Below are 144,179 nucleotides of genomic sequence, written 5' to 3' on the forward strand. Positions count from 1 at the left end.
CAAAAGCTCCTTTGTTGCAGCACAGTGTCTCACTGAATATTTACTTCTTGAGCATGAATTGTCCATAGCCACTGAGGCCAGTTTAATCAAATGTTTTCATACTGACAAATATCTAAAGTAGTGTCAAATCTTTCCTGCATAGCCAGTTGTGCTAAGCCACTGGTAGACTTGAGGGCCTCTAGGTGTAAAATGGGACCCGCACTGAGCATGCACGTTGGGGATGGTGATGAGAGACGCTATCAAGCCCACCAATTAAAACTTTGGATTTATTATTTAGAGTGTAAAGCCCACATCCTCAAAGATATTTAGGTGTCTACCTCCCATTGATTTGTCTGTGTTAGGCATTTAAATACCTTTGTGGATCTAGGGCTACATGTTTGTAAAGTGCTTAAGACAATGAGCCTAAGCACTACTGCAATACAAATAATAATAATAATAATAATAATAATTAATAATAATAAATAAAATATTTCACCACTGCAGAGTTATACCAGTGTAAAACTGGTTTAACACTGAAACATCAAGCCATTCATGGGGTTTGTGTTCAGCCTTGTGAGTTACATACAGTCGAACCTCAGAGTTATGAACACCTCAGGAATGGTGGTGGTTCGTAATTCTGAAATGTTCATAATTCTGAACAAAACATAATGGTTGTTCTTTCAAAAGTTTACAACTGAACATTGACTTAATACAACTTCAAAAATTTACTGTGCAGAAAACAAATGCTGCTTTCCCTTTTTTTTAGTAGTTTACATTTAACAGTACTGTACTCTTTTTTGTTTGTTCATTTTTTGTCTCTGCTGCTGCCTGATTGCATATGTCCGGTTTCAAATGAGCTGTGTGGTTGACTAGTCAGTTCGTAATCTGGTGTTCGTAACTCTAAGGTTCTACTGTAGTTATTTATATTTGAAAATTTTGCTCAGTGCACAATTTTATGTTTATTCTGAATTTTGAAAAAAAATCTGAATAGCATTCCCCATGCAAAGCCTTCACCATTAGTGACAGGAAGACAGAAGTAGCATGAGTTTTCATGATGCTGATATCTCTCATTTTAAGAAAAATACATTGCATTGCTAGTTAACCTTCTGTTCTGCTTCTGAGGCTGACTTATATAATCCCATTCAGTTCTGTTTTACCTAAGTTGTGAATTTAATTGTGCTGCTGGAAGCTGTTGAATTCACTTGTTTTAAATTCTCATTCATTATCATATGCTATATGGAACAACAGCAGGCATAAAATGTAGAGAAGCCATAAAGGACACATTAGACCTCTTCACAGGTTAATTTTATTTGTAAAGTTACACTTGCGTAGCTTAGAGAAAAACTGTACCTTGTATATGCTTAATCTTTTTAAAGCAAATAGAACATTTTTAAGTACACTCTTTGGCTTTGGGTAAATAGAAAAAAGGGATTAATAATGCCACACAGCATAGTAATATCAAAATACATTTTCCAGGCTAAACATTTTCCAGATAGCACATCTGGACCACAGTCTAAACTAGAGATCCATCTCTGTTTAAAGCCTATGTTATATTTTGTAAACAGCTGAGACAAAGGGAATGATAACCTCGGTGACAAGGCTGGAATGCATCAGAACATCATGAAGCTTAGTTATCACCACCACACAAAGCCACCAGAATGGTTTCGTAATCTCCTTTGGTTTCATCCTGTCAATTTAAGAACACTAATATTATTATTACAGTTCTGACTAAAGATTCTGACTAAGATCAAGACCCCATTGTGGTGGACACTGGATATACACTTTGTGAGAGAGACAGTCCCTTCCCCAAACTAAGGCCACACAAGATTAACTCGAACTCTGTATGGTCCCACTAAATTAATGGGATTATTCAGGGTGCATAAAACTAAACACATGAGAGAGTCTTCAGGATCACAGCATACACAGACAAGATAGACAATGGTAGGAACCAGAAAGGATTCGTTTTACAGATTGGGCACTGAAGCACAAAGACATTAGGTGATTTGTCTAAGTTGATACAGTAGGTCTGTGGCAGAGCTGAGACTATCCTGAGTCCTGAAAGAGTGCCTTAACCATCCTACCATGGGTGAAATGGAAAATCACCCTTTACCAGTGAACATGAACTATAATTAATACATATTAAGATTGGGCTATTCCTAACTTGTATTAGCATAGAGTTCTTTGGAAGTAATTTTAGATGTCATAATATTTAATTGCTCACAGAATTCAACAATTTGGAATACGATTTCCATAAGCATCTAATTTATTAAGCTCCATGTTTTCTCAAGTGTGACTATCCCTTGCCTGATTCAGATGGCATGTACTATATCAGATTCAGTTTTCTAATGCAGCCACGTAATTTTGCATCAAGATAGGACACAGTGCGATATGTGAGACAAAGAATCTCGTGTGTGTGTGTGTGTGTGTGTGTGTGTGTGTGTGTGTGTGTGTGTATATACACACACACTTAAGAATACTAGTAAATTGAATAATTGTACTGTCTGCAGTATTTTATTTGTGAAATGGCAGATACTGGCAAAGATTAATTTGAGTGTTTTAGTCCATGTACTGTAAGTTTCCTCTACAATCACTGTGCTTATTACTGAGAGTATTCAGTAGCTCTCAAAAAGCTATTTGGCAGTGGTACCTTTAAGTCAGTGAGCTACTAGAAGGAGATTTTTTAAATTTTCCATAAGCGCATTCTGGTTTTGCCTTTAAAAAAGGTAAGCCTAAAGACACAGGGACAGATCTGTAGCTGGCATAAGCTGGCATTGCTTAGTGATTTACACCAGCTAAGGGTGTCACCTTCTGAGTTCTGCTGAGGATGCCTTAACTGCTCTGGAAATGCAGCTTTTTTCAATGCTATATTAATTTGTCCTATTTATAGGTACATATTTAATTTAAATTTCAGTAGCTGAATTACAGAGACAAGTTGGATGAGGTAATATCTGTTCTTGGACCAAATTCTGTTGGTGACAGGGACAAGCATTCTACCCACACACCTCTCTTCTTCAGGTCAGAACTCTGTGGCTAGAAAGCTTGTCCCTCTCACCAACAGAAGCTGGTCCAATAAAAGATGTTACTTCACTTGTCTTGTCTCTCTAATACCCCGGGGCTAGCACAGCTACATCTACATGGCATACAGAAGTAGAATTGGTAATGGAAAAGTGCCAGACTGGCAGCCCTGAAGACCTCTGTCTATCCCCAGAATCCTTACAGCAAGGACGGGGCAGTGTAAGCATTCCTACCCTGCCCTCCCACTGTGTCTCATGTGGACCCACAGCTAAAAGGAGGAGAGAGTAGTTCCGTCTCTATGTTCACTCAGTCTTTTGGCCACTGGGCTGAAACTGCCAAAAAGTGCTGTATATCGCCATTTGCAATGGCTTTTGTGACACATGCTTATCCACCAGGAAAGGACTCAGCCCTACCACCGTTTCCATGTGAGTCATCGAAGGAACATCAGATAGTAATTATTATTCAGCCCCGCCTAAATTAAAATTGGTGACCTAAAGGATGGCTATAAAGCCCATTACCAGCCTCCTGATCCAGCCAATTACAATAACATTTTACATTCAGTAGCTGATATAGCTTCAGCTGAAGGGAAAAACATACCAAGATGGCCTGGCAGAGAGGTATGCCATATAGCTTCTTATAATAGCCCTTGATCTCATTCATGTCAACCTCAGAACGTGAAACCATGATTCTGTTCAGTATTTTGTGGCGTGTCCCAGAGCCCTGTTAAAAATAAATTATGATTACCTGGGCATAAAAAGCATTATTCTTAAGTCATGGTGGTACATGTTTATTTTGACAACCTGAATGATTTTTCACATCAAAAGGAATTGCATGTTAAACAACTGGGGGGAAATGGACTGTTGCGATATAAATAAAAAATAGCTGTGAATTCACCTAACCACCCCGGTCTGAATGTGCACAGGGCTCAGGCCCAGAACCTGCACTGCCTCTGATGCCCTCAGATCCTCCCTTTCAGCCCCCTGACAGAGAGGAGACATGCTGATAAAGCTCCTTTGCTTTCTGCTGGCCGACTGCCCTTAAAGTGAGGGTTCTCTAGAGAAGCAGATTTCCCTCTGGTGTGTGAAGGTACAAGTGAAATCTGGCTTGTTTTCAACATCAGGGAAAGCCACAGGCTCTCTATTGATCTTAAAAAAAAAAAAAAAAAAAACTTGAGGAGGTGTCTTCTCATCTTGATACAATTGGGTTTACATACATAGCTCCTGTTAATGTTAATGGGAGTTATGTGAGTAAACTCCTAACCACTGGGATGGGGAAACATCCTCATAACAGTGGCCCTTATGGTCTCATGTGATCTCCAAAATTCTACAGTGATGAGGCCTTGTAAGTTACTAGATAGATGCAGTGTCCATTGGTATGCTCTTAAAGTTCATTCTGGGTGTAGAGACATTATCAGTTCTTGTAGTATTTCCCATTTTATATATAATGTTAATATCACTGAAACCAAATTAACTTTTTAACTGTGTCCATTGTAGATAGGTAGATGCAGATGAGTTCCTTTAGAGATAAAGCTCCGAGCCCCTTATACCAGACAGGAAAGTGTATGGAAACTCACTGAATTCTCTTCCCTTTGGCTCCCTCCTGAGGGGCTTTTCATGGCAGGATGCTCTGGCCCAGTTTGTCATCTTACATTAAAAAGTTCTCCCCCCACAAACAAACGTTTTTCAGCATACTTTACCTTCATTGCCAAGTTGAGCTTTTCTGCAAAGAAAGCTGGTTTGCTTGTGGCACATTTCACTGCAATGAAACAACGTGACGGAATTAAATATGACACATAAGTAAAGCACACACGCAAAGTGGGGGAAAGGGTACTGTCATCCGTACTGAGTTGGGATTTGCAAGCACGAGGTTAAGAAATATGCTGCCGTTCTCGAGTGGCAAAGTGAAGCAGTTTTCTACCAGCTTAGAAACATTATGCTGTGAGCAATCAACTATACCAACCATCTGCCTAATACCATGATGTATTTAGAGGGTGCTGATAGTACTTTTCCATTTTTTTTTCTTGCCTGAACTAAACCTAGCAAAGAAATAAACTGAATTGGTGCATTGTGCTTGCATCAAAGACTGAGAGCTGGGTTGGGAGTACAACAATAATATATTTCACACTTATGCAGCTGTTTGCATCCATAAGTCTCAATGTCTTCCTGGAGCTTGCTAGTGCACAAATGACACGCCCACTTATAGACTCATACACTTTAAGGTCAGAAGGGACCATTATGATCATCTCGTCTGACCTCCCACTTCATCACACCTTAGGGAGAATGCAACTCTTCTGTATCCACTGGCTGGTGTGTGTGGCGTGAACATGGTTCTGCCTCATCCCTCCCTCTTTTGAAGTGGCATGTGGGCCCGGAGATGTTAGAAAGGAGATAGCCTTGTCTATCAGCAATTAGCCCAAAGTCACTCAAAGAGTCAGTGGCAAAGTTAGAAATAGAATCGCGGTCTCCTGACTCCCCAGTCCCACGCTCATTCCACTGAGGTGTGATATTTTAAGTGAGGATTGTTCAGCCACAGGGTAGTCCCCAGTATTGTAGCTCCACCCAGTCTCCCATCATTTGTACTGTGCGTGGTGAATAGAAAGTTTAAAGGACATAATAACAGACATGTGACAACAAACATCTACCCTGAGTCTTTACAAAGATATTCTCCTGAGCGCATCTTAGGTGGATGATTTGTAATATTTTATGAAAATGTAAAGTAAATCAGTGTGGAGAATAAAAACTTTACAGCCCTGATTTTTATTTACACTGGAGCGACTTTATACCACTCTGGCAGAATAAAGAGCTTTAAAGTGAGATAAAATTACTTTTATGTTTGCTCTTTGGGCCTTTTACACAGCCAGAGCGACTTTAAAGCAACTTTAGTACAAATGAGAATCAGAGTCTATAGGTGGATTTCAACAAAGACATCTGTTTATGAAATGTGCATTTTCACACATTAATTTATATTTTTTATTTATCTGAAACAATTCCTGTTTATTCCATTTTTTTTCCAGTTAGACTTTCCAGAGTGTCAGATACCAAACTGTCATGTACAGTAGCTATGCTAGTTTTTAAATGAAACACAATAGGAGACCAGGATCCCTTCCCATTGGGGCAATGAAAGATATTTTACTTCTGACATTCATATAGTTAATATGGAAAGAAGCACAGTTTCAAAACAATGAGTTACTTGGCAAGGGGGATTACATACCAATCGCTGTCAGACAGTTTTCAATGTCGCCTTTCAGTTCCAGGTCCAGTGCCTTGTTCATGTCATGTTGGCTGAATTTGGTATATTTCTGAAAGACTAAACATGGATATCAAGCTTAGTGAAAACTGGAAAAATACTATGTTCTTGCGCTCTTTATTTTGTTAATGTTAAAAAGTTCTCTGTCCACCATCTGGAGTAGACAGTTAGCTAACAGTTTGATGATGTCATCAGATCAGCAAGTGATATACAGTGTAGGAAATAAGCTACAATTTGAAAAGCTTGCAGCAGCTTTGAGTTTCCAACTTATGACACAGGAACTGATGTACCAAATCACATGATAGAAAGTGTAGTTATGTACCAGGCCTATTTAGCCCAAAAGCCAGTCTCTGACAGTGGTTAGTATCAGATACTTCAGAGGAAGTGACAAGAAACCCTATAATAGTTAATTATGTGAAACCCGCCCATATGGGAATTGCCTTCCTAACCTCAGTCAGTTGGTGCATTGGATTATTCCCTGAAGCACAAGCAGTCCTCCAAAAAGCAAGTTAAGACAGATACACATCTACTGCATTTACTTTAGAAGATCCTCAAAATGGGATGCAGTTCAACCCATAATTTGAAATGTCAACTTTATGCACCAGTTACCACCATCCAAAATGTGCGTATTGAGAATATATTTCATAGGAATAACTTTTTTCAAGCCTTTGCTGAAATAACCATCTCATGTGCATGTTTCTGTTCATTGCATATACAGTATCTGTTTACACTGGTATAGCATCTGACTTTAGAAATTGGGGCCCAGTCCAATGTCTTTTAAAGACAATGGAAAGACTGTTTGATTTCAGTGAGCACTGGTTCACATCCTTAGTTGTTTCAATACTTCTGGCACCTGTTACTCAGATTTGAGAGGTGCATTTTTAAAATACAGTTCCCTGAGGCAGAAAGCTTCATTCAACCTACCCCTTCGAAGATGTGGGAAGCTTCTCGTAGTAAGGATGGTAATGAATACATTGATATCTGTTCCTTTTCTTTTCTCTCCTGCTTCATATAAGGCCTATTGTAAAGCACAGAAGTTTATACATTATCCTTATAATGAGATGATCTGGAATATTGCACAACTAATGCTCTCACCCTCAGCCAAACATAGGCCTTTGTACCATTGTCTTCATCAAGGACTAAGGACATTCCATACATAATATAGAATGCCTCACATGTCACGAACTTGTACAGATGATTGTTATTCTTAGCTTTTCCCACTGTTACTGCATTCTTGGCTAAAGTCATAATAGTTTCACAGGCCGCTAGACACATGTGCTTGGCATTTCCGAACATTTTTTAACATGACCATTCCTGAGAAAAGTATGCTCTTGTCAGTGTGGAAAGTACAGGACTGACTGGCTTTCTATTACTGGATCCAAATGCATAATTAACTCAGATAAGAATTCTACAGAAATGAATTATGGGAAAACTACACACATCTACACACATCTTTCTTTTCTTTCCATGAGGGCTATTAATGGAAAACCAGACTCATCGACTTTAAGGTCAGAAGGGACAATTATAATCATCTAGTCTGACCGCCTGCACAATGCAGGCCACAGAATCTCACCCACCCACTCCTGTAACAAACCCCTAACCTATGTCTGAGTTATTGAAGTCCTCAAATTGTGGTTTAAAGACCTCAAGGTGCAAAGAATTTTCCAGCAAGTGACCCGTGCCTCATGCTGCAGAGGAAGGCAAAAAACCTCCAGGGCCTCTGCCAATCTGCCCTGGAGGAAAATTCCTTCCCAACCCCAAATATGGCGATCAGTTAAACCCTTTTCCCTTCTTCCTTTTCCCCAGCTCTCCAGACATTCTCCACCCACACTAATCACCTGTGAGGTGGGGCCCATTATCCTGGCTAAATTCATTCAGCAAAGGAATTGCCAATAGTACTCCATTCAGAGCCCAACAATGATGCACTTTAATTGACCTATTAAGATTCTATTCAGTGCTGAAATGTACTCCTTCCATTTTAAAGGATGAATATACTGTCCTCTCAGCCGTCTGTGTGTGTGCGTGTTTGAAAGCAAACGTGCTAGGAAACTGAACTCTCAGACTGCAGGATTAAGGACTTTATATCAATGTTGAAGCTCTGAATTAGAGTAGTGATGATGTGATTTTACCTACAGGCATAAAAGATCAGGACAGGCTGCTATTTCAGTGCTGTTGACCAGGGTGTTTCCCGTAATAAAAAATCACACTAATTTAGAAGCTGTACTATGGGAAATGATTGTGGTATTTAAACTTTCATTAAAAAGATTCTAAAATCTGAAGTAATGACATACTAATAAGCATCAAGGAATCTTAAAAGGCCTATGATTACAAAGCTAAAGCTATCACTAAAAAGGAGAGTGCTAACAAGTTTCCTTTGGCTAGGGTGGTGCAGGTGATCCTTCTCACCCATGTACGCTTCTTTCCCCCTCAGAGATTGGTGCATGTATTGGTTTTTATAAATGAAAGGAAGAAGTCATGGGTAACTTATCAACCACACTACAGACCTCTACTTGCTCATGTACTAACAGCTTTCTCCAAGAAAAGAGACTCCATCAACCTCTAAACTAATAAAGGATCTTGGGTGTGGTAGGGAGGACATCAGTACAGCAGATTATACAATGTCCTCAGCTCGAGTGATTGTGCTTGTTACAATCTATGTTGAACATGGAAAGAAAACAGACAAGACAAAACATTTCTCAAATAGAGTGCAGAGCTTTTTCTTACCCTGGCATCACTGTCAGCAAGCTCTTCATTCACACGGCCATCTTCGTTACGGTCACCCTAAAAATTTTCATTTTCTCACATTACCATTTTGTCTATATAACCCTGGAATGAATGCCATTTCCCATTACGCCATTTTAGCATGAAGTTTGAAGCACTAAGGTGAAGTTCTAATGGGTAAGTCGATTGCTCTAAGAATGAAATCAAAGCATATGCAAACCAATCAATCGGGTTTCCTTTGTTTAGGGCCAGACCTGAGTAGTGTCTTACTTCTCGAATAATCATATGAACGTCATTGAGACTCCTTGTCAAGTAAGGTTCTATTCACCATAAAATAATGAGTGTCAGAATCTAACCATTAGGTAGAAATTCAGACACTGAACTCATTTTAAGATAGACTTAATAAATTTCATGCTGATCAAGGATTTTATCTCAAGATGATATTTTAAATCTCAATCCTTCATTTTGCGGGGGAAATTTCACACAGATTGTGACAACTTCAGATCCCTGAATCATGGAGTCTGATACCTGTTGACTTTACAGAAAGATTTTATATATCATGCCCACTAAATAAATGTTTTATTTAATCTGCTTTTAAATATCTGCATATATGGCAATTTGTCCACCTTCCACACACACTGCTTTTATCCAGCTATATTACTGTTAAGAAATATTTCCTGCTATATAGCGGAAAGTTTTACATTCCTTTTTTTCAGCATTGCTTTTTAACTTGCCATCTTCTGAGATTAAATAATTTCTATGACTTCTATTACTACTTTCAAAATACTTATAAACTCTGATCAAGTGAAAAAGTTTAAAAGCAAACAGAAGCCAGTGAAAATCAGGATTTTTCTTGTAACTTCTAGTAGGATGAAAACATTATTCTAAACATCAACTTATTTAAAGAGAAATTTTGCTCCACATAGTAAGATTTTTTTTTTTAAATAAAGAGTAATAAGCAACAAACAAGTCCCCCATGGTTTCTCTGGCTGATGTACATACGTCATCTAACTCAACCAAGACTATTAACTCTTTCTTAAAAATAAAGTTTACTGAAAGTATTTGAACATGACATACCTTGGCTAGAGCAAGCAAAGCCTTTTGGAAGTCTCCGGATGTATCTGAGACAATGTCTTTTGCAAGATCTCTCTTAAGCTCTACAATAAAACAAGAAAACAATAAAAAAAATCCCACAATATTTTAAAGAATTCTTTCATCTCATTTATAGAAATATTCCTTCCAGTTCCAAATCTCCTACTTAAATATGTGTTTTTATCAATATTGGAATTAGTCATTTTAATCTGGGTCCCACTGTTATCTTTGTGGGAAACTATCTTTGCATAATTTTATGTGCCCTCTCTAATTTGTTTACTAATAAATTGAGATGAACTGTGAAGTCTGGAGTCTGATCCAAATATCTAACCTTGGAAATAGAAGGGGGAGGATGGTTTAGGTCCATCTCTTTTTAAAATTTCCCTGAGTCACATTTTCCATAAGGAGTCTGGTTTACATGAGAAGAAGCAGGGAACAGTAAGGCTCTCCTGCTGCTTTGGAGTGAAACTTTTTGTGCCAGGAATGGAATTTCTCAGACTCATTGGCCATGGATGCTTCAAAATCACCAACACTAGGGAGAGAAACAGCTTGACCAACCATGCCTTTATTCCTTCCCCAATGATATGTTCTATGCATGTAATTTTACAACCTATGAATTACCGTCCCTGTAGACTCTGCAGATTTCTCTGATTTCCCTGTTGTTCCTTGAAGCCAGAATCTCAATTAAGGTATCTTCATCAGTTCCAAGCCCCTGTTGGAAAATAGTTGAGCAAATTTTGTCTGACCTTATGTAACTAGGGAAACACAACATCTAGAAGCACAGAGCCGCATGTGATAACTCTAAAATCAATGTCCTTGATTACAGATACATAAGTTTTTGGAAGGTTATTTCATCTGGGAGCCTGTATACAGTAAGCCAAGCCTTCCAGTCAATCAGAAACAATAGGCATTTCACACCATCCCATAAATTATTTTTACTATAATTCCTCTTTATCATACTTAATGCTACTAATGTCTGAGAGAGGTATTACAAAGACTGAGCAGCTTATAGGTAGGGCTTGCTCTGAGAAAACTGGGTGGAAGGAAATAAAATTCCTTTTTTAAAAAATTAGTAATTTAATAAATGTTATAGGGAAATGACAGAAGTGAAAGAGCACCATTTGTTCAACCCTTGTCAAGGGCTGCATTTGCCACCTGAACTTTAACTTATGGGTTATATTTCCATATGTCTAGTGTTAAATAAATTTTCTCCATCAGAATTTTTACTTGGCCTGACTATAACTTTAACTTTGAAGAATTAGTCCATTCTGCTGCTTTGTGGCGGTGGTATTTTTTTTTAAAAGTAAGGAGGGGGGCATTTGTGCTTCTTCTGATTCACCTGGGGCAATTCAGAAAGCCTTTTTCCTACATGGAATTTTTCTCGTTTAGTCTTCAAAATTAACTGTTCAGGAACCAAATACTGTATTCAAGATGACTGTACACATCGAACTGATGCAAATAAAATCAGATGTTAACAAACTTGATGAAATAATTATAGTCATGAAGCAAACAAAAGGAAATTATTTAGCAGGTGCAAATCAACAGCTTGGCTTTATTGCACCAGGATATTAAATAGTCCAGTTTTCAGAGGGTGAAATTAGAACTATTCACGCTCATACTTTTAACTGATTGGTACTTGCAAGCTATGGATGCATCTTCACAAACTTTTAAATAAATAATGCAGATGTTACTCTTGTCTGACACTTTGAATTTTTTGGTGTTCTTATTTGGCACTGCAACCAATATTCCAATCTGAATCTAATTGCAGAATATAAGCAAGGATAGCAGCAGAGTTGTTTAAGTTGGGAGTTGTGCTGAAATTTTATTGCCATACCTTCATAGCAGCCCTGAGCTCCTCAGCATCAAACTGGGCTGGAGTTTTCAACAGAGCCAGGACAACTTCTTCAAGCTGACTTCTGAGGGCTTTTTTCAAAGCTTCTTCCAGAGACTACAAGGAAGGATACACAATTGTAAGCTGTCAAGCTTTAAAGACCCACAGTTCACAAGCACCCAGAAAATGAATGAGCAATCCTATTCTACCTTCCTTAGGTAAAAAAATTCACCTTCCATTATAGAGAATCATGTTTTAAACTTCAGGTACTTCGTCTGCATTTTATTCATGTTGATGATTCTTTAGCTAGCTATTACAAAGTGTTCAGAAGTACTCTCTCCTGCATACTGCACTGAAGACAAAATAAATCCAAAGCAAACCTTCCGGTTCCTGTAAGTAGCTAATATGGTTATTGTGATTGTGACTTGCTTACAGATGCATTTGAGTGGGTGGGGAGCTTTTGTGTTTGCCTAGTTAGGAATAAAGAAGTTGGAAACCACACTATTAAAATGGAGATTTTCAAACAAGTACTGGAAAGTGATGTGAGAGATCTTGCAAGTTTAGGATTAGTAGTGGATCTTCACATATCCTATATATATCAACTCTTCCTAACTTAGGGCTTGGCTACACTCAAAACTTCAAAGCGCTGCCGCGGCAGCGCTTTGAAGTGTGAGTGTGGTCACAGTGCCAGTGCTGGGAGAGAGCTCTCCCAGCGCTGCACGTACTCTACCTCCTCATGGGGTTTAGCTTGCAGCACTGGGAGCCGCGCTCCCGGCGCTGTGGCACTGTTTACACTGAGGCTTTACAGTGCTGTATCTTGCAGCGCTCGGGGGGGTGTTTTTTTCACACCCCTGAGCGAGAAAGTTGCAGCGCTGTAAAGCGCCAGTGTAGCCAAGGCCTTAAATGCACTTCTTGATACTTCACTGTGTGCAAAAATTATAGCCCTATGCCCACCCCCCAAACAAGTCTGCAATAATTGCTTTAAGAACCTGTCACCTCTTTATTGATACACCAAGCAGAGGTACTCTGTTCTGCAAGTTAGGACCTCCTAAATCAGTGGGGTTGCTAAGGGAGCACTAGATTTAGTAGTCAATATCTGCTGAATTCTGCTTAGTTTCTGATACTCAACCAGTCACTAGAGTGCATAGGTCCCTAGAGAATATGCTTTTAGCATTTTAAAATCTTTCATATTATCAAAATTGAAAATTAAATTTTAGTTTTAAAAAGGAGTGAGATGAATCCTAAAGCTCTTTGTGACTTTGAAACTGTGTTTTAATGTAGATCTTAATAGAAAAAGAGAATTGCAAAGCTGGGGCTTCCTCTCTGGGGTGGGATAAGGCTGTATAAACCACAGTGAGGTTTGCTGAACAGGAAGACAGAAAACCTAGACACAAAAAGGCACTTTTTTAGAACTGTTTTCTTAGTGGTTCCCTGCAAGCCACTTCAGGGTGAGTATCTTGATTGCTGGTTTCTTTGTGACTTAAAGGGCTCAATAATTTAGATATATCGATTGTTTAAATAATATTTCAGTAAAGTTATGGGCTAGACTGGAGAGTTTGTTGTAGGGAGGTGCAGTGCTGCAACCTTCTAAAGGAGATACGATGATCCCCAAACTCCCCTGAGCACCGAGGGCAGTAAGGGTGCAGTCTGTAACATCCATTAGGATGGAGCAGACTGTGCACCAGACCCATTCAATGGGCTGGTGTAGAAGTGAGGCAGGGCCAAGATCCTGCCTCTTCCTTGCCCCTTTTGGAATGATACCCCTTCTTGAGCACACATGAAGAAATTCCTTCTGGTTCTCCACACACAGATATTGCCAATTTTGATTGGACATATTCCTGGAGGTTTCATCACAACATATTTAATTAAATATTAATCTTTAATTCCTGGCAACTCCAGGACAATCCTCGAGAATTGGCAACCTTATCCTTATGCAAGATGCACAAGGTTTCTTTCATCCTTCCCCCTGTACACTTGCATAAGGGCTAGCCACAGCCTGCCCTTTATGTTTGCTTTTCTATATACCATTAGATTGGCAATTCATATAGATACCCAAGATAACAAGTGAACATCATGCTGAGAATTGCTTTTTTGGAGCATAATCCTGCAAAGTACTAAATGCCTCCAGAAAATTAGTGAGAGCTCTCAACTCCCAATGGCTCTCAATGAGTCCATTGGGGCTTTAAGGTGCTTGGTGATTTGCAGGATTAGAGCCTTGAACTTTATCTCAGGACGATGATGGCCATTAAGTTAAAAGATTAATAGCCTTTGCACATCTGAGGGTGCATTGTAATTGCAGTACAACATTATCATTCCCGGCCACAGCCTTCAGCAACTACATAGAGAAGATTCCCTGTAATATTATGTTTTGGGAAGCTAAAACTGCATGGACTGTCAGGACTAGCTGCAAAAATTGAAAAACTCAAGCTGCATATTAACGGCAGCCTTGTTTTTACTGTACCTTTCCTTTAGACTGCTGGTATGCAGCTTTGATCTGCTGGCGTTGTCCATTGCTTCTTTTAGTCAAGATATCAATGATGGTTGCTTCATCCACACCTGAAAGTGATGGAAAACAAATCTTTGTAAATCATTTTAATCATCCTTCCATTTTGCTTGCCAGTATCTCTAAGTTATGTGTACAAATCATGATTTGTACATTATATTCTCTGAAATTTGTCTTGTTTACACTGCTAGACACATCTACATTTATCCAAGGAGAAAATTTAGTAATTAATTTACTAAATTGTGATTATAGCCAAGAAAGCAGATAAATAGATTCCTTAAATGTTGTTGAAATCCGTTTTTGCTATGGTGTCATATACAAAGTCACTGAAATGTTCTGAGTGAAGTACCCACACTAGGCCGTAGCTAAACAGAATAAATATTATAGCTATCATGCTCATGTTTAATTTCAGTAAGTCTAATTGAAAAAGATGTCATATTCTGCCCAATGTGAAATTCGTTAAAGACAAAAGAGTAATTGAAAGAGTACATAGCACAGTATCAGCAAATTCACATCTTAATTTTGGAGACTTTTAATGGGAATCAAATCAAAATCATTAACTTGGCATGTAATAATTCTCCTTCAGTTCTTTAAAGATTAAATTTATAATATTGCTACCCTTTGTGCAAAAAAATGCACAAACTGTTAATGCAGTGTTATAGTCTGAAATTGAAACACAAAGTTAAGAAATCAAAACTTTCCAGTTTTTCCCATGTGACACATTCAGAATGCAGTAGTTTTGATAACTTGCTAGTCTATTAGATATGTATGAGTTTTCTCTGCTGAATGCTGTTACCTCCGGTTCTGTCATTTTATTTAAGGTTATTCATTCTCAATTTCCCTGGGGAAAAATCCTAATTCTATAATGGTGTGTCATATTTTTACTCTTCTTACCCTTAGCAGTTATAGCTTTGTCCAATGCGGCAGCATCAGATGATGGATTGAAGTTAGGGTAGGTATGGACTGCAGATCCACGTTTTGAATTTTTCTAAAAGAAACAGAATTTGGTCATTTCTCAGAGACTCATTTTATGCCCACAAGCAGCTCATGTGAGTTTCCTAATTGGGAGAACTTACTACTCTGTACCATTATTAAGGAAGGGAATGTTATCCCTTTGTAACCCCATTATCAAAGAAGGGAAAGAGTAGAGCACAAGGCTGTTTAGTTATATAATTACCAGCCCTACCACTGACTTGTTGTGTGACCTTGGGCAACTCACGCAGGTCTGGTTTTGGTCCAGCAACGCCAGTGCATCAGGAACAACTCCACTGACGTCAGTGTGAGATTAATAGTTACCCAGCTCACAGAGGTTTCGTGAAGCTTTATTAATTAATGTGTAAAATGCTTTGAAATCCTAGGATGAAATAAAATATATAAGTGCAAACTATTGGTATTCAAATCTGTTTGGGTGTGAGGTCTGATAGCGCACTTTACTACTACATCAGTTGGATCAAATGCTAATATCTGAACTTTCGTAGAATTAAACATCTGTTCTCTGTGTCTTCAGTCTTATCTCCTGCCTTTTCTGTCTTTACTGGATATATTTTAAAGAACTTTAGAAGTGAATGATTAAGGAAGAAGACACGAGAAGCAAGGTATACATGCACCGGATACATTGTGATGCATAGAGCAAAACGAACTACTTAATATTCTTGAAGTGCTGATATCTCACTAAACAACTGCGTGGATGGCCTACTTCCATAATTATATCATGATGTGTGTTTATTAACATACACATGTAACTTGGCAAAGCTAGACTAGAGAGAGTCGCATGTACTTAATACTATTAAATGTGCACTAGAATTATTGCTGGTAGATGTGGCACATTAAGAGGAAGCACTGCCTACTTCAGTGCCCCCAGGTCTCAGACATGCCCTATGATTTAATTTTTTCTTTGGCTGCCATAAGCAACTGCTCATGAAAAGAATTCCAGGCTGTAATGGTGCAACTGGGGCTGTCATGCTGGTGAAAAGAGAGTCTGGCCAGAAGGCTGCTGTGCTCAGGCAGTCCCTGGATGGAAAGGCTGCAGGATTGGGGTTCCACAAAATGGTTTAAAGCCACCTTAGCCTATCATCTGCCCCAAATGTTACTTTCCACATATACTGTGACTTCTCACTGGTGTATCACTTTATTTTTTAGCGACACTGACATCCATTAGGTTATCAAAATCCTCCTTGTTGTATCAACAATGTTTCATATCTCTGTATCATCAGAATTTTTTTTAATGATGCAGAACATTTCCATTTTGCAAATCTTTCTGGTATCATTGATGAGAGAAGGTCCCAGTACTCATTGTTTAAGATCCCATTTGTTATAATATTCAATGATCCTTCCCACCCTAATCATTTTTTATCCAAATCATACCATATCTGCATGAGAACAAAGAACTTATTTTGATGGACTCAGGCCATGTCTACACTTACAGTTTTGCAGCGCTGGTAGTTACAGCTGTGTTCGTACAGCTGTGTAGGGCCAGCGCTGCAGTGTGGCCACACTGACAGCTACCAGCGCTGCAGTGTGGCCACATTTGCAGCACTTGCAGCGCTGTTGGGAGTGGTGCATTGTGGGCAGCTATCCCAGCATTCAAGTGGCTGCAACGTGCTTTTCAAAAGAGGGGGGTGGGGTGGAATGTGACAGGGAGCGTGGAGGAGACAGACAGAATGGATTTTTGGAGTTGACACTGTTCTCAGCTCCCTGTCTTGCAAGTTCTAAGGACTGTGCCTACCTTCAATCATTTTAAAAGTTCTAACTCCCTTCCCCCACTCCTCTCTCATTCACTAAATGCAAATTATGTACTGCTAAATACCCATCAGACCAGATCAGCAACTGCTCAACACGGACTTCCCCTTCCCCCCCCCCCGCCATGTGAGAGTGCTGTTTCTCTCTTCAAGCAAACAGCAGTGAACATTCCAAAGTAATTCCCCTGCCTGCCTCCGCTCGCTCAGCAAACAGGAGCTGTGTTTGTTTTTTAAATAAGCAGTTTGGCTGAACTCCAAGCTCTCCCTTTCTTCCGGTTTGTTGTGGACAGGAATTCTGGGATACCTCCTTATATCCGGGCGGTCAATAAAAGCGCTGGTGGGCGTCCACACTTGCTGACCAGCGCTGGAATCCCTACACACGAGGCTCGACCGGGTGTACAGCCAGCGCTGCAACCAGGGAGTTGCAGCGCTGGCCGTGCTTTGCAAGTGTGGCCACATCCTAAGTTTCAGCGCTGTAACTCCCTCACCAGCGCTGCAACTCTCTAGTGTAGCCATGGCCTCAGTTCCTCCTTCACATTACTAGTCTCAGACTCTGGGTTTCCTATGTTTGTTTGTTTTGAAATTTTCATGGCACTAGGAGTCCCTGTGTCCTCTTTAAATGTCATTTCATCCTGACAGTCTTAGGTGTCCATATTCCCTTGTGTGGGAATGGGCTCATTTTAGCTTTGCTTCTTATAGTATCAATGGCTGGCTACAGAGAATGACATGTCATTACAGTAACTGAAATGGTTGTCCCAAATGGATGTTGGATACAAACTGGTAACTAGATGTTACTGTGTGTAAATAAGAATAATATCTGTTATCTGATAATGGACTTGCCATCATAGACATATGCTAGTAGTACCTAGTGTAAAATCCTGGCCCAAATGAAGTTAATGAGAAGTTTGCCATTGTCTTAAAGAAGGAATGATTTCATCCCTTAAGTATATTACAAAATATAGATTGCCAAAATGTTGGAATCAATGTGTGCTGATGTTTTAAACTGTGTTTCTAAAGTCATTTGTATGTGAAAGTTATGCTCTTGGGAGGTTGCAGTACTTACAATGCACTCCTGCTCCTCATTGTCCATAAACCATGCCTGTTTCAGAAATGCTTGCACCATCGACATGTTGACCCAAGTTTCTGGAGAGAGAAAATGAAATATTAGAAAACAAAATTTGTTCTTCATCACCTTTATCCTTATGGCATCTCAAAGGATTTTGCAAGCAAGAGATCCAATCCTGGAGTCGCTATACTTCTGTTGACTACAGTGGGAGGCTGAGTAATGTCTGCAAATTCAGGCACAATTAGTTGCGAGTGAATGTGTAGGGTGTATGTGGCAGCCCTTACGGCATTAAGCAATTGCTCACACACAGCCTTAGCTATTGGAACACGTTTTAGAAACGGAGATCAGACCAGTGTTCCAACTAGTTTAGCATCCTGTTTTCAGCAGTGGTCAATATCAGCAGTTCCAAAGGAAAGAGCAAGAAACCCACAGAAAAATTTCTTCCTTGACCTCCCCATTAGTTAGAAGTTCGCTTCGAGGGTTTGTAGCCTTTCACAAGTACTTGTGCAGCCCTCCCAGAGCACTGCTTTACAGCATTATATCCAAATTCTTGTTATATTGGGTCATATTATATCGAGATAGAGGTGTAGCACATTCATGATTCACTTTTGTTTGGCTTTTTAGTACATTAGAACTGGTTTTTTTTTTTTACATATTGTTTGTGATTTGAATTGTTGTTTATCAGATTTTAACTGTGTGGTACCATGCGTGCCTCAATGAGGGAGCACTATCCAGTGTGTGTGTGTGTGTGTGTGTGTGTGTGTGTGTGTGTGTGTGTGTGTGTGTGTGTGTGTGTGTGTGTGTGTGTGTGTGTGTGTGTGTGTGAGAAATATGTCTTACTAATGGACAGGATTTCAGATAAGCATGCTAGAGAGTATTAAACCACTGGGAAAAGATACAATTAGTGTTCTCAGCCTCCCACCCACAAAAAAAAAATAGAATTAAAGGCTGCGGCTCCATCCTTATCCTACCTTATTGTGCCTATAAGGGATTCATTAATGCGGCTTGGTTGAATCCTGCTTTAAGTAAATGGAGACAAATGATCATTTCAGGATCAGCTTACATTCAAAGAGTAATTAATGTGCAGTACTCACTATAAATCACTGCACTTGAAACACAGATATATTATAAAAGAGGGATAGATGGGTATGTAAGCCACACCTAGCTTCATTTTAGCTCAGATTGTTGATATTAAATAAAGGGTTTGATCAGATCCTACTGTAGCACAGTAAGAAAGTGTATCTAAATAAAGTATCCTATAGACTTATGTTAGGAAAACAAATGAGACTAGAAGATGTCTGAAAATAGAACTTTTGACAGAATGTATAATGTTGTTGAAGCTGAAGATTTGATTTGATTTTTGCTAAAATCTGTCACCTGGATCACGTTTGTGTCATTGCATCTCCTGGGTATAACGAGGCTCCAAGATTGATGTATAATACTGAAAGGACTGAAAAGCAATGTGGGATTTTGGAATGTAAGGAATTCTGAGAGAGCTGGTCAAAATTTGGAATTTTCATCTTGTGACAATTCTAAAATTTTGAATTTTCAATTAAAAAAAATAAAAGATGTTGATGGAATGGACAAAGTTCAGAAAAAAAATTCTATTTGGAAATGTCAACACATTTTATTCTAGCCTTATTCGATATTGAAATGTGTTTGCCTGAGCTGCCTTGGTACGTCATAGCAGTAGTAGTTTGGGTGCCTCAGACATCTGTTCTCCTCTATGTGCTGGGCTCACTCCCTGGCCAGACTACATCTCTCATCAGGCACTAATGTCATGTTACTTTCCTTGTTCACAGTGTCAGTTCAACCAGAATGGAGACCATAGAGCATCAAGGAAATATTGTTCAGCCTAAGGAGCCAGCCCATAAATGGGAATGGGGGCACAATGCACCTGAATTACAACTCTCATGAGATGCCACAGCAGCTCAGACAGACACAGATTAATGTCAAACTGACCTGAAACTAAATGTTTCAATTTGATTCAAGAAACTGAAATGTTTTGATTTGGGGCCACTTGACCTAAAACAAAATACTTAATGATGGAAAATTGCAGTTTTCCATGCAAAATACTGATTTTCCAGCAGTTCCATTTTCCATTAAAAAACATTTCTACAGAATAGAACGTAATGGCCATACCGGGTCAGACCAAAGGTCCATCTAGCCCAGGATCTTGGCTTCCAACAGTGGCCAAAGTCAGGTGACCCAGAGGGAATGAACAGAACATGTAATCATCAAGTGATCCATCCCTTGTCCATATTCCTAGCTTCTGGCAAACAGAGATTAGGGACACCATCCATGTCCATTCTGGCTAATAGCCATTGATGGACCTATCCTCCATGAATTTATATAGTTCTTTTTGGAACTCTGTTATGGTCTTGGCCTTCACATCCTGACCAGAGCAGAATATTCCCGAGCAGAGCTAATTTTAAGCATTTATAATAACTAGTAGGTTAAGGATAGTATATTAGCTTTGCATTTGGAATATCTTCTCTTTCGACAGTATCTCATAGCTTTAGCACCCTGTGTCAAACCTAGGGCCACATTCTTGCTACAGACGCCTGCATGACTCACTTTTATTCCAGTAGGAATCTTGGGCCATGGAACAAGCATAAGGTCACCCTACAGTTGGTGAAAGTAGGACACACACTTTTGTCCTATTCATGTCCTATGGTTCAATGAAAAAAACACAGGCCCATTTCAATGCCTGAATACTTGATTGGATAAATAATCTAAAAGAAAACTCAGTTTTTAATCATAAAAATCTTGTGTGGTTGAAAAAGACACTGGTCCCCAGCCTCAGTTCTAGCGGAACAACTTTCACAACCCTAATGTTGTTATTAATTAAGGACCGGACCAATAATAAAGAGAGCGGTTGCAGTGGCTCTTATGCCATCCCCCATCCTGGTTGCTCAAATATGGGGAGTGGCCAGGGAAGAGGTGTGGCTGGTGGTTCCTAGCTGCTTTCTCAGTCCCTGGGGTGACTGCCCTGTGCACAGCAAGCCCATGATCAAGAAAGTGCAATGGTAACTTAAAACTGCTTTTGCAATACCACTCCTGGGTTGCACTCTGTGCTCCCGGATATAAGCCGTAATCTCTACTGTACCCTAAATGAAATGGGAATGTATCAAACATTGAATTACAGTTAGAAGTTCTTGGGCTGGATTCTCTTTCCCAGTTCCTGACACTCTGCTTCCTGAGAGGCACAAAGAGATTGGAATCTGGCCACAGCTGCTCAACTGAGGAATCTCAGAGTGCAGGAGAACTCTTAGCTGGCATAAACTTGGTGCAGATGGCTTCTACACCAACCACTCTCTGCCACCCACACACACACACACCCTGGTCTAGAGGTTGTGATGCAGGTAAGGAGTGGCCACTTAGAGCACAGCTCTGCTCTTCAAATTTTCAGCCAGTGCAAGATCCATTCAGGACTATAGGCAGTTGCTATAAACCCCTAGTCTGCTCTAATTTCCATCTATGCTGAGTAGACATGGCATGAGATTCAGGTAGCCATAACTAATTGATTCCCTTTATGGTCCCTCCCTCCTTTGTCAGCCTGATCTTGGTGCAGGAGGAAGTCTAGTCCCTCATTTCCCTTTTCCATACAGACATTTTGGCAAATAAATCCATCCATCTTCTAGTAAACTACTAGCGGTTTTCGGTTGTTGTTTTTTTTAAATTCTACAAGGTAACCAGCACTCTGGCAGGGTTAAATACCTTACTCTGATTGTTCTTTGGTTTGATCTATTGATTGAGAAGGTTAAGAAATAACTGAGTCTACATGATGAAATTCCTTATCGGCCCAGTTTAAACAAAGTATATTGATTGGTTCAACATGATAGCTTACTATAAGCGATAATAAAAGATTGCAAGAATGCAGGAAAACACTTCCAGTGTCTCTGAGCAGACTCTGAGAGTGAGAAGCTTAATTTAGCAGAAGTGGGTAAGAGAGGATTTGAATTTGCTATGAAGAGAAAAGGAGAAGCTGGCTGGACTCTTGCCAGGATCACTAAGGAGAGGTGCCTTCTCCTGAACTTCCCTCCACTCCCAAGTTCAGGCTGAGACAGAAATGACCAAGATGAAAAGGGAGAAAAAGTGACCAAGCTGCAGGTACCATGGGGGAGAGAGACATTTCTTCCTGCTTCTAATAAGTACTTGAAAAGTTATTTGGCTGATTATCAGAAGTCTGGCAACAATTTGTCCCACTATCCAAAAGCTGAATCTCTGTAGTAACATTAAACAACAGCTAAATACTTTTTAATTTTTGTCTTTGGAAACAAAATGAGATTGAATTTGATCTTACATTGTTTTTTACACTCCATTGACTTCAGTGGGATTTCTTGTGATTTACACGGCTGTGAGATTGGAATCAAGCCAAACCTTTGCATACCACATTTCATATTGGGGGTTGCCTCTCCAGGAACTATATTAGATGGACCAGCATGACGGATTTTATAAACACACTAAATTGATCTTGAAAGAGAGTCTATTAACATTGTTAAACCCCATTAGCAAAAAGTTTTGATAGTGTCCACATCAGAAGTGTTTGTGTACCGATTGTCTATGCCTCCTGTACATTCCTGCCAACACCCAGGAAATAGTGCTTCACTCTTATGCACCAAAAGCTTGAAAAACCTGTCCTCAGGACACAAAAGAACAGAGAGGAGAGAAACAGCCTCACCCTTGGAGAAAAAATTAATGGAAAGTCTGAGCAGACCAAGAACCAGATTCTGCAGTACTTACTCATACTGAGTTGCTCTTACATTAGTGTTTAATTATAAAAGCAGATTGTTTTCGTAGCTCCCTCATTAAGACTATCACTAAGGTTTCTTTTTCACTTACAGCTGAACTTTGTGAAACAATGAATACAGTTTTTAAGCAGCTTTTGTCAAAGTAAAAGCAGTTTTGAAAAATCATTTCCATATAAGGTATTAGTTTCCTGTTATTCATAGTTTTGCTGTAAAAATAGCTTTCCATTGTAACCCATTAAAAAACAGAAACCAGCTAATTCCAAGCAAATGTGCTCTCCAATCCTTAATATTTATTCAAGATTTCTTGTGCACCTCAAGTAAAGAAAAATAGTGACAGTTCCAACCCCTGAATGTAAATGCAATACTTTAAGAAATGACCACACCCATTGTGCCTGTGCCAACCAAAACAATCTGCAGAAAACTGCACAAAATCATCTGGTAAATGTAGTACATATGTATTAAAGTTTGCTAAATCAACACAGACCCACAAAGAACTAAAAAATGCATACCTTTTGCTTCACACAGCTAAAAAAGTGTTACTTCTCTGGAAGCTGCAGTCTAGAAGCAGAAAGCCTAAGCTTTGTGATTTTTATAAAGACGTTGGGTGACCACACCTAGCAACCAGAGAATATTTCTAACACTCCAATGATTGGCTGATGGTTGTTTGAACGCTACATATGGGCTCTATCCAAAACACACACACACACACAAATGCCTTGCAAAACCATTCACTGGAGTTAACTAAGAGCAGATTTCAGAGTGAAAGAAAGAACAGCAGCAATGTTTTGGTACTGTAATTTTTTTTTTTTACACTTCTGGGGTCAGATCCTCTGCTGGTGTAAACTGGGATCGGTTCATTTAAATCAATAGATTTCAAACCAGTGTGAGAGAAAAATAAAGTTCAATGCTGAATAAAATCTTAATCCTTTCGCATTTTGACACATCTGATTGTACAGCTAAAAAATCAAAACAGAAAGCAGCAGCACTTTAGTCTGAGGAGTGCAACTAGCAAGGAGTCTGAGAAAGGGATAAAAATAGCAGATATCTTCAATGCGAACTAGTGGCCATTGACTTTGCCTTTACTGGGGTTGATCTTAGAGCAGAAATGGGCCAGCATCCATAGTGCTTTTTTTTCAATCTCACATCTTATTAAGTGCAAAAGTGACAATATTGCATGTGGTCGTTTTAGAGAACCAAGATGTGATAACAAACAGATTTAATGGATGTGCTGTAAGTGGTATTTTTAAACATACAAATGGGCCGGAGCTGCAACATTCAGATTTAATTCTGGACTTCAAAGCATGAGGGATTTGGTTCTGCACACAGACAGAGGGACCAGCTACAATGGATAGGCAATTGGTGTGCTGTGCCTACTGCCTATCATGCTGACTTGTAGTGTCTCATCATGTTCTTATGATCCCCTGTCTGTCTGTATCCACCTGTTTCTTGTTTATATTTATTTATAAGCTCTTTGGATGCAGGAACCAGCTTTTTTTTTTTCCTATTTGCACAGCACCTAACACAAGTCTTAGCCCATGACCGGGGCTACTATACCCTACTACAATACAAATATTTAATAATAATGCAGTTGAAATCCATATACAAGTTTGGATTTTGACCTCAAACCCCTCTCACAGATTTGCAAGAGTTTGAATGTTTTCATATTTGGGTGTGTTCTGTTTTGGGGTCCATCTTTAGTAAGAAAGTGCATGAAGGATGGAAGGGTAGGGATTTTGTTCCAAGAGAACCCACAATGATTCAATGTTTTTATAAGGCACTAGCAAAATATTACCTCGTAGTAAGTCAATCAGAGAGAAAGAGACATAAGCCAATGGAAAAATTTATGCAATGCAAAAATAAATACAGTGGGACTCGGTTTGAAATGTTCCTTAAAGAAATGTATGGAAAAGTGTGAAATGCAATCAGATCTACAGTTTGCATATTGATAGTTCTTGCTCATATCTGAAATGAGGCAAACAGGTTCAATAGCTGAGGCGTGAACTAAATGAGATGTACTGTAATTAAATTTAAAACAGAAGCTAGAAAAGCTAATATGGAATGTTCAGATTACCCCCGTTATTTATTTCTTTTTTTAAGAATAAAAGAATAAGTTTCTGCCTTCCATCTGGATTGGAGGCTTTAAACCATAAACGTGAACAGTTAGTAAAATTAGGTTGTATTCTCATAAACCAGGCCACATCCATAATGCCTCGTGTATATGAGATATAAAAATATAGATTGTTGGTTAGAGTGAAGTGCAGTTTTCTTCTGAATGAGATTCATTGAAGCATGATTTGCTTTGGTGCTAGAGGCGGGAAGAAAGATCTGGGTAGGCTTAGTGAATAAATCAACAGGGATATATATGCTAAAACAAGAGTTTATACTGTGATGTAGGGTGAAGGAATCAAAAATTCAGTCATTGAAAATGTCATCTAGAGCATTCTCCTGCAAGTGAATGACAGTCCCGTTTCTACTTTCCCAAGTTCTAGACAGAATGAGAAGTGATAACGTTCTACCCTTTGTATTTTTAAATGTCTCAAAATTCAAAGCAGCAACCCTATTTTGTAGCAAACATCTTTTCTAACCCAATAATCACTGACTGGTTTAGTCAGTTTTTCCGCTTCCTTTTCCCCTCTATTTCATCATGCCACTGAAAAGCCAGGAGAGCAAGATTTCAGAGCTACTGAAAGAGACATGTTCAGTCTAAAAAAAAAGAAAGAAAATGTGACCACCCATAGAGAAATCACACACACAATGTGCAATTCCAGGTTTAAAAATGTAATGGAATCCCAACATTCTGGTTTCAGCAACAACAGTCGTTGCTGAGCTCTCCATGGGTCTCTCTGAAGTTAACACTGCAACATTTGAGACCCTCTCTACTTAGTGCATTATATTGGTGGAGGCAAAAACATTTCCATCTCGAAATTCTTGCCTCTATATCTCAGAGGCTTGCAACATCCTGAGCTATATGGGGCTTGGTCTACACTACGCGTTGAAACCGATTTTAGCAGCGTTAAACCGATTTAACGTTGTACCCGTCCACACTACGAGGCCCTTTATATCGATATAAAGGGCCCTTTAAATTGGTTTCTGTACTCCTCCCCGACGAGAGGAGTAGCCCTAAAATCGGTATTACCATATCGGATTAGGGTTAGTGTGGCCGCAAATCGACGGTATTGGCCTCCGGGCGGTATCCCACAGTGCACCACTGTGACCGCTCTGGACAGCAATCTCAGCTCAGATGCAATGGCCAGGTAAACAGGAAAAGCCCTGCGAATTTTTGATTTTCATTTCCTGTTTGCCCAGCATGGAGCTCTGATCAGCACGGGTGGCAAAGCAGTCCCAAATCCAAAAAGAGCTCCAGCATGGACCATACGGGAGATACTGAATCTGATCGCTGTATGGGGAAACAAATCTGTTCTATCAAAGCTCTGTTACAGAAGACGAAATGCCAAAGCGTTTGAAAAAAAAAATCTACAGGCTACACAGTGCTGCGTGACAAGCGTAATGGGAAGCCAGAGACTCAAATGGACGCTCATGGAGGGAGGGAGGGGGTACTGAGGACCCCAGCTATCCCACAGTCCCCAGCAGTCTCCGAAAAGTATTTGCATTCTTGGCTGAGCTCCCAGTGCCTGTAGGGTCAAACACATTGTCTGGCGTGGTTCAGGGAATAGCTCGTCAATTTACTCCCTCCCCCCCCACGTGAAAGAAAAGGGAAAGAAATCATTTCTTGACTTCTTTCAATGTCACCCTGTGTCTACTGAATGCTGCTGGTAGATGCGATGCTGCAGAAGTGAAGAGCAGTCTCCGCTCCTCTCCCCTCCCCAGTGGCAGACGGTGCAGTAGGACTGGTAACCGTCCTTCTTATCAACCCGTGAGTGCTCCTGGCTGGCTTCAGGTGAGGCTGGCCGGGGGCGCCTGGGTGAAAATAGGAATGATTCTCAGTCATTCCCAGTAGATTGTACAGAATGGCTGGTAACCATCTTCATCATAGCCACTGGGGACTGAGCTCCATCAGCCCCCTCCCTTTCCTGTGTAAAGAAAAGATTCTGTCCTGCCTGGACTATCATAGCAGCAGCATGCTTGGCTCCTCTCCCCCGCACCACTTAATGTCCTGCCTGGACTGTCATAGCACGGGGAGGCTGCCTCCCCCTCATTTTATCTCACTAACAAGTCACTGTTTCTTATTCCTGCATTCTTTATAACTTCATGACATAAATGGGGAGGACACTGCCACAGTAGCCCAGGAAGGTTGGGAGAGGAGTGAAGCAACAGGTAGGGTTGTTGCAGGGGCACCCCCCATGAATGGCATGTAGCTCATCATTTCTGAGGGATCTGACACGGAGCAGCTGTGCTCTCTGATGCACTGCTTCTCTAGTACACCTGCCCCATATTCTAGGCAGGACTGACTCTATTTTTAGAAACCATAAAGGAGAGATTGACTCGGGGAGTCATTCCCAGTTTTGCCTTTGCGCCCCCGGCCGGTCTCAGCCAGGAGCACCTATGATAGCAGCAGACAGTACAGAAGAACAGATAACTGTTATCTCATTGCCAAATTACACTGGCAGCAAACGGTACAGAACAACTGGTAACCGTCTCTGCTATTATGCAAAAGCAAATGAATGCTGTTGTGTAGCGCTGGAGTATCGCCTCTTTCCGCAGCATCCAGTACACATACAGTGACTGTAAAAAAAAAAAGCTGAACAGGTTCCATGGTTGCTGTGCTATGGCGTCTGCCAGGGCAATCCATGGAAAAAGGGTGCGAAATGATTGTCTGCCGTTGCTTTCCCGGAGGAAGGAATGACTGACGACATTTACCCAAACCACCCGCGACAATGATTTTTGCCCCATCAGCCACTGGGATCTCAACCCAGAATTCTAAGGGGCGGGGGAGACTGCAGGAACTATGGGACAGCTACAGAATAGCTACCCACAGTGCAATGCTCTGGAAATCGACGCTAGCCTCAGACCATGGACCCACACCAACGAATTAATGTGCTTAGTGTGGCCGCGTGCACTCAACTTTATACAATCTGTTTTATAAAACTGGTTTATCTAAAATCGGAATAATCCTGTAGTGTAGACGTACCCTGTATCATTATAACTAAGGACAAAACTGTAAATGGCCTTTTTTTGGCTGTGCATTTGGAAGTGGGGGGGGGGTAAAAAGCCACTTCTCAGTTTATGGGGCCTGTGTAAGAGCCAGACAGAATCACAGTCCAGTGCTCAGGGAAGTGCAGAGGCTGCTACCAAGGTCCTCCCATTGAGGAGCAACTTGCCCAAAAGAAGGCAAGAAATGAAGATGTCACAGATTACACTCCTGCACCCCAATGCTCCTGCAGCAGCAATGCAAGTTCATTCATACAACAATTTAGTCCTTAGTATTTATATTACAGTGGGACCCCGCAGTCTCAATCATGACTGGAGTCCTCTTAGGCTAGCTGCAGTATGGTCCCTCCCCAAGAGATCTCAAACATTGTACCAGTGGCTACTCTTTGGTATCGGAATACAAAAAAGGCGCACCCTTAGAAGTAAATTCTGCTAGTCCTTCGTGGCAGCACCCATGGGTGGAGCTTTCAGTGAGTTTCTTCCCAGTATACATACCTACTTCCAGCAGCAGCAGGCACTACAGGGAACACAACATTTCTGAAGCAGAAATAAAGTCTGCTGCTGAATGCCCTAGAGCTTTTGTGAATCATTCTGCTTCCATCTGCACTATGTAGGCAGAAGGGTTTGGGGAAATTCCACTCATGCCATATAGCTCTGGTTCCGTTCCAGGTGTCCCATTTCTCAAGGTGGGGGCAGCAAAACTGAATCCTCAGTGTCATAATCACTTAGCACCAGCTTAGACACAAATGAGTGTAATTTTGAATGCTGTGTATTTGGTTGTATGCCAATATTATCTGTGAGAATAGTGTGTGTATTAGATGAGGATAAAAATTACAAGAGAGGGAGAACATTTGTGTTTCTCTCTCTCTCTCACTAACTTGTACCATGACAATAATGCCTCATTCTGTAGATTGCCATTTATAAACAATCCTATAAAAGGAGTCTTTGCACATGTTATAACACCTTCATTCTAGAAAAGAGTGATGATACAGTTAACCAACCAACAAGTAATCTGTAAGACAAATTATTGCATTTTTTCATGGCCGTGCTGACTGTACAGTACAGCTCTGGGATGGTGACTCACCGCTCCAATTTCAGGAAGACGATGAGTCAGACAGCTCCACCCACAAAAAAAGAAGTAATTGCAAACAGCTACTGAGAGAAAAGCCCAGCAAAATGCCATTGTGTTGATTTCAGTGCTTTCTGCAAAAAGGAACACAAGGTGATGGGGCATTATAGTAAAAAAGAGGAATAAATGCTGGGTGGAAAAGTGAAAAACTCATGACATTATTGACAGAGCAAAAGAAAAATTGTGGCCTTGGTAAAATGCCTGTTTATGCCTCATCAAATATTCCCCATCTATTAGTTCCTATTCTTACAGCCTTATAGTAAATATTTCTCCATTGTTTCCATTAATCACCAAATGGCAGCAATAAACAGAGAGTCTCTGGGCCTATTCAGTTTTATTCCTGGCTTATTTCAATAATACAGAATAAAGTGGTCTGGGAACAGAGATGATACACATAGATTTTCAGCTTTTGAAAATGACTCTACATGCCATGATAATTAATATACAATGAAAGCATTCCTAGTAGAGAGGCTGGAAAACAGAAGTTTTAGCCATAAACTGAAACCTTAAATAAGAACATTAGTCCCATGTTACAGGATTTAACTGACTTTCCACACATCAGCAATAGATAGCCCCTGTAATGTGGTAGCTTCGTAGCTAGAAGTAGTACATTTGTCTGATACCAGGTGTAACTGTAGACAAGAAAACAGAGGACTAGATAGCACATCAGGTCTCCATCACATCTACTGCCAGTTTGTGCTTTTAGACAAGGGGTGCGCAAACTACACGGGCCAGATCCGTTGCTGTTGGCCTATTGTCATAAACAGATAGCTAAGGGTTAATGTCTCTTTCACCTGGAAAGAAGTAATCTGAACCACCTGACCAGAGGACCAATCAGGAAACAGGATTTTTTTCAACTCTGGGTGGAGGGAATTGTGTGTCTGAGTTCTTTGTCTTCTGCCTGACTCTTTCTCAGCTATGGGAAGGATTTTTCTATTTCCTGCTTTCTAATCTTCTGTTTCCAGTTGTAAGTACAAAAAGATCAGATAGGATTTATATGTTTTTTTGGTATTTACATGTCTATAGTTGCTGGAGTGCTTTGAATTGTATTCTTTTTGAATAAGGCTGTTTATTCAATATTCTTTTAAGCAATTGACCCTGTATTTGTCACCTTAATACAGAGAGACCATTTGTATGTATTTTTCTTTCTTTTTCTATAAAGCTTTCTTTTAAGACCTGTTGGAGTTTTTCTTTAGTGGGGAACTTCAGGGAATTGGGTCTGCAGCTCACCAGGGAATTGGTGGGAGGAAGAAGTCAGGGGGAGGTCTGTGTGTGTTAGATTTACTAGCCTGATTTTGCATTCCCTCTGGGTGAAGAGGAAAGTGCTTTTGTTTCCAGGACTGGAATTACAGAGGGTGGACTCCCTCTGCTTAGATTCACGGAGGTTGCTTCTGTGTATCTCTCCAGGAGCACCTGGAGGGGGGAAGAGAAAAGATTTATTTCCCTTTTTTGTGAGACTCAAGGGTTTGGGTCTTGGGGTCCCCAGGGAAGGGTTTTGGGGGGACCAGAGTGCCCCAAAACACTCTAATTTTTTGGGTGGTGGCAGCAGTACCAGGTCCAAACTGGTAACTAAGCTTGGAGGTTTTCATGCTAACCCCCATATTTTGGACGCTAAGGTCCAAATCTGGGACTAGGTTATGACATGGTGGTAGCGGTGGGATGGGAAAGATAGAATCCAGAAGCCAGTAGGAATATTATATTTTTCTTTTCTCTGCTAGGGGCTTTTTAGCAGAGAGAAACAGTTTGGTTTTAAAGGGAACCAGAGAGAATTTTTTTTTCTGCTCTCTCTGGCAGTTGTGGCTTGCATATTAAGCAAATAACCATTAAGCTGTGACAAACAGGTCTTTTGTGACAATAGCACTCCCATTAAGAGTCATTACCAGCACTATATACATGCAAATAAAGTGGTTTTTCTGGTTTACTTTACATTGAAAACAATTAGCTAGGAAGAAAGGGAAAAAGACACTGTTGCTAGGCAGACCCCAGGAGGCAACAGAGCCTGCAGCTCAGAAGATAAACACCGGAGGGCACCCCAACACAAGAAAACAGGAACCATGCCTAACAAGACAAAAATGGAGGCCAAGGAACAAATCAAAGACGCCGAGCACAGGCGAGAGATGGAAAAAAACAAACAGAAACTAGAAATAAAACAAAAAAAAATGGAGATGAAAGAAAGAGAAGAACAGATCAAACAGGCAGCCCATAAAACAGAACAAGAAGCCAAAAATGCAGCCCACCACAGAAAACTAGAAGAAGAAGAGGTGGCCCACCTCCGAGACCTGGAAAAACAACAAAAAGAGATGGAACTCCAGAGGAAAGCCCACCAACAGGCCATGGAATTAGAAAAGGCTAAGCAACAGGCTCCAGCCAATCCTAACAACCCTTCACCAATTATGGTTCCACATCACAGGAAATTTCCCACCTACAAGGCAAGTGATGACACCGAGGCCTTCTTGAAAAATTTTGAAAGAGCCTGTCTTGGGTACAGCATCCCTGAAGACCAGTACATGGTAGAATTGAGGCCACAGCTCAGTGGACCTTTAGCAGAGGTGGCAGCTGAAATGCCTAAGGGGAACATGAACGACTATAAACTTTTTCAAACCAAGGCCAAATACAGAATGGGGATAACCCGGATCATGCCCGTCGGCGTTTCAGAACCCAAAAGTGGAAACCAGATGTGTCATTCCCCAAACACGCCTACTACGTTGGGAAAAATTATGAGGCCTGGATATCAGGACACAATGTTTAAACCTTGGAAGAACTGCACCTCCTCATACAAATGGAGCAGTTCTTGGATGGTGTTCCTGAGAACATAACCCAGTACACACAAGATGGAAAACCCAAAAATCTCACTAAGGTGGGGGAGATTGGAGCCAGATGGATGGAAGTGGCAGAAAGCAAGAAAGCTACGGTCAAGGGAAACGAATACCCCAGGGGACACACAGACCATAAACCCTACAACCGAGGGCAGCCAAAAACCCCACTTACAACCCAAGTAAAGCCACAGACACACTATTCTTCCACCTCACCAGTCTATAGTAACTCACCTCGGCCCAGTGACCCATCAGATGGAAGATGCTTTAAGTGTAATGAACTGGGACATATCAAGGCCAACTGTCCAAAGAACGCCATCCGAGTGCAATTCATTACACCACCATCACCCAAAAGATCCCCAGGCCCAGATGCCTCTCAAATACCCTTGGAGCAAAAAGAAAATTTGAGAGTGGGCGAAAAGAAGGTTACTGCATGGAGAGACACGGGGGCACAAGTGTCAGCTATTCACCAATCCTTTGTAGACCCCAAATTCATCAACCCAAAGGCCAAAGTGACAATTTACCCCTTCATGTCACAAGCTGTAGACTTGCCTACAGCTCAACTGCCTGTCCAGTACAAAGGCTGGTCAAGAATGTGGACTTTTGCAGTCTATGACAATTATCCTATCCCCATGCTACTGGGGGAAGACTTGGCCAATCAGGTGAAGCAGGCCAAGAGAGTGGGAATGGTTACACGTAGCCAAACCAGGCAAGCTTCCAGACCCATTCCTGTTCCTGAGCCGTCCACAGGCACCCCATCTGTGTTACCAGAGACCCAGACAGAGGTAGTGGACCCGGATTCCATGCCTACCACTGAAACAGCCACAGCACTTCCAGTCCCAGGCCCGGAACTGGAACAGCAACCAGCACCAGCAAGTGCAACAACATCTTCAAACTCAACGCCAGAGGGCGCCAACGAGCCAAAACTGGCAAAAGCAACAGACAGCTATACCCAAAAGGCTCAGCCAGAGCCTGAAATACCCTCAGGTGCACCAGCGGAGAGCGGTTCACCAGCAATGGAAACCACCCCATCACCTACATCGCTTCCAGAGGGACCAAGCCCAAGTCCACAGTCTGAGGAAGAACTGGTGACCCCAGCCTCAAGGGAACAGTTCCAGACTGAGCAGGAAGCAGATGACAGCCTTCAGAAAGCTTGGGCGGCGGCACGGAGCACCCCACCACCTCTCAGCTCTTCTAATCGATCCCGGTTTGTTATAGACCAAGGACTTTTATACAAGGAGATTCTTTCTGGTGGACACCGGGAAGAATGGCAGCCGCAAAAACAGTTGGTGGTTCCAACTAAGTACCGGGGAAAGCTCTTAAGCTTAGCCCATGATCATCCCAGTGGCCATGCTGGGGTGAACAGAACCAAGGACCGGTTGGGGAAGTCTTTCCACTGGGAGGGGATGGGCAAGGACGTTGCCAACTATGTCCGGTCTTGTGAGGTATGCCAAAGAGTGGGCAAGCCCCAAGACCAGGTCAAGGCCCCTCTCCAGCCACTCCCCATAATTGAGGTCCCATTTCAGCGAGTAGCTGTGAATATTCTGGGTCCTTTCCCAAAAAAGACACCCAGAGGAAAGCAGTACGTACTGACTTTCGTGGACTTTGCTACCCGATGGCCGGAAGCTGTAGCTTTAGGCAACACCAAGGCTAACACTATGTGCCTGGCCCTAACAAACATTTTTGCCAGGGTAGGTTGGCCCTCCAACATCCTTACAGATTCAGAATCTAATTTCCTGGCAAGGACCATGGAAAAACTGTGAAAACTCATGGGGTGAATCACTTGGTTGCCACCCCGTACCACCATCAAACCAATGGCCTGGTGGAAAGATTTAATGGAACTTTGGGGGCCATGATACGTAATTTCGTCAACGAATACTCCAATAATTGGGACCTAGTGTTGCAGCAGTTGCTGTTTGCCTACAGGGCTGTACCACATCCCAGTTTAGGGTTTTCACCATTTGAACTTGTGTATGGTCACGAGGTTAAGGGGCCATTACAGTTGGTGAAGCAGCAATGGGAGGGGTTTACGCCTTCTCCAGGAACTAACATTCTGGACTTTGTTAGCAACCTACAAAGCACCCTCCGACACTCCTTAGCCCTTGCTAAAGAAAACCTAAAGAATGCTCAGGAAGAGCAATAGGCCTGGTATGACAGACATGCCAGAGAAAGTTCCTTCAAGGTAGGAGACCAGGTTATGGTCTTAAGGCTGTTTATTCAATATTCTTTTAAGCAATTGACCCTGTATTTGTCACCTTAATACAGAGAGACCATTTGTATGTATTTTTCTTTCTTTTTCTATAAAGCTTTCTTTTAAGACCTGTTGGAGTTTTTCTTTAGTGGGGAACTTCAGGGAATTGGGTCTGCAGCTCACCAGGGAATTGGTGGGAGGAAGAAGTCAGGGGGAGGTCTGTGTGTGTTAGATTTACTAGCCTGATTTTGCATTCCCTCTGGGTGAAGAGGAAAGTGCTTTTGTTTCCAGGACTGGAATTACAGAGGGTGGACTCCCTCTGCTTAGATTCACGGAGGTTGCTTCTGTGTATCTCTCCAGGAGCACCTGGAGGGGGGAAGGGAAAAGATTTATTTCCCTTTGTTGTGAGACTCAAGGGTTTGGGTCTTGGGGTTCCCAGGGAAGGGTTTTGGGGGGACCAGAGTGCCCCAAAACACTCTAATTTTTTGGGTGGTGGCAGCAGTACCAGGTCCAAGCTGGTAACTAAGCTTGGAGGTTTTCATGTTAACCCCCATATTTTGGACGCTAAGGTCCAAATCTGGGACTAGGTTATGACACCTATATCAGCAGCAAATTATAGCATCCCTGTGCTAGCTAAATCTCTGCTGGCCAGCACGTTGAGGAAAACGGGGGCTTGGTTCCATTCATTTTCTACCCAGCCTTTCCCACTCTCTACTCATTTCCTGCCTACCTATTCCAAGGTAGGGGTGGGCAGAAAGTAAGCAGGTTCACAGCAGCCTCTTAGTATTTTATTCCCAGACCAAGGGATCTAAGGTCCAGGTAGCCCTCACAGGGACTTGAGTGAGATTCTCACTCTGATAGGCATATAGTCCAAGTTAGAATTTAGTCCTTAACCTTTATTGGGGGGGAGGGGTCATCCTAACTATAGGTTACTTTCTGCAGACTATTCTTTCACTCTAACCAAACTTCTGTGGAACTATACTCCTGCCTGGCATGCATAATCATTTCTGTGGAACTAGATTGTACGGGGGAAACAGTGAGAGTTCCAGAGAGATGAGGAAAAATGCCTTGTCTTTCTATCTTTGTTATTCTGAAATGGAGAAGAGGTGTTATCCGAGGTTTGTGAGAGGAATAACTGCCCCTTACTCATCTGTCTATATTCCAGCACTACTGTATTATTTAAAAGGGCAAGGAACCACTGCACTACAACATTAATTAACACTAATCCTCATGATTCACTTGGTTGCATTCAATATATACTGGACCTTAGATTTCTAAGACTATGAAGGTGTTCTCTAAGTCTCGTGGTAAAGCACAATTTGGCCATCGAGGATCACACAAAATGCTAGTGAAATTTCATGTATTAAAAGGAATAAACAATTATTAATAATGATTATCTAAAATCACCCATTACCATAACAATATGGGCTATGACATGATTGACAATCATCTTCTTAGAGACTAGAGGTGAAATTCTGGCCCAGTTTAAATCAGTGGGATTGTGATGGGATGTGTACACCACACATCCCCGAAAGGTTAATGTGGGCCTGATAGGCCAGTTAACATATCTGGCAGCACTGTAATGAAGCCCAGCTAAGAAGGGGCTGATTATAAAGCCAGGAAATTTCTAGCACAAAGGGTTCTTTTTGATTTGGGAATTGCAACAAATAATATAGCTAATAAGTGCAGCTGGGAAATTCATAAAGAAGACAGAATGGGAAGCTTATGCTTATTGAGTACCAAGACCAAAGAAATGTCAAAAACACAAAAAGAGTTCCTGGCTGGCATTTTCAAAAAGCTGATTGGGGCCTTTTCAACTTTAAATGTGCTGAATGTTTATATAGTAACTGCACAAGTGACCACCTAGGAGAATTCTAGAACAACATCATAAAAGGAATTACAGCAGCAACGGATCTGACCATCTACAAAACATCACACTGCCCCCGGTTTAGAAATCCCGGTCCCAGGTGGAATGAGGATTGCAAATAAGCAATGAAGGTGTTGTCAGTTGTTGTTGGCTGCCTGTGTGTTCTCTCTGTGTGCTGTGCCAGATTTGCAGGTGCAGCAGCCCTTGATCAAACTGCCCAAGAAGACTCGGTTCAGTAGCAAAGGCACTTGGCTAGATTTATTGTTAATGAAGCACAATCCTAGTGCCCGAGCTCAATGGTTAAGATACACTAACATGTGTGCCCTCATTACAATGGACCAGCTCAGCAAGAACTTTCCGCTCTCCCTTCAGCCAGACAAAGATACGCCCTCTGTGATCTTTCTTCTATACACTGATACAAACAAGTTATGATGGCCCCTCTGATATGGTTTCTCAGCACACTTTACCTTGTGCCTGTTGGTTGGATCAAAACATCTCTGTCCATCACCCTGTCATCCTGACCTTACCTTTAAAAGGGCTCTGTGGGTCCTGGTACCACCTTCAGGGAGTGTATTTATAACCATAACTTACTGGGGTGTTCAGCACAATCCTTCTGGAATGTGCTTATGCAAATGTCCAGTGCCTAGCACTTCTTAGGAATGTTTGTGTTCATACAACACCAGCCATGTTCTTGCCAAGTTCATATTCCGGACAGTGAACCTGCATGCAGGCATGTTTTGTAACAGGGCCTGCCTTTTGCTCAGAGCCTAACTCTTGCTAACTTTGCATTATATCAGAAGGGCCTGAATTTCGGGCCTTAGGCCAGCCCCTTATACCAGGTCTCATGTCTCCGGCTCTCTCTTTCTACTACACAAGGAAAGAAATAAGACATACAACATGCAAAACACACAATGAATAGTAAAGACAGAAATAATTATAAAAGATATAAGGTGGTGGCACAAAGAATTGTCAAAAAGACCAAAAAAAGAAAGTTGGAGAAATTTCTGTGAGAAACTGAACTTGGAAAGATCACATCGATAGCATACAAAACTGTAAAGTTAGGATGAACTTACATAAAAGTGTATCTGGAAATGGGGTGCAGATAAGAAGGTATTGATGATGTATAGAGCATTGAAAAGACCAGATTTAGACTATGGATGCCAAACTTTTGGATCAGCCTCAAAAACAACTCTTGGGGTATGTCTACACAGCAAAGAAAAACCTGCGGCTGGCCTATGCCAGCAGACACGGGCTCATGCTATGGGGCTGTTTCTTGGATAAAAATGAAGAGTGGCAGACATATGAGGAGGCTGCTGCACCAGTAAACAAAGACAAAGAAATAGTGCTGCAGGGAGAGAATCTGCAGTCACTCTCTGGGGGATAGAATAGGCAGGAAGTGGTCCAGGGAAGCAACAAGGAGTCTGAGGGAGTAGATTTTGGCAGCCAGTTACAGGGTCCCTGGACTGCAACCCAGAGAAGAAGGAGGTTCTAGATCAGGTGTGCAGACACTATATGGCCCAGTTCTTCTCCCTTGAACTTGAAATCAATGGGACTACTTGACGAGTAAGCATGTATACATTCAGTATGTATAAGGGTGTCAGAATTGGATACTGAAACAATTAGGCACTGGATTTACAAAATGTGCAGGTCTATACATGCTGCTATATTATATGCCTACTCTGCCAATCAGAGTGATGATTTGCTGGAAACCCTAGCAAATATTATATGAAGTGGTAGAACTAACAGTGACAAAAAAAAATATTGACGGCAGAACTTGGCTTTAAACAACAGAAGAGGTGGGATATTTTTTATAGCAGACATTTTCAACCCATTTTTCTTTGTAATTGTCTGCTCTGAAGGTATTCTAGAAACAGCTGAAAAATGGGGTCTAGATAGGTAGACACACCAAGTTTATAAAACTTCAAGAGAAAACTAAGAATAATAATTGCTACTGGGCACTAATCTGGACTCGGCTCTTTTGGGAAACAAGAGACCTCTTGTGACAGCTACATTCCACTGGGGCAACAGAAATGTCAAAATCAAGAGTGAAAATCTTGTGTACAGGAAACAAAGCTTTCTCAAGAACTAGCCCACAATGGTGGGACTTACTTCTTGAAGAGGTCAACGTAACCTCAAACCTCACAACAAAACATACAACCTGTTTCTTTGATGGAGACTTCCCTCAATAACGCCACCAAAATGACTGACATATAAAAATTGAGACAGACAGACAGAGATTCCACAAATAGAAATACAGCATTTTCAGCCTGCCTCCATGTTAGGTTAAGTGTCTGTTCCTCATTTGAAATTTAAGATGTCAGATCTCTTCTGACCTTCAATAAAGAATTTGGATCAAGAATACTTTTGCCACGTATCTTGATTCATGTATTGAACAGAATTTGCTTGTTGTTAGGCCAAACAAGATAACAGAAATATCTCCTGTTTTATAATTTTATAATCCTTACTTCAGACTGGAATACTTGAAGGATATTTTTGCTTTGAAGAAAGACACGAAAGGTGATACCAGGGTTCAAAAATATGAGTCTTTCATGAGAAAAAAATTAAAGGAGTTGCGCTGATTTCATTTAGAAAAGAGAAAATGACCAGGTTATTTAACTAGAGATGGAACTTTTGGATCTGGATTTAACTCCAAATCTAATTTTCTCAATGGTACAGGCACATCAGGATTTGGCATTGGAATTTCTCCCATAATAGAGATTGCCTAAGGCATGCAGTTCAGATCCAAATCAGGAATAAGATCTTAATTTCCTCAAAGGAGAGAGGTTCAAATGTGGTCTTTAAGATCAGACTGAACTCTAGACTTAATCAACCCTCCAGGGATTATTTATTCAGGGGCTCAAAAATATTATCAGAACTGTTATTAATATTTTAACATCATCATTGTGATTAACATTGTACCAAAAGTAAAACAAGGTCCTTGACCCAAGAAGTTTTTGTTCTTCTAATTGACACCAATAGAGCAGTTTGGACACAAAATATATCAAACAGTATAATGTCCAATCTCAAATTGGTGTTGATTTTTAATTTTTTAAAACATACCTAAGTGATTATTAATGAAAAACTTTATGAAACAGGGAGTGTTTTCAGGAAAGATTTTTGGTTTTTGGCAAACAAAAAGATGGAGACTGTTCCATATGTAAGGGCCAGCACAAAGAAGAGAAAGAGAGGAAGGACAGAATACAAACGGAGTTGTTTGTAAGGTCTATCGTGCACACTCTTTTTATTTTGTTTTGAGAGTGGCTAGCACAATGGGGACCTGGTCCCTGACTGGGGCTGTTTGTCACTACCACAATAAGAGTTATCGAAGTGAGATAAAAGGAGTGAATGTGAAAGTTGGAGCTGCATAGCCCATTATTCCAGAAAACCTATTAGTAGTGACTTGCTATGGAGCCTTAAATGTTTACAAAATATATTTGATTGAAGCCTCTAATAGCTTGTGTTACATAGAATTCGGGGGAGGGGGAAATGAAAAAAATTAGACAATTTTAGAAATATTTGTTTTGTAGTTTTCAAAAGGACCTGACTTACTCAAATACTCAATTTTCACTGATTCTGCTTTTTTCCCCCTCCTTCTTTACTCCCTACCCTCTTCCTTCCATGTTATCTCTTAAAATGGGGGAGAGGGAAGGAGAAAAGAAAATCAATATCTGAAAACTTTCTTTTGTAAAAATAAAACACAGATATTTTCAAAAAGTGAAATGTGTGAAAAAATTGGTTTGGAGATTTGTTTAGAGAATTGGTTTTTTGGTGTGAAAAAAAGTTTTCATTTGAAAAAATTCAAACAGATCCAATATTGTACTACATTGTAATATCTTCTTCAATTCACACCCAACTCAGATGTTACGAGATATTACTTGAAATAGGCCATCGTGCTAATGGAATGATCTTGTGAGTTGTATCATGTATTAACTTGTAAGTAGACTCCAATCAAAAGTTTCTTCTATGAATCAGTTTCAACAATAAAAAAAACACCCTCTTTCAGATTATGTTATAAAGTCAAACTTCTGCTTTTGTTCCTCTGAGTCACAAAGGTGGGGCAGCAGAACAATAGCAGCTATCTAGGGATGCTTGAGCCATTCTGCCTGCCCTGCCTTAGGATGGTTCATGAAAGGCTGGGGGCAGCACATTTTACAGTTCTCCTTACCGCTGTTCCAGAAGGGATTAATTTATGCATGCTTGCCCCAGTGCTTGTTATTGGACAAAAGTATGAATAAAGACAGAAAGAGGGTCTGGGCCTGGTCTTTTCCCAAGATGACTGAATATGCCCCCCATAGTAGCACAGTGTCAGGTGCATTAGCTGGGACCATGATGCTTGTGAGTATGCTAAGTCTGTGTTCTGCCCTGATCTTTGTCAAGTGCATGGGGTTGCGGGGAAGGGCAAGAGGCCTCTGTACATGCTTTCCCCACAGCGCACTTTTGCAACACAGGGAAGATATTTGCTCTAAATGTAATACCGATTTCACACATTACAAAAATATCAGAAACTCAAAAGTCATTTCAGATAAACATGTGCAAGCTTGTACATTTATCTGAATGTTATTGTATCTGAAATTTGGACCTGAAATCACCTGAAAACAAGCTGTCTCATGAAATATTCAGTGCTTCCTGGTTTCGTCAAGTGTGGAACTGTAGCAAGAATATCATATTTCACATTCTTTCAACGGAAATTAGACAGCTCAGACCTGCAGAAGATGTTTGCAAACTGAATATTTCTAAACCTCAGAAAGATTTGAGTTTGATTTTAAGTGAAGGTTGCAGTTTGCATTGATTGCATCCAAAACAGTTCATCAATATCTCAAAGTTTAAATTTCCTCTTCTCTAAGAATTTAGGGAGTGTCCTTTATTTTGCACTGTTTTCACACACTTTAGAGCTCTGTGTTGTATACTGGTGCCTGGGCAGGGTAAGAGCTACATATACAAGCGAGAAAGAAAAGAACATAAAAGAAATAATTCTCAACTCAGTTGTTACTTTTCTTAGGGCCGGATTGTGATATGCCATTCTCAGGTACATGAGGTTGGAGGTCATGTTAGATGGCTCCTGCTCGGGCCAACCTTGACTGGGTCCTCCATGAGAGCATGCCCCATCCATCCTCCACCCCAAGCCCTCCGTACCTTTTCATCGGGTCCCTGCCCCATGACCCGACCGGCCGCCCCGCCCCTTCTCCGCAAGCTGACTGCACGATCTGCAGCCGGTCTGCTTCCAAACCGCGCCAAGAAAGCATGTCTACACGCTTGTGCTCCACACCCTTCACTTCCTCACCCTCGTGTCCCGCCCCAACACAAAGTGGCAGGACCTCCTGCCACCCCTAGAGGGTGAGGCGCCCCGGTGGGCCAGCCTCTATTCTACCCTGGTCCCGAGGCCCGCCGGGGATATCAGTTGGCGGCTCCTCCATGGGGCCGTGAGCACGGGTGTGTATTTGGCGCGGTTTACTCCTGTCCCAGACACCTGCCCCTTCTGTGGCGTGAGGGAGACCCTGGCGCACGTTTACTTAGTGTGCACCAGGTTGCAGCCCCTATACCAGCTCCTCACCAATATCCTGTTATGTTTCAGGCTGCACTTTTCCCCTCACCTCCTTCTCTATGCACTCCCTATCCGTGACCCCACAAAGTCGCGGGACCTCCTGGTCAACCTCCTCCTCGCCCTGGCTAAAATGGCCATCTACACAACCAGGGAGAGGAGGTTGGCCAATGGAGACTCCTGTGACTGTGGGGCTTGTTTCCGGTCCTTAGTCCATTCACGTATCTGGGCCAAGTTCCTCTGGGCGGCATCCACTGGATCCCTTGATGCCTTCGAGGAGCAGTGGGCGCTGTCTAGGGTTCTCTGCTCGGTGTCCCCGTCAGGCTCCCTTCTTATGACCCTCTGACCGCACTCCTGTCCCTGTTCTTTTATTAGTTGTCCCCCAAAATCAGTGGGGTTCTGAGGTCCTGTAGATCCTCCCCTTAGGCTGGGGGCGGGATCTGTTAGCAATGGGAGGGCTTCCACCTGCCCAGTTCCCAGAAACTCAATAGGTACCCCACCCTTATCTAAAATACACATTTTAATTTGAATTAGTGTAGTAGAAAAAACTTGCCTCCAAAGCCTTCCTGTCCTTTCTGTCCATCCCTTTCTCCCTTCACCCCCCTGGTGAAGAGACTCCTTAAAGGGACAACATCCCTTTCCTGCCAGATAGGGAAACTCGTTTGTCCAGCTTTCTTTACTACTGACTATTTGATGAACTAGTTTTAAGTGAGCCCTCCAGTAAAATCAGTAGCTCTTAAGATATAAAATCCTTTGTTATGCCTAAAATCTTTGGAAACATTTTTTAAAGTTGGTGAAATTTCATAACCATGTCTCTTGCTATGGAGGTCACACACAGTAAATTAGTGTTCCCTTTTTCTAAAAGCAGTGAACATTGTTATGACCACAAAAAAAAAAAAAAAAAAAAAAAAAAAAAAAACCTCTTCCATGGCCCACACAAGGGCCAATCACAACAGCAATTCCTATAAGCAAGGACTGCTCGCTCCTCCTTTCCTCAGTGAGAAAATTGCCTGAAAGGATGCAGGAAGAGGGCAGGATATGGCTCCACACACCCCTCCCACAAACTTCCAGACTAGGGACAGAACATGGGAGAGGAGCATAATCTACACCATCTGAATGGTGTGCACCCCTTTTGTATGTCAATAAAATTGGGGGAAAAGGCTCAGTCTCTGTAATTGATCCCTTGGGGCAATGGCGCTGTATGCTGCCCCATATAAAAATCCGTGTGTAAATCACCCCACTCTAGGCCTTTATATGGATTTACATGCTTTGAAGTATATAATGTTTGCTTGTGTATTCTTAACTTTTAGCCTGGTCTGTGGCACAGCAGGTGTGAGCTGTATTTGATCGTTAAACTAACCTCCCTGAAAAAGCAGACATTTATAACTTTCAGTGTAAATAGCTATACAAATAAATGTAGGTAAGACAAACCATCAGCACTAATTTCCTTAATGGTGTGATCACTGGCAGAACAAGAAACCTGATCCCCATCAAAAGCACTTCTTACTTTCCACTGAAAACAGTATCCTGTTCCCTGGAAAGGCTCCTGTATTTTTTTAGATCACTATGTGCCTAATGCAGGAGTCTGACATATAGCAGATTTAATTTTTACCTGTGTGGAGCCAGTCTCTGATCTGCAGATTGTTTACCATGGATGAAGGTAAATTTGCTTTCGGGTATTCTCTGGTGAAAGGTGGTAAAATGTTTGCTCAGTAGAATTACAGTACACAGCTTCCTGGGAGCACATGGGGTGTGCAAAGCAAATGTTATTTAACATATTTGATTGCTTGCACGTGGAAACTGAGTGCAGAGCTTGAAAATTGACTTACTACCTACTCTTCGCTTCTTAAGCTATACAGCTACAAACGAAGTTCAGTAAAGCTAAGATGATCCAGATTTCATAGCTGTTTAAGGAATGTTCAGAAAGAGATAAGTTGTCAGTGTAGCAAAAAAAAAATATGCACTGAAAACTGTTTCTGCTGATGAAGATGTGAAAGAACCAACAAACCTAATAATCTTGCTAGATTAAGAATGTTTGTGTTTAATCTTTTGTAACTGTCCTGGTGGCTCACAGTTTTACTTTTGGAAGAGGAGAGGTTGTGTGTTGTTTTCAGAAAGCTCAAGCTAGTGAGAAGATCACAAAAACAGAGCCAGATCTCATGACTACTTCACATTTTCCATTATAAAGCCACTACTTGATTTGCAAACATTTTATGACTTTATTAAAGGTAACAGTATATATTGTGCATCTTCCTTCTTCAGTCCGTGCTGAAATCTACACTCCAATGTCACACCATGAGACAAGCCTGTTATATTTAAAGTGTGGTTTAACAATTGCAAATTGTTAACATCTGCAAAAAGAGAGGTTAGGAAATGTAGGGTAAATATTCTGAATGTTACAGTGATAAAACCCCAGCTAACATTAATTGTTTGCTTTAGAAATTTGTAAAACAACGTCATTCACAAGAAAACAATCTTTTAATGGACTTTTTTTTTAATTGGCACTACCAAAAAAATGTAGGTAATGCCTCCTTTGAACCTAGCAACTAGCCAAAATTTGGGGCCCAGGGGATGCTCCAGTTGGAAGTATTAATTGAGGTATTTCTCTGATGCAGTTTTGTTTATTTACAGAGAATTTACAAAGTCCTGTGTTCCTGAACACAAACGAATGAAGAACAAAAGGAGCAGTGTCTTAGTTTACTGCCTCAAGTCTTTTTAGCCAACACCAGACCCAAAATCTCTCTAGTCTTTTCCAGGGTCAGATTGTGTTTACAGGCTCCTGCTTGGCTTTTTCCCCATTTTTCCTCTGCCTCTCCCTGTTCTTGTCTGTGACCTCAGTCCATATGTGTTCTCTCCCACACACACTCATGCCCAAAACAATACTCATCCAAAAAGAGGGTGGGTTTACACCTTTTGTCTTTGGCGAGGCTTATGTTTACAGTTATATTAATTGAAGGGTGAGTTCACCGCCATGAACCACACTGGGGTTTTAACGCAACTTATAACAAGGTTTTACCCAACTCAGAATAGGCTTTCAAAACTAACAAAAATTAGTTAAACGCAATGGGACACAGGCATCCTCGGTTTCTAGCTCCACTGACTTAAGCAGACTTACATTAGGAATTAATTTGGCCTGTTCATTTAGAGTAAGGGCTTGTCTACATGGGAACTTCAAGATGTGAATCCGCCATGCACTAGCCTGCTAGGCACTGTGTGTTCCCTGCTGTTTTACACTAAACGTTTCATAGTGCACTTTGACCTCTGCAGCAATACATCAGAGTGCACTACAGTATTTTTAGTGCATTGTTGCAGGATTCGACAGCAAGTTAGCGTGTGGAAAGTTAGAGTGCTGTAGCATTACTTACACCCCGCCTTGCCATGCAGTAAGTCTCCATGTAGACACACCCTAACTGGGTCTATGAAAACAGAAATGTTTAAACAAACTAATAAGTTTGTGAGTGAAATTATAAATCCATCTATTAGACTAAAGAACTGAACAAATAAGAATATGGAAGGTAAAAGAAGGAACACAGGAAACAATTAAAAAGTAAGTAGGAATAATAAAAGAAAAACAAAGTTGGGCCTGATTCTGACCTCAATGATGACAGCAGTGTAGTTACTCCTGATTTACACCATGTGTAAGCAAGAGGAGAATAAAGCCCATTTATTTTTCAGTGTGGTTCAAATCCTGTCCCCTATTTCTGTGTCTGTGGAGAAGCAAGATGCAGTGGAGCTGATGCACTTCTGCTTGGCAGGAGGAGACTAATACATAATAATAATAATCAATAAAACAAAAAACTTAGCTCTTAAGTGCAGAATTTGGGAAGGCTACACAAGGTGTCACTTGATGTCCCATCAAAATCTTCAGAAGCCCATTCTGTTTACAAACAATTCCGTGTATATATTATACATTTCATGCTTGATCCCTCCCATGCATTTTATTATTAGGGATATTTGCATGAAAGCTAGAGCTTTATTCACTAGTTCTTATGTTGCTGCTGTGTACATCTCACCTGAAGTTATTAATTTGTTTGTAACATCATAATCATTTGCAAGGCAAGTAATTTTGTTGTCAGAGGGGTCTGACATCAGGAGGAGAATATGAAGTAGGAGCAGAAAAACGTTTCTATTGATTTTAGTAAACGTTATTTTTACTGGGTTTCCCTTTAGCAAGCTATGACTTGTCATCATAACATTCCACATAAAGCATATAACATGTGGCTCATGTATCACTCAAAAATGGAGAACATTAACTTCAAAATGTAGGGAAAATATTTGGTTTAAACAAGAATCTTGTCTAGAGGTGGTCAAACGTTTTCAGACCATTTTTTGCTGAAAAATATAGATTTCAGCTGATCAAAACATCATCATGAATTTTGTTTTTGTCAAAACATATTCTGGAAAAAATTCATTTTGACATTTTGGAAATGAAATATTTCAGTTTTTTATTATAAGCAACTTTCTGGTTTGAAATAAACTTCAATTTCATTTTAAAAATTTTTAAAGGATAAAAAAGACAAAAGCAAAACAAAACATTGTTTCAGGTTGAAAAAAACATTTCTTTGAACCTGAAACAAATATTTTGGACCTTTTTGGTTTGCTGAAAAGTTAGAAAAAAAAATCATTTCAGGTAGCCCTGAAACAAATGCTTTTGGTTTGGCCAGTGAACTGAAAAATCAGTTGTTTGCATAGCTTTGCTCTTGTTCTGCTCACACATATAATTTCTTTAAATAAATTTTGCTCTGCAACATATGAACACTTAAAAACAAAAGATTCTTGTCCAAATTTTCAAAAGCAACTAGTAATTTGGGGGGGCTTCAGATTTTGGATGACCATCTTGAGGCCTTAAAGGGGCCTTATTTGTCAGATGGCATGTGCTCAGCACTTTCTGAAGATCTGGACTTAAGGTGGCTCAATTTGGGCACCCAACAATTGAGGACTATTCTACACTGCCCTACAGTCTGGACTCTGGGGCTGTGATTAGGAGTGCTTCCCAAAGTGCACGATTACATTAATACAAACTAGGAATGTTTTAGTTCGTGCCCTCAGCGCCCACACAGGAGACTTACAGTGCACCATTTTGGTGTGCACTGCTATTTCCACCCCGTAGACTGAACTGTGGGGCAGCATCAATATGTCCTGTGTCACTCAAAATCAATAGTCACTTTTGAAAATTTGAGAGTGTATGTTTATGCAAATGTTGCTGACGGAAAAGATAATATATAAGTAAAAGAATCAGACTCAGAGAGTCCCTTCCCTTCTATGGCTGCACCACAGCCTATAACAATAGCAGGTCTGTTAACACCTGCTCCACTCCAGGAAGCAGGATCCTGAACAGGGAAGAGGAGGAAGAAGCATGATGCCACTCTCTCATGGTTTGTCAGACCAGCTCTGTGAGCTGACACAGAGGGGAACAATCTGCTCCATCCTAATAGACAGATCAGATTGTGAATACACTGTAACACCCCAATACCCACATGCTCCCCATCTCTATAAATAAAACATTTTTAAAATGATACGTACCACTCATCTGTTAGCACACAATTTGCTTAGAAGTATCTATATCACTAAATATTTCAAAGCTTGCAGATAAGTGGCACTCAGGGTATTAATGCATTATTTCATGCTTGAACTCTCAGGCAGCTGAACCTAAATAAGACAGGCATGAGAAGTTTGGGATTAATAATATTTGCTCATCTCTCTCACAGGGTGGTTGTGAGGATTAAGCTCTCAAGTCCTTCAGAGTGCTTTGAATATGTAAAGTACTATATAAATGTGAAACATTGTTATAATGTTAATGGAGTCAGTTTTTTCATTCCCCAAATAACATTACACTACTACATTTAATTTCCAAGGAAAGTTGTTTGGAGCTGTATATTTCCCATCACTGCTATGGTGGTTCTGCTGTTTACAGCAGAAATATGTATAACTTTAATTTGATTCCCTGGAGCCAAGTACTATGTGCATCTCCCTGCCAAAGGGCAGGGAGGAATAATGTGTAGCTGTGAAGTAAGTAGAAGGTAATGGCCTGTAGGATTATTTGTGGATACTAGGCTTTTGATTGATATTTTAGCTACATTTGTGTATCTTTCTCATTATAAGAGAATTTAGGAAGATCCTGTAACTTGAATGAGTTTTAATATCACAGGGCTAAGAAGTCAATCAGCTCTAATGCCTCATATTTGTCTCAGAAAAATCTCAGAGACTAGGAGCCATTAAGAAGAATGAGGTTAGCAACATTGTTAGTCAATTCCATTAGGCAATGCTGTTGGGCAAGGCAGTTGCTCAAGGCTGAGTTGCTCAGGAACTGTCAGTGAAGAAATATGGTTTGACCAAGGTGAAAGAGGGTGAGGGGGAAGGGATATGTGAAAGAACATTGTGACATGTATGTTCAAAGATCTTCTCACATATTAATATTCCTTCCAGAAAAAGCTGTGAAGATCAGTTTGTGATAATGTAAGCAAGTCAAGTCGGATGGATTGAAATCAAAGTGATTTAAATCACCAATTTTAATATGACTTAAGCCACCAAAAAAGGAAACTTTTATTTAAATAACTGATTTTAATCATGTTTGACATTGGTACTTTAATTATTTTCCTGAAGAAAGTCTGATTCTCATTGATTGGAAACCATTAAAACATGTTGAATCACAACTAAATACAACTTTTATCCTTACATTGGTGCTTCTTTTTGCTAACCAGGAGAATACGCTATATCTATACACATTTATATAAGCAATTATATAGCTTAAGATATATTTATTCAGATTGTGAATTTTTACATTTTCATTGTGTTAGAAAACAGTGAATCATAATTTCTTATTTACTAGCTGATTAAGTTTTTACTTGTGATTTGTGTCAAGTTCTATTTGGATGGAAATTTCAGTTCAATTAAAATGCTCAAAAACTGCATTTTATTTTTATTATTAGTTAAATAAAACTATCCTAATGTGCTAGATACATAAGAGACAAGTTTATCAAAATGTATTTTGTATTAAAAATAATTTATTAAACAAAGCAAATATTTGCAGTTAGTGAATTCAACTGATTTCTGGTCAACATGTCCTTTAAGATTTTAGAACTAACAAATCTCTTCCTTTCACACTCAGTTTTTATTCATAGCTTGGAAAAGGAAAATAAGCTTTTCTGCTTCTTCTACTCTCACTAGTTTCTCAATTTTGAATGATCTAGTCATTGAGCTAAACTAGCTGAATAATATAAAATGAATAAAATATTTTCTCTGCACTTGCAAAAGAGGCTATTGCTGTCAAAAACTGGTTTAGCTCTTCAACAATTTCTCCAGATGATTAGCCAGTGACTTCCACCAGTTCAGTTTGACTTTTTTTAAAACTTTAGCAGCAAATAAGTCCTGCTTAATATTTATCTTCAATTTAAATGATTGTAATAGATTACAGTAAGTGTAGGGCAGGAACATAGGTTTTCATAATTTCACATTTAATTTTAAATGGGTTTATTTTTATGTAAATAAATCAGATTTGTTTTTAAGCACTATTTTTTATCCACCCTGAGGCAAACCCCCAATTGAAAGAATTATTAGGGAAATCATCAAATGACTTCAAGGTATAAAAGAAAGAGATGAAGGATGGCATATCTATAGTCATTCGTTCCCAGAGAGTGGGGACCTCTTTAGGGCTCATATATATATATGCCCTAAAGAGGCCAGGGCTTGGGTAAACACTCGGCACAATAACCGTATGTCTTAACACCCTAATCTGATGGCTTGCTAATGCACAGTGTGGACCACAGAGGAGCAGGCTAGCTGCATGAGGCTGTCTGCTCCACAAGAGACAAGAACTATAGTAGCTGCTCCATCCAGAGCCAAGAAGGAGGGAAAATGTCTTTCCCTTCTCAATCCTCCTCACACCAGGCTGCACATTACAACACATTGGGACTCCATTCACGGAGAGAACTAGCTGGAGGAACCATCATGGCTGATGGTAGTAGGGGAAACCAAATGCCACTTCCTTTACTTCTCACATGGGGGAGGACCAAGTGGCTCTGGTTACTGGTGCCACCTCTGTTCAAATGACTGGGGAATGGGATAGGAAGCCACTTACTGCAGCTGTTGCTGTTTCTACTCAAGAATCTAGGCATCTCCCATCTCCTCAGCTGCCACTGCGACTCCCCATTTTTCAGGCAGTCAAGGAGGAGCAGACAAGCAGGCTGGGGCTTCCCTCCTCTCCAACCAACTGCCACTACTGCTGTCACAGTGTGGTGGTTCTACCAAGTCAGTGTTAAGGGACACTTCTGCCATTCTTTGGGGCCCCCCAGAGCAGACCCTGAGGCTGGGGACCCACCACCCTCATTTTCTGCAGCACCTCTGTGGGAGGCAGGGTTGCCACTCAGCATCGGAGAGGAGGCTCCTGTGTGCATAGTGGGTGTTCTACCACTGGAGCATAGAGCTTTGGGTATCTCCACCTCATGCAGCCAAGGGACTGCGTCAACACTCCAAACAATACAGGGTTTGATGAGAGAGGCATTTCTACTACTCTGACAAAGCCCTCAGGGTGGAGGGCTCTGCCACGTCCACCACAGCAGAGCGGTAGGATGGAAGCCCACACATACATATGCTCTCTGGTGAGCTGGCACACAGGAGCTCCCCCTACACACATACACACACACAGAGTCATCTGCTTGTGTGGCAAGAGGGGCCTCCCTATAGAACTCTAGTTTGGAACAGAGGGAGGCATTCTTTCATAGGATTGAGTGGTGTTGTAGGTCACATATACAGAACTGGAAAGAGGCTTCAGCCTGCCCAAAGATTAATTTCCTGCCATGATTGCAGACAGTTTCTGTGGGCCTCTCCCACCACCACACCTTGTGGGGGGATGGTGCTGCTTCTGTGGTGCAGGGTAATGAGGAATACTTACAAAGACCCAACTGTTGGGGTGTGGCTAGGGCCCTATGCTGTCTTAATTCAGCCCCGCCTAAATTGTTCTCCCCACAGAAAACTGAAATGATGTGTTTTCAGCAAATTCCTGATTTACTAAATATTTGCCAGATAAGGAGATTGGTTAAGTTTGAGAGACTAATATCTGTTTGTACTTTTGGCAGTGATGCACATGAAAACACTTTATTGAAGTCTCATCCTACTATAGATTGACTCACAATAGATGTCACAAAATGCCAACAGGAAACATACACAAATGTAATGAGTTGTATCTGCCTTTCCCTTCTTTGGCAATGCAGATAAAATATCCAGATAGTTGGCAGAGGAGGTGAAACTGATTAGAGTTTATCATCTCTAGTGCTTCTCTTCATATACAAATTTAGTTTTGTGCATAACTAGCTTAAACAATGTACATGCAGAATCAAGACAGAGGTACTGAATGAAGTAACCCCCTCTCCCTCCCCGCCATACACTTCTTCCTTCAAATGTTAGGTGCATGTCAATGTAAGAAGGCAGGGCACCTTGTGTTCCAGCAATCCCTGGCTGTGTAACAGGGCTGTTACCATCTGACATAGATTAGAGCACCATATAAATTGGTCTAATTCACACAGGGGGATGAACCAGCTCAGGGAGCATCAGTTGGCTTTAGGCCACATTCCCTTCTCCACCCAACTGGGTCATGCACCTGACAGGTATTTGACCCTTATTCTTTTATCAATCTTACCAAACTGTTTGGTGAAGTGTAAGTGTAACCAATATGCAGCATTTATAAAGGGTATTAAAATGTCAGCAATTACCAAGAGTTACCTTAGAGTGATATCTGAAAGAGTAATGATACATGCCATGGTGTGGTAACTGGTGACTTGTTCATGATCACTCTAGATTGATTTTCATCTGTAAGACATTTTAAAGACTATAACAAATTAACACTGTCACCTCTCTGTGGAATTAAATATTATCCCCAGGTTACAGATTAGAATTTGAGGCAGAGAACAAAAGACACTTGCCCAAGACAGCAGAGGAAGGCAATGGCAAAGCTATATTTGGAACTCAGGAGTTGCTCTTTCTCCATATTGTGCTCAGACCATTCCCCTATCTCTCTGTCAGTGAGTTACATAGGTAAATATATGCTGTGTAAAAATGATAAAAAGAATCTTTAAAAGGTATTTCTTAAATTTCACTGAGTTACCCTTGCTTTTTTAGTATGACATATCGTAAAAATAGGAGTGCCTGGGTGATCTTCTGTATATTACATGCTATACCTCTGACCTCTCTCTTTTTACTCTCTTCCTTTGCACATTAACTAACCCTAGTCTTATTTTACAAAATAAATAAATAAATAAATAAAATCTTACTATAACTTTAAATAAAAACCCTAGAGTTTGACATTTTCTTTTTCGCCTAGCATCGTATCTTGCGTCTGAAGAAAATATCCCACTGGCATTACGATCTTGGCTCTGGAAAAAGAAAAGAAATTCTGTCTTTCCTGAAGCTGAAAGCCAGAGCAAAGCAGGTAACATTAACCTTCTTTCTTTCCAAACACCAATTAAATGCACCAACCATAGCTTTAATGACATTCCTGAAAGTACAGCCTAGGAAATAAAAACTTCTAGGAGCAACTGAGTGTTGCAATCCTGCTTGGCTGACACACTGAATGGCATCCCTATTTTCCATAGTGCCTTATGGCTGTTTGTTCTAACTGCAGGTACAGTATGTAAGCTGCCAGGGGGGTATTGGTTCCATGTGACTGCAAAATTTTGATGTAAAACAGAAATGAAGAGTTGTGAAAACATTCACCCATTATTGCTTTGTTCTCTGACCATCAGGAAGGAATAGCAGATTGCAGGTATTTTGGTTCTAGCTCTATCTAGTGTATAAATACAGATTCAGCATCCTCCCATGTGGTGTGACTACTTTGCACTGCACTGGTGGTGCAATCTGACTCTAAGGCTGGTCTGTTCAGTCCTAGAATGATCACCACAGGGTAGGTGGGGTGTTCTGGTGTCATGTTGCAGGTGGAGTAGCTGGCTCTGTTGTCAGTGTGTAGGAGAAAAAAGGAAGTATGACTGGAAAAAAAGAGAGATCATCATGGCCAACATACCCCTATGCCATACTAATTCCCAGTTTCATACTCAGTCCTATATCTATTTTAATTATGCCCTGGGGTATCAGCATGCAAACAGCACCAGTAAGATCAGGGGAGTGCAACTAATGTTGAGAAGGTTTCCTCATGTCTGTGGGGAGGAGAGAGAGAGAGAGTGAGAGAATAAACCCCTCAAAACCTAACAGCCAAGTGGTTAGGGTACTAACCTGGTTCTCCCACATCCCAGGTGAGTCACCTGACCATCAGGCAATTGGCTATACTAGCATGGGTCTCTCGCTTTTTATTGTATAAATTGGAAAGGTCTTGGTTCTGTTCTGGTGCAAAATAAAAGTGTCAGAACCTCAAAAATTTTCATGAAATGAAATTATACTTTTCCACACCTACCCTAGCACCAATATTAACTTTATGCTACTTTTGTTCCACCAAATCCACCTGTTCTTATTTAACATTTCAAGCGATGTAGCCTTTAAAGGCCACAACCATGTTAGCCCCATTGTGCTAGTGTGCAGTTCTGTGCCCTCTGACCAGTGCTGCGCACAGTACAGCTTTAGCTGAGGATCCAGCCCACGGTTTGTAAGCAACTTTCAATCATAATAGCAACGTACACAAAAGTTTGTAGTCTTGTGAAAACAAGAATCAGTAAGGCTGCATTCCTAAACTCAGAGCAAATGTTGAACTTGTTGCAACTGGTGAACAAGATGGGTCCCTACTAACTGGTAGTGTTTGTACAGGATATGAATATACTCACACAGCATATGCAAACATGCAAAATATCAGTAATAACATTGCAATAACCTTGTAGCCATAAGGGTCCTTATTATTTAAATGCATATGTCCCTGTCCTCCCTTTGAGGTTGCCCTGAGACATAATACTTCAGTGATCTCAGCTGCAGAAAATCTACTGAGGTACCAGGGATCAACAGGAAGGAATATTTTATTCCCTAAAGACATAGCCTCCTGTGACTTTCAAAGACAGGGTAGGGAAATTTTCCTGGGCTGCCAGGGGGTGCACCTTTTGCTCCATTCAGCTGAAATAGTGTACCACTAAAGTTCATATATGCATGAATATCTAAGAGCTCAGATGCTGCAAAAAGCTGAACATCCTCATTATTAACCTTGGCACAGAAAGTGAGAGTGTGCTAAAAAAAATTGTGGATAACACAAAGTTGGCAGGAATAGTCAATACAGAGGAGGTCCAGAATATCATACAAGAATATCTGAATGACCTGGTAAATTGAAGTAATAGAAATGGGATTAAATTTTATAGTGCAAGATCATGCATTTAGGGACTAACTACAAGAATTTTTGCTATAAGCTGGGGACTATCAGTTGGAAGTGAGAGGAGGAGAAAGACCTAGATGTATTGGTTGATCACAGGATGACTATGAGCCATCAGTGTGATATGACCATGAAAAAGGTTAATGCAGTCCTAGGATGCATCAGGAGAGATATTTCCAATAGAGACAGGGAAGTGTTAGTGCCATTATACAAGACACTGGTGAGACATCATCTGGTCACCCATGTTTAAGAAAGATGAATTCAAACTGGAACAGGTACAGAGAAGGGCTACTAGGATGATCCACGGAATGGAAAACCTATTTTATGAGAGAGACTCAAAGAGCTTGGCTTGTTTAGTCTAACCAATAGAAGGCTGAGGGGAGATATGATTACTCTGTATAAATACATCAGAGGGATAAATACAAGGGAGGGAGAGGATCTAAGGGCTGGTCTACACTGTGTGGGGGGGGCGTCGATCTAAGATACGCAACTTCAGCTACGCTATTCACGTCGAAGTCGAAGTATCTTAAATCGATTTACCTCAGGTCCTCACTGTGCGGGATCGACGTCCGCGGTTCCCCCGTCGACTCCACTACCGCCGCTCACTCCAGTGGAGTTCCGGAGTCGATGGGGAGCACATTCGGGGATCAATATATCGCGTCTAGATGAGACACTATATATTGATCCCCGATAAATCGATCGCTACCCACCGATAGGGTGAGTAGTCTGGACGTACCCTAAATATTCACTACAGAAAGCACAGTTAAAGTTTTCTTTGATCTTCCTTCCAACAGATGAGGTTTTACGAATTCTAGGATTATTTACTTTGTAACTATGGTACAGGGAATCATTATTAATATCTTGGCACTTTTAACTGCATTCACTGTTGTTCGCATTGGTCAGAAATATCTTTTTTGCTACATTTAAATTGCCTTGGCATTTGGAGTTATAGTATTTCTTTAAGCTGTTTCACCAGATAAATGCACCATAGCTTGCCTAATGGTTTTGAGGGTTGGGGGCATACCTGACTAAAAGATTATATTCTCCTGAGATCTTTGATTTTTCCTTCACTGGGATGGCAAGAGGTAGTAGCACAATGAAGGTGAAACTCTCATCTCCAAGGAGTGGCAATCCCTACTGTCTGTTTGCCTGAAGAAGCCATATTTTGAAGCAGACTCTGCTTCTGTGTTCAGCTGGAAGTTGTACCATGGCACTGGTTTGGGACAGAGAGATAATAATGTTCTTGCCTGGTGGCCTGTGATAAAGCTGCAAGACAAAAACCTCAGAACTTATGCTGCTTAACGCCTAGAAAGTGCATCCTGAAAATTGTCAGTGTGACAGGCAAGTCACAGGAAGAAGCTACGCAGAAGTAGGGTGATGATAGGAAAATTTTGTGGGTAGGTTACCCTCACGAAAAAGTATTTGCACATATTTTCTGCTGCTATATTTAAGTTCAGAAGTCTTTATTTTTACTCAGTCCTTGCTCAGACAAGCTTCCCCATGATATTTATGGGAGTGGCCTGATTTAAAAACAGAGCACTTCAAGCTTTAGGTCTCTTCACTAATTTATATTCAACTGATATTTGTAATATGAATAGACCCACTGAAGTCAACAGGATAATTTAGGAAGTGTGATTTTACACAACTTGCGTATCCAACTCAATGAAACTTAGAGGAAAAAATAATTGCCTCTGACTGTAGCAAAGGTTCTATCAACATCCAGGAGTGACATAAATTGGGATCCCTAAAATTAAATTCATATCTAGCTAGTAAATAGACTGTGCCGCCTGTTTTAAGTAGAATTGTTGTTTATGGGCTCAGTAGCAGTTTGTTCTGTACATTTTTTTTCTGTCCATGTGAGCCTGGCATGCTCAGCTGATCTATTTGTGGTTGATATCATGGACTTTGCCCATGTAATACAGTCATTGTTGTAATGCTTTGAGTCATGTGGTGCAGTTTTATTATGATAAATCATCATTATTTCCAAATCATAGATTTTAATCATATTGAGATCCTTTGATCCTGGCAACTCTCCTATTTTTCTTTTTTTTTTTTAATTCCTGCAGCACACAGATCACTCATTTCATGTTCAGTGTTGTTCAAATACTGCAACTTGGAATTGTCATGAGCTGTGTGTAAGAAGCAGGATATCATTGCACGACCCCATGAACTGAGCAAAGACCCAGTCGTGATGCTGTCAGATCCCATTGGAAAAATACTTTCAAGACATGGAGTCAGGACCCTTTGGAATTTGTGATGCCCACCAATGCTGGTACTGGGGATATATTCCAAGACTAGTAGCTGAATGCCTGTGCTGTCATATGGGTATAATTTATAATGTAGTGCGTAAGAAAAGCTGAAAATGGCTTAGGGCCAGCTCCAGGTTTTCTGCCTCCCCAGGCGGCAAAAAAAAAAAAGAAAAAAAGGCCAATTGGCGGCACTTCAGCGGCAGCTCAATAATCTCACCGCTCCATTCTTCAGCGGCAGTTCAGCGGCGGGTCCTTCACTCCCTCTCTTCCACTTCAGCAGCTACTCAAAGAGGAAGAGAGGGACTGAGGGACCCACCGCTGAATTCCCGCCGGAGACCCAGACATTCCGCCCCAATAGCAGACGGAGTGCCGCCCCTTTGTATTGGTCACCCCAAGCACCTGTTTCTTTAGCTGGTGCCTGGAGCCAGCCCTGAAATGGCTGAGAATTTTAAAATCCAATAGTAACAGATGATGAATACCAGAGATGATTGAATCATGGGATACTCTAAATGCTTGTAGCTGTTTCCATCATGTCACACTTACTCAACAGACATTCTAGGCTTCAGAGTGATCCTTTCGTTGTTGTTGTGTGGGTGGTTGTGTTGACTTCTGTGTGACATATGTTGTTCTGGGAGAGTTGTGTGGAGTGGTGTAGAAGGCAAATAGGGGAGTTGTTCTGTAGTGAAGGGCTATGTGTGTTTGGAGTTATTGTGTGTGCTGGTCCCTTGCTTCCACAAAACAAATAGTGGCAAAAGACAGAAGAATAGAAGCCTGAGAAAAAACACGAGGAACTGTAATCAAAGAACACAATGAGCAGCTTCAGCACTTTCTCAGGGCCCCACAAAATGTCCACATGTTGTCAAAACCCCAAATTAGTTATTTCATATATACAAAGAGCAAGGGCAGCTCTAGGTATTTTTCCGCCCCAAGCAGGCAGGCAGGCTGTCTTCGGCGGCTTGCCTGCGGGATGTCCCTGGTCCCGCAGATTCGGCGGCACACCTGCGGGAGGTCCGCCAAAGCCACGGGACCAGTGGACCCTCCACAGGCATGCCTCTGAAGGCAACCTGCCAGCCACCCTCACGGCAACCGGCAGAGTGCCCCCCGTGGCTTGCCACCCCAGGCACGCGCTTCGCGTGCTGGTGCCTGGAGCCGCCCCTGACAAAGAGGCATGGAAACAAGCCAGACTAAATATGTTTGTATCTTTATCATTGTTAGTTCTGTTCTTAGTTGTGATTAAATGGAAGCAACAAAAGATAAGCTGCATTCAGACAGTCCCATCTCTTTACAGCCAATTTTTCCTCCATACCTCCACAGTCTCTACTCAAGCTCCATGCTGGCCTTTCAGTTCTGAGAACAAAGATAATTCATCATGAGCAGACATTGTCCTTTGTCACGTAATTGACATACATGTTATGTTCTTTACCAAGCATTTATCAGCAGTTTTGCGTACTGTACAAAAGCCAACATTCAGAAGAAAGAATGAAGAAAAGAAAACCACATGCTAAACTTGCTCAATGGATCTTTCATCCCATGAAACCCTGAACTGCAGGCCCCTCTGATGATGAAGAACTAAAACTGTAAAGGGAAATCCCAACTTTCATTTAAAAAAATCCCATATTCTGGCCCTTTACCTTACGTAGACAGCCTAGATAATGTAAAGCACTATATACTGATTGCTTGTTCTCTTCAACCCTAGCTGCTGTGATCCACTTCTATATCAGGAGACTGGGTGGGGTAGAGAGGGAGGGAACTTAATCCTTCACATTTTTAATGTAAAATAAATAAGTCTGTTAAGTTTGAGATGCATCCCAAAGAATCATATTGCTATGACTTACCTAAATCCTTAGGCCTACACTATGCATAGGGGTTAGATAATAGTGGACAGGAATTGAGTATGTTTGTGGACAGTGAGCTGGGCAAGGTCTAGTTTGCAAGCCTATCCAAAAAATACCAAGGGCAGCTGTGTTAATATGCATGAAACACTGTATAGAGAAATTAAGAAGATAAATAAAACCCTAAAGGACTTGGGGAACAAAATATTCTTCTGGATTTACTATAAGTACCCACAATGTGGTCTTCCCTCTGTTTTCCTGAATGATCTTTCTTCAGAAATAACAATAAACCTGTAAGAATATAAGATCAAGCACAGGCATTTCTTTTACAGAAGACTCAGTGTCTACCTTCAAGAGTTAACAATCTGAAAAGACATTCCTTGAACTACTAGGGTTCTTTCATTTAGTTTCATCTCCAGTCATGAGACAGAGGGGATCTTTTCTATGAGCTACTCGACTGCATCCTAATTGGGACAGCCATAATTGACTTCCTGCCAGACTGAATCCTAATAAATATGAGAGGTGTTTGGATTGGAGGAGAGTGCAAGAGTGAAGATGTCTCAACTATTGGACAAGATGAACAAAGCTTCTTATTGTTATCCCTTTTGTCGTAAATGGTAAGCCAATATTCAGGATCTTGTGGATTGGTTTTGTTAAGAGGAGAAAATGATGATAGTCAAGTATTTCTTTGATGCAGTCTATTCATTTATAAAGAACGTACGTATCCCTGAACACAGTGGGAATCAGACAGGAAACCGTTTCATTTCTCACTGTTCCAGGCCTCTTTCCAGCCACTATTCTACCCAACAGCTTTCTCTCTTAGGCCTGGTCTACACTGGGAGGAAGGGAGAGGGGAATCGATCTAAGTTATGCAATTTCAGTTACGTGAATAAGGTAGCTGAAGTTGACATACTTAGATCAACTTACCGTGGTATCTTCGGTGAGTCGACTGCTGCCGCTCCCCCATCAACTCTACCTGTGCATCTCATGGAGGTGGAGTACCGGACTCAAGGGGAGAGATGCGATAAATCGACTCCCGCTGGATCGACCGCTGCCCACCATCCGCATACATCGACCCCCGCCCGACGATCGCATGCATCCACATATGTCTACACTACCCACCAGATCGACCCCCGAGCACTCTCCCATCAACTCCCGTACTCCACCTCCATGAGAGACTCAGGCGGCGTCAACAGGGGAGTGGCAGCAGTCGACTTACTGAGGTGAAGACACCACGGTAAGTCGATCTAAGAGTGTTGACTTCAGCTACATTATTCATAGCTGAAGTTGTGTAATTTAGATCGATTCCCCTTCCCCCCACCAGTGTAGACCAGGCCTTAGTTTTTCTTATGGTCACACTATACATATTTCTTTGACTGGCTTCAGGCTTCCTTGCCGCTTTCTCTGTCTGCTTCTGTGATATTTCTGCTGCTTACCTCTCTGACACACCCAGCTCCATCAAGCAAATACACAGCCCCCTAGGTTTGCCTTCAACCCCCCAGTGAAAGCCCTCTGCCCATGCAGCTCAGCTCGTGATCAGCTTTGCGTGTGTGCTGTGTTTTGGGTGGCACCTCCTAGTGTTTGAGCTTACTCCAAAAAGACCTTAACTGCTGCTTATGTTTATCCTGACTGCAAGGTGGCTGTTTTGCCCACCATTTTCAATGAGTTTTTACCCAACATTGCAGGCTGGTCTATCATCTCAAAATGAACAGATCATCGCTTTGCGTGTTCAGTATGTGCTGTGGAACAATTTAATTTGGGGACAAATTCATAGATCCCTAAAGAAACATTTGAAATCCTCAGAGATTTGGAAAAGGAGATGGTACACATCTCTGACCTTTTTATATTAATACTATAAATATTTTTATAGCATTTTGCGTCAGCTGAAGGGTGCTAAAACTATGATGATCCTGTCAGTATAATAATATTTAACAGTAAAGATGACCTCTAACAGTACTGGAGCAACAAAGCATGCTTCGTTGATTATTTTGTGTGATTCTTTAAGGGCTCTGAGAGAATGAACGAGAAAAATAGCGATGGAGCACGCATTTAACTGCATGGCTGAGTCTTTTTGGAGGCAGTGATGCAAGCTTGTGCTGATGCACTGATTGCGAAAAAATCTTGCACTAGGAATTTTGGCATACAATAACAGATTACTAGCAAGTTCTTGCAAAAGGCTGATTTCTTCCACTTATAATAACAAAGAAATATTCATGCAAATCTGCAAAAGGAAGACAATGGCTGAAACAATAACTTATGTAATTCAGTTTCTTTATGTGGTAAACTTTTAGGTGTGTTTCCATTTTATAACCTGGCTACTCATGTCTGGAGGCTTCTTGCCATGCTGTTGTGTTCTTTGTTTCCATTGAAGGTGTGGCATCAGAAATGTCATAGCCTAACAATGCAGCTTGGATAACCAAAACTCAGGTTATATATTTTTTTGCCCAGCTAAATTAAATTTGCAGCCTCTGCCATGATAGGGCAGGAATACAACATAAATCCACGTTCAAACTGAAGTCGGACTTCACTCTCTGGATCAGGCTGTATTATGATGGAGAATTGTAGTCACAACTAGTTACATCTAAAATAGGAAAGAGACAACTTCCTTGATATTTGACATAACAAATACAGGGTATTTTTAATGGCTGCTGTGGTGCTCTGTGTTTCAGATGACATCCCAGATGACTATTCTATGGAGAGGAAAGTGCCTGGAGAAACAAATAGAAGAGTGAAAGAGTAGAAGGGAATCCAATACCTTATGAGGTCATCAGGGAAAAGTGCTGCTTTTAATAAAGTATTAATAAGGCCAAACTGTGCCATTTAGACACGTGCATCAAGTGGCACACCACTCACTACTTGTTTGGCACCTCCTCCTGGTGGCTCAGGGGATTAGCTCATCAGGTCAACACTGATTCCCGCAGTTGCACACCATCACTCTCTCTGATCTGCAGCCCCTCTCTCACTCCAGGAATCACAGCATCCTCTTCATGACTCAGCCCTCCAGCCAAGTGACTCAGTGTTCCCTCTGCTTTCGGGGTATATCAACATCTTTCCTTCAGCAGTCCTAGGCGGTCTTCCCTTTCGCTGCCTTAGGTGCCACTCTTTCAGTGGCTGGTAGGGGAACCCAGGTTCCAGTCAAAGGACCTTCAACCCAGTAGTTCTGGGTTTTCCTCTCCCAGCCCCCACTGCTCCTTCCCTTCTCTCTGGGTGTACCAGCTCCAAACCCTCCTCCAACAGAGTGACTGGTGCCTTCACATCTCTACAGCCTCCAAACAATCCTCCTTCTTCCCAACGAGTGACTGCTCTTTCCCAGCATTCCCTGTCTGTTTCCAGCTACCTGCCTTTATAGGCCCCACATATTCCTGCACAGCTGAACTTGCTTGCAGTCCATGACTCTTCCTCCAAGTGCAGCCTGTGAAGTTAATAGGCCTAGCTGGCCACCTTAACCCTTCCAGTCCTATGTGGGGTGGACACTCCATCACAGTTCATTGTGGGTATTATGGAGCCTCAGTGGCCCAGGAGACACTAGGGCAAGACTGCACCTCAGAAAGCACAATCTCTCCTTGAGTAGCCCAGAGCATGGAAGATGAGGGATATGGCCCCACCTCCTCCCATTCCCTTTTGGGACAATGTGCATCTTGAGGGCACACAAAGGGAACTTTGAGCAGTATCTGCAAGGGAGGGAAGGTCTTCTTGCATCTTTCTCCCCCAAGCATAGGCACAGACTTTCTCCACCCCCACACCACTCATTCCCCAAGGTGCCACTTAACTCTGTCTCTTCCCCTCCTGTTGTGCTCCCTTCCCCAGCGTGCCCTGCCCTTGCTCCTCCTCCCTTCCCCCCAGCACCTCCTGCATGCCATGGAACAGCCGATCGTGATGAGCGGGGAGGGGAAAGCGCTGATCAGTGGGGCCACTGGCGGGCAGGAGGCACTGACAGGAGGGGGAGGCGCAGATATGGGGGCTGCTGGTGGAGCCAAATACCTACACAAGCTAATCACCAGATGTCCATAAATGGTGACCATACTTGGTACAAGGAACATTCTCTAAGAAGCAGAGAAATAATGTATTCGATGGTGGAGATTTTTTTTTTTTGGTCAATTACAGCATGAATGTACCTTCTTAATGGTGAAATGGATTGTTTCCAGTGGACAGATTGTGAAAAACCAGTATGTAGGGAAGCTCAGTTACAAAAGGATAAACCCACCGCACACCTAAAACATAGTTCAGTCTTTCAGCGTATCATATTTTAAACACATTCTACCCTCTCTGACTTAGTAGGGCAATAGCACAGTTCAGGATCATTGTTAACACACAATTTGTCCTATTTACAAGTGAACTATTTATGAAATGCATTAGAGGGCTTCTGTGTTGCAACTAAGTTCCTGCAACATGAATATTTCTACAGTTTGGACAGGACATGAAAGTACACAACTGAATAATTCAATCTGATCATAACTTATACAGCAATGTGACTTGCTTTATTTGGTCTCGCTAAATTCAGAATTAAATTGAAAACAAGCTGTATTTTGCTCAGACTGAGAAAATATTATGACTGCATCATGTGGTATATACAATGACTTCTTTTTTTGGTAGTTGTAAGCAACCCATGTTATTTTCAATAATATCTTGCATAGGTCCTAGTTCTTCCCAGTATGTGTTCATTTGTAATGTGTGGTTATTTCTTTATCTGTGTATTTAAGGCAAGATTTTCAAACAGTTTAGGTACGCTAGTGTATGCTTAATTTCCATGTATGATTATCACTGTTGAGCTTTAAAACTAGGTGGCTGAAAGTGCAAACAATTAATTAGGCACATTTGTGAGTTCACTTTATCAGAATTGCATAGGCATTCACATTAATTGCCATTGTAAATTAGACCTAAAATTTCATGCACATTTTGCACATGCATAAATTGTCTGAAAATCTGGCCTTTATGTTTTTCTTATGTGTCTTGTTAATAGCATCTATTCATGCATGGTTGCTCTCTTCACCATGATGAACTAGTCAAGCAGTGTCTTTCTCCAGATAAGGTGTGAACCTGGCCAGGCAAAAAATAGCAGTATTTGAAAGTTACAAGGAACAGACCATTGAACTTATTTGAAATGCTTTGGAAAAAGAGAGCACTTTTAAAATAGTCAGTGCCCGCCACTGAATGGGAACTATACTCCTTTACTGCAGCGGAAGCCATAATTTGGCCAACAAATATTCATTGATGAATGTATTTGAGATATTTCAATGATGTTTTGATGAGACCTGTGTGAAACTCAGCAGTTTTTGTTTGTGGGGTTATTGTGAATGTTTGTTTGGGTTTCTTTGAATTTAGCTTTTTGTTCAGATTCAAATAAACCTGAAAAGTCAAATCAAAACCCAGCTGAAACTACCAAGTTCTGCATGCAAAAGCATGCAAAGCTGCTGAGTCTCATATGACTTTCACACAAAACCATAGGCCACTTGACATCTGAATTCAGCCCAAATCTACTTAAAATCTACTTAAAATTTGGTTTAGGTTCTCTCAAAACTTGGTTGAGGTTCACCATAATGTTTGGGAATTTTTATAAAACTTTCAGCAAACCAGAACTCTGTTCTGGGTGGGTTCTTAGTCTGTTTTCATGTTTCTTTATAAAAGTTTCCCATGACATTAAGCCTTGACCAAAATATCTTCCTGAAGCATTTTCTTCTGTTACTTTACAAGTTGTTCTTTAATCTTATCGTTTCAGAGGTTTGGGTGCAAACGGTTATCCCTTCAGGCTCTCAAGTAGCTGAAGATTCACTGAGGAGTGATGTGGAACCTAAATCACAGGCAACCATTACCTCATCTGTTCCTCTACCAGGCAGCGTTACTACCTACTTGGATGAAATGCAAGTCCATCCTTCATGTGCTATTAAAAGTATTATGATTGATGAAGAAACTGGACAGGGTAAGCCAGTGTTTTAGAAACTACTAACTAGCTTTGGATTTTTACATTATTGTGCACACAAAAGAAGGCAGAATGACAACAGGGTAGCTTCTCTGTACCAGTGCTACCAGAATCAGTAAGATTTATTTTCTGCCATCCGTGTTTATGCAGATTTGTACATGAATTCCAATGAAAAGTCCCATGCCATGATTCAACATCTAAGAGATAGTTGTAACTGATTCTCACATACAAAGGTGTGCACATCAGTAATAACTCTATTGAAACAATGGCAATACAAAAACACAAAGTAAATGTAAGAGGAGAACCAGGCCAAATACGTTTTCTGTACTCTTACCTTCTGTGACAGAGTATATAACCTATCTGACTCCTAGGGAACCCTCAGAAGCTTGGCTTCAGTTATCCAGGTATAGCAAAACTCTCACCCAATTTTGTTACCAGGTCTGCAAGAAATGGAACTAGACCATCAGAAGAATAAATAACAGGAGAATTGATGCAGTTGGTGCTTATTATTAAAGTACAGGGCCCAACTGCCATGGATGTAAAGGAGTGGCTAGTAGTGGAGGAAAAATCTGGTTTCACTGTAGAGATAGCTCTACTACAAATGGAAGAACCTTGATTGTGTTGCCTGTTTGTATCCTGAAAAGAGGAAGAACTTTGATTTGGACAAGATTTAACACTGGAAAGGATTGAATTGCAAAATATTGTGTCTATTTTAGTGCATTTTGTGAGCTACTTTCACTCCTGAGGCAGCAAAGCAAGAGGAAAGATGGTCCAGTAGTTAGGGTGCTAGCCTAAGACACGGAGACCTAGGGAGGCCTTGAACAGTTTTCAAGTACATAAAAAGTTGTTACAAGGAGGAGGAAGGCAAATTGTTTGCCTCTGAGGTTAGGACAAGAAGCAATGGGCTTAAATTGCAGCAAGGGAGATTTAGGTTGTCAGAGTGGTTCAGCACTGGAATAAATTGCCTGGGGAGGTTGTGAAATCTCCATCATTGGAAGTTTTTAAGAGCAGATTATACAAACACCTGTCAGGGATGGTCTAGATAATACATAGTCCTACCATGAGTGCAGGGGACTAGACTAGATGACCTCTCAAGTTCCCCTACAATTCTGTGATTCAAGAGCCTTCTCAACCAAAGGTTTCCTGTGTGACTCTGGGCAAGTCAGGCCTAGATTCACAAAAGTACTTAGGTTCTAAACTCCACTCTTAGGCACCTAAATTTGTGTTTAGGTGCCTAAATCCCAACTTTAGAGTCTATTGAAATTCACAAAACTCCCAATGAAACAGTGGTGCTTCTAGGGGCCTAAACTCACTCAGTGCCTATGTTTTTGCAGTAAAGGTCCCAAAAGAGCCTATGTTCCTGCCTCTGAGCAAGCACATTGCTGCCTCATTCTAGGTGCCTGGATGCCTTTCTCCCACCTAAGTCCCAGAGTGAATCACAAACCAGGGTTTGGCTGCCTTTGGCTGCCTAACTCATGTGCAGGGTTTGATCCAGTAGGCATGCTTGGCATGGCTTTTAGCCTAGTAGTCAGGGCATTTACTTGGGATGTGAAATAGTCTGATGTGACTCTTTAATTAATAATCCAATGTACAACAGCTTCAACTGAAGAGACTGAGAGACCCCACTTCAGAATATTCCATAGCCTAGCGGTTAGGTACTCACCTGAGAGTGGAGGCACCATTTAGAGAGGGCGAGAGGGCACCTCTCCTCCCCCACCAAGTTTCGTATCGGAGGTCTGCTTGCCATGCATGCCCCATCTCCAGGCGGAGCTCTTAACTGCAGCGCAGCACAGCTAGGCCCCTCCTCCAGGAGCCAGGGTTCTCCAGCTATGGCTCCTGCCCATGGTCAGTTTCCTCCACTAGGAGGATGGGGCTGACTCCCAAGCTTGAGTGGCTTTTGGTGCAGACATGTGGCAAAGGCAATGAGCAGTCTGAGGGCTAGTCTGCACTGGCAATGCTAAAGTGCTTTAACGTGGCTTGTGTGGTTGTGGCAGAGCTCTCTCCCAGCACTCTCAAAAAACCACCTCCACGATGGGTGTAGCTACCACCGCTGGGAGCATAGCTACCAGTGCTGGTGCACTGCCTACACTGGTGCTTTACAGCCCTGAAGCCTGCTGTGCTCAGGGGGGTGTTTTTTCACACCCCTGAGCAAGAAAATAGCAGCGCTGTAAATTGCTAGTGTAGACAAGCCCTGAGTGTGGAATGTAATGAGTTTTGCAGAGGAGAGCAGCTGCTCCCAGCTTGTCTCCCTGGGGCAAGGAGTCAGTATTTTGTTTATAAACAGAGGCAGGGTGATTAAGATTAGAAAGGACTGGTAATTAAATTAAATTGAATTAAATTAGGGATCTGGAAGTTGTTAGATGAGCCTGAAAGCATTCCAGGAACTTCAGTTCCTAGATCTGTAAAACAGGAATCTCTCTGCACAGGGGTGTTGAAGAGAGGCCACAGTAGTATTATCAGCATAGAAGAAATATAGCCAAGACTACATTCAAAAGAGGTGTCAAGTATCAGAGGGTAGCCGTGTTAGTCTGGATCTGTAAAAGCAGCAAAGAATCCTGTGGCACCTTATAGACTAACAGACGTTTTGGAGCATGAGCTTTCGTGGGTGAATACCCACTTCAGACATGCATCTGAGGAAGTGGGTATTCACCCACGAAAGCTCATGCTCCAAAACGTCTGTTAGTCTATAAGGTGCCACAGGATTCTTTGCTGCTCATTCAAAAGAGGGAGATGAGATGAGAAGGGGGATAGATGAAAAGAAGAATCCAAAATCAAGAGAAGAGAAGTGGTACCCATCACTATAGAATCTGAATGCCTCACAATGTCTAACCTATTTCTCCTCACAGCCCCCCGTAAGGTAAAGCAGTGCTGTAATCTCCATTGTACAGTAGGGGCACTGAGTCACAGAGAGACTAAAGGCAAGATTTTCAAAAGTATTTAGGCACCTAGAGGGATGTTCAAAAGTGCCTAGAAGGTTAGGTGCTTTGTAAACCCCACTAGATGTCCAGCTGCATTTTTGCGTGCCTAAAAACGTTTGAAACTCTGTCTGTACAGCACCTGTCTGAGGTCATGCAGGAAGTCTATGGGAGAAGTAGGGAAATGAATCCAGGTCATTCAGGGTTAGCACCCTATCCACTAGAGCAGCCTTTCTCTCTGCTGCTTGCTGCAGAAAAAGAGAAGGCCAGTTCTCTGGGACTCCAACAAATGGTCCCCAGCTGTTGGGAAGGATGTCATGGTTGACAGCATGAAAAGCAGCACAGAGGTCAGGAAGAATGAAGAAAGAGAGAGAATGAGAGTCAGATGAGAGGAGATCCCAGACTGCGTTGTAGGGCAATGGCTGCTGTGCAATTTTACGTTATAAGTGAAAACCATTTTGTTTTGTCATTTTTTGTTCTGAGTTTGAGAAAAGAAAAATATGGAGCTATACCTATCTCACAGAGCTGGAAGGGACCCTGAAAGGTCATCAAGTACGGCCCCCTGCCTTCACTAGCAGGACCAAGAACTGATTTTGCCCCAGATTCCTGGGTGGCCCCCTCAAGGATTGAACTCATAACCCTGGGTTTAATAGGCCAATGCTCAAACCACAGCTGTTACTTAGGAAGATTTCATACTTTGTCTTTGAGGAGGCAGATTTATTACCACCTTCCTCTGATGGTTGAGTTTGTTTCCATAGCTGTGTCAGAAAGAGATGTTTTGGAAATGGGGGAAAACGGTCTCATGATCATGATGATCAAATAGTAAAGCCATGATTATTTCTAAATGTGTACTGGGCTTTTCTTATACACTTCAGAATAAATACCATGTCAAGCAAGCATAGAGGAGATTACATATAATAACACTTAACAGAATGGAAGAGTGCAAGCAATGTATTTTGAATCAAAACTCAATGTAGAAAAATATTACATAAGCATTATTCATCTGTATATTTTCAAAGTCCCATCAACCTACATATTCATTGTAGTAAATTCTTTCTTATGAGTAGACATGTAGTTATGATATAGAGAACTTCAGAAAAATATTTCCACACAGACTATACACTATTACATATTCCCTGCTTAAAATATACAAGAAAGAAATTTTACAGAGATTTCTAGCTGACCAGTTGGTTGCTGTGACATACCACATGTTACCAGGTATAAAGTACACTATAGTGGGCTTATTAGTCAGTCATTAAGTCCTACATCAGGGGAATTTCCATCATGGTAGAAGTGAAGGCAAAATGTATCCCTTTGTGATTTTAGTGCCAGATTCTGCCCTCTCTTACATCCATACTTCTGTAGTTGATCAGAAAAACTTTGATAGAACCATTTTCACTTGGCAAATGCAATTCTGTCAAACTCTAAACACTTCACAAAATGGTGTCAATTTTGCCAAAATTGTATTAGGAGAAAAACAACATCAAAATGTTCTATTTCAATCATTTTGGAACAAAATGTTTTGATATTTAGCTTTGGAATGAATTTTTGCTTTGATATTTTTCAATTTATATTATAATTGAAAAAAGTCAAAATCAAAATGTTTTGATCATTCCAAAACACTTTGTGAGGTTTTCATTTGCGGAAAATTTCAATATGGTTGCGTTTTCTTGATTCAAAATGAGGCTTAAATTTTGATATCCTTCATGAAATGTGATTTTTCACCCTCCATACAGTTCTGCATGCATCTCTCAATCACTTAATTACATCCAGGTTATTATTCAATCACAGGTGTTCCCTAAGTCAGAATAAAATATGGTTTAGGAGAATAACCATTTGAACTAAGTGTGATCTTTACCCTAAAAAATCCTTTCATCCCTTAAAAATCTGTCACCAGAACTTGGCTATCAGAAAACAAGACACATGGTGATGTATGAATAGAAGTGTGAAGGCTCCAATATATAACTAAGTAGCTCATTAAATAGCACTCCATTTTAATAGCTCAGATAAAAACCAATGTAATTGTTTATGGGCTAGATCTTCAGCTGTAAGTCAGCTCAGTTCTGGGGATGTCAATGAAGCTATACTAATAAACACCTGCTGAGGATCTGGTCTCAGATATTTTAGAACTGTTAAGTTATTGGTATTTGCCTCACATACAAGGGATGGGAGAGTTTCTAATATAGAAATAGGACTGAACTGCAGAGTTGGTTCTAGATCCAAAATTTCGCAAAGACCATAGTTTTTTAGTGTACATGGGACTTGGTTTGACCCATTACAGACATATAAGCCAACTATGCAGTTTTGATATTGATCCAAATTTAGTATCATACCCAAAGATTTGGGTGTGGAGCTCAGCTCTGATTTTGTTTTGGATTCATGTGAAGAAAACACTCTGCACAAGGCAGTGCCTGCGGACAAAAAACAAATCAAACACATCTGGGGTAGCAACAAGATTCCCCCCCCCCCCTTTTGAACATATTGGATGTCACCCTGGCCTCACTGAAGTAAATGGGAGCTTTGCCAGCCACTTCAGTAGAGCCAGAATTTCACCTGATACCTTTGCTTCAACATGGTTTGTTAAATAAAAAAATAAATAAAAGGAAAAGAGATTATAATAGAAAAACAGATTAAAATGCATTTGCAGTTTCAAAAATTGGTTTAGAAGCCTCTGGGCATGTTGACAACATTAGCCAAAAATGACAGGGGTCAAGATGGACCATGGCTGTGGGGGAACCCCCACAGTTTCAGCAAAATATACTCTTGGATTCAGATTGAAGAATTTAGATCTCAGCTGAATATTATGCTCTTGTGCCATGTGCAGAACTCCCATTAACCTAGTTCCCCTTACTGCCATCCTTACTCTTTGCAAAACTCCCATTGGTTTCAACAGAAGTAGTGCATGCCTAAAACTTCAGGATCCTTCTGTTTAAGAACATGTTGGACATTAAATTATACTACTATGCAAATAAGTTACTGTGTTGGGTTTTCAGCTGATTTTAGTGCTTGAATTTTGTTAACAGTTGAAATTGGGCAAGAAGAATCTTGGCTGAACAAATTTAGAATCAACAGGAACAAGTTGGCATTTTTGAAGTGCCTGATTGGGTGGAAAGGAAACAAAACAGCAGTGGAAAAAGGTATTTTGACACAGATACTATTACATTGTCACACAGAACAAATATTACGCTACACAACTACAGCTGAACATGGTTACCTTCCTCATGCAATTTTTCTTTTTTCCTTTCAAGCACATTTCATGAACTACCCATCTGGATGAAGCTGTATTATGTGTTATTCAGGATGTCAGACTAGATGATCTTATTGGTCGCTTTTGGCCTTCAAAATCTTATGAATTGCAATGTCAGGAACAAAACAAATACGTTAGTAAAATAACATTCATGCTATTGTAAAGCAAGTGGCCTGTAATTAACACCAATCAAAAAGATCTCATGCATAAATGTAGTGATTATTCATTTTTAATAAAGGAAGGAAGAAAAAGGCAAGAAAATTAAATTTTTGCTTCCATAATGCATTGAGATGAAACAAAATAAATCCTTAAACAAACAAAACACCCATGAAAGGTAGTTCTGGAACATACTTTAAAGGCACATATTTTCAGTTAGGCTAAAATCCAGCTTCCCAGCACATGAGGGCACTTTTACCTGCATGATTTCCAACTACATTTTTGGGTCCATTAAATGGATTCCAGGAACAATCTGAGTAATGGCATGTCAGTTTGTTTTACATCTGACTAGCTGCCTGTACCAGAGCCTGCAATTCAAAGTCATACTTCTAAAAATTAGCCCCTGGGTGATAACTTCCTTTATTTACCACAAACAAAAATACCAAGTTTAAAACATTGTACTTTGTCTGGGATGAAAATTGTAAAACATAACTTGTCTATAGCTAGAGTTTAGGTATTTGTACACTTTTGTCCTGCATTTCAACTTGTTAAAGAATTTTTTTAATATACAGTAGATACTCCAAATGCTCCTGGAATTTGCTCTCATGACAACCACAGACTGCATGAGCTGGATGGATGCATGGCAAAAGAAGAACAACCATATATTCCATACAAGTTAGCTAAATTATATATTACCAAGGTAAAAAAAAATCAAAAAGCATTCAAATATTAGTTGCTTTGAATGAATAATTCACAATATAAGAAATTATCAAATGAATTTAGTATGTCTATACTCGTAGGCTATCACAGGAAAATTACAGTTTCCTTAATATTTTAATTTTATTCAGCTAATTTTATTATGACTTTTTAAAAACTTTTTCCTCCAGAGTTTGAGCTCAAACACTTTAATTAGTTTTTCAATATTTGACATTCAAAATTTAGGGTAGGGAATGATCTACTGGCTCCAACCTTATTCCATTTAGTCCTATATCCTGCCTCTAACCATGTCCACTACCAGATGCTTCAGGGAATGGTGCAAGAAATGCCCCAGGTGACAGGTGAGGAAAATACTGATCTTTCGCCCCTTAAAGGTCTCATTCTAATACTTAGAGATTGGTTTACTTGAACCGTTAGGTTTTATTTTTGTTAGTATCAACTATTGTAACTCAGGAGATTCTTTCTATCCATATAAATGACCTATCCCTCTTTGACTCTTGCTAAGTTCTTAGCCTCACAGACATACTGTGGCAATGAGTTTCACAATCTAACCTCAAGTCTGTGGAAAAAAATATTTTGCTTTATCAGTTTCCAATTTGCTTTCTTTCCAATTGCATTGAATTACCCCTAGCTCTGGTGTTATGAAACAGGGAGGACAGAGGCTCCTAATCGTCTTTCTCTCTACCATTCATTGTTTTACATACTTGCATCATGTCCCACTTTTCATTCATCTCCTTTCTTAGGTAAATACTCTCTCTTTTCAATCTCTTTATATGAGGAACTTTTCATGCCCCTAGTCATGCTCATTGCTCTTCTCTGAACTCCTGCTAATTCTGCAATTTCCTTTTTGACATGAGGTAACCAGTACTGCATGCAGTTTTCTAGATGAAGGCCTATGGCTTATATAAAGACATTGTAACATTTTCCATACGATTTCAGAATAGCCAGGATCAGTCAGATTAGTCAAATGGTAATATTTCTGTTCCCTGATTAGACAAGCGTAAATATTCAATTGCAAATACTTGCAACGTGACTTGTCCTATTACAGCAGTAGTGCTAATGCTAAGCATTTAAAAATCAAGAGTCAAGTCTCCCCCTCCCCCACAAAAAATCATGAGATTTTTTTGTTTAAATGTTGAGTTCTTTGTCCATTGGTTGGGTTTATTTATTTATTTGTTTATTTATTTATTGAGCCTCTAGGGTGCACTTGCATCACATTTTAAAGCTTTATTCTGGAGTCATAAAGGCTAGAAATGTACTTAAAAAAAAAAAGAAATGAAAGCTAAGAATCTCTCCTAATTGCATGCCTCCAGGACACAGGGCTTTAAGGAAAGCACCATTTATTGCCAGATGTAATCAAATCAAACATTCACAATTCTTATAGACATATGGCCCATCTATTAAATCTTAATGCAGTATCCAGGTTTGGATTCTCCATGCTCTCTGAAGTTTGAGGCTCTTTGGATCTTTGGTTTTGGTTAGGGCCCATCTCTAATCAGGGCCTCCCAGAGGTGGTGGCAAGTGGGGCAATTTGCCCCAGGCCCTGGGCCCTGCAGGGGCCCCCACGAGAATATAATATTCTATAGTATTGCAACTTTTTTTATGAAAGAGGCCCAAAAAATTGCTTTGCCCCTCTTGGCGGCCCTGTCTCTGATTATGCATCTACACCAGGTGTAGTCAATTATTTTTTGTCAAGGTCCAAATTTCTTGGTCAAGGTATAGTCAAGGTCCAGACTCCAGAAAAAGTAATACAAAAAAATAAGTAAATAAAAAGATTTCGGGGTCCATTCAGAAGCAACTAGTAGTCTGGATTTGGCATGCGGCCTGCCTGTTGACTACCCCGATCTACACTGATTCTTAAGAGTTAACCTTGTCCATGATGAGATAGTGAGCAGGAGCACTCACCTTTCTATCTCCTAATGAACATTGGTTGATCAGAATAGGATTCAAAGGCAAGGAGTGGATGAAACACACCCTTCCTTTGAGCAGGAGCTCTATGAGCTGCCATATTATTGAGTAGCACTTGATGATGACTGCAGCATATGCACTTGCCAGCTTTGGGGGATGAATATGCCCTCTAAGACTATGCCCCTGAGGGAGTGCACTGCATGGGTGATCCTTGGGTTTCCACAAGAAGGGATTAGGGTGAGGGTTTGTATGCACTATTTCCCCCTCCCTCTAGTGCCCTAGCTCAACAGAGAGCAGGATTTAGCTCAAATTCTAAACCTTTTGAGCAGTGCTGTAACACGGCGAGGAGAGTGAGGCACTTGCCTTGGGCATACAAATCTAAGGGGCGCAGAAAAAGACAAATTAAGTTTTAATTAACAGAGAATAGGCGATGGGCGTTGCAGCCCCAAGCACTCGGCTGGGCTGGGCCTCCCCGCTGTCTGTACCCGAGGCCGCTTCAGCCTCGTCCTCCACTCCCCCCCCAGTGCTGCTGCTCTTTGCCCTGTTGCAGGAGACTCCGGAGCTCCAGGCGACCAGCAAGTGCCATGGGGTGGAAAAGCGGAGCTGCCGCTGCAGACCTCTATCTGCGGCCAGGTTTCCTGCCTGAACCCTGCACTGCCTGGCTAGCACCATGGGTGAGTGTCACATGGACAGCTTCTCCTGCAGGTATGGCCCCTGCCTGCATCCCCTTGTCACCTGATGCAAGGGACCCCTCTGCCTGGAGCGCTCCTCCTGGAGTGCCTCTGGGACGATGTGGCTTTTGGTTCCTGCCTGCTGCCCCTGGCGCTGGCCCAGACCACAGCCTGGCAGTGGGAAAGGGCCCAATTTCCACTCCTAACCCGGCAGCTGAGTGCTGCCGTCTGCATCTGCCCAAGTCGGGGGCAGGTGTGGGATTTGTCCAGCCGGCAGGGCCGGTGCAACTATTTAGGCAGACTAGGCGGTTGCCTAGGGCGCCGAGATTTGAGGGCACCAAAAAGCGCCCCCCAATTTTTTTTTCAATGGTTGAGCAGCCGCTGCTGCTGGGACAGAGAGGGAGTCTGAGCTGCCAGCAGCAGCCGTCAGCCCAGGGTGTCCCCCGGGTCAGGGTGCCTCCACAGCAGCCGTCAGCCCAGGGTGTCCCCCGGGTCAGCGCGCCTCCGCAGCAGCCAGCAGCCCAGGGTGTCCCGCAGGGCCGGGCCCCTCCGCAGCAGCCGGCAGCCCAGGGTGTCCCCTGGGTCAGGGCACCTCCATGGCAGCCCGCAGCCCAGGGTGTCCTCTGAGTCAGGGCGCCGCCGTGGCAGCCGGCAGCCCAGGGGGTCCCCCAAGTTAGGGCACCGCCGCGGCAGCCCGCAGCCCAGGGTATCCCCTGTGTCAGGGCGCCGCCGCGGTGGCCGGCAGCCCAGGGTGTCCCCTGGTTCAGGGCGCCTCCACGGCAGCTGGCAGTCCAGGGGGTCCCCTGGGTCAGTGCACCACCCCGGTAGCCGGCAGCCCAGGGGCGGGGCTCCCCTGGCCCAGGGAAACCCCGGGCTGCCGGCTGCCGCAGAGGTGCACTGACCCTGGGTCAGGGAGCCGCTGTGGCAGCCGGCAGTCCAGGGTGTCCGGAGGGGGCGGCAGGCAGCTCCCTTGGAGCTGCCGCAGTCGTACCTGCTGACGGTCGCTGCTCGCACAGCTCCGGTGGACCTCCTGCAGACACCACTGCGGCAGCTCCACAGGAGCCGAGGTACCAGCGCACGGGGCGGCGAAATTGCCGTCCGCCTAGGGTGCTCAAAACCCTAGCACCGGTCCTGCCAGCCGGGGCTGGGGCCCCTCCTGCTGGGCTGCCCTGGAAAGTGAAAATAGCAGTGGCTGGAGCTCCTATTCCTGCTGTGTAGAGAGGGGGCCGTGCAGAGTTGGGGGGCACAGGGGCCAGGAGTCCTCCAGCTTCTCCCCCAGGGCCTGGGGGGTTCAGGCCCATCCAAGCAGGATCCTAAGCGGGGTGGCCTGAGGCTCCAGGGTCAAGCTGTCCCAGTCTGGAGTGGGGGGCCTGGTTCTGTGTCGCTGGCTACAAGGTGCTCCCCACATATCCAGGCCCCTTTTCCAGCAGCTAAGTCACCCGTTGCAGGCTGACAAGCCCCAGCCCTGGGACTTTGGTATGGGTGATGGATGGAGAGTGCCACGGGTCTCCAGCCTGATCTCCTAGGCAGGGTCTCCCTGGGACAGCACCAGCCTCAGTCTGGCGAGGCAGAGGCCAGGCTGCCCCTCCCTGCCTTCACAGCAAGGGCACCCAAGAGCGGAGGCTGCCCCTGGGCAGAGCAGCCAGACCGCTAGGGTTGGTGGATCACACACGAGCAGAGCCCAGCCCTAGGTGCTTCAGATATGACACTTTTCCCTTTTTTTTTTTAACAAAGTAACTACTATGAAATTATATGAAGGGGGAGGGCACAAAAATAGCTAGTTACAGCTCTGCTTTTGAGGTTTGACCATTTTTCATTGTTGCTGGACTAGTAATTTCACAAGAGTGACCTCTCTCTCAAGATTGCTGTTACCTCCCCTTAGGAAAATAGCTTTTCACCTAGTTATCAGGTGACACTGGTTCCAGTCCCAGGTGAAACTAGGAAGGGTTCAGGCAAGTAAAAATAATAATACATTTTACAAAATCGTCCAAATGTTTGCAAGTCTAACAGGTTTAGTTAGAGAGTTTGGATCAGCTGCTTACTCATATGAGAATCTGCATTCTATTAAATTTAAATGGAAACTTGCAATCAAGGAAATCTGCAGGAGAGCTCCAGATCTTTGGGATCTGCACATTTCTGTTGCTTCTGCTTGTTATTAGTATAATTAAACAGTTTTTCTATTTGCTACATTTCACCATGAGATAAAAATACACAAAATGTATTGTGTAATTTGGCATTGTGCCTAAAAACTGGCACTCAAAAAAGCAAATAGGAGAACACAGCAGGGCTAGGATGGGAGAGTGTCAGTGGAATTTTCCTTTTGTAACTGTTGTTGTTGACATAGAACATAAGTGTCTGTATGGTGGGTGAGCCTGAGTTACTGAGGGTTCAGGGCTATTCTGCACTGAAACCACTCACTATTTTGTAGTGAAAAAGGTAACTTCACCAGTCCTTCATGTTTGCATCTGTTTTTTATCCAAATCTGACGAATGCCTGAGGTGAGCCTTGTGTTCATATCTATTCTGAGGCATTTCATTTTTTTTTCCAAATTCACGATGAAAGTAAGACTGCAGTCTGCACTACACAGCAATAGCTGACTAGTGCCATCCTAGCCTGCAATGTGGACAGCTGAGCATAGGCATCTGCACTTTCCATTCTTTTTCCTTTTACTCCTAGTAACTACCACCACAGTATTCACTTGGTGTAACAGGATTTGCTATAGTGCCATTTGTCTCTGTATCTAAGGGATGACTTTCCTGCCAACTCTAACTTGTCCTTAACTTTCTAATCACTTTCCCATAACAATGCCCTTGTCCATTTTGAATCGGGGTATCTATGTAGCCTCTAACACAGAAATAATTTTCCTCCATTGAACGAATGCAGCCTTATACTGATGATAGCCACTTTTGTCCTCCTTTTTTTTCCACTTCCATGCTGTCCTCACTCCCTTGGATCTCTGTACAGCTCTAAATATAGACAATGTCTTCCTATCAGAACACCACTACAACTTGCAGGCACCACTATGCCGGTGTCCCTCTTAGTCACTTTCTTACATTGTTCCAATCTTGCCTATCAAATTGCTCTCTCTCTCTTCTGGTAGTGGCATTACCTCTGCAATGAGTTCAGACTTTAGTTGCATTACTCAAAATGTCCATCTGCTCTTTGATCAGTCATTTCTGTTTTCCTTTTTAATCCTCTTATCTCTACCCTAACAAACACATTTGCACTGCTGATGCTGTACTGTAAACATCTTTTAATGTCATTAAAGACCTCTCACTATCCATCATTCTTGCTTACCCCAACCAGATATACTTGTGGTTTTGTCTCATCTTCCTTCCGCTAGATATGTGAAAGTCAAAAGTGCTTCTCTTCCATTTTGTAATCTCTTCCATCAGTTTTTCCACTCACACCTTCTGTTTGCCTCTTTTGCTCTTAACCTTGGCACTAACTTTACTCTGCAATCAACTCCACCATTAGTAGAATCCTTGTTTTCCAGACTTCAGTATGTGCAAAATGCCACTGCCACCATCTCACATGTACAAAGAAGTGCAACTACTTCACCTCCAACCTCAGACTGCTTTGCTGGCGTCCTATTTACTTCAGGATCCTGTTCAAAATTGCTCTATTTAAGCCAAATTCAAAAGGCAAAAGATTGAAGAAACAGAGAGAATATTGTTAAAATAAAGCCACTTGCCGCTCAACCAATTGAGTCATGTTGTCTGAACCCCAAAAGGAGTTGATCTGTACTGTTACAATGGAAAGAAAGATCATAGCAGTCCAGTGCTGGAACAGAAAAATGCCATTTTTAAACCAATAAATGTAATCATTTGCACTAAAATATTACACAATAATTGTTCTCATCTTAAGGCTTAGTTCTGCAATTTAATGGACTGTTTCTCTGAGTCAAGCTACTCATATGTAAGTGTTTGCAAAATCAGACTCTTGGACCCATGTACTAAAGCTATAATTAGCATTTTATAAGAAGCACACTCTTTATTTGATAGTTCATATGCAGTTGAGCTTAGTTAAGAGTGTACTGCGTTGAGTGTCTCCTCTTCCATGTTCCACAGGTTGTAAAAGATATGCAACAAATGAAAATCAGACACATGAAGGTAATCAAAGAATTGGACTGTATAAGAAAAGATAGCCAGGTAATTCTCTTGTAAGAATAACATCAGTGTTCGGTGAGATTATTAGTGTTTTTTTTTACCAACAATATGCTATGAAGGGCCAAATTCTGCCTTATTTACATTCATTCAGCTCCACAGTCTAAGTCACCAGAAATGTCACCTGTAACTCCTTAAACAAAAACAAACAAACAAAAAAACCCTTATTGTCTGGTGCAGTGAAATCTGCTCCTAATTTTTATCATGTGAGTACACTTCTTGATTTGCTGTATTTCCTTTCCTTTTTCTTATTTGACTGTTAAATGCAGCAATGTATACACAGGAACTTTCTCAACTTCCTTGTTTATAAACTTGCTTCAGGTATTCTTAGCAGATGCGACCGCCCTCTAGTGACTGACCTTATTCCTAAAAGCTCTGAAATTATGTCAGGAAATGTACATACTGAGCTAGATTGTGCCCTATACTAGGGGTCGTGCAGAGTTGCGCTGCCACATGGGGAGCACTGAAAAGGCTTTTGGCTCCAAGAACTTCCTGGCATTCACTTTTATGGGATATATACTTCTCAATCTCTACCTTGCGCACTGATCCCGTTCTGCATCTGTTTGGAGTGCATGGGTGTCTTCTTTTGATAGCTGAATTTGCAGTGGGTACTGTGATGGAGGGGGTATGATCCCTGAAGACATCATGTCTGATACAAATTAGTATTACTGTAAAGTCAGGAAACATAATCACCTTGCTATTATAACTGGGATTGTAAAGGAGATGCCTTCTGTCTGACACTTTCATCTGATCTGCAGTAAAAAGTTCTACCAGCTCAATACTTTTTTTCAGCTTAGTTAAGCATGTGTCCACACTTAATTTTGTCCCTTACCAATAAAAGCCTCTATTTTTGCCAGCACTGTTTTTCCCTTTTCAAAGCAGTGTAAACCCCTTGCCGATACAGTTCTATTAGCACAATGGCCATGTGGATGCACATGTATCCATACCAGTGTAAGTCGTCCTGTAAGCACATGCTGGGGGACCTTTTGCCTTAGCCATATTTCTTCACTATGCTCACTATTTTTCTTGTAGTCTCCAGCTGGTCCAGGGAAAGACAGCCAACCAACTCCTAGACAGATGGGACTGTTAACATGCAAATTAACTTTATTCTATCCAAAGTGTATACAAAAAAAAACATTGACACATATGCAGGTTCAAAAAGGCTTTGGAAACACCCAGGGGAAATGGAATTAAAGAAACAAAGATTACAGATCTAGTGTTGAGAGAGTTCAGAAAATGACCATTGTTCCTGGGTAAAGAATGGAATTTACTTAATTTGATACATCAGATAGCTATGCAAATACCACGTATGATTTCACATCTAATTGAAACACTTACACCTACCATTTTCAAGAGACTTCATAGATTCTTACGAGTATAAACAGAGATGGTGAAGGGGGGGGGCAGGAAAACAGAAAGCTGGGAGTATCCCTCTGGCAGATGGCAAGTCTGAGATACAGCCAATGAAAGGAAAATAGCCATGCTTTGACAGTCAGACAGACCAAAAGAGACTAATACAAACATAGGGCACCTGATGATTTCATCAGTTTTGCAGCAGTAATAACTGCTCTGATTTTAATAGGATTGCTTTTAATTTACACCAGTGAGATCAGAATCATGCCCAGAGGCCCTAAAGTTGTATAGCTACATTATTATCTGATACCTTTATTGCTAGTAAGAGTGCGGGGGCGGGGTGGGGTGTTTTGTTTTGTTTTTCCAACTTAGGTGAGTCTGGATGTAGACTGAAACCTAGCTATGTTTTTTCCTGTTTGTACTTATTTTAGTCTCTCTTGTGGATTTTCTAGTAAAACTATATTTGTTTAAACTACTTTGATCTCAGTGCGCTTCTTAGCATAATTTGCTCTGATCTGTTCTCAAAGACAAATATATTTTTGATAGCTGCTGAGAGGGAGAAAGGAACAAAAGGCACCAAACCTGAAGCACTTGTTCAAAGGTTTTATCCCAGTGATGGTATCCAAAGATTGACAGAAGTCAGTATGATGCACAGGGAAAGCTGATGGGTGACAGAGAGATGAGAATAGGGAGCCAAGGTGTTGTTTTTAATGAAACTTTTGGAAAGTTTAGGATTTTCTTTTTCAGTTGCTTTTTGAGGCCAGCTTTTTTATTTTCTCATCAACCTTCTTTGTATAGGAGCAGGCCATAATTGTTCTAAAGAATCATCACAGTGAAAAAATGAAGATCCTGAAAGCCCAGTTAGAAGCCTACCAAGAGTTGGTAGACAAGAAAAATAAACAATGGCAAAATACAGCTAAGGTAACTGAGAACTTCAAACTTCATCACAGGGATGAAAATTGCAGACATGCTCACTGGGCAGTTTGTGACACAACTGTAAAGTGAAACACATGGAACTTCATAGACATTCATTCAAAATACTTTCACCTATTTTTGTACATTTTCATTGCAGAAAATCATGCTATTCAGAGCCTAATCCTCAGGTGGTGTAAAGGATCATAGATCTGATGTCAATGTATCTATTCTGATTTATGCCAACTGAGGATTTCACCCTTTCATTTTATTTTTCACTCTGTCCTAAATATGCAGTCTTGATTAGTCTTTGCTGTCATTTCATAAGATCTGCCCCAACTTAGGAGCCACAAAGCTGCTTGGAAAGAGACTTCCCACATGGTGGAGCAGAACCAGGAAGGAGCTGATTCCCAGACTAGGTCATCAGGTCTTCTCAGGGGAAGGGAAATCAAATGGAAATAATCCAATCATGAAATGTAGTGATGGAGAAGACCTAGCATAACATTGTGGCCATCCCCCTGCCAGAGCAGGATTGTTCATATTGTACATTTTCCAAGGCTTTGTTCATACCTGAGCTTATCTTCACCTCAATTTAAAGGATGGATTCCCTGAGCACGGTTCTCTCATGCTAGCCACAATTGCACATCTTATCAACTACACACCTGGTAATAGGTACCATTAGTCATTAATATTATTAAGGAAGACCTAATTTACCACGATATTCAGCTAATATAAGTTGTATAATTCCTGTTGGCAGTAGATAGATAGCCAGGGTTAATCGAGCTGTCTCTTCTCTCCCATTAAGAAATAAGTTCATGCATGTACAATATTTGCTTTAGGCAAGCAGGGTGTATCTTCAGAGTAATCTGTTCATTTTATGTGTGTTTATAGCAAATTTGTAAGGGTGTCTGTGTTCCCGTGTGTGAGTAATCCACAAAGGTTAGGAGTCTGCACTACACTTTACATTTCATTGAGATATATGGATAGGAATAAATGAATATCTGTTTTACAAAATGAAGATCTGTTACAAAAGGTTTGACTTTCTACTTTATTGCCCTATCCCAATGCATCCAGAATCTGAGGGAGAAAAATAGGCAACTGAGCCAAGAAAATAAAGATCTTCTTTACCAGATAAAGCAACAAAATGAGAAATGGGCAGAAGAAAAGGTAACTGAAACAAGTGTTTTTTTCTTATTTCAAGTTTTTAGGTGGGATGGTCAAAAGAGCCTAAGTGACTTGCAGGAACATGAGTCTCATTGGCTTTCGAAACAGCCTGTGCACCTAAGTCACGTAGGTACTTTTGCAAATTCCACACCTTTACTTACATTATTTCCCTTTTTTGTATCTGGTTATAAAGCCATACTATTGCCTGTTCCTGTTCCTTTGCTCAGGAGAGAGAAGAAACTACAAAAACATGTTGATTTTTATCTAATAATTGCCCTTAAAAATTAACAAAAATAACTCTTATTAAACAAATTGGAACAGATCCTTCGTGCCCATTGCACTTAATCAGGACTGCTCTAGTGCAAAGCATGCAGAAACCTGCCAAACCTGCCCAGCTAAGGATTCCTACAACTTGGGGTGAGGGAGTTCCCAGGGAAAAGGTGTTGTAGCATCCCTGAGCTTGGACAATCTCTCATTGATGGAACAACCTCTTGGGTCTGTGAACAGCTGGACATAATTTAGAGAAGCCTTGAGGCTGCTCCAAGTTACACCAAAAACCTGGAAATCTAGTGCCTGCCAGGATTGGGCAGCCACAAAAGTGGCAGAAAGATGCTTTTATTCCTATCCCTCCACAATTGTGCCAAGAATCACTTGGACATAGGTGATTATCCAGCCCATTTTGATTTTCTAAAACTTTATTCTGCACTGAGTCATCATCAGATTGTTCTCTGTTTGCAAGAGGTAAAAGTACTTCAGTCGCACAGTATTTTGTAAGACTGAAACAACTCCATTACATTCTGTTATTGGGAGATCTTGTTTATAAGGACGACAGCCTCAGAACGTAATACAATGCATTACAGTGTATCAAAAGGTCATGATACAGCACTGGGTCTGATTCTTTTCCTTTGCTCCAATTATACACTGAGATGGAGTCAGCCCCTATTTACACCAATGCAACTGTGAACAGAGTAAGGTCCACCAACAGGTTTATTTTCAAAATAGAGCACTGGGATTTATGTAAATCAGCTTTAATGGGGTGGCTCAATTTTTCACATATCATTCTCTGAGCACCCGACTGAAAATGCATACTGTATATGGACCTGATTCTTCTTGTACTTACACCAGTGTAAATCCATTTATTTCAAATTACTTCACTAAGTATGCTTCTCTCTAAGTTACATAATAATTAAGGCTACATTTTACTCAGGGGAATTTTAATAAATGTCACGGACAGGTCATGGGCGGCAAACAAAAATTCACAGCCCATGACCTGTCCATGACTTTTACTATATACCCCTAACTAAAACTTGGGTGGGAGGCCACGGGTGCCCAGGGTGGGGGCTGGTCTGGGACCCTTATTGGTTGGTGCTGTGGGGGAGGCATTGGTGGGGCTGGCAGGAGCTCCCTATCTGACTCCATGTGTCCCTGCAGCTCCTAGGCAGTGGAGAAGCCAAGGGGCTCCGCATGCTGCTCCCACCACAAGCACCAGCTGCGCAGCTCCCATTGTCAAGGAACCACAGCCAATGGAAGCTGTGGAGGTGGGGCCTGTGGGCACAGGCAGTGCACAGAATCCCCTGGACCCTCCACTTGGGAACTGCAGGACCATGCCAGTGGGAGCTGGGGAGCCCCCCTACCCCAAGGTAAGCACTCTCCCCAGACCTACCAACCCTCTTCCCCCAGTCCTGAGCCCCTTCCCACACACCCGTACTGCTGCTGCTGGCCCAGGGGCTGCCCAGCTCAGGAAGCCCCTGAGCCAGCAACGGCCATTGCAGAAGTCACGGAGGTCATGGAACCTGTGATTTTTGTGACCTTCATGATAGACTCACAACCTTAGTAATAATAGACCAATTTCAGCATTGACATGCCCCCTGTGCAAACCCACCTCGCTGAAATTTGCACTGAATGTTAGTCATTGCTAAGTTTGACTCAATACGTGAACTTAAAAAGGCATTACCTGCTCTGGTTTTTCCAGGGGACAGTCATGCTGTGATTAGGAAAAGTAATTAAATATGACAGCTATGTATCTTTATTTCTTTATGGATTCAGTTATCTCATAATGAATTTACCTCTTGGACACGATTTAATGCTGTAGTGAAATTTCTTTCAGTTGGTGCACATACGTTATTTTGATCACTCTGAGGTGCCAGTTTCATAACAATCATTCTAACGATTGGACAGCCAAAATTCATCGCTCCTTTACAAATGCTGAGGTACATTTTGATTCACAAATAGATTGTGCCTTTTGAGGACAGCTGTAACTCTGGGAGTTTCAGCCTTAGTTATAAATTTACTTGTGCTCTGTAGGAAAAAGACAGAATGTTACTACGTATTATACACAGTGACAGATTCTGCTCTCGGTTATACCAAATTTACATCTAGGTAGCCAAGAGCAGAAACTGACCCTTAATTTTCTAAAATACGTTTTATTTTATAGTTTTCTGTGTTTTAAAGTAGATTTTGAAATGTACCAGTGCTAATATTTCATATAAAGATGTTAAAGGGACAGTATTTCCTCAAATACCCTTTATAATCCCAAAGTAATAACTGTGACGGTAGATAAAAAAAAAAAGGCCCAAAACACAACTTATCATGGAAGCATATGAAAACATTTACAGCCACATCGTGATGCATTTACTCACACTGAGTAGTTCCTTATTGGCAAGAAGTTTCATTGACTTCAGTAGGACTTGTGAAGTAAAGTACTAACCGCCATGGGTGAGGATATCACAATTTGGCCCTGTGACAGAGTGGGACTGTTCTTAATGTTTCCTCTGAATACTATGTGGGTGCCTCAGTTTCCTCTATGCATTTCTTAAGTCTCTAGAGGGTGAGAGTGTTGCAGAGAAAAAGGCTAGTGCACATAAATGGTGACACTCTGTCTCCTGGCAACTAATGGCCGGGGCCCTTCCCCCCATGAAGGAAATAGATAAAGGTGTTGGAGAACAAAGAGATCAGGTGACCTCCTGGCCCAGGAAAGGAACAAAGCCAAGAGGAGGTGGGGCTGGAGGGTGAGTAAGTTTGGAACTAGCTGAGGATGAGGAGTGAGTGTAGACATGGGTGTCTGGCTCGCTGCCCCCAAGATGGGCCCGGCTGAGGGGTCCTGTTCTCTGTACCTACAAGCTCTGTTTTAGACCATGTTCCTGTCGTCTAATAAACCTCTGTTTTACTAGCTGGCTAAGAGTCACGTCTGACTGCGAAGTGTGAATGCAGGACCCTCTGGCTTCCCCAGGACCCAGCCAGGGCAGACTCACTGTGGGAAGCGCATAGAGGGGCAGAGGATGCTGAGGAAGGTGGAAGCCGTGTGAGCTTCTTGCCCCAAAGACAGTCTGCTCACAGAGAGGAGACTTCACCAGAGTCCTGGCTGGCTTTGTAGGGAGCAGTTCCAGAGCATCGCCCGGGAGCTCCGTGACAGGCCCTTACTAAAGTATGCAGAGTAATGGCTTGTTCCAAAACTTTCAGGTCTGCAGGGGGAAAGTTCTTGAATACTTATTGCAATTTTATATGCAGAGTGAGCAACTACATGTTTAAAGGGATATTCAGACATCTATATACTAAATTATTATTACTACAGTGTTCCATGGTATGGAAGAATTGGCTGACATACAAAGCAATGAAAGAAACATGCCCACTGTCATAATGGCATTCCCTAAATTATGATAGTTTAAAATAAAAAAAAGTTAACTGCATTTCCACTTATGTCTTTGAATAACACTAATATTGATCAGTGAACATCAAGGCTGTCTGGATCAGTGAAAAACAGGTGTAAGTGAGAGAATAATGAGGCTTAGCGTTCTTTGGTTTTGTTTAATTGCAGAAGCACACATAAGAAAGGTGTACTTTCAGTTACACTTGGGCTGCAGATAAAGAGCATTATAATTTCTAGAGCTGACTGGAGAAAAACCATTCTGTTTTTCCACAGCTTTCAAGGTTTCAAAATTTTTGTTTCAACGCAGAATGAAAGCAAACATTTCAGTAAAAACAGAATCTTGTTGGACTGCCTGTTATTGGAACATTCTTATTCAGGAATGTTTTATGGGTGCATGTAGCCTAGAATGTGAGAGATCTAGGTTCAAATCCCTACTATCCTTTTTCATCCTAGATCACTCTAATTCAGGGAGAGCAAAGGTTTGAACCGTGGTCTTCCATATCCCAAAGCCGTGACTTAAGTACCACTACAGAGAATCTCACTTGCAAAACTTCCTGACCTGATATATCTCCACAAAACATTTAGATGAAATTTCATTTTGTAGAATTGTTCCAACCAGGTCTAATACAGTATGCTTTTTTTCCCCCAAAAAAAAAACTTAGCAACTATTACCGACACAGATGCAACTCCACTGGTGGTGGCCATGAGCATTTTTGAAACTTAGTCATCTAACTTGTGTATCAACAGTTCTAATAATTAGTGCTTCCACCATTTCTACAATGGGTGGAGCTGCACTGTTACCAATGGTGGGAATTTTTTCCCCCAAATTCCTACTGCAGACAAGTACTTAGCCATAATTGTCTCTGAATGGGACTCTTTCTCGGCATGAACTGTCACTAAAATACATGACAGAACTCGTTCTCTTTGGCATGAGGGAGATTTTCCTTCTGTTCACATTTTACACTGAAACACAAGAATTTCCAGACTGTAACATGTCTCATTAGCAAAGAGTGAAGCTGAATACAGGTAAAGTTGAACAAGTGGAACTTTATTAAACCCTGTGAAATGCTCTTTCCATGTGGCTCAGCTGGTTCCAGCCTAACTCTCCGCATTCTCTGTTCCTTCAGGAAACATTGGCTCTCTAATTGCAGTTCCATTGATCATGATAAATTTCCCCTAATTTACAGACATTTTAATATAAACATTAAAAACAAATAATTGATGCCCAGGGCCTCACCCCATATCCCTTCAGTCAGAGGTTGCTAGCACATGACTGAGTTGGAGTCTTGTCTTTACCACAGACTCAGCCAGTTACAGTCTTTGAGGTAGTTTGGCCTCCTTAACACGTGACATGACCACACCGGAAATGACCCTTCTGTGTCCCTATCACCTGCCTCTAAATCTAACAAACTATTTCTGTGCAGAGTCTCCTCTCTTCCTGTGGGGCTGGCCTCCAGATGACTCTTTGCCTCTCTGTTTTATGATTCGCTCTGTCTCTGCAGGCTTTCTTTGGGTGTTGGGTCTCCTGGCTCATAGATGTCCCTTGTTCTTTAGATCAGTTATCCCTTTGCATAGGCACCGTATATGACCTGGGTGCACCGCACTCCTCACAATTCCTGTAGTCTGCTTCTTCTGGTATCTCCAACTCTGAAACATGAGGACATGTATTCTTTCTGAACCTACTGGGTTGAAAGCCTACCCCACACTGAAGTCAGTGGGGAAATTCCCATTGGTTTCAATAGGGCCAGGATTTTGTTTGATTTTTAAATCTACACTATTATAACTCTGGATATTCTCGTTATCCAGGTAACTGCCTCAGTCCTTTCTGGAATGCTGCCAAGACTCAGTGTTGTCTTGTGCCAATGAGTTTATTTTGAATTTCACAGTTTTGTGGATACAGTTAGTGGATATTTGGCTAACAACAAAAAATTATTGAAACTGATTTCTACTGTATCTGTCTATAAAATACTGAACATCCGTAGTATGATGTCACAAGATATTTCAAGAAGTAGTTTGAGGAATCAATGATTAGTTAATGATCTAGTGCCACCTTTTGGTTTTGTTCTGCATAGAAATCTTTTCATATGTATTTTTAGGGAAGTTGCATGAATATTTTAGTCATTTAATATGACTATGTAACTATGGCTCTCTGGATGTTTTCAGAAAATATTCAGGACTCCACAAACACAGGAGTCATCAGACCACACAGAGAAAGCAGAGGTATTTTAATACCCACAATTTTATTTAACAGAATTGTGACACAAAATATTGAGTGGAATCCTGGCTTCATTCAAGTCAATTGGAGCCTTGTCACTTACACAACAGAGCCAGGATATCTCCCATTGTCTAGTGTCCAGAATTCCTTTGAGAAAACAAAGATAATTTGTTTCATTGTGTTATCATGTCATGCCCAGAAGTGCATTGATAATGCTTTTACACTGTCAAGGAAATCAGCAGCTGCTGTGCTGTAATGTCATACTCCACTGCAACACCTTTGGAGATAATAGCCCAGATAGGCAGTTGTGACCAAGGAGCTGATGAAAATGTTGTTTTAAGCCGTGTTTATGCTTCCCTGAACCTGGGCTGGATATGCACCTAATTAATTCCTTGCTATTAATTAGAGCAACCTGAAATCTGCTATAAATTTACACCAGCTGCCAATGGCCCTTTGGGGCCATACTGGCAGCAAGAGAGTATTGTCATCTCCAGCATTGCTCTGTACCCTATATGCTAGCCATGGGGAGATAGTGATGTAGCTTGTGGCTGGATACATGGGGTGAAATCCTGGTCACACTGAAATCAATGGCAAAACTCCATTGACTTTAATGGAGTCAGGAAGTTACTCACCATGTTTAGGGCTGCTTTGCAGTGGCACCATAGCACAGGAGCAGCCCTAAGCAGTTTCCTAAGACGAGAAAATTTAGGCCAATATGTCTGTGTTTTAGTATGGGCCTCCCTGCCCTATAGCACCGCTGGCTGAGTGAGTAAGCAACACTGCATGTGCTCCCTACCTCAGTTTACCTTCCCAGGAAGCCAATAATTTCACTTCAGGCATACTTGACTCAATGATACACTCCCCTTTAGGGTATGTTTATTACTAAACCTCATACTAAAGGATCTGTAACAAATTAACAAAAGGTGCTTTTGGCTTTCAGGGTTCCTCTGAGGTCTTCCCTCTACCTCTAAGCTGTGTTCCCAGCCCCTACAGGGTTCTGTCTTTATATCTTTCTTCATCGCAGGAACCCCAGCCTTCTTTGTGGAGTTGGGTGATTCAAGCTATTATTATCCCTCAGCTGGCCCCACTTAGTCCTCAAACTCAGAGAGTTTGGCAGCTTTCTCCTGCTGGTGTCTCCTCCCTGTTAGCTCAGCCTCCACCCTGGCATCTTATTACTTCCTTCAGCATCTGCAGCTATCTGCCCTGACATGAGGGAGGAGGCAGCATTTATGCTGGTCCCCTTCTCCCAACACTTCCCGGGAGAGATGTAGAGCTTTGCCTCCTACTGTCTGCAAGGCTCCTGGCCTGGGATCCCTAAAGAAACAGTACCAAGGTTTTCTCCCAAGCTCAACTTACTCATTGGGCTGCTTCCTTTGTCCCAATATCTCCCAGGTCTGTGTTTCTGTAACTGGACCTTTAATCTCATAAAGAGCCATGCCAGGTGGAGGGATGAATTGATCAGTAAGTGCTTAAGGGCAGTACTTCCTACTCATGCCGGGCATAATCTGGTACAGTCTGATACATGACATAATAAACATGACAGTCTGTTGAGGCTACATAGTGGAGCAGGTAGCTGTCTAGCCATGAGTATTTATTCAGAAGAATTCAAATTTTCAGATAAGTAGACCAGACGTCTCAACCAGTCTCCCTCATAAGAATTTGGTATTAGATTTTTCGTCTTTTTGTTTTACATCAAGTTACTACAAAAACTCTTCTTGTGGATAGTTTAAAGCAGGGCCGGCTTTAGGCCAATTCGACTGATTCCGGGGAATCGGGCCCCGCGCCTAAAAGGACCCCGCGCCTTAGGCACCTTTTTAATTTTTTTTTTAACTTACCCTGGTCCCCGACTGTGGTCTGCTCCGGGGACTTCCATGGTCCCGCTCCTTTGAGCAAAGTGCCGGCGGGAGTGCGGCGTGGCGCTGCTCTCCCAGCTAGAGCTCCAGCCTGGGCGGCGGGGGCTTGTCGCGCTCCGGCCGGGGATCCAGCCGGGAGAGCAGGGCGGCCGGGCTTTGCCGCTCTCCGTCCGGGAGAGCGAGGCCGCGGGGCTTGTCACGCTCCAGCTGGAGCTCCGGCCGGAGCGTGACAAGCCCCGCCACCCCGGCTGGAGCTCTGGGCCCTTTAAATAGCCCCCGGAGCCCTGAGGGGCTCCGGGGGCTATTTAAAGGGCCCAGGGCTCCAGCTGCCTTTGCCACCCCGGTCCTTTAAATAGCCGCTAGAGCCCCGCCTCCCCCATGCATTCCCCAGCGCGCCCGCGGCTATTTAAAAGGTCCGGGGCGGGGTAGAAGGGGGTTTGGGGGCTACTTAAAGGGCTGGGGTTCCAGCGCCTCTGCTGCATCCCCTGACCTGCCCACACCAGTCCAGCCCTCCCTCCCTGCAGCCAGCTCTGCACCCCATGCCCACAGCCAGCCCCTGCCAACCACCCTGTCCTGTCTCCAGCCAACCCCTGCCACACACTCCTGTAGCCCTGCGCAAAGCCAGCCAGCCCCCCACACACTGCTGCCCACACCAGCCCTGCACACCCTGCCCAGTCTGCACCCTCTGCCCTGTCTCCAGTCAACCCCTGCTGCACCCCACTGCCTGAAGCCAGCCAGTTCCACACTCCGCTCTCTCCAGACCTGCAAACCCCTGCTGCACCCCCCTGCAGCCCTGCCTGAAGCCAGCCCGCCCCACACCCCCTGTCTCCAACCAGCCCCACACCCCTTGCCCTGCCTGCAGTCAGACCCTACCTCCAGTCAGCCCCTGCCCTGCCTCCAGCCAGCCCCATGTCCACTGCTGCCCTGCAGTTTCCAGGTCAGTAACCCTGCACACCTGCTTCAATGAGGGGGGCAGGGAGTAGCTGAGACCAACACATGTGCACACCCCCAGGGAGTGGCGGGGACCCACACATGTGAAATGGCAGTCGTTAATAGCCAATCAACAGCATATATGATGCAATGTATATAATATATAATTTTATTCATATAGTTATGGAAAGTAAATAATACATGAAAGAAATGAAAGGCTTTTTTTTCCACTTTTTTTTTTAAGTCATCCCTGCCTGGGCCCCGCTGAAAATGTTCGAATTGGGCCCCGCGCTTCCTAAAGCTGGCCCTGGTTTAAAGTGTGGTGTTTGCTGTATGAAGCCCTAAATGGCTTGGGACCTAAATGCCATGCAATACTGTCAGGGAGATATGCAAACTGGAGCCTTCTCAATTAAAAGTCAGCAAGCTACTGGAGAGAACATTCCCTTTAAGGAGCCCCAAACTCTGAAATTCATTCCCTCACAGTCTTGGTCTGAGATAACCCTGCTAATCTTCCAGGCACACTGCAAAGCCTATTCCTCCTCCCTTCACCCCCCAGGTATTTGGGGAGGGAGGATGTGTTGAATGCTGGGATTTGTGCATTGAGGAGAATTTGGTTTTGTTTTCCTTCCTGGTTAGGAGAAGTTGCTCGATTTTCATGAGTATTAGTATTTTTAATGTGCTGAAAAAGTGCCTTTTCTGTACATATCAATTGGGGCAACTTCAGAGGGGTGAAGTAGAGAGCTCCAATTAATGTACATTTAATACATGATGAATAAAAATGTCAGCACTAGACCTACTAGAACATAAGCATGCACAGTGAGAATCAACCTTATATAAAAAGACTAGAAAGATAACATCATATTTCAAGAAAAGAAGTGATTCCATAATTACTTGTGTCAGTAAGGGTTTGAAAATATTTTGGGGCAGGGGCTTTCTCCTACTATATGATTGCACAGTGTTTAACACAATGGGACCCCATTCCTGTTTGGAGAATCTGGGTGCTGCTATAATACTACAAATAGTAATAACAAAAGAAGCCCATAATTTGTAATATACAATACATGTATCCCAACTATTGTATAAAAAGGATACTGTATAACATGACTGTTGATGAGGACAGATGCTACAGAAAAGATCTTGATTGTAGCTCTGGTATTCTGTTTCTGACTGTTGCTATTTATAATGAAGTAATATTGCTTTATAGTCTTTATAGTAATATTGTTTATCTGAACAAAACTAAGTTGTGATTGATTACTCTGATTATTATTTATTATTTCATTGGTAAGAACTGGTGTTCCTAACTGTATTTCTATCATGTTTTGCAGACTTGGATTCTAGAAAGTTTCTCTCAAAAACTAGATCATCTGTATGCTCAGCACTCTTTGAGTAAGTTTCATAATTCAGACACATGATTGTTTAGATGGGATAGATATACTTAATCTGTTGTTTACTCTCAGTGGTTAGTGTAGCCTCACTTCTAATGAGCTTTATTATGTCCTAATCCAAAGTTAACAAGGAGACTTACCATTGGCTGCAGTGGGCTTTGGATCAGACTATAAATGCAGTTGAATTTGTAGAGAATTCCTTGCATGCATCCCTGATGCAAGGATAAGCATGATTATCCTTATTATATCACGGAAAGCTACACATCTGAAAGTGTCATACAACTATGCAGACCCTTTAAAAATCCAGCCATAATATTTGTCTCAAAATAAGTTTAAAAAATACATATTACAATGTGTTTTTCTAGAGAGCATCTCATAAATTAACAAACAATTTTTTTTAATAAAAATCATTTTTCTCCTATAAATCAAGGTTTATTCTGATCCCCACTCTGGCAGTAAAGGACAACTTTTACAATTAGTTATTAATTAGGAAATGAATTGCAAATTCTTATGATTTTTTCTTTCTTGTTTTCCTCCCCAATTCAGCACTGCAGGAACTTCAGAGAATCAGACTGAATATGGAGAAAGTGCAAGAGATTGTGAATTTATGGATGGATTTTCTTCAGCAGAAAGCCTTATTTACAGCAGAAAAGGTAGATGTTTCATGGGTACTAAAGGCTATGGCAGAACAATTGAACACAAAATGGAAGAATGAAAATGTAATTGGTTTTCTGATAGCATCATCTTTACAATTGTTCAAGCTGTCTCAAAGGCAGTCAGTCTGGTAAATGTTGAAATAAACAAGGTGTCCAGCTGATATCAGTCAGCTGCGTGCATGTGTTCCCTCTGTGTGCTGCTCCGACTCTGCGCAGATAGCTGACACAGCAGACCCCCGAGAGAAGCCCCAATGATCACAGACTCTGATAAAGTACGAAGGCACCTGACCAGGTTTATTGTCAAAGAGAAACACAGTCTCTAGCTCCCCAGATTAGATATCTACGGTTCTGCTAGTACAAATGTGCTCCCTGGCAATGGACCGGCTCAGTCAGTGGCGGGACTTTCCGCTGCTCCCAGGCCAGATGAAGACATCCACTCAGGGATGCATTCTTAAACACAGGTGCAAACAGGTTATGCATCATTGAACGTACTGAGGAACAGCCCCTCTATGCATTAGAGTGTTGCCTTTCTTCTGGTACAGATTGTTTCAAACAAATAAGTCTACCCATCATACTATCTATCTATCATATTGTTCTTTCATATTGTCTATCCATCACATTGTCCTTTTATACTGTCTTTAGGCTGGGTCTGCCTGTCCTTGTTATCTATGTGGGATGTGTTTGTATCAAGCTGTTCTGGTGCCATCCTAGCATATGTTCATTTTATTAGTGCTTTCCTGTGCTTTTTTCATTCATGCTTTTGGCAGCCTTCCTCTTGCCAACTTCGGTGAGCAGGGCCTGCCTCTGGCTCACAGCCTAACTTTGCTTTATGTTAGCAATGTTTTGACCATTACTTCAGTTCAAGCCTCAGGCTTCTTACTGAGCCTCTGATACCGAGGGTTTACGTCTCAGTGCCTCATCTTACTACACTTGTGTTGTCATGCAAATATGTGTGTAGTTTGAGAATGACAGATTGGTGGGCACTAGTTGAAATACAGCTGTAATCTAGATTCCATGAAAGTTGTGGTTCCACGACTATTGAAAGAGGTACAGAATTTATTTTTGGAAATGTTATTGTTGCTATAGAAATTCCACTTCTCTGAAAATGTGGCTGTCACCTTCTTTTCTGCCTTAGCTCCTCACTGGTGCTTGCTAGTTGAAGCTTGTTATATTCTAACTGATCTTCTCCTTGCATGGAGAAGAACAAGCTGTTTTCAACAAGTATGCTCCAGACTAAGCCTGGAGTAAAGGTGCTTCTCAGATCCATGTCTTTGAGTAGGGCATTCGGGTGTGAGTAGGCCAGCAGCACCCCATCATTTCAAGGTAGAAATCTGAAACATGCCCTCTCTGAACTGCTCACTTTAAGGATATGACAGTCAAGTGCTTCTTCCCATTATGACTTATACATCATTGAGTTTAAAAGAAAAAAAATCAATGAATACTTTTGAATAACACATATGTTCAACTCACAATCTGCTGAAGAATATTCAGTGAGCAGAAAAGAGGCCAAACTGATGTGATTAATTATTCATTGCCAACTAGTCTCACAGTTCTAATAATAAGTACTGCACAAACACTGCACTACACTAATATTTTTGCAGTATGTTTATGCAGTATGGAGTTTTAGAGTCCAATACGGTAGTAGCTATAATAATTGGACAATTTTATTCATGTGATGCTAGTAGCATTGACTATATTAAGGTTGCCTAACACTTCCCATTGTAAGATTTCTTTTTCAGTTATTTATAATTTTGCCAAACTTTAACTGTTTGAGTTGAAATGTTCAAATCTAGTTGCTGGCCTTAGGTTGAATTTTTTTTGGAAATTTTCAGCTAAAATGGTTCTGCCATCTCTGAAAATGAGATTGAGGAAACACACATTTTTCCTTGTGTTAAAAATATTCTTATAACTGTTTCACTGAGAAGGTTTAGTGCCCTATGCTTTGGAGCAGGGATTGAAATTTGGTAATGGTGTCAGGGATGTGCCATTTGCCTTCTCCACAAAAATGCACCCAAATTTGGCCAAGTGATAAGCCTTGGAAAAATTTCATTTTGCATATGCACAATAGAGATTTGTTAGGATTTGGCAGCTAAATTATCAGAAGATTCTGTCTGCACTGAGCATGCTCCATCACTTCACAGCTCCTAAATATTGGACAGTGCATGCACCATTCCAGGGCTGCAGGGGCTGAACAGGCCCTTCATTTGCTGCTCTGGGTCACTGTGGTACCAGGCACCAGAAATGAGAGCAGGGAAACACTCTGTTTTGTGATCTCTATGCTTCTGCTGCTGGCACCTGGGCAGGATGGAGGAGGATTCAACCTGACTCTAATGTAGAGAAGAGAGTCAGAGCTGGGGGGAGGGAGGGCAGCCAAAGATGCAGATCAGGACATGGAACTTGGTCGGAGGGAGACTGAGTGTCAGGGAGGATAGGAATAGGTGTGAGGCTGAGACTGGACAAGGAGGGAGGGAGCAGGGGGAATTGTAAATGAGAGCCAGTGGAATGACTGGGAGGTGGAAAGAGGAGAGGAAAATGAGGATGAGGAGGCAGGTCATGTGGAAGGAATAGTATGTGATCATGTAATTAAAGACTGTCATAATGCATATATATATGAGGGTAAATAAAGGTTGCATAGGCAAACTTAATTCTCGGATTTCCTAACTTTTGAGTGATTGAACCTTGCAACCTAATGTTCAGTTAATGTAGATTTTATTGTTATTTAATGAAACAGTAGATGTCAAAAAGCCATAGTCAGCTTTATTTCTTTCATAAAACTGTAGAAAATAGATTTGTGGAGAAGGAGGTAAATAAATACTGTGCTACTGTCAAAGTACAAGAATCACAGTGTATGGAACCAGCTTTGAGTTCCAAATCTTTTGTGGAAAGTACCATAATGATGAAAGAATATTTACAAGATTTTTTTTCCTATTTGCATGTTCTATTATAAAGCACACTGAGCAGTTCAATCAGACCTATAATTGCATTTACTGTATATTCTGCTGTACAATATCACAGAGAGGGTGCTTCCTGCAATGCAACTCACTCCTCCTAGGAAATTCAAAAAATGAATTCAGTGCTGGCTGGCTTTTCAGCCTTGGAGACTGTAGTCCCCTAAATCCACAGAAGAGTTACAGCACAAGCATTATCAGGGCAAGCTTCCCATCCACCACAACACTAACCTGAAGATCTCTTCTAGGAAAGAAAGGGCAGTTCAATCTTTATGGGCTATTCAATCCTTGCTATCTGCTAAGACTGACAACGGAATGCAAATTGCAGATTGTACAGTGAATATATACTAGGAATTGCACTGTTACCACAGTCTCAATTTATATAGGCCTCTGAACAGCCACTGGATGAATGGTAGCTGCTTTCATGTACGACCAGCATGGGTTGGTTTGAATCAATGACCTAGGAATAAAAGGATTTTTATCATTATAAATTCCTCAGCCTTTCAGTTATCCACATTTAACTATTTTTAAATTATGTTCGTTCCCAATTTAAAGTCTTTCTGAAGGTGAGAAACAAAATTTTACCTTTAATTAACGTTTTTAAAAATTCACTTTTTTTGCAGTACTTTGTACTTGATTCATGTGATCTCTGAGGATAATTCCATTTGAATGTAGATGGTCTATTGCACAGTCAGCAGAGAATAGATTAATTCAGCTTCATTTAGCAGTGTCCTAGGGTGAATTACAACTTTATAAAATGCAGTATAACAGATATAGAGTGTTCTAAAAGAATAGGGCAACTTAAAGATCTTGTTCATTCATGTTATTGATGGAGTTTTTGTCCATGCATATTTATTAGTTTACAATTAATGAGAAATGTACATAACTGAATATTATTTGAGCTCTGCACTGAGATTTATTTATAACATTTCATGCTTGACTCAATTGCAGAATGTTTGTTTTAACTGTTTCTTATACCAGTTGATCTATTTCCATAACGTAAGCATATGGGGATTTTTAATGAAGAAATCTTTTTAGGATAGTACTGTCAAATTTACTTTATAGTCCCACTTTATTTATAACTTGCTAATCATGTACTTCAACATATTTTTCAGTTACATTATGCTCTCTTTAAATTATGTACACATTAGGTTTTGTATCTTTTTTATTAATCACTAAAAGTTTGATGCTTCAGTTATATTGTGGAATAACATAAAGCATAAAAGAGGCAGACATTCTTATAAATGCCATAATGGCTACTTTTCTAAGCTATTTGTTTATGAAACTAAAGGAAATCACTCTGTATTTTCCATTATTATGGCTTTATAAACATTTACTCCCTGGATTTCCTGTTGTGATTTCTAAAGTACAAGCCATCTCCCCCAGTGTTACTGATTTTGCCCACTCTGTAATTTTAAACAGCATCAGGCTAAGTATAAAAATCTCCTGAAGTTTGCTCCCCTAAATTGCAAATCCAAGTTCTCAATGATAAAAACCAGTGTTTCCTATTTCTAACTACCTCTTCTGCTTTTTTCCATTTTTGCTCCATCTCTTCCTTTAAATCATGGCGATTCTGCAACTATTGGGCCAGATCCTAGTTCCAGTCAGGGCCAGTGCAACCATTTAGGTGACCTAGGCGGTCGCCTAGGGCGGTAGGATTTGGGGGGTGCCATTTTCTTCTGCAGCGACAGCAGCGGCCGGATCTCTCATCACCCCAGTCGCCGCTGACATTTAGGCGGAGGGAGCTGGGGCAGGGGAGCGCAGGGAGGGCCACCTGCAGCAAGTAAGGGGGGGGCAGCACACAGGGGAACTCCCCGCCCCAGCTCACCCCTGCCCCACCTCCTCCCCGAGCACGCCATGTCTGCTTCACTTCTCCTACTTCCCAGGCTTGCAGCGCCAATCAGCTTAGTGCATGGAGCAGGGGTGAGCTGGGGCGCGGGGGTGCCTCAGGGCAGAGGGTGGGAGGTGGGGAGCTGCCGCAAGGGGGGCGCCTCAGGGAGGAGGGGGGGAGCTGCCACGGGGGAGGGGGAAGGGCACAAGGTTGAAGTTTCGCCTAGGGCGTGAAACATCCTTGCACCAGCCCTGGTTCTGGCCAGAATATGAATGTGACTTATGCTTTGTTACATTTCAGGTAATTGACGAGATGGAGGAACATGAACATTTGCTGCAAAAAGAACTTCTGTGGAAAGCACAGGACATGCTGGAAATGGCAAAACAGTCCTTATACAAACGAGAGAGAGAGGTAGCTGAACTTCTACAAAGCGAGAGTGGACACAATGAAACAATGAAACCTCAAATCACAGTTACAACATTACTAAAAACTCTTGTGAGCAAGGTAAATCTTAATTAGACCCGTGGAAAATATTTGTTGAGTTTTCTAAGATGGGGTTTTCTAAGACTAGAAAATATATGAATTTATTCAAGATTTTTATAGATTAGAATAAGAAAAATATTATATTGTATGTAGGTTTTATATATTCATTTTATGTGTGTGTTTGTAAATTTATGTTCTATATAATGATTACAGCAGGGATTTTCAAGGGAGTAAGGCACCTGAACCCCACTGAAATTCACGAAACAGAGGTAAATGGTAACTCCCAAGGAAACTGATTGCCTCAGGAATTCAGTTAAAGCCTTTCATTGGTATTATTTTCATTTCCAAGTTTGTCAAATGAGAGATCAACTGCGTGGAAAAAATAACATTGGTGGAGCAGAAAAAAATGCATCTGAACCACACGAATGGCAAATAAGTGCTCCAGATTTAAGGGAAATATGAAAAACTCCGATTTTTAATCCATACTAGGTCCACACTATATATTGTGATTTACCTGAGGCACAACAATGCATTAATCAGCTTATTGAGAAGAATGATGCTGAAAGGGCTGATCGGAAAGAAGAATTTAATAATGCGCAGGCTGACATTCTGTCCTATAAAGTTATTTATGGAAATAAACCTACGGATTACAAAAGGTATATGGGATATTTAGTAAAGCAGGACATAAACACAATATAGAGAATACTGTGTTGTTTTCATACTAACACACACAAAAAGGAAGTTTAAATAGAATGTATTGTGTCATATTTTATAAACTGTCAAAAGCAAAGTAATTCAATGTTAAGGATAACTGTCCTTTCCCCTACTCTGAATGCTTAGCTATTATACTATATTATGTATACTCTATACGTACCATAATTCATAGTGATAACTTTCCATGTGATATCATGGAAGAATTAGATGATTACTGTATATTTTATAAATATGTTTTGGAGACCCAACATGGATATGTCAATAGTTTCACTGGATACTTTATTGTGTTCTAAATCCATATTTAGGGGACTTTTTTATGGTCCATAGGGTCAAGACCAGACATTCTTGTCTATGGATTTTTCATGTCCAGCCCCTGCTTAGGGAGTGTTTATTTCTCAGATCAAAATAAGCTTCCAAGTTTAATATGGAAAAATAAAAGTAGAGGCTATCTCCCTGGATGTTTCATGTAAAAGTGGGCTTGAGAGCTTAGCAAAGAACCAGCAATAAAAATACAGCAAATAGACTCACAGCTTGGTAGCTGACTTGAATAGTTTTCATCTGGTATTTTATAGAACCTAAAATATACAAAGAATAAACAGTGCCGAAATAAGCCTATTGAGCTAGTTCATGCTATATATTCATAGAAATATAAACTGGAAGGAATCTACAACCTCCCAATACTTTTCTGCCACTTCTTTTCCAAAATCCTTCCTCCAGTACACTCTGTGCTGACTACTAGAAACACAACAGAGAAGTAAACCATTCCTAATGACCTCTTGACTTTCTGAATAATTTATAGGGAACAGTTTTCAGCGAAGCTTTCCAGAAATCTTGTGAATGCAAAGTCTGAATTAGAATATGCTGAAACAGAGAAGATTGCATTGGATTGCATCCAAAAGGGGGAAATCCCAGACTGGATTAGCAAATATTGTCCATATTTAACCTTGACAGGTGAGAAAGCTTCCTTTTAATTCAGAAGAACTGAACTGTTCTGAGCCAATTAATTTTAGGGATTGTATGACATGTTTATCAGTGAAGCCAAAGGCATTTAGCATATTTTTGGTTATAACAAGACACTTAAGATTTATTATGCTGCAAGGTACTAGGAGCATGAAACAACCAAGGTTACATGTATTTTAACCTAGTTCCTGAATCGTCCTGTAAAACTCAAGGCTATAGCATAATTTGGGAACACAGTAAAAACATTGGTTTGTGTCTTCTACACTTTCAAGACTCAAATGTGCTTGTGACACTACAGTATTGTAATGAGGTTCCTCAAAAATGGAAGTTTTTACAGGAGAGATAGAACCTTAAATTGTAATTAGGCTGCAAAATAATTATCTGACTTGATAGTTAATACCGTAAATGGGGGAATGGATGGGGAAATTCACACTTCTGTTGGCCTGCTATTTCAGACTATCTATGGGAAGACTTTAAGTCTTCTGTCACTTTGAATTCAGAAACTTGCCTTTGCTTCCAAAGGTGAGAAATTGATGAGGCCAGCAGAAAAGTATCACAATGGCATTCCCCCCAAAACGTTCAGCTCACTTATTCCCTGATTCTGCAACAGCATGTGGGTGAAATGTTGCACCTATGCAGAGTAATATGGTTGAGGAGGAGGGGAGGAAATTTTAGAACTCTTGGCTGAACACTGGCCATGTGCTTTGATTTGCTAAAGGTATATACTATACTATACTATAGTAACTGTACTGTAATCTGACCAGATTCTGACCAAAAAATGTATGCTGATGAGAAAAGCCACTTTCCAGATGAAGTTATGCAAACACTCAACAGAAAATCACAGGTAACGTGTTAAGATGTTTTTGGTATGCAAGGACAAGAAAAATGATTAAGAAAAGATATAACCCTCCTCTGATTACCATTAAGGGTTTGGATACTTGCTTTGTGCTGTATGCTCTGCCCTCATGCGACATGTGCCTGTCCCTGAAACAGAGTTCTCAGTAAGAACTACACACATCTAGGCAAATATATGATATGTTTATCTATTTCCCTTTTTATGAAGAGTCTAACATTAACCACTAAGTACATTTATAATAAAAAACACCATAACACAAATCATGTAATCTATCCTTTGGGGTTTACAGTAGTATACTCATTTATTCACTGTTCTCCTGTGAATCTTTCATATGCCTTGGTGGTTATTCAGCCTTTTAAGCATTGGATACCCATGGCAGGACTTCTATACACACATCTGAGAATTTCAGTCGTTCAGACTGCCTATTTCATAATAGCATAATAGCATAATAGCATAATAGCATACTATACTTCATTCTAAAACAAAGTGTAGATTAGATACAAAATGTAGCAAGGCCTAACAGAAATGGGTTTGCTCTGATAAAAATGACCTGATGCAAAATGCAGAAGAGGAAAGGAAACCTCAGCCCCAATAAGTTCTTCTGTGCCATTAACCTGTGCAGCTTTAGAAGAAATGGATGCTGTTTGCTGCTGCTGACAAGTGTGGTTTGCTCCCCCACAAAAGTCATTCCTTCCTGTGGTAATGTGGAGAGCTGTCAAAGAGGCCCCATTGCCTGGAATCCTAGTTCAGCCACAATACATTGTTCATTAGGAATTTTCTCTCTCTCATAAATTATACAGACGTGGCTTTAAAGACCACATTGTTAATATCAGACAAGGACTAACTATTAAGTCTCTAGTTCAGCAGTTAGTATTCCAGTGGGGTGTCCTCCTTCTTATTCCAATTTATTGTTAATTCAAATTAAGTCCTTCCCCGAAGGCCTCACACAAGGTTACATGTATATTGCAATCCTACAGCTAAGCTAATTCTTCTAGAATTGAACTGGCTCTACATTGGTCCCTGGCTGGGTTGCTGCACTGACAAGTGATGAGCATGAGCTGTAAAACTTTTGTTGGTTAGTTTAAAAATATTTATATTTTTAGGATGCTGATGAGACAGAGGAGCAGAAAGGGATGCACCAGCTTTGGGCAGAGGCCCCCATCACAGATGAGGAGGTGTTGTGTGAAAAGGGTGGAGCAGAGAAGCACATTATGAAAGAGCCCTGGAGCGAAAACTGATTGATAGAGTGGGCAAAACTTTCAAAAGCACTTAAATGACGCAGAAGCCTAAGGCCCATTGGCTTTCAATAGGACTTGGTTCCTCATTCACTTGGGTGCTTTTGGAATTGTGACCCCAAGTTTAGAAGCATTCTACTATAATTTTAAGAAATCTGGCCTGAACCCGCAATGGAGTTGCATGGATGGGACCCCTTGTACCCACCCAGAACTCCATTAACTTAACGGGGTCTGTGAGTGATCAAAGGGATGCATCCACACTGATCACATTGCAGCATCAGGACCTAAAGTATGCAACATTCCTCCTACTTTCATTAACAGGAATAGAGCTGGTCAGAAAATGACTTTTTTTAAAATATACACATTTATATTTGCAAAAATAAATGTCCACTCTTCAGCAAAATGATAGAAACTTTCCCACCGGCGCTAAAGCTGGTTAAAACACTACAGAAAATGTTTGCAATTTCTATTTGTTTGTTTTTAAAGAAATTGTGTACAATGAAACATTTTCAGTCAGCTCAAAACACGAAAATTGAGTTTTACAAATGGTTCATCACTTATTTATTATTTTTGTTAGCGAAAGAAAACCACAGTTCTGACTGCTTCCCAACTATTTTTTTGACATACAAATAAAAATATTTTAAATGTTTGTATTTAGAAAAGTTTGTCTAAATATTGATAGTTCCATCTGAGTTAAATTCATGTTGGTTTTGGCTCCTTTCTGTGTAAATGTGATTGAGTGCAGCATGACTGGGGAATGAAGCCAGGCATGGTAGATAGCTATCGAGTACTAATATACATGAACGTATTTCTCCATTGTTTTAAATGTCCTCTTTTCCCCCTGGCCAGTAATATTCCAGAGTAATAAGAGGGAGAGAACCTTGATTCAGTTTTGTAACTTTATTATTTAAATCTGTAGCATAAAGTCTGTTTATAAAGATGATGTTAAAGTAATGTTTATATAATATATGTATGTGTTTGGGTGAAAGGAGCCCCTGCAGTTTCTGACAGGGAAGGGGCTAAACCCCATTTCACCAGTTAGCCAACTCCTCCTAGATTCTAACTAGAATAACTAGATCCAAGAGAGGAGGCTGCAATTTAGAGAAAAGTCAAGAGTCTCTTGTTCTTACAGTCTGAAGAGTAATTGTAGGTCTAAAACAAGCCCTTTTTCTTTTACTCTGAAGACTGTAGCTGTAGCAAGACCTTTTTTTTTTTTGGCAGTTAGTTCTCTTTTAAAGTAAACTGCATCAAAAATTGCTGAACTCAGGCCAAGTGGCAAAGTGCCTTCTTTAATTTTACACAGCTCTGACTGGTACCCGGCAATAGAAAATATGATTCTGGATGTGGACTTTTTCCCACTTAGTTTATTTTTTTAAATTGGTAAATGGAATATAATTATCTCTTCTCCCTGTCCAATTTTATAATATTGGGTAATTAGTAGGGCTCTGTGTTATTAGGCATCTGTGCAACCTCCGTGACTTCTGAAGCAGCCAGTCTGGCTGACACTGGGGCTGCCCGAGCAGCTGACCCTGGAGCCACCTGCTCAGGCGGCCCTAGGGACAGCCACACAGGCTGCTGCTGAAGCGGCTTTGCAGCCAGTTGCTCTGGTGGCCCTGCAGCCAGCTGCACCAACCGCTGCTGGAGTGACTCTGCCCTCACCACACTGGTCTGTCCTCTGGCAGCCCCGGGCAGCTGGCCCCAGAGACTACCCAAGCAGCAGCTGATGCGATTGGCTCTGGGGAGCACCTGGGCAGTGGTCCCAGGGTGGCTGGAGCAGTGGCTGTCCCTGGGACTCCTCCCACCCCCACAGCAGTGGCTGGAGCTGCCACTGGCCCCCCTCAGGAGTCCCTCCCTTTCAGCTGCTGATGCCGTGCCCCTACTCCCTAAGATTCAATCAGGTTATTTATGATATAAGTTATGGACAGATCACGGGGTTGTGATTTTTTGTTTCTTGCCTGTGACCTGTCTATGACTTTTACTAAAAATATCCATGATAAATCATAGCTTTAGTCATCATCAGTTGTGAGCAGAACACCGCTGTAGCATTTCCTCCACTCTGTCCCCTCCCAACCTGCCCCTCTTCATACAAGCACCACTAGTTCCAAAAGTATTTTGCAGTTATTGGGGGTTGATGATGTTGCATGCCCTCTGGATGTGGAGTTTATTCATTGGCCTCTTTATTAAATGGAACTTCACATTAACGTGGCGTTCGTGTTTTAAAATCTTTTAACATGCCCTTCATCGAAGAATTCATTGCACCTCTGAAGATCCTAGGAGGTAGAAATCCTCAGGGGTCTGGTGTAGTGTATGAGAGTTGTGTTCGTTAGTCCCTTTGCACCGATCCAGACACAATCTGGGCCAATGTAAACCCTAAGGATAGAAGGGACTTATTTACGGATGTTCGGCGTTGAAGGGGGCGCCATTATTTACATAGAAAAAATGGAAATAGATTTGATGGCAATAATGGAAAGAAACTTTAGATAAAATAAACTTCCTGACAGTGAATTGTGGCAGGGGATGGCATAGATATCCTAAAAGATCACAGAGTCCAATGTCCTTGATTCGGTTAATATAACTGGCCAGCATTATTTAGGGACATGCTGTAAAATAAGCTGTAGGTCTCAGTACACCTAGATGAAGTGTTGACTGTTATGTGCTGATGTAAAGTGCTGTACAAAGGAAGCCATTTGTAGCGCACAAGAAGTTTTATTGGTCCTCCAGAACCCAGGAACTATATATGCTTGAGCACCATTTACTGGCACCTTATCTATAACTAGATAGATAGATACACACACACAGACAGTTATGCTGGAGTGAAACCTCAATAAAGCTGAATGATATAACAGCCACTCTTCATTCAGGATAAATGTAAGAAGCAGTTCATCTCTTTTTGGAGTAAGATACCTGAAACAATAAGAGCCATCACCCAAAACACAGGCCACATGCAAGGTGGTTTCATTGGGTCTGAATGCAAACACAGAGAGCTAGCTGGGCATTGGTTTTGGTGGACCTGTATATGTTTGAACCTAGATACAGCCAGAAACACCAAAGAAGCAGACAGAAATCACCAGAAAGCCATGGAGAGACAGAGAAATACTAGTACCATGACCATGAGAGAAAGCTAAGATTGCTTTTTGGGCAGAGTACTGGCTAGAGAAAAAGGCTTGGAATATTAAGCAAAGTAACTGTTTCCTGCTGTTTGATTTCTACTGTGTTCAGTGAAACAGTACTTTGTATACATTCTTTGTAAATAAACAGGATTGCATTAAAGAAATACTGACCTCATCATCAATTTCTCTTCTTAATGGAAACAACCCTTAAAACACTGACTGTAGTCTAACCACTTGGGTCAAAAGGGGATATCAATGAAGAGGTCTCTTATAACACTGTCAGTTTGAAAATGAAGAAAAAAAACATTAAAATGTTTGCAAAATTCTGAACTTTTTTTCCCCTCATGTGTGTCAGAAAAATCTAACCAAATATATCTCTGTCACTTCTGGTTTATTACTAATAAAGCACTTACCTCTGTCACAAACAACCATGTGTCTCAGCGTGCCATGCTGCTGTCTGCATTATGCAATGACATGTCAAAAGTGACTGGATGCCACCTCCAGCATCGAGAGAAAACAAGGAAGAAGGAATAAAGGGGATGAAGGGAGAAGAACTCCTGCGCAGAGATGGGGGAAGGGCAGGGCCGGCGCTACCATTTAGGCAGCCTCGGCAATCGCCTAGGGCACCAGAATAATTGGTGGGCATCATTTTGCCAGAGGGGGTGGCAGGCGGCTCCGATGGAGCTGCCACAGTGGTGCCTGCGGAGAGTCCGGTGCTCCACGGCTCCGGTGGAGCTGTCGCAGTCGTGCCTGTGGACAGTCGGCTGCTCGCGCAGCTCTGGTGGAGCTGCAGCAGTGGTGCTTGCGGAGGGTCCGGTGCTCCGCGGCTCTGGTGGAGCTGCCACAGTCGTGCCTGCAGACGGTCGGCTCCTCGCGCGGCTCTGGTGGAGCTGCCGCATTGGTGGTTGCAGAGGGTCCGGTGCTCCGCGGCTCCGGTGGAGCTGCCACAGTCGTGCCTGCAGACGGTCGGCTGCTCGCGTGGCTCCAGTGGACCGCCCGCAGGCATCACTGCGGCAGCTCCACCAGAGCCACGGAGCACTGGACCCTCCACAGGCACCACTGCAGCCGCTCCAGCAGAGCCGTGGGCCAGTGCACGGGGCGGCGAAATTGCCGTCCGCCTAGGGCGCTCAAACCCCTAGCACCGGTCCTGGGGAAGGGTGGTGGCTTCTCACCCTCAAGCAAGCCCCGAAACTGGCTGTGTGATTGGGATAGAACTGGAAGACTAAGTAGAATTTGTTTACTGAATTTCTGATTTGGACTCTTGAATAAATTCAAGGGGAGAATGATTGGCTCGTGGATAGTTCATAAACAGAAAAAAAAAGGTTAAATTGTTAATTGAACAAATTGCGAATTGTTGCCCAACTTTTGAATTTCATCAATATACAGCTAACGCTTTTTTCATGAGCACAAACGAAGGCATTAAATAAGGCCTGGTCTACACTTAAAATTTAGATCAACCTAGCTATGTTGCTCATCTCTGAGTGTCGTATCCCTGGGGGTACGCAGAGGTCTTCCATAGGGTACATCAACTCATCTAGATATTTTCCTAGTTTTACAACAGGCTACAGAAAAAGCACTAGCAAAGTCAGTACAAACTAAAATTTCATACAGACAATGACTTGTTTATACTGGTCTATATACTATACACTGAAATGTAAGTACAATATTAATATTCCAATTGATTTACTATATTTTTATTTGGCAAAAATGAGAAAGTAAGCAATTTTCAGTAACTGTGCTGTGATATTGTTGTAATTGTATGTCTGATTTTGTAAGCAAGTCATTTTTAAGTGAGGCTAACAATTCAGACTCCTGAAAAGAGTATGGTAGTTTGGAAAGATTGAAAGCCACTGTTGTAGATATGCCAACCTAACCCCCAGTGTAACTGCTGCCAGGGAGGTGGTGTTCCTACAGCAACAGAAGTATCCCTTCCGTTACTATAGGTACATCTGCCCTATAGGCTAGATATGACATAGCTATGGTGTAGACATGGCAGAACATCATACTGATTCTAACAGCACCCAAGTCAACAGTTCATACTACAACTTTTGGTTCAGCTGCAGTAAAGTACAAAACACTGTGGTCCTTTAGTAGCTAAAAAGTGAATTAATTAACCTCTTTGTAGAAATGCTAGGCTACTCTCAATGTGGGTTAAATCTGGATTTTAACAAGGTAAATATGTTATATTTTATATAATAGTATACATTTTGGTATTTTGCTTTTTAATTGTCATCTATTCATTCCATTATAAGATTTACAGCTGCTGGTTTCCACAACATATGATAGCACAGAATCAATCATTCTCCATGTAGTGAAGTATCTGTGACTTTGACTGGTATACTGTTTATTTTTTCCTGAACCTCAAGGTGTAAGGAGCTATGCTTTAACAGCACCCAGCAGATGGGGCTACAGTACAGGCTCAGACACTTATCTTACAGGAATCACTTCCTTAGGCCATCAGAACTACTAATATACTATGAAAACACATGTACAAAGAGGTCTCCTTTCCTCAATCTAATAAACAGCACTTACTTGATTGGGACTACTTGGATGTCACACAGTTTCTCAGCCAAGACTAAAACACTAAGGTGTATACACGTACTCACTCACAGATCTTTACCTTTATTTATGCAAAGTACTCTGCAATTTACTGCAGGGTTATATCTCATTTATTAGAGCATGTTTGTTTGTTTTTTAACCTTCCCAATATAAAAGCCGTGAGTGCTCACTAAAGCTCTCTGTCTTAAGGAAGATGTAGGAAAATGACAAATTGCATTCTTTGTATCTTACTACATTTCCAACAGCTAAGCTGCCCTTATGGCCACTTTTTATTTTTGACACATCCAACTTACATTGAGTATTCCTAAAACAGCTCCCTCTCACTTAGGCTGGTTCTCATGCCAGGTACATTGAGAAGGCACTTTCAAGTGTAATGTCCCTCATCACACTGGACATCCTTACTGTTGTCTACCTGCTGAATGCCCCAAAGACTAGATGACATGACACCGGCATGAGTTTTAGATTTGTTGGCTTCTAGTGGGAATGAGAACAGGCAACATCTTCATCAGATCTATGAATTAAGGCAGACAGAATTGTACTTTTTCCATCTATATATCAACTAAGAAAGCAGCGCCATATTTTGTGAGACCCATATTTTGTGACTCTCCATTATGGGCCTACTTATGTTATACCTTATGTTCTTTCACGTGTCTTTTGTGTTCTGTTAATACTTTACAAGAGGAAATTTCACAATTTCCTCTTCAGACTTCCATTACTACCATTCTTTCCTTGGGAATGCATTTTTCTAATGAATCAAGTCTGTTAGAAAAATGAAAATGGTACCAATTTTGTTAAAAGGGCAAAAATTGTTCTGTTAATAGAAAATGTCAAGTATGGCAAAAATCAACTGACATATGTGAAATGCCAATGCTTTCATGTAAAATTGTAGGCTACCAAACAAAAGAAGGAAAACAAATGGATTAAATAATTAATGGAAAAATATGCCTATTTCTGAACTATAGATGGAGAGGCCCTCTTTTCCCTGTACTGGGCAAAATAATGCTACCATTAACTTCAGGGGTTATTAAGGAGAGGTGATAGCTGTACAACCACCATTAAAAAGCCAGGAACTTCAGAGTTAAGATTAACCTTGCAAGTGACCCATGGAAAGTATGGAAATTAACAATTAAGATAAATTGCCCCTACCATCTTAACTCTGCCCTGATTTACAATATTCGGTGTTTTTCTTAAAGCCCCAATTCCTGAAGTAATGTGAATATATGAAAATTTCAGCATTTTTTATTTGAAATAGAAGTTTCAAACCTTCATGGTTGTGGAAAAAATCCTGAAAGTGTGAACCCTAAAGACTCAAAAATCAGAAAGCAGATTTAAAAACAGACAAAAAAAATGTGATTTTTGATCATTCTGGGGTAGGTTATTCTGAGTATCCATGTGATGGGGTGTCTATGCCACACTGGGATCTAAGGGGTTAATAGAGCCCTTGCGAGCCTGTGCAGGAGGCAGCCAATCAGAGAGGAGCTGTGAGGAGCAGCCAGTCAGGGCCAGGCTGGCCCATATAAAAAGCGCTGTAGAGCAGAGCAGAGCAGCTTAACTTTAATCACTCCCTGCAGCTTGAGGGGGACTGGCTGCCTTGTAGGCTGATGACAGCAAGCACCCTAGGATAGAGCAGTACTGCAGGCAGAAACCTGGGACGCTAAAGGTAGCTCCTGGTGGGCTGCAGGGATCTGCAGGCTGAGGCCATGAGGCAAGGGCAAAGAGGGTGCTGGGGCCACAGCGAACAGGGGAAGTGGCCCACGGATAAGGTGACCAGACAGCAAGTGTGAAAAATCAGGATGGGGGTGGGGGGTAATAGGTGCCTATATAAGACAAAGCCCAAATATTGGGACTGTCCCTATAAAATCAGGAACATCTGGTCACCCTACCCAGAGAGTTCTACAGAGGAGTTAGAGGGGATGCAGCAAGTGTTGGTCAGCTACAGGAACACAATTAACTTGTTTATTTCTTTAAAAAAAAAAAAAACTAGCAAGTATCCCTCATTATGTCATCTCTGCCCTGTTCCAAGAGAATAATCTTTTGTGCCATCAGCTCACTTAACTGCTGTAATACTTATTGGAAGGGAATAGGGGGAGGGGGAGGAAACAAAATGAAAAAACCACCAAGCTATTCTGTTAGTTACCTGAAGCAAGCAGGGTAAGTATCCTTAATAATGAGAGTCACTAAAGCAATGTGCCTAAGAAGAAAATGTGCTGCCATAAATAACTAAAGAGACTCTCTAGCTGAAAAGAGTGCTGCTGTGTTTTCACCACTCAGTGATGCGCATGCCAATTCTTCTGATACAGCAGAGCTAATAACCACCCTTCCCCTCCACTCCCATTTAAGCAGGGAATGTTATAGGAGCACTCCGGGCATCCTCACTAACCCATGAAGGAGGAACAAGAAAAATCCATATTAAAATTATATAAGAATGGCATAAAGGACACAAACTGCCTGAAGGTAAAGTGGAGAAACACTTGGTACAACTTTGCTGGGGGTGGGGAAAGAAGAAAAGGTAGCTTTAAGTCAATTCTCTCAATTTTGCAACAGGCCTTTCCCCACAAATCAGAGCAGATTTTGGATCTCTGGCACATCTCACTATGTGCGGCTCTTACCCGTTCAACATGCATTGACCTTTTCTATGTGCAGCAGAATAAAATATACTGTCATGAGCAAACTTCAGCATATAAAGAAACGGGAACTTCCCTATTTACTGTTTAGCCCAAGTCTAATGCAAAATTGGTCCAAGAGGTCTGACCTGATTCCACCTCTAGGCTACTCCTCCCCCCACATCCTTCTAAGCCTCTATATAGGATACCAAAAATATTGCATCTTCCTCTTTTATATTACAGGATACTATTGTTACAACCGAGCAGGTATAAAAGTGACCATCTCATTTATCATTTTCAGCAAATAATGGCTACTGTAACAGTAATGTTTACCAGCTACCTCCTGCTGAAGTGTTTACACCACCCTATAACAACTTTAAAAATACAACACAGAAATAATAGAAGTCAAACACTTAGATAACAAAAGTAAACAATCCTTTGTCCAACCCTATGCCCTATCCCAACACACTGTGCATGCAGCAGCAGGAGAGAGTGATTACTTGTGAGACATGAACTTAAAAGTAATGAATGCAGCTGACAGCTCATAGCTTCTTTTTAACATCTTATAACCAGTAACCACTTCAGCTTCCATACAAAACATTTTATAAGCACAAGTTATTCCCCTTCCCTTCTTACTTTGGGCCTATTCTAAGGCCCACCAAAGTCAATAGAGAGACACCACTGGAATTTGGATCAGATCTTTTATGAAGCCACTAAGAATATTAATTTTCACATTCTTTCATTACATTTTACTTTTAGGGAAAAAAGTATGGTTGAGTGGTTATCACACCAGCCTTAGCTTTAGGAGATATAGGTTCAAATCTCCACTCTGTCATAGATTGCCGTGTGAGTATGGGCAAGTCACTTCATTTCTCTCTGCCTCAGGTCTCTGTATGTAACTGGGATAATAGCATTTTCCTATGGCATAGCACAAATGCATTAAAGATTGTGGGGTAGGGACCATACAATACTTAAGCTGGAGTTCCCGCTGCCCCACTTTATCCTACTTTAGCTCCCAATGAGTTGTCTGCCTCCACAGCTCTCTTTCACTCACTGCAGAGATTAAATTGTCAGCCTCCCTACACCTCAGCCTGGAATGCATCAGTTTTCCCCTTCCTGCTTGTGAATGAAGCTGATGCCAATGATCCTGAAACAAACACACCTGGCAGATCTGCCCTATAGCCTTGCATGCTATGTTGTTGTACACAACTCCCTGGCCCCTTCTGGCAGCTGTTTTAGTTGTTTACTTGCTGTAACGAATCACTGCTATCAAAGGCTTCTTCTCCTTATTTGGGCTTTTATGAGAGCGCTGGTGTTTGAGGCCATGCATCTTTTGTGTGGGGAATTGCTGTAGTGAGAATCTGACCTATTTGCCAACACTGCTTTCTCACAGAGTCAATGAAGAATTTAACCACACCAAGCCTTAACACAGCCACAAGGGAGCCTCCCCTCCCTTCACACTTTGTCCTGGGCTGGGAGGCAAGGTGGATGTATTTGGGAATGATTCAGGCTTTGTAAGAATGAGTTAAATGTCCTATATATCAGAATTCATAGCCCCTCCTCAGAGAATGTGGTGTTCCTGAAGAATTCACCATCAAAGGGATCTTACTGAGCTCATGTGCTGCTTCAAGGCCTGGCTGCTTGATAAAGGCAACACTTGTTTGCACCAAAGCCTGGAACTGAGCAATATTAACCAGATGGGAGGGTAAGTGATGGCACAGTGAATGCAGCTGCTACTACAGCTAAAGGGCTGTAGTAACAGCTGCAGAGTTGCTACACTGGTGCTTCACTGCCTGGGCAGATGATTTCAGGCCACAGTGCAAGGTCTGTTTACTTGGGCTTTGGCTTGGGATCCAGAGTTTGGCCTCTTAATGCCAAAACTGCAACTGAATGTATCATGCAAAAAATATCATTACACCTTGACAGGTAAGACAGATTGTTACATTCTTTATATACCGAAATGTCCTCATAGATGGCCCTAATTTTAAAACACTTCATGCACCTACAAGAATCTTCAAGTTTAAGGCAATTAAATAAAAAAGAGACATCAGTGAGAGGGAATAGTTTCATGTGGGGGAAGATGTCATTGAACATAACCATTGACTTTCTTAATTAAAACTGAAAAGCATTTTAAAACTTTTTATTTTAGGAAATCAGTGAGAAGAGGTGCATTAAAATAGTCAGTTACAAACAAAAATTAAGTCAACTTATTCAAAGAGTTAACAATAACATAACCTGCAGTTAACTGATTAGTACAATCAGAGAGAAGGTGATTTAAGAGATTGTTTATTGTTATACCTCTTTCATTAAAAGATGCACTCCAGTAGCTTAGGTAATAGATAACCTACACTATGGATAATAGATTTCCCTACACTAATTTACTGAGTGATAATTATGTTTTGAAGTGCAGCTTCTCCAGATGCACTGTTCAGGTGTGCAGTGCCACTTGTATTTGGTATGGTTTAGGTTTCATGGATAATCCATACACTGGGGTCAGATCTAGCTGGTCTTGAAGGCATTTCTCAAGCTTCAGCTGTTGCAAAATGGTGGTGAGAATAATAAAAATTTCATTACGAGCTATGTCTTCTCCCAACCACTTTCTTATTCCCATTCCAAAAACCAAAACTTTCTCAATGAGGCTTTTGTTGAGTTCACTGTTTTCATTCAGAAATCTCTCCGGTCTAAACAAATCAGCATTTTCCCATAATGTTCTATGGCAAAAAGAAATGAATTTTTAGAAGCTCTTACAGAGTATCACATGTACAGAAAACAAAGACAGGAAATACAGAGCCTGTACTTCTAAATGAATGAATTTACATATGACCAACCTGAGCATCTGAGTTGTTGAATAAGTCAAAATGAAATTTGCCTTGTTTTTCTCAAAAATTCCCAAAATTATGTAAAGATCATGAAATGGAATTTTGTTTCATCACTCAACTGTACTACTTTGATCCATGCATGGAGTAGATTCCAAAGGGGGCTGCCCAATGGGTGAACCTTGACAGTAGTGAGCAATGCTGGAGGGGATGCATGCTATAGTTACCTGCACCCTTTAGAGACTGCAGTGGAAAAGTAACAGCCCAATGCAGAGGCACAGAACCTCCAAATGGGTGGTCCTGGTTCCCTGAAGATCACAAAGTGGGGATCCCTGCTTCACTGACAGAACGAATGGGAAGGAAACTGCACAAAGAGGACCTGGCAGAGATATTCCCTCCCTCAGATAGGATTAACAAATGAAGCCTGCCTCAGCTCTCACTGATGCCAGCATAAAGGAGGAGAAAGTCCAGGGAAGTCAACAGAATTTCAGTGGGGTAAATTCTGTTTCAGTGAGATCAGATTCAGGGCCACAGTGGGTAAAGCATGAAGTAGACCAGACCTCCTGCTCATTTAGCTGGTGAAAACCAGTCCTAAAGCTAGTTTAACTCTCTATTTGGCTACTCCCTAGGTAGAGTGGAGGCACCGCAGGGAAAGGGATGAACAAGGAAAATTGGGTGTGGCTAGGATGTCCCTGTGCCCTAATGATCCCCAGCTGCCGGGTTGACTTCTTGGGGAGCTAGATAGCTGGTGTAAAACAGAGAAGCCTTGAGTTGTGTCAGGGCCCTGCCGAGCCCAACACCCAAACAATCCTAGGATTGGAGGAATGTATCAGTGGCTGAAACCCACCCCATCATCCCCCATTCAGCTGCACTGAGAACTCTTTAGCCTCAGCTGAGGACTCTACCTTTCTAATAAGAAAAACATGGGCAGTCGCACTAAGTCGGCTAAAATTACTACAGTTATCAGGCTTTGTTTGACAGCTGGAGTCTAGAAATAATCTCTGCACCATATCAAGTAAGACTATATATTGATAAGTTCATTTTGGGGTTTTTCCAGGGAGGATCTGGTATGGACCACAGTTGGAGACTGGATACTGTGCTAGATGGCCCAATGATCTGTTTCAAAATGGCTGTCTCTGTTCCAATCATCTTCATAAACTGTTTCGAGGAGAATGAGAACTGCATTATCCTTGTATAGATATAAAATAGTAATGTACAATGTGTGCAGTGTGTCCAAGTGAACACAATTTATCATTTTATAAACATAGGTGAAGATACTGCCTATAATAAAGTGCCAAATGTCATTATGAAACATAAACAAATTGGCAGATACTTACTCATCATGATTTACTTGATACGTATTAACAAAGATACAGGTGTCTTGGGGAATGAGGTACCCATTGAGAATGGTTTCTTTCATTGCACTAGAAAAGGAAAATGTATCATATCAACATATGCTGATTATCTGAACATTCAGGGAACAAAATAATAATCCTTTTTTTATCCCTAGGCTTATATCTAATGAGTTAGATGATCGTACTTATTGTTACTGAATGTTAGACCATGTCACAAGGCACCAGGCTTGATCCCCTTCATCTACAACAGCAAACTGTTCCTGCAAACTAAAGGCCTAATCTGATTTCACACCCATTGACACTGATGTAACGCAACTGACTTGAGTTACTCTTGATTTACACAGGTATAAGTAAGATCAGAATCAGGTCCTTAATGTCTATGGTAGAGCAAGAAGACAGTTGGTATAAATAGGTGGAGTTCTATTTTACTTCCATGAATTGACCCCAGCTGAGTATTTGGTGTTCATTTTAAGCTATGACTGTGATGCACTATCAGAATTCCTTAATTTCCTTAACGTATTTCACCTTGCCTGTAGGAAAAATCGACAAATGGTTATTTCAATCTCAAATTCAGAAAGGAAGTATGATAATTATCTCTACAACTCACTATATTTAGACAGAAACAAACTTGTGTTTTGCTTCATACTGGTGAGGAATGGTAAGTGGTATAAATGAAGTGTGCCTTAAGATTTCACTTATGAAAGCTTCTGTATAATGCAAATCTTTCCTGTCTTCAAATCTTGGTGACCTGAGTCTAATCTTTCCATCTTCAAAGAAAAAAAATAGGAACGTTTCATGTGCTTCATGAAAATGACACGTGGCTTCATTTTTTGAAAAAGTAAATACATTACCAATTTCTTCTTGAATTTTTGTCTGAATGTCTGGGTTGTTTACCAAATATAGGAAGATCCAAAATAGACATGTTGCTACTGTATCAAACCCTGCAAAATAAATGGGTAACCAGAATGCTGCTTTAATAAAAATAGGATTAAACACACACACACACAAAACATAAGACTTGATTCTCCTCTTATATTGACCAGGGAGTCAATGAAGTTGCATTGGTATAAAACTGATGTACATGGGAGAAGAATCAGGCCCAGGATACATGCCCTGTTGAAGTACACTGAAAATCTCCCAAGAGTGGTGTTTAAAAGGTTAGCTGGATTTTTTTAATACCTACCAGCTCCAAAAATGTCATTCACGGTACTTATTATTTTATCATTAGATAAGAGTGGAGCTTTTCCATCACTTCTCTTGTCATTGCTTATACTTATTAGAGCATCAGTAATGTCTCTGAGATGATGCCAAAAGGAAACAAAAATCTGACATATTTTCATCCAACAAGCTTTAACACAACATTCTGTAACCAGTAGTATTCTAACCTGAGATGCACAGACCATGTATCTTCATGAATCTTGGAAATTCCTGCTAAAACTATTCTTGCTAGTACAATTAATATTTGCCACAACACATGGCAATTTACCTTAGAAAAGAACTGACCTCTGTATATTTCTGCAAAAGAAAATTAAGATACTAGTCAATAGTAGCTCAAAAACACATGGTCCAGATTCTGCTCACATTTACATTCTGTAACTCCAGAGTAATGCCATTCAGTCAATAGAGGTACACTGTATTTATGATGGCATCAAAATCTGACACCATTCTATCAATTGTTGCCTGAAAATATGTACTACTTACTAGTAGAAATGGAAAGTTCCTTTCATTTAATTATTCCTGAAATGGAAAAATCAAGATAATTGAATTCAACTGAGTGCTTGTTTAATAATACCTGTCACAATTATAAATAATTAAATTCTGCCACACCAAATTATAATGGATCTGTATTTAATTTTATGTAGAACTCCTCATGGTGGGAATTCACGGTCAGGGAGCTGTGCTGACAGGATGCAGAATGGGATAAGAGAAGAATGGACCCTCACTACAGACAACCAGGAAGGGAGGAGGAACCCAGACCTCTGTTCTTGCTCCTTTTTTTACTCAGGCTAATCTCTTATTGAAGTAAATGGGATCTAATTGAGCAAAGAGTCAAGAAATTTCCCCACAATAACCTGTAAGGAATGTCCAGGAGCCTGAGGTGTAGGGTATGGTTTTCTTCTCTATTACACACATACCTCTGGAGTATCTCCACTGAATCTTATGGAACTGGGTCCCCAGTGTTGTAAAACCAGTGCAACTAATAGGAGAATCAGGTCCTTACATTATTCAGGACCAAAACTCTTCATTGTGAACCATTTTAAAAAATAATCCTGTAAATGTTGCTATTTCCTTCAAACATATCTCTTTAGAAGATGCAGACATCAGGTTAGTGGGGAACTTTTTATTATTGTTATTTATTTATTTAGTGGTTGGTAGAAGTGCCCTCATGGAAATTTTTCTTCTGGAGTGAAAAAAAAAAATCGGCTCCCAAGCACATTTGTTTCCATGCTGATTTAATTTCCCTTGTATGGGCTTATACTTCCAGAATGAAGTGAGAGATTCCTCAGGACAGCTCTTAACTACTTCAGTCTTGACATGTTTCTGTAGCCCTCCCATTAGTCCTGGTCTATGTCACATATGAAGAGTTGCTGAATTAATTTCCAGCATTTATAAAAAGACTGTAGAGAAGCCTGCTTAAATCAAGAGCCTGATCCTCTTCTCTGTTGCACCAAATTTAGGCTTAATTCCATTAACTTTAATGGAGCTATGCCAGCATAAACCAGTGTACGAGTAGATAATCATGTCAGCATTTTAAACAGAGCCATAAAAATTCAACTTTAGACCCAAATCTTACTTGTGCAGATTATCTCTGCCTAGCAGCAATAGAGAATACTCATTACAAAACTGCTGTTATTGGTCTATAGTTTTGAAGTCTCACCTTATCATATGTGGTATAATGTTCTTCTACTCATTGTGCGATGAAGTTATTTAAGATCTCATAAAACCCATGGGCAGCCTTCACAGCAGGGATTGGAAGGTAACGAAACCAGGGTATAAAATCAGCTGGGTTGACAACACTTGTGGCTTTTAGAAAATCTGCATTGATCCTAATCATGCTAAGAAACTCTTCATTATTATATTCATATCTTTTGCCAAAGCACAGGGCACAGACAACATTTGCAACAGTGCAGGTGGTAATACCAGTGGGGTCAAAGGCACCTTTCTCTAAGGAGAGCTCCAAGAACATTTTCACCAGTGCTGAAGCTTCTGCACATACGTGCTCTTCCAGACGACAAGAACAAATAGAAGTTTTGGCTTCTGACTTCGAAAAGGATCTTAAAGCTTTACTGGCAATTTTCTTGTGGAGTTTCCAGCTCTCTCCATATTCTACAGAAAATGACAGACTTTTTCCATCAGCAAAGAAAGAAAAGGTGTGCATCTTGGGCCTGCCAGCAAAACTCTCTGCATCTCTGAGTAATACTTGTTTCACCGTATCTAGACCATTCACCACCACAACCGGTACCATCCCTAGCTTTAGGAGAAACACATCCCCATAATTTTTCCTCATTTGGATAAATGAAAGGTGAGGATGCTCTCCAAGCTGAAGCAGGTTCCCCACAATTGGTAATGGCCATGGACCTGGGGGGAGGATGTTCTTTTTGGTCATATTACTTACTATTCTTACAGAAATTAAAATGAATGTCATAGTAAAGAGGGCGGCCATCACCTCTGAAAGGGAAATCTTTGCCTCAAACATCATTTCCAGAAGTAAAAGCACCTAGAAGGGAAAATAATGGACGCCTTAATCACTAGCATTAACTAAAATAGCAAAAAAACATAATTCCCTCCCCAACCCCCAAAGACTTGAGATAAAAATGTGGACTTGAACAGAGGTGGGAAATATAGCAGTACAAATTGAAACACTTCACAGCAGCATTTCTTACATTGAATAGACTTCTTTAATTGCATTTCAATTTCTAATTTACATGTCAATAAAACCAGGAACCTGTTTTTCTTTCATTTTCATAACTTGGAGACTGCAGAATTCTAGAGTAGAGAGTAAAGAGAATATAATATGCAGGATATCTCAATCAGACCTTGACACACATGAATATCCATCAACTAATATGAGGCCAATAAACAGCCCCAACCTCTCCCCCTTGTGCTCCACACCCACACAAACAAAAGAGCCCGAGGAAAACTCTAATGCTGTGTATTGAATGTGTCTAATTTAAAGCCAAAAATATATGGGTCTAGATTGTTGCTTTGAGGTAAAGAGTCTCGGTGTTTTCTATAATATGACCCCCATTTTCCATACCATGACACTCTCTGTTTAGCTAGCATCTCATTTAGACCTCCCCTCCTTCCATTTAGCAATACAGAAAGGGCAGGATGATCACAGTTTGGAATTACAAGCCCCAGTTAAGAATCCATGTTTTAAAGCAATCGATCTGTGGCAGAGTATGGGGGGGTCGAGGGGGGAGGACGACTCTCTTTCAGATGACAGTGACAACTCCAAGAAGAATTCTGGCTATTTCAGCCAGTATTGCTCTTGAGACTCTGGGCCACTGTATATTGTAACAGGAGATCTGCCTTGCTTTGACAGGATACAGCAAGACCTCCCATGCAAAGGAGGGGCAAAGTGACCACTCTATGTTCATCCTGACTTTGAGGCCTTGGCTACACTTGCGAGTTACAGCACTGTTGGTGGCTTTATAGCGCTGTAACTCACTCCCCCTCCACACTGGCAAGGCACATACAGCGCTGTACCTCTGTGGCTACAGTGCTGCTTGTACTTCACCTCCCCGAGAGGAATAAAGAGTATAGCACTGCTGCTGCAGCGCTGGGGCGCCAGTGTAAACAGGGAATAATCTTAGTACGCTGTGACTGACCTCCAGGAGCTTCCCATAATCCTTTTAGGTGAAGGTGAAGGTTCTGCTCTTTATTTTGTTGGGATGCCTCTCTTTGTTTTGTTGTGAACTCCAGGAGCAGCTTATCAAAAAAACAAACACAGCTAGTGTTTGCTGTGAATGGGCAGAAGCAGGCAGGGGGCTCCCTTTGGAACGCCCACAGCTAGTGTTTGCTTGAAGAGAGGGGGGGAGGGGGCTTGAGGAGAGAAGCAGCGCAGCAGGCTGGAGGGAGGCGGGGGTCCGTTTCGGCAATCGGCTGCGTATCTGGTCTGTGAGGAAAAAAACAGGTGCTGTTTGCTTTCGGTGAGTGAGAGAGGGGTGGGGTCAGAACTTGCAAGGCAGGGAGCTGACACAGTGTCAGCTCCAAAAATCCACTTTCTCTCCCCCACGCTCCCTGTCACACCCCACCCCCCTCTTTTGAAAAGCACGTTGCAGCCACTTGAACGCTGGGATAGCTGCCCATAATGCACTGCTCCCAGTGCCGCTGCAGATGCTGCAGATGTGGCCACGACAGAGCGCTGGTAGCTGTCAGTGTGGACAGAGTGCTGCGCTTTCCGTACTCAGCTGTACAAGGACAGGTTTAACTCTCCGCACTGTACAGCTGCACACGTAGCCATACCCTGAGGCCATTGCTACACTTACCAGATACAGTGCAGTAAAACCTCCCAGAGCACTGTACCTCACTCCCCATCCACACTGGCAAGGCACATACAGCGCTGTGTCTCTGTGGCTACAGCGCTGCTGGTACTCCACCTCCCTGAGAGGAATGACAGCTGTTGCGTATTGGCTGAGACACTGCTGCTCCAGTGTAAATGGGGAATAACGTTATTACGCACTGATTGACCTCCCATAATCCTTTTAACTGAATCATCCTCTCTTGTTTTGTTGTGAACTCCGGAGGAGGACGTGCCCTTTCAAAGCTCCATTTCGGGGGCTGCTTATCAAAAAAACAAACACAGCTACTGTTTGCTTTGAATGAGTGAGAGGCAGACAGGGGGGCTCCGTTTGGAGTACCCACAGCTAATGTTTGCTTGAGGAGAGAGGCTGCACGGGGAGGGGAGGGGAGGGGGGTTGGGGTCCGTTTGGGCAAGCGGCTGCTTATCTGGTCTATGAGGAAAAAAAGAAACAGCTGCTGTTTGCTTTCAGTAAGTGAGAGGGGGTAAGGGAGGGAGGGGGCTCTGAATTTACAAGACAACATGTTGATACACACTCAGCACTCCAAAAACCCACTCTCTCTCCCCCCATGCTCCCTGTCACATTCCCCCCGACCCCTGCATTTGAAAAGCATGTTGCAGCCATAGGCAGCGAGTTATTTGGGCTCAAGGTGCCCGGGCTCCAGGAATATTCAGGGCCGGGTGCCCTGCTCCAGCAATATTTGGAGCTGGGTCTCTCCCCTGGCCCTGCCTGGATTGGGCCTAGGCCCCGGCCCTGGCCCGGCCCCGGCCCCCACGGGTCTCCTCCCCTGCCACGCCCAGCCACATCCCTGCCTGGAGCGGGTCCCAGCCTCCACCTTCCACCCCTCCCCCTGCGTCCCCCTTCTGCCGCGTCCTTGCCTGCTTGCAGATCAGCTCTGGCAGAACAGCTGTCTGCTGCCCCAGGGTCCTAGCGCCTGCCAACTGCTAATCGCAAGGCTGGCTGCCCTTTCCCTGCTCTTCTGCCCTAGCCTTGAGCCTCTCCAACGCCCCAAACCCTCATCCTCAGCCCCAACCCTCATCTCCCTGCACCCTGAACCTCTGCCCCAGCCAGAGCCCTCATCCCCCGGCACCCTAATCCTCTGCCCCAGCCCTGAGCCCCCCCCCACAGCATGAACCCCTCATCCTCAGCCAGAGCCCTCATCCCCCTGCACCCTAATCCTCTGCCCCAGCCCTGAGCCCCCCCCACAGCATGAACCCCTCATCCTCAGCCAGAGCCCTCATCCCCCTGCACCCTAATCCTCTGCCCCAGCCAGAGCCATCATCCCCCCGCATCCTGAGCCTCTGCCCCAGCTCTGAGCCCCCCCGCATCATGAACCCCTCATCCTCAGCCCAACCCTCATTCCCCTGCAGCCTGATCCTCTGCCCCAGCATGCACCACCTCCCCCTTCCTACACCCCCACCCCCAGCTGAGCCTGCACCCAAACTCCATCCCAAAGCCTGCAGCCCTCACCCCCTCCTGCACACCCACCCTATGCCCCAGCCCGGAGCCTACACCTAGCACCCAAACTCCTTCCCAAAGCCTGCACCCCTCCTGCACCCTAATCCACAGCCGAGGACCTGCACCCCAGACCTCCCCCCTGAAACTCCGCCCAGAGCCTTAGGCAGGTGGAAGCAGAGTTTGAGGGGGCAGAGTTGAGGGGACGGGTTCTGGGCACCACCAAAATTTCTACAAACTTGCCTCCCATGGTTGCAGCCACTTGAATGCTGGGATAGCTGCCCATAATGCACCACTCCCAATCCTGCTACAAATGTGGCCATGACAGTGTGCTGTTAGCATAGACAGACTGCAGCACTTTCCCTACTCAGCTGTACGAAGGCGGGTTTAACTCACAGCGCTGACAGTTGCAAGTGTAGCCATACCCTAAGAAAGGTAGTGCTAGCCTCATGCAATGGCTGTGCTCCCCCAGTCAGACTGCGGCTGACCTCTGAGCTGGGATACAAGAGGAAGGGAACTTTTTTGTGGCATATCCCACCCTTGCACACAAGAAGAAGCCAAAATCTGGTCCAGAGCTGCTTGCCTCTCACTAAAAGACTGATAATAAAATAACACATGCTAAAGTATTCACTTGGACCTTATCTGATGAAGATGTAGTAATTCATTTGCAGAATAAAGTTTGCACAGAAGATAGTCACACAGAACCCTTAGGTAATATTTGCCCTCTTTCTTGCTGCTTTAAATCAAAAGGCAATTCAGAAAAAGAAACCAAGGTGGTTTTGATAGACAGTAATAAAATATTTTATATGATATTTTCTTATTTTATGCACCAAAATTCATAATGCTGGTGAATGCAGGTGTTCAAAAGAGATCGAGCTGCCTCCATCCTTGGTGAAACCCATAGAAATCATGTTAAAAAAAAAAGCTTGATTTTCATAGAAATAGCTGAAAAATGGTAAAATTAAGAGTTAATGTAATTGGGTGTCTCTGTGAATTTAACTACACTAGTATTCCAGACATTTAAAAACAAAAGTTTTGACCTTATCATATGAACGTAAGCACATAACTCAGTATGTTAAATAATATATTTAGCTGTACTGATTGAGAAGACTGTGAATGGGTCTGTGAATTAAGGATAATGTTATTTCTCCCAATGTCTTTGGAATTCCGGATTCTTTTTACCAGGTGATGCTTGCCATCTGTGGTTCTAAGGTATAGCCATCTTTTCATTGGGGGTTAACCTGAGTTTGATGTAAACAAAGCCCAGTGATTTCAAAGGCAAAGTAGTGCAGTTTCATGGACCACTTTATTTCACTATTTGAGGATTGATTTAACACCAAGAGATTAACAATGATTATCCTGTTGTATACCTGAGACCTTGCTATCTGGTTTGGTTTAAGTTTGCATAGTTCTGAGCCTGAATTTGTCTGCTTGCTGACTCACGTACCTGAATGACAATGTGTTTAAGTTTCGTGAGTTTCTAATAAACCACTTGAAAATAGTGATTGTTTTTTATACTTTTAGATGTTTCTTGGCAGCTCATTATCCGTTATCTTGTAATTTGTGCCATGCCCAACTAATATGGAATCAACACAAATAGAATCACAAAAAATACAGATGCTCAGAAAGCCTTAAACATGCATTTCTGAAGAGGAATGATTCACTGATGTTGCTTTTGCAAAATGTCTAAGATTTCCCATGACAACAAAATATGTAATTGTTTTCTCTTCAGTTTACTCTCCCAGCATTTTTAATGAGTCCCTGAATTTTGAGGAGCAGGATACTACATACCTTTTGTGGCTGGTCCCATGAGATGTGTTCTTAAGTTTCCCTACTGGGTCCCCTGAAGTGTAGTTAATTATTGGAAGCCTTCCCTTGCTTTACAATTCCTAGAAAAAATCCTGGCGCACTTCCAGCGTGGTGTTTGCTGGCTGATCAGAAGGGAATACCTGACTCCTGTATAAAATTTAAGGCAATCTGTTCAGGGCTGTGCATTTTAATCAATGGGATTTAAAAAACAACATATATGACTGACATTTAAAATGTCTCACTCGGATAGTGCAAACTTGGAAGAAGGAGGCAGTTTAAAATCTGCTTCAAACTTAGTCTATCATGGGGCCTGGGGATGGTTGGGAGGAGGGGAGGTTGTCTCTCGCCTGCGCTATGAGAGCTGATCATCTGCGCTCTGCGAGTGAAACAGCCCAACACTGGCCAGGAATCTGGAGCTCGAAACCCTCCGACGCGGTTGCTTTGAAATCTCAGGCCTTGTCTACACTACAGAGTTGCAGCGCTGGTGAGGGGGTTACAGTGCTGCAACTTAGGATGTGTACACACTTGCACAGCATGGGCAGCGCTGCAACTCCCTGGTTGCAGCGCTGGCTGTACACCCGGTCGAGCCTCGGGTGTAGAGGATCCAGCGCTGGTGATCCAGCGCTGGTCAGCAAGTGTAGACACCCACCAGCGTTTTTATTGATCTCCGTGGCATAAGCAGGTATCCCAGCATACCTTAGAAGCCTCTCTGGTAATCATGCAAACTCCACTGCCCTGGGCTCACCTGACCCCTCCTTTAAATGCCCCGGGAATTTTAAAAATCCCCTTCCTGTTTGCTCAGCCAGGTGTGGAGTGCAATTAATCAATCAATCACTCAGCGACCATGCCTCCACGCACCAAACGAGCCCCAGCATGGACCAATGCAGAGCTGCAGGACCTCATAAGTGTTTGGGGAGAGGAGGCTGTGCAAGCACAGCTGCGCTCCAGAAGGAGAAATTATGATACCTATGGGCAGGTATCGCAGTCCTTGATGAGAAGGGGCCATGAACGGGACGCGTTGCAGTGCAGGGTGAAAATTAAAGAGCTGAGGAGTGCTTACTGCAAAGCTCGTGAGGGAAATCGCCGCTCAGGAGCTGCCCCCACGACCTGCCGTTTTTACCAGGAGCTGGATGCCATACTTGGGTGTGACCCCACTGCCAGTCCTAGGAGCACGATGGAGAGTTCAGAGCAGGGAGAAGTGGGGGAAGTTGTAGAGGACGGCGACAATGAGGCTACTGGCGTGGAGGGAGACACCCCGGAGTCCCAGTACACATGCAGCCAGGAGCTCTTCTCAAGCCAGGAGGAGGCTAGCCAGTCACAGCAGCAGGAAGTTGATGGTGAGGAAGAAACTGAGGATCGTGCTCGAGGTAAGTAGATTTTTATGTTTTGGGAGAGGAGGGTTTTGGTTATGGCTGCCTGCATGCATGCCTAAACGTGGAATAGCCCATTGATTTGCTCTATCACGTCTCTGTAATCTGCCTCGGTAATCTCTTTAAAAGTTGCAGCAAGAGCGTTTGCAATTTGCTTTCTCAAGTTGAGCGGGAGAGCCACCGTGGTCCCTGTCCCGGTCAGGCTAACTCGTCCGATCCACTGTGCAGCGAGGGATGGGGGGACCATGGCTGCACACAGGCAAGCTGCATAGGGGCCAGGGCGGTATTCACATTCCTGTAGAAGACCCTCCCTCTCTTCCCAGGTAACACGCAGCAGTGATATGTCTGGCAGTAGGAAACCCTGTTGAGAATTTAGGGATACTTGAGTGCAGGGCGCCAGGTTCGCGTTTCCCCAGCCCATTGCACTCTGTTGTTAACCCCCCCCCAAGCAGACATCCTGCACCACGGTGTGCTCCGGTGTTCCCCACCCCCCACTCCAAGCAGGCATCCAGCACCGCGGTGCGCTCCTGTGTTCACCACCCCCCCCTCCCAGCACGTAGGCATCCACGCGGTGTGCTCCGGTGTTATGCACCCCCCTCCAAGCAGGCATCCAGCACCACGGTGTGCTCCGGTGTTATGCACCCCCCTCCAAGCAGGCATCCAGCACCGCGGTGTGCTCCGGTGTTCCCCACCCCCCCTCCAAGCAGGCATCCAGCACCGCGGTGCGCTCCGGTGTTCACCACCCCCCCTCCTAGCACGTAGGCATCCACGCGGTGTGCTCCGGTGTTATGCACCCCCCTCCAAGCAGGCATCCAGCACCGCATTGTGCTCCGGTGTTATGCACTCCCCTCCAAGCAGGCATCCAGCAGCACGGTGTGCTCCGGTGTTCACCACCCCCCCTCCCAGCACGTAGGCATCCACGCGGTGTGCTCTGGTGTTATGCACCCCCTTCCAAGCAGGCATCCAGCACCGCGGTGTGCTCCGGTGTTATGCACCCCCCTCCAAGCAGGCATCCAGCACCGCGGTGTGCTCCAGTGTTCCCCACCCCCCCTCCAAGCAGGCATCCAGCACCGCGGTGCTTCTCCCCCCCACCACCAGCAGGACGGCGTGAACGCGGACCAAAGCCCAACCAGCCCCCCCCACAAGCAGCTCACCACCTTCCTGTTCACTACTGTCCCCTCTTCAGGACACCAGCTACCTCCTGTACCTATTGCAGATAAACCCCAGTGATCCATTGGTCTATTCCCACTCCCAAGGGGAAATCGGGGGAAAACCACTCACCCCATTGCTCGCCATGACTTTTAGCTTCCCTGCCCTCTCTGTGTTATGTGAGGTATGTGAGAAGGATGCTACCAAAAGTCTAAAAAGTCCTTCACTGTGTGATAATAAACAATGTAGCCTCTGTGTATTACATGGTTCTATCTCTCTTTTTTCTAGTGACCTTGACTACTGCAGCCGGATCACCGGCCTCACGTAGGTTGCAGAACTTGAGCAGGAATCCCAGAAAATCAAAAGAGGAATTGATCAAATCTGTTATGAGTCACTACAACAGAGAAAGTTGGAAGACACAGGAATGGAGAGAGAAAATGTATGAATGGAGACAGAGTGTACATGAATGGAGGCAAACAGAAAGCAGGAGAAAAGAATTGTCTGCCAAAAAAACAACAAAGCAGATGATAAGCCTCCTGGCTCGCCAAACTGAGTCTTTCGAGTCTCTCGGAGCCATGCAGACAAATATGTACCGTTGTAACCCACAGCCCTCCCAAAGCCCTCTTTCTTGTTCCCCAGTATTTCCACAAAACAACTTTCTCCAGCAGCCAGTTCCTTATTATCCCCAGCTGCCCCCAACACCTGTACGATCACCTACCAGCCCTGATAACTATAATTCTTACCCTGTTCACTCCACCCCCATTATCCTGCAGCATAGTAATCCTGAAGTGCAGCAGACATTGAATAGTGATCAAAGTAGGACATATTCAAACCTGTGAATGTACAGTCCACCACCCCAACCCCCTTGCCTTTTATGTACTGTATGTTGAATAAAGGATTTTTTTTCTTTTTCACTACGTTATATTATTGCTGGAAGTGGTAAATATTATACACCAAGGTAAAGCAAAGCACATCAAATGCCTCAAACATTACTGTTGGCTGTCAGCATCAAATTGCTCCCTTAAAGCATCCCTAATCCTTGAAGCCCTTTCCTGGGCCTCCCTATTAGCCCTGCTCTCTGGCTGAGCAAACTCATCCTCTAGGCGTCGAACCTCGGAGGTCCATTCCTCACTGAATCTTTCACCCTTCCCTTCACAAATATTATGGAGGGTACAGCACGCGGATATAACAGCGGTGATGCTGCTTTCCCCCAAATCTAGCTTCCCATAAAGACAGCGCCAGCGGGCTTTCAAACGGCCAAAAGCACACTCCACAGTCATTCTGCACCGGCTCAGCCTGTAGTTGAACCGGTCCTTGCTCCTGTCAAGCTTCCCTGTCAAGCTTCCCTTTCATGAGCCAGGGCATTAAGGGGTAAGCAGGGTCTCCAAGGATCACAGTGGGCATTTCGACGTCCCCTACTGTGATCTTGCGGTCTGGGAAAAAAGTCCCGGCCCTCAGCCTCCTGAACAGGGAACTGTTCCTAAAGATGCGTGCATCGTGCACCTTTCCAGGCCATCCTGAGTAAATGTCAGTGAAACACCCACGGTGATCCACAAGCTCTTGCAGAACCATGGAGAAATACCCCTTGCGATTAACGTACTCTGATGCCAGGTGGGGTGGTGACAGAATAGGAATATGCATCCCATCTATTGCCCCTCCACAGTTAGGGAAACCCATTTCTGCAAAGCCATCCACAATGTCCTGCACGTTCCCAAGAGTCACGGTTCTTCTTAGCAGGGTGCGATTAATGGCTGTGCAAACTTGCATCAGCACCATTCCAACGGTAGACTTTCCCACTCCAAACTGGTTCGCCACCGATCTGAAGCAGTCTGGAGTTGCCAGCTTCCAGATTGCAATAGCCACCCGCTTCTCCACTGGCAGGGCAGCTGTTAATCTCGTATCCCTGCGCCACAGGGTAGGGGCAAGCTCAGCACACAGTGCCATGAAAGTGGCTTTTCTCATCCGAAAGTTCTGCAGCCACTGCTCGTCATCCCAGGATTGCAGGACGATTTGATCCCACCACTGAGTGCTGGTTTCCTGAGCCCAAACGCGCCGTTCCACGGAGCTGAGCACGTCTGTTACTGCCACAAGCAATTTACTGTCTTCACCGTGAGGCGATTCAATATCATCGTCTGACTCCTCACTGTCACTCTCATTTTGCAGCTGAAGGAATAGCTCCACTGCCATGCGTGATGTGCTGGCAACATTCATCAGCAAGGTCGTCAGAAGCTCAGGCTCCATTTATAACAAAAACCGCAGAAATCGCGCTGCAGAATCACAATGCCGCCGAACTGCTCGAAATGTGTAGCAAAGCACCACGGGGCGTTGGAACAGGAAGCGGAAAGACCCTCACACTTCCCTCCCCTTCCCACAAGCCACAGTGCCGAAATGGGACGAGGTGATCTGTGGGATAGCTGCCCACAATGCACCACTCCCAACAGCACTGCAAGTGCTGTAAATGTGGCCACACTGCAGCGCTGGTTGCTGTAAGTGTGGCCACTCTGCAGCGCTGGCCCTACACAGCTGTACTAACACAGCTGTAACTACCAGCGCTGCAAAACTGTAAGTGTAGACGAGCCCTAACTCTGTTCTCCCAGGAACCTCCCACAATCTCACCTGTCCCGGAGCAAAACTGAGGTTAAATTCCAGCAGCTTCTTCGCGCCCTACTTCCCTCGGATCCTCCCAGTGCCTGAGATGCGCCTTGCCTTCAATGCAGCACCGCAGAGACACCGCAGCGGGCTAGCCTGGGCGGGGTGTCGAAAAGTTAGGGAGAGAGGAGCAGTGGGAGCGAGGGGCGGAGTAGAGACAGGGCTAGTGTGTGTATTGGGGGGAGTCACACTCAGAGGCTTGCAATGTGAAAGGGGTTGCCAGTAAAAAAGTTTGAGAGCTACTGTTCTAGAGGATGTTATTTAAAAAGGGATGGGAAGACACTGGCAAATAATAGGAGGAGAGGGGGAAAGGAGGGAGGAAGATAATTGGCTTGCCCCATATTGTGCCTGCAGAGGTACTGTGGTGGGAGAGTTGATAGGGGAGGCAGAAGGCATGAGAAGTAAGGGAGGAGAACTGAAATCAAGTGTAAACTGTCCAAGGGAAAGCGGAGGGGCCAAAGGCAGGCCGTTTGGCACCCACTTGGCAATTACGTAGTCATCCTTAAATTGGGCCCCTGGAAGTTTCTTTTTCTTGTCACAGGATATGAATAATTCATCCTGAAGGTGGGAATCCTCTCCTAGGTCTTATGCTGATTCCCCCCACACACACACACACCCATCATGGTGCCCTGATGCCAGGGTGACAGACACAAATGCCTAGGCTCTCCCAAAATATTTCAGTACATGTACCTAAAGCTCCTTCAGTTCCAAAGCCCAAATATGTTGATGTTACATAATACCAACTCTTCTTGACAATGAAGTGCTGGAGTGCAGTGGTGAAACAATCAGGTCCCCAATATTGCCTCTATGCTATTGTTTACAACTGCAACCCAACTGCAACCGTGCATTTCCAGTTTTTTTGGCTATCTTGTGTCTTTCCCCCACCAACTCTGTTTCCTAGTAGCTCCCTTTCCTCAACACTAAGAATACCAACTTCCTCTGCCTTCCTTTAAACACTGTAGCCCTGACCCTCTTCACACACATACTTTCCCCCAGTCTCTCTGTGCTCCAACTCTGTGTGCACTCAACAACATCTCTGTATTTTCATTAAACAATTCCAGCAACTGCCTTGTTAAATATTCTGTCCAGACCTTTCTCACTCTATCAGCTTATCTGTCCAAATTCCTATGTGCTCCATAATTTTCTCTTCCTTCTTCCAGTTCTCTGCACCCATCTCCTTTTCCCAACTGTCTCATACTCATGGGTTTCCCAGACATTCATTAACAGGCAGTAAGAGAAGTTACATTTGCAGAAACATAAACATCTTTAATTAGAGTAAGGAGACCATTATATGGGTACTTCTTCAACTCTGATAATAGGATAGTTTGGGGTATTTGATGTAACCCTTCCAAAGAGGAAGTAGTCTAGTTGTTTAAACTGTTTAACTCTAAAAGTATCTCTAAGTCAATTCAAATTTATAAATGTTATCTCTGTAACTATATATCTTTGTCTAGAACTATAAAATGATGCCTGTATTACTGACTCTCTTTCTCTTTCTGAATAATACTGGTATAACAGGCTGCTTTACCTAAAATATTGTTAATTTGTTTTTTTAGTTTATATTAACTTTGTGAGTCGGGCATGTTTGTGATCAGTTTTTGCTTAGGAGGCTGTCTCTTTAAGGACCCATTCTGCCCTTTAATGTGTATGCTGGATTCTCATTGACTTTGAGAAACAGAAGTTGTATAGGGATGTTTGAGGGCAGATTGGGTTCCAAATATTGATTGCTTACCTTTTATGGAATGCTTTGATATTTAAAATAAAATATATAATGGTTTTCACTTAAATAATAGTAATAATTTGCTAAATTTCACAGTGTACAGCTGGTTGTAGATGCGGTCAGTTGCTACTGTCTCTGCTTATATAGACAGCACTGGTGGGAGCTGGAAATGTTTGCCGTTGCAATATAAAAATTTGCAATTTGTTTTTCTTATGAAATTTTAACCTTTGTTAAAATTTCCATTAAAAAAAAAAAGAAAAGTACGATTTCATCTCTTTCTAGTAGTGAGTGTTAAGATAAGTTCCTGTCTGTATCCTAAAAACTTGCCCATACCGGTATTGCCTGGCCTCTTCCTTTGTCATTCAGTGTTAAACGCATTCTGAACTATATGCATTTCCTCACCTTTTGGGGGCGAAGCCAGACTTTCAGGCATCTGCTCCCCTACTTGGTGTAAACTTTGCTTGTACCAATCAGAAACGAACACACACAGTTTTTGGGCCCCGTCCCCTATGACACTTCTATGATGTCATAGTGGGTATTTTAGGCTGGTCTGCCATGTGCAGGCAGAAGAGGAGAAAGAAAAACGAATCCTGTGTACCTTGTGCACACCCGTAACCGAGCCTGATCACCTTGAAGCCTCTCTCAGCTCACGTGTTTTAAGCAGAGTTTCTACGTTTGTCGGTCGTTATGAGTTGGTTTGTATTTGTAAGTATTGGTTATTACTAAATGCTGCATCTGTGTTTATAAATATTGTTTACTGCATCTTTGTTTATAAATATTGTTTGATAGTAAATACTTTAGCCATTGTATGTTTTAAGTTCCAATAACCCTATTAGCTAATCATACGCTGCTCCCCTAGCCCTTGTAACTATCCCTAATAAAACTTTAAATTAATTAATTTTAGTTGTGTGCATGCCTGCAGTTTGCATCGTGACCCATACCCTCCTTGCATCCCTTACCTATACAGTCTATTGCCACGTGCAGCCTGGTAAATAACAGGTCTGCATTTTTCTTTCGCCCCTAAAAGTACGTGGCAATCTACAGTGAGGATTTTTACTTTGTCCTTAAGTATGGAGGTTAACGTCCCTTATAAATGTCTATCCTAGCTGCAATAAAAGTAGATTGTATTCTTGTTAATCATATAAATACAAAATCCATTACTGAATCCTACAAAGTTGGTTGCTTCACTAACATCCACAGGTTAAGTATTCAATTTGGAATAAATATTTTAATTACTTTCAAATGTATTTCCTTTAAATTTACTTAGGTGACCTATATATTCTCATTATAAGAAAAAGTGCCCAGTTGCCTAGCTATATATCATTCCATGTTTTATATATCTTAATTATGCTCTTAACAACTACCTACTCTAGATAGTCCTCATCTTTTTAATTTCTGATCATGTGAAAACGTTTCTATGCCTCTAATAATTTTTATTGTCCTCCTCTAGACCTTTTGTTTTTTGAGATAGGATGATCTAAACTGAACACAGTAGTTGAGTCCTTTGTTGCTACAAACACTGGCATTTATATCTTCAAATTATTATTGTATCATGGTTGGAAGAAATGCTCATATTCTGTACTGGCATTACATAAAAAAACAGAGCCAAGTCTTTTTATTAATCACAAATCTATTTTATTGCCTTCCACTTTATACATGATAATAAAAATAATTGGTTCACAAGCTATTTCAGTGCTTAATGTCAATATAATACATATTGAATGTTGTTTATTATTCCACTGTCTTTGTCTGCACTGTTGGCTATAATTTGAACAAACACATTTCAGACCAGTCATTTTGTCCAATGAGTATGAACATCATATATGTTGGACAGGCCTGAAATTTTGGTTCTTTCATCACAAATTTCCATACATAATTATAACCCTGATCCTGCAAACACTTACACTTAAGCTTAATTTTTCTACCATGAGTAATTCCATTGATCTCAATGGGACTATTCACGTGAGTAAAGAGGGGCACAAGGACAGGAGCAGAACCAGGGACTGGTGTGGAGGAAAGTAAGGAGAGGGTGGCTAGGGATCAGATGGATATTTTGGGTGGGTGGCAAAAAAGGCAAGGCCTGTGGAAGAAGGACTTCAAAGTTGAGTGAAGGGGACCTCCTTTGAGTTTCTGCATCAGCACAATGTATCTATGGCTATGCCCCAGTAAATGACATCCAGATCTAAGGGATTATTTCAGTTTTTGACAGGGTAATGGGAAAGCAATGAAGTGGGTAGATCTCATTTGTGAATGTTGAACAGCACAACATAAAAGAGAGAGATTAATCTGGCATACTGTGAAGTGTAACAGAAAAAACATCTGGCTTGAATCTCTCCTCACTACCCAGGTGTAGACTAGGAATGACTTTATTGAAATTAATGAATTTACACTAATGCAGAACATGCCTAAAAGGATAATCAGGCCTAATGTAGCCGTTCCTTTTATCCCCTGTATTAGATGGAAGACAGGGTCTAGCCAATGGTAGGGAGAGGAAATAAGTTGACTGTGCTAATGACTCCCATATACATAGTACACAACTAAGGGTTGAAAGGATGCACAAATGTACTACTCTGTATAAATCTCAGAAAATTACCACAAATACTAGCCTGATTATCTCTATCTCGATATAACACTGTCCTCGGGAGCCAAAAAATCTTACCACGTTATAGGTGAAACCATGTTATATCGAACTTGCTTTGATCCACTGGAGTGTGCAGACACCCTCCGGAGCGCTGCTTTACTGCATTATATCCGAATTCGTGTTATATTGGGTCACGTTGTATTGGGGTAGAGGTGTATAGGTCCTGAACCTGCAAATACTCACTTACATGCTTTTCTTGTCTACACAGAGAAGCAATGTGCACTATGGAGTGTGATTTCTAAGGCACACTAAGGTGTTGTGCATTAATTGGTCCATGTAGACCCTGGTGGTGCATATTATGGGTTCCTAGCATGCTTTCACGTAGTACTGTTTGAAACAGCACTATATTCAAGTACAGTATGGAATCTTTTGTGTACACCATCAGGGTCTACACATACCAATTAATACACAACATGTTAGTGTGCTTTAGAAATCACATCCAAATTGCTGCTCTGTGTACACAAACCCTGATTTAAGTCCTTTTTTAAAAGCAATTGTTAAACTCCCCCTGTTGTTTATGAAGGCCCAGATTTTCAAATGGGTATGTCTCTGAATCAAAATTGTGACCAAAATGTACTTGAAATGTATGTGTAGAGAGATGGCATTTTAAAACTGTTTAGGTTTCATAGTTAGTCCAAAATAGTAGATCTAGATCTATTTTCTGGCCTGTCAGATGCTTGATGTTCAGTCTGTGTAGTAACATTGTTAGGAAGATGAATATTTCCACGTGAGCAAAGTTTTCTTCCAGATACCTTCTCTTGCCAATCCTGAAGATCATTACTTTTCAGCTAGGACCTTGATTTGTTGTCTATTTTCATCAAGAAATCTTTCAGGGCTAAACAAACCTGGGTTCTTCTATAATTTTCTAAAAATAAACATTACACTGTTAGGTATTTGATAGTTTAATGGCTCAATTCTGTGAGGTGCTGAGAACCTGTAACTCCCAGTGAATTCAATGCAAATCCAGCTCCTTGGAGCATCAGGCTCTAAGATAGTAAAATTAGAGATGTATTTTCATGCTAACTGACTCATGCATGGCTCTTTCTTCAGAACAGTAGAAAATGTGCTTTTTTCTTATATTATAAACATGTTCAGGTGCTGCGAACCTGCAGCTCCCAATGGGCTCAGTTGTGTTCCAATGAAAGCCAGCAGCAAAATTCCTATTGATCTAATTGGGCCTCAATTCAGGAAAGCATCTCTACCTGGAAAGTATTTCAGCAGGTGCTTAACTTTAAGCATATACTTAAGCCCCTCTGAAGTTTAAAGTTCAGTATGTGGTTAAATGCTTTCCTGAATCATAGCCTGGAAGCCCATTGCCTGTGATGGGAGTTAAGGGTGCTGAGAATCTGTCCTTAATAGTCACAGAATAACAGAATGTTAATGTTGGTAATTTAAAAAAGTAAACCTCTCAATATTTTTTTAGTCAACACTATTCTTATGTATTTTGCAAGACTGATTTATATTAGAACAGTAAAGTTCTTTAATAAACCAAAGAAGAAACAGAGAAAACAATAACTGTGAAATGCATCTGATACTAAGGACTAGTCTACACTAGAAGCGCTACAGCTCTCCTATCAGCATAATAAAACCACTTCTGTGAAAGGCGGTAGCTATCCCACCGACATCCTGTGTCCACACCAGTGCTTAGTTTGATGTAACTTATGTTGCTCAAGGGGGTGGCTAATTCAACCCCCTGAGTGACATAAGTTATACTGCCATAACCTGTAGTGTAGACAAGCCCTAAGAGTTGCGGGAAGGGAGGAACTTAACAAAATTTGTATTTTTATATTATTTTTCCAATATAGGTCACAATTATTTAGCTTTAAGTTAATGCAGATGATGATCACCGAGCATATAGGTAATAATTAATAGCTTATATAAGAACATAAGAATGGCCCTACTTGGTCAGACCAAAGGTCCATCTAGCCCAGTATCTTGTCTTCTGACAGTGGCCAGTGCCAGGTGCCGCAGAGGGAATGAACAGAATGGGTAATCATCAAGTGATCCACCCCCTGTCGCTCATTCCCAGCTTCTGGCAAACAGAGGCTAGGGACACCATTCATGCCTATCCTGGCTAATAGCCATTGATGGACCTATCTTCCATGAATTTTTTAACCCTATTATGGCCTTGGCCTTCACAACATCCTCTGGCAAGGGGTTCCACAGGTTGACTGTGCATTGTGTGAATAAATACTTCCTATTATTTGTTTTAAACCTGCGACTTATTAATTTCCTTTGGTGACCCCTAGTTCTTGTGTTATGAGAAGTAGTAAACAATACTTTCTTATCTACTTTCTCTACACCAGTCATGATTTTATAGCCCTCAATCATATTTCCCCTTAGCTGTCTCTTTTCCAAGATGAAAAGTTCCACTCTTATTAATCTCTCCTCATATGGAAGTTGTTCCATATCCCTAATCATTTTTGTTTCCCTTTTCTGAACCATTTCCCATACCAATATGTCTTTTTTGAGATGGGGCAACCACATCTGCATGCAGTATTCAAGATATGGGCATATCATGGATTTATATAGTAACAACCTGATATTTTCTGTCCTATTATCTGTTCCTTTCTTTATTATTCCCAGCACTTTGTTTGCTTTTTTTGACTGCCTCTGCACATTGAGTGGATGTTTTGAGAGAACTATCCACAATGACTCCAAGATCTCTTTCTTTCTTATGACTGATCTTTTGTCTAGTTTTGATCTCTCAAAGAAGTCACTACATGTAAGGGATTAATCTCATAACAGATATATAGATTCATAGATTTTAATGCCACAAGGGACCTGGCACGGTATAATTCCCCACTCTGAACCTTAGCGTTCAAAAGATGGGGTACCAGCATGAATTCCTCTAAGCTCAATTACCAGCTTAGTACTTGTAGCGCTGCCACCAACCAGGAATTCCAGTGCCTGGTACACTCTGGTCCCCCCAAAACCTTGCCCGGGGACCCCCAAGACCCAGACCCTTTGGATCTTAATGCAAGGAAAGTAAACCCTTTCCCTCACCGTTGCCTCTCCCAGGCTTCCCCTCCCTGGGTTACCCTGGAAGATCACTGTGATTCAAACTCTTTGAATCTTAAAACAGAGAGGAAAATCCACCTTCCCCCCTCCTTCTCTCTCCCCCTCCCAGACTCTTCCTGAGAGAGAAAGTAATCCTAACACAGAGAGAAATTAATCTTTCTCTCCCCCTTCCCTCCTTTCTCCCCACCAATTTTCTGGTGAATCCAGACCCAGTCCCCTGCGGTCTCACCAGAATAAAAAAACAATCAGGTTCTTAAACAAGAAAAGCTTTTAATTAAAGAAAGAAAAAACAGTAAAAATTATCTTTGTAAATTTAAGATGGAATATGTTACAGGGTCTTTCAGCTATAGACACTGGGAATACCCTCCCAGCCTAAGTATACAAGTACAAATTAAAATCCTTTCAGCCAAATACAAATTTGAACTCCTTCCAGCCAAATACACATTTGCAAATAAAGAAAACAAACATAAGCCTAACTCGCCTTATCGCCTAGTACTTACTATTTTGAATCTATAAGAACCCGTATCAGAGAGATTGGAGACAAACCTGGTTGCATGTCTGGTCACTCTCAGAACCCAGAGAGAACAACAACCAAAATCTAACAGCACACACAAAAACTTCCCTCCCTCAAGATTTGAAAGTATCCTGTCCCCTGATTGGTCCTCTGGTCAGGTGACAGCCAAGCTCACTGATCTTGTTAACCTTTTACAGGCAAAAGAGATATGAAGTACTTTTGTTCTATTAACTCTTACTTATCTGTTTATGACAGGACCATTACATCATCCACTTTGACCTCCTGCATAACACAGGCTGTATAATTTTACCGAGGTCCCCCTGCATTGTGCCAAATAATGTGTGTTTAACTGAAGCATGTCTTTATACAGATTTCACCATGGAGCTTCTGAATATTCTGGATACATACAATCTAAAACTTGCGATAACCTTGCATACTGGGCAACAAAATACAACTTACTTGTCATAGTTGATTTGATGGAAGAAAACACAGGAATCTTTGGCAATAAAATATCCACTCAATACAATATCTTCAGTGGTACTGCAGGAAAACAAGGATACTAAAAAATCAACCATTTCATGTAGGGCTTGATCCAACTTCCATTAAAGTTAATAGATAGGCTTCCATTGACTTCAATGGAACTTACTTGGTTCTTAGTTAGTTTTTGATTATACAAATTTAATTATGAAGAGAGAAAATGTATTTTTATTAGAAGTTCTGAATGCTTTAAATTATAAATAAGCTTTACTGAAAGGAAAAAATGTCTTGTAGATCACTACAAGTAGTACAAATTATTTGTAAAACACTCGGACAATAAGAACCCTTTGTCATTTCTTTGTGTTCTGTTCCTATCTTTCTTTTCATAAAAATGTCATTTATTGGCTTAAGCAACAAAGAAAAAATACCATATAAATCATAGTTACATCCTAATATAAAAATACGTATATTTAGGTGAATCATTTAAACTTCCTGTAAGCCAGTGAGAGCTGTTGAGTGCTTAGCACAGGGATTGACAACCTTTGGCATGTGGCTTGCCAGGGAAAGGACCCTGGCATGCCAGGTCAGTTTGTTTACCTGCCACGTCCACAGGTTCAGCCGATCACGGCTCCCACTGGCGGCAGTTCACCGTCCCAAGCCAATGGAGGCTGCAGGGAAGTGGTGCAGGCTGAGAGATGTGCCGGCCACTGCTTCCCACAGCTCCCATTGGCCTGGAGCGGTGACCCACAGCCAGTGGGAGCTGCGATCGGCTGAATCTGTGGATACAGCAGATAAACAAACCGACTGGCCCACCAGGTTGCTTACCCTGGCGAGCCATGTGCCAAAGGTTGCCAATCCCTGGCTTAGCACATTTCAAAATCAGCTAGATGCCCATCTCTAGATTTAGGATCCTAACTTAAGCTCCAGTTTTTTAAAAAATATTGGCCTAAATAAAAAAAAACCTCTTAATATGGTGTAATATCTTTAAAAGCTACTATCATCATTGTTATGGAAAATTATCAATGCAACAGTTTTTTACAATACAGACTGCAAACTTTTTGCTAAATACTTACCAATGAGGAATCATGAAAGGCATCTAAGATGCATTTTGAACACTTCATAAATTAAAGCTTCAGTGTAAGGAACGGAAGACCTATCTTCAAATCCGGGCAGCCAGCTTGACCCAATTTTCTTATCGGCATGTGCAGAGACAAAAACGAATGTCAGTGAAAGATATCACATCGTACTAAGAAATAGACTTTGATGAGTGCCACAATTTACAAGATGAAAACATGCATATTTCAAAACACTCCTAAAAAAATTTTTTTTTCAAAGGGGCCTCAATCTGGCCTCTTGGACTGAATGGACAGAGCAACTAAGGATGAAATCATGGAAATACATAAACCTGGCTACAGAACTTACTGGCATAACTATTTTGCAACTAGTAACAGCCCTAGTGCAGATGCAGTAACAGAAAGTGTTTTATACTGGTATAACTTATACTGGTATAAAGCTGAAGAAGAGTGCTTTGTGGCTCAAAAGTTTGTACCTTTCACCAACAGAAGTTGGTCCAATAACATCTATCTATCTATCTAGACGCTTTTTAGACTCACTGAGCTTAGTAGCTTAGAGGCTGGTCTATGTGAAATGTATGTGATGTTTCCATTCCAGTTCCCAGTAGACTCCATATAACATAGGCATCACAGCTGGGATCAGAGAGGCTAAGCACTGAGGGCCTTGTTCCCTGAATTGTGGAGTGACTCATCCGAGCCAATGAGAGTTGACAGCGCTCCCGCCTAACTGAAAGTGCACAGCCCTGGTGATATGAACATGGGCGTCTACCTCTAACTGTTACTTGCTTTTTAGACAGTTGTCCAGATCAACAGTAACCAAAAGTTTTAAATACCCCAATCAGGTTAGGCTTGAGGCCATTAAAAATGTTCTGTGAAGAAGTTTCTCGTGGCTGCTGCCTCAGCTACATTTTTGTTCCTAGTCTAGTAAAGACCTTTCAATTCTAGCCATGTTGATCTGGCACTTTTCAGGGTAGCTAAATTAATTAATTGAAAACTAAATAAATTAAAACATCAGATTTAAAATACAGAGCAAACTGTAACAGAAAGTGTGTTTAAGAAAAGGTCGTCCCTGAGTAGTTTTTCCCCCCTCATTGAGTGACTGAAAGTGCTGTGCTGCCTGTTTCTAAAACTGCCCAGCACTATCAAATTGTGGGGGAGGATGGGTGGCTCAAATGAGCAAATTTTAGATATTATTTTTTAACTATCTTGTCTATTGAAGCAACTTTGAACATTGTTACTGAAAACAGTGTCAGAACTTCTAAAAAGTATGTGAAACTAAAACCAAAAAATTATAATTTTTTCAGAAAAGTTATTGGCATTTTTTGACCAGCTATAGTAATGAATAGATTTGGAGCTGTGCGTCTATCACTGTGGTACATGAGTACTTGGAAGCAAGGTGGTTGGATGTGTCTTGAATGAGATTTATTCTACTCTGATTTATCCCATTTTTACACTGGTGAAAATCCAGTGACTTCAGTGAACTCACACCTGATTTACAGTGGTGTGAGTGAATGATTTGTCCCTTGGAAGTGGATAATGTTGATTTTAGAAGACTGTTCTTGCCTGAAATTTTTTGCTTATATTGATTTTAGATGAAAAACTTCTGCATATTTATGGTGGCAACTCAATGGTAGCATAGTTATTAAATCTATTTTCCCAATTATTATTTTGAATCTATGTTGAACTGAAATGCCTCCTTTATATTTTGCAACAGTTATGGTTCTGTATATTAATAATGGAAAATACACTGAAAAATCAAGGAAAACGTTAAAACAAACCTGCTATTGAGTGTTCCAGAATGTAATATACTACCAGGATGACAGAAGAGGTCTGTAGCTTCTAGCATTTAGCAGTAAAATTGTTCTAATGTCATGGTTACACAATTTCATATCTTAGCTCTGTTATATTCTGAATTCTCAAATTCCACTGAACAAAAATATTCTGAATCACGAAAGAAACAAAATTTGAAGACTGGCCTTCCTAGAAATATTCTGTTGTTGTGCTGCAGAAAGTGGGTGCTGATACAAAAAATAAGCACCATAGATTCTACTTAGTTGTAATACGCATGCTCTTGCATAGAGATCTTCTGTGTCTGTTCGTTAATCAACATTCATAAGTTTATCCGAGCCGAGAAAATGAAATCAGCCTGTGTAACAATTGGTGAAAGAAAATCAAAGATATAATGTAGCTGAGAAGGGATTTTCTGTTTTGACTTGGTTGCATCTACCAGCCTTGTGATACGTTTTGTTAGTTTGTGTGTTCTAGACTTGACTAGTCACAGCAAACAGCTTTGAAAGATTAGACTAAGAGCCTTGGTGTTATTTTTAAATAGGAATTTTATCTTCTGTAATAAACAGCCTTAATATATAACCAAAAAATACAGAGATTTAAATTTTACAAGACTGAGAACAACTGGAATCAGGTCATTTAGAATCATTACAGATTACTAGAAATGAAAGGGGAAAAAATGGTCCCTGGACAGGACTGGCATGGGGGCAGTCACCTTTGCACTTATCCTGGCTCCTACAATGAGCAAAGGTCTGGCAGACCTGAGTACTAAGCCCTTTTTCCCTTTTGCATTGAAATTACTTTTTTTTTAAACTGTGTGGACATTGATCTTTGAGGCTCTGATAGGGCCATGGAGGATACCCCCTTGTGGAAAGAAGGGGAAATACAGTTACATTTGACTGCATGAGTGGTCTGAGTCTGACAGGTAGTACAGTATGCTGTCTCATGGCAGAGCCTGGTCTGAGACCCACATTAGGGCTTCTACTCAGGGTAACCAAGCAGAGTCATTGTTCTTTGCTTCTGAGGAAGGCAAAAGCGATTTATCGATGATATTTTGAGTACTGCTACATAGAGGGTAGAGCCAGGGACTGTGGGATTCAATATTGAGTAAAATGGCTGCCCAGAATGAAATTTTCTGTGAAAACCCAATGTCTCAATTTGTAATTGTCAGTTTAGGAATATGTTTGGGGTTGGATTAGGGTCAGGGAGGGATAGCTCTGCTCACCTGCTGGAAACCTTGGGGCCACCCACCCACTGATGATGACCACCTCCCCTAGAACAATATCATGCCAGGCGTGTGCTCCCATGGGCCTCAAATAGAGGGTTAGGGCACTCAGCACTTTTTCAACACCAGGCCCTTAATGATTGTGGTGTTAAAAAGAAAACCTGACAGGCTTCTATATTTTTTTTCTCGTAACATAATCCAAGCAGGCTCTTATACCATTAAAACATTGGCATCTATGCAGTTTGGATGCCATCCAAACTCATAGGCTGAAAACTAAAATATTTCCTACCAACAAGTCCTGACAGTTTTCTCAGCTTTGTAAGAATTTCATGCACAGAACCTCCCACACTTAATGTTGATTAGCACTTGTATGTAACTGATGCAACTAACTAAGAGCGTTGCTTAAAGAAAAGAAAAGGGAGTCAGATTTCTTTGGTATTTTTGTCATGTATCTTCTGTAGATTTCCATAGTTTAGCTGTCACATAGCCTATTTACTTTAAAGATGAAACACACAACAGAGTTGATGTAGTCTGCAGAACTTTGGAAACTGAGATTTTATAAATGAGGTTTAATTTGAGCTTGAGGGGGAACAAAGAAATAAAAACAGGTGTAGAATGGAACTGGATTAACTTTTAAATGGCTCAGATAATACTGAGGAATTCAGACACTTATTCAAACCTCTCTGAACCTTTTTTGGCCTAGAAATCAAGCTAGGAGTCTCACATGAACAGAAGGAACAGGCACAATCACACTCTCATGAATAATGTCAATGGGAATTTTGCCATTGATGTCAATGGGATAAGGATCAGATCATTGGAATAGGCCCTTGAGTGCTTCTGCTTTCCATGTCAGCCAAATTATAAATTAATGTCTCCCAGAAATACATTTAATTTTGCTTTAATAAGACAGTTATTGTCCTGTAAACCTAATAAATGCCAATTGACTGTTAAATTAATTGAGCTTTAATAATTTAATTTAATGGATTTAAATCTCCATTGTCATGACCATCTTGAAGCTACATAGAGCTCTTCCTCAGGTCTCTTACTTTTTAATCATACATTTATTGACATTAAGATGTGTAGGATTTGTTTGCCCTGCACTGGAATTTAGAAACAAAATATATAACTTTAAAAATTACAAGACATTCTAAACTGCAGTTGCATTGAGGTAAAAACTAGTAAAACATTTTTTTCTAAATGAAGGGATCACTCATCAAATGTATTTCAGTTTGTAAACTATTCATGCAAGAACTCTAATTCTAGAAATATACAACACTGAAGAAAATATTATTTATTTAACCACTAAGAAACAAGTTATTATTAAAAAAGCAATTTAACTTTTAAAAAGTTATAAATACAAACATATATACTGTGATATAGAATCCTATCCATCAATTTTACCCAATCTGAACATTATTTTTCCTCAAAGTTATTAAAGTGCAGTCTGTAGTTTCTTTACAATCCATGCTTTTTTGTTAAAAAAGTTACTCCTGAAGCTATTCTGTGCTTTTTTGTGTGTGTGTGGTGGTGGGGGTAGACTCTATTTTGGGGGGAAAAAATCCTTTCAAAGATTTTGTTTATGGATTGTAGTGATGATGGTGGGTGGACAGGTATTTTGCAGTCAGTTTTGCTTGGAGCTCCTGCAGCAGTTTGAGGCTGGAATGAAGAACTTTCAGGCCACGTCCAGACTAGGGTATTAAAATCGATTTTAGATACGCAACTTCAGCTACGTGAATAACGTAGCTGAAGTCGAATTTCTAAAATCGAGGTACTCACCCGTCTGGACGGCGCGGCATCGATGTCCGCTGCTCTCCGTGTCGATTCTGGAACTCCGTTCGGGTTGATGGAGTTCCGGAATCGATGTAAGCGCGCTCGGGGATCGATACATCGCGTCCAGACTAGACGTGATATATCGATCCCCGAGCAATCGATTTTAACCCGCCGATGCCACGGGTTAGTCTGGACGTGGGCTCAGACACTTTTGTGCTTCCAAATTTCAGGGGGAGGAGCGATGAGGATGAGTTTATGATGTTAGAGAAGCAAGCACTAAATTATAGATGATGAAGAATGTAATTCACACAGCTATGTGTAAAACGTCGGTGTTTTTTCTGAAAAAAGCTTCAAAGAACATATGAGGCTGCTGCTAAAACCTTTCCCCTCAAAGGAATCACTCCGACTATATCGCAAATGCATTACTCCAAAGGAGAGTTTGGAGTTTCAGTTTCTCTTTTTGTACTCTGCCTCCTATTCTCTCTTCTCCTCAGATTCTTATAGTGCTCTCATTACTGTAGAATCTGGGCAAATTCCAGTAGTGCATAAGCAATGTGACTACATCCTCCTCACCCCCACATCTTCTCACTTCTTATTCTTTCACACGTCCTCTTCCCAGGGACTTACGTGTATGCTATGTTGTGTAGAGTTTTTTTCATCCCCTATTTTCCTTCCTATCTCTTGCTCCCCATAAATCTGTGTTCTAAATATTTTCATGACAACTAGATGAGAACTGGAAATATCCCAGTGAATCCATAACATATTGATTTAGAAATAGCATCATGCATTGCTAAACTGTCCTTTATTGGTTAGCCATTCCCTCTCTTCTGCAAAGAGCACTAGAAAGGACATGGTATGGAGAGAAGGCATGGAAATATCAAATCATACTGAATATTACAAAGTTAAATAAAGAGGCTTGCTCTTTTCGTGTAAAAAATGTGATACCTTTTCACTGAACCAACAAAACACTATATTATACAAGATTTGTAGTTAATACAATAAGCAAATTATGAATATCATTTATAGTTTGTATAGCAATAACACTGTGCTAAATACTTCATAGACAGACACTGTAATCCTTCTGCCCCTTCTATGCTCTCTCTCTTTTAGGCAGGTCCATAGGGTTATGTGAAAGTACATAAGTAGTGTAGTAACATATCGTGTCTACATAGCAGAATATTTGTCCTGAATTCCTCTTAGTCTGACGGGGTCACTGCATTGCCATGAAATTCTGCCCTCTGCTTTTGCGGGGGTGATTTGGGGCATAAGGGTGCTATTCAATATGAGGTAAGGTTACTTCACCTTCTTTCACTGGAGTGAATGGCCTTTAGTAGAGCTTCACTGATTCACAACAACTGAGGTTCTGGCCCTTGTCCTTCCCTTCAAATACCAGCATAACTCTTTCCCAACCTACTTATCTGATACAGCCTCTTCCCCACAGCCTTTCTGCTCCACCAGTGATGCCAGCCTCAGTGCCCTGTTCATCCATTTCCAGCCCAAACATCTCTGTGCCTCCTATCATGAAGCTCCTTGCTCCTGGAATAAACTCTTTTCTCTCATCTGCCAAGCTACTTCCTTCTCTTCTAAATCCTTAATGAAGAAAAAAGACCTATTTATTTTGTAATGTCTACAATAAATGGCTGAATTATATATTTTCTTTCATGTATTTATTTTCCTTATTTTATATACAGTATGTTGACAAATTAAAGAGAGCTCAAAGAAGAGCCACTAGAATGATTAATGGGTTGGAAAACATGTCTCAAAGAGCTCAATCTATTTAGCTAAACAAAGAGAAGGCTCAGGGGTGATTTGATCACAGTCCAGAAGCACTACACAGGGAACAAAATAATTAATAATGGGCTTCTCGGTCTAATAGATGAGGTATAACAAGGTCCAATGGATGGAAGTTTAAGCTAACCAATTTCAGACTGGAAACCAAGTGTAAATTTTTAACAGTGAGGGTAATTAATCATTGGAACGATTTACCAAGGGGCATAGTGGAGTCTCTATTGCTGGCAATTTTAAAATCAAGATTGGATGTTTATATAGAAGATCTGCTCTAGTTCAAACAGGAATTAATTCAGGGATACCCTATGTTCCGTGTTACGCAGGAGGTCAGACTAGATGAGGAGAGTGGTCCTTCTGGCCTTATCTATAAATCTATATGAAATAGCAACAACTAACAGAACCACCAAGCTGCACACACAGCTATTCCGAGTACCCACAGTGAATAGAATCTGTCTCTCCCCTTTCTGTGTTAGCAAAGTGGGGAGCCCCAGTATAAATGGGCCACCAGCTGCCAATACCATTTCAGCCTTGTATCAGCTAACTCTGCTGGCAATAATATATGACGAAATGCTCAAAACACTTATTCTGCCTTGATTTAGAGAGAGCCTTCCTCTATTCAATTTGCCTGCAAGCAAGTGGTAAGAATGTAGGTTAACTCATTTCTGTCACTACCCATGAATCTCAGATCCAGGCCCACAAGATGCATGGGAGCTACCATGCTTCAATCCTCTATGTGGCAACCCGCTGGCAACAGCTTATCTGAGACTGATGAAGACCAGCCCCAGTGTGAGGCTCCACCCCTGATGTCCAATTGGCCAAGTTCCCAGAGCAGTTGACTGGCCTGCTGGTCTGACTTAAGCCAGCAGTAGGAATAGAAAGCTGTCTGAACAACTGGGCTCCATCCTCTTTTGGACTGTGTGCTTCCTGTTACCTTCTCCTGCTTCCCAGCTTGCTCTCC

General features: G+C 41.8%; 3 protein-coding genes and 1 long non-coding RNA gene across 4 annotated transcripts; 1 reads left to right on the forward strand and 3 right to left on the reverse strand.

The window, feature by feature from the left end:
* Positions 1-1,267: 1,267 nt before the first annotated feature.
* On the reverse strand, positions 1,268-23,561 carry ANXA1 (annexin A1). Its single transcript, XM_030567132.1, has 13 exons — positions 23,455-23,561; positions 18,189-18,268; positions 15,282-15,375; positions 14,346-14,440; positions 11,888-12,001; positions 10,675-10,765; positions 10,039-10,118; positions 8,965-9,021; positions 7,165-7,258; positions 6,205-6,300; positions 4,691-4,749; positions 3,592-3,714; positions 1,268-1,666 (listed from the first exon to the last, which is right to left on the reverse strand). Exons 2-13 carry the CDS (start codon positions 18,252-18,254, stop codon positions 1,607-1,609), a joined length of 1,029 nt encoding a protein of 342 aa, XP_030422992.1. The 5' UTR covers positions 18,255-18,268; positions 23,455-23,561; the 3' UTR covers positions 1,268-1,606.
* A 19,644-nt stretch (positions 23,562-43,205) lies between these two features.
* On the forward strand, positions 43,206-100,975 carry LOC115653557. Its single transcript, XM_030566977.1, has 15 exons — positions 43,206-43,253; positions 51,909-52,016; positions 63,683-63,883; positions 69,822-69,935; positions 70,774-70,901; positions 77,568-77,648; positions 79,815-79,937; positions 81,003-81,095; positions 91,062-91,122; positions 91,668-91,774; positions 96,857-97,060; positions 97,529-97,695; positions 98,553-98,704; positions 99,478-99,557; positions 100,673-100,975. The coding sequence occupies exons 1-15, from the start codon at positions 43,244-43,246 to the stop codon at positions 100,805-100,807; spliced, it is 1,764 nt and encodes a 587-aa protein (XP_030422837.1). The 5' UTR covers positions 43,206-43,243; the 3' UTR covers positions 100,808-100,975.
* A 10,226-nt stretch (positions 100,976-111,201) lies between these two features.
* Positions 111,202-117,907, reverse strand: LOC115653103 (cytochrome P450 1A5-like). Its single transcript, XM_030565838.1, is given in 6 exon segments — positions 111,202-111,787; positions 113,230-113,316; positions 113,894-114,014; positions 114,099-114,188; positions 114,431-114,572; positions 116,126-117,907. Coding segments are annotated over 6 exon segments (1,545 nt in total). The 5' UTR covers positions 116,948-117,907; the 3' UTR covers positions 111,202-111,504.
* A 13,744-nt stretch (positions 117,908-131,651) lies between these two features.
* LOC115653104 lies at positions 131,652-137,382 on the reverse strand. The gene is made up of 4 exons (XR_004000844.1): positions 137,191-137,382; positions 136,651-136,768; positions 135,560-135,640; positions 131,652-132,430 (listed from the first exon to the last, which is right to left on the reverse strand). It is a non-coding gene; the product is annotated as an uncharacterized LOC115653104 (long non-coding RNA).
* Positions 137,383-144,179: the final 6,797 nt, after the last annotated feature.

Source organism: Gopherus evgoodei, chromosome 6 (assembly GCF_007399415.2).
Source record: "Gopherus evgoodei ecotype Sinaloan lineage chromosome 6, rGopEvg1_v1.p, whole genome shotgun sequence".
Classification (NCBI taxonomy): domain Eukaryota; kingdom Metazoa; phylum Chordata; order Testudines; family Testudinidae; genus Gopherus; species Gopherus evgoodei.

What these genes read in the sequence shown, in the direction of transcription:
- ANXA1 (XM_030567132.1), bottom strand. Translation starts at nt 18,254, where the DNA reads ATGTCGATGGTGCAAGCATTTCTGAAACAGGCATGGTTTATGGACAAT. An exon ending in ATGAGGAGCAGGAGTGCATT is followed by an intron (nt 15,376 to 18,188) that starts GTAAGTACTGCA and finishes TGTTTCTTTTAG; the next exon opens with AAAAATTCAAAACGTGGATC. An exon ending in CTGCAGAGTCTACAGGGACG is followed by an intron (nt 10,119 to 10,674) that starts GTAATTCATAGG and finishes GTTTTATTGTAG; the next exon opens with AGCTTAAGAGAGATCTTGCA.
- LOC115653557 (XM_030566977.1), top strand. An exon ending in CTAAATTATATATTACCAAG is followed by an intron (nt 70,902 to 77,567) that starts GTAAAAAAAAAT and finishes CATGTTCCACAG; the next exon opens with GTTGTAAAAGATATGCAACA. An exon ending in AGAAATGGGCAGAAGAAAAG is followed by an intron (nt 81,096 to 91,061) that starts GTAACTGAAACA and finishes CATGTTTTGCAG; the next exon opens with ACTTGGATTCTAGAAAGTTT.